This window comes from Megalobrama amblycephala, linkage group LG3, assembly GCF_018812025.1.
Source record: "Megalobrama amblycephala isolate DHTTF-2021 linkage group LG3, ASM1881202v1, whole genome shotgun sequence".
Lineage (NCBI taxonomy): Eukaryota > Metazoa > Chordata > Actinopteri > Cypriniformes > Xenocyprididae > Megalobrama > Megalobrama amblycephala.
The window spans coordinates 42879258-42986997 of record NC_063046.1 but is presented as its reverse complement, the minus strand read 5'-3'; the positions used below and the strand labels follow the sequence as shown (position 1 = coordinate 42986997).

Below are 107740 nucleotides of genomic sequence, written 5' to 3'. Positions count from 1 at the left end.
GAGATAGTGAAGTAATATTGCAGTGGTCTGAATGTTATATGGGTTCTGTGACAGTGTCCAGGTTAATATGAAAGACAATTGAATATATATCACACAGGAATATAAAAAAAGTATTATAGAGTTGTTATTATTAATGACTATAATCCATGTAGATTTTCTGCTGATTTGTCAATGATTAAACAATTGCAAAACTAAGTTGATCAGCTAATCTCATTTGCTTTGCAGTTTTATAGGCAATGAACACAATGGTATATAATGATATAATGCTGTATTATAATTGACTTAAGAGCTGTAAAAAGAGTAAATGTCAACAACTGCTTACATCATCATTTCAAGGCTTTTTAAACTTTCATACGTTCAAAGTTTGTATCGACAAGCTTTTCTTGTTACTGTATCAGTTTGATTTCTACTTCCTTACATTCAAATTCGAATTGCAATACTGCATCCTGTTTTCTTCCTCAAATTAAATTCAGGAGTTGAACTGGAATTTAAAAGGCATTCTCAATTTAATTCTGAATGGCACACAAGGGATAGTTCACCAAAAAAGTAAATGATGTTTTTGGGTGAACTATCCCTTTAACATCCATTGTGTGAGGACAATAGTGAATCTGCTGCACATGAATCATGTGACAAGCTGCCAAACACTGTGTCAAACAGTCCTCACAGCCTGCGTTGTCCCTAGACAATAATGGTTGAATTTTCCCCAAGAACATCACTGGCATCATGATGGCATGACTCCTCATACACACTGATTTGGGTGCTTTGTTATACATGTTTGTTTTCCTGAGAAACCAAAAAGTGTGCAGGGGTCAAGCTTCTTTTGGTGAAATATTTTCTTAAAAAGTGTTCTTGTGCTATAATTGCTTTTTTACTTTATAACATGCATATAATTGTGTCCCATTATTCATTCTAGATTTAATTGTCTCTCAAGGGCACATGGTGGATTTCCCGTTCAACAACAATCATATCAGGCATAACATTATGACCACCTTCCTAATATTGTGTTGGTCCTCCTTTTGCTGCCAGAACAGCCCTGACCCGTCGAGGCATGGACTCCACTAGACCCCTGAAGGTGTGCTGTGGTATCTGACACCAAGATGTTAGCAGCAGATCCTTTAAGTCCTGTAAGTTGCGAGGTGGAGCCTCCATGGATCGGACTTGTTTGTTCAGCACATCCCACAGATGCTCGATTGGATTGAAATCTGGGGAATTTGGAGGCCAAGTCAACACCTCAAACTTGTTGTTGTGCTCCTCAAACCATTCCTGAACCATTTTTGGTTTGTGTCAGGAGCATTATCCTGCTGAAAGAGCCACAGCCACCAGGGAATACCGTTTCCATGAAAGGGTGTACATGGTCTCAACAATGCTTAGGTAGGTGGTACGTGTCAAAGTAACATCCACATGGATGGCAGGACCCAAGGTTTCCCAGCAGAACATTGCCCAAAGCATCACACTGCCTCCGCCGGCTTGCCTTCTTCCCATAGTGCATCCTGGTGCCATGTGTTCCCCAGGTAAGAGACGCATACACACCCGGCCATCCACGTGATGTAAAAGAAAACGTGATTCATCAGACCAGGCCACCTTCTTCCATTGCTCCGTGGTCCAGTTCTGATACTCACGTGCCCACTGTTGGACAGGGGTCAGCATGGGCACCCTGACTGGTCTGCAGCTATGCAGCCACATACACAACAAACTGTGATGCACTGTGTATTCTGACACCTTTCTATGAGAACCAGCATTAACTTCTTGAGCAATTTGAGCTACAGTAGCTCGTCTGTTGGATCAGACCACATGGGCCAGCCTCCCCCCAAAAAAAACAAACAAAAAAACATTTAAACACACAAAAAGCCAGAATTCGTCTCATTCTGTCACTTAATTTATCATTCCAAAAACTTAGACAGGTAGGTAATGAAATCTGAGTTAGAGTTGATCTAATTAACCTGTTTTTTTAATTTTATTTTTTATTATTATTGCAAACAATTTAGAGATGTCATGAAATACATCTTTGCATACATTACACAGAATGTATCAACAATATGTCCAAAGTCATCTGAACATATGGAAGATAAAAAAAAAAAAAAAATGATTTGATTCGTTAAGCTCAGAAGCAGTGTTTTGAAATCGGCCCATCACTATATTGTTGAAAAGTCGTTATTTTTATTTTTTGGTGCACAAAAAGTATTCTCGTCGCTTTATAATATTAAGATAGAACCACTGAACTCACATGAACTGTTTCAAATATGTTTTTAGTACCTTTATGGATTTTGAGAGTTTCAGTGGCATTACTGTCTGTGCAGGCCTCACTGAGCCACCGGATTTCATCAATAATATCTTCATTTGTGTTCTGAAGATGAACGAATGACTTTTTGTTTTTTAACAATTTCAGAGAAGATATAAAACAATCAAATTCCACAAAAAATACCTTAAATATTTGGGAAGAATTTAAGCATTTTTGTTTATGTATATACAATTTTGTTAAAAGTTAACAATGTATTCAAGACCTTTGTTAACATTGTTTTCATAGTACACAATAATATCCTTTAAAGAAAAACAGTATTTATCCTTTACTAGATTAAAAATAAATTCTGCCATTTCCTTCCAAAAATTTTGGGTAATTTTACAATAAAAAAAACTAATGTGTTAACACTTCTTTTTCATTTTTGCAAAAGGAGCATAAATCATCAATATCAGAGTATCTTGAAATGATTGATTTAACAGGGTAGATGGTGTGCAAAATTTTAAAATGTCTTTGTTTCGTTTTGTTATTGATACAATATTTAAAGGGGATTAACCAAGCAGCCTGTCAATTAATATGAATCAATAATAGGAGTTCCAAAAGAATTTTCCTCTAGGTGTTATTTTATTTTTGGAAAATAAATATGTTTGTTCTTGCATTTTTTTATCAATTAATTCAAGACCATTTAAAATTAATTTTGGTTTTGTCATTATTGTAGAGTTAATTAACCTGTGTTTTATTATTATTATTTTTAATATTTATTTATTTATTTATTTATTTTTAACTTTTTTTATTTTATTGCAAGTTTGAACAAGAACAACTTAATCATATCAATATAACAATGGATGACATCAAACAAATAATAAGGAAGACAAATGCATAAAGTAGTGAAAGGAAAGCAATCAAAATAAATAAATAAAGAAATGAAAATACAGAGGTAATAAAACAATTTACGTAACATTCATCAGATCATTATACAGATGTATAAATTTGACACTTTTTGTTGTTAATCGTTTTTAGTGTTATAATTAGTTAAGGTCACAGAGAAAGTGGTTTCATTTGGGCAGTGTTGAGGAAAATTTACATTTAATGTAATATTTTGCCAACAAAATAACTAAATTTCCTATATATTCTATATTTTGTTTACAATGTGAAAAATAACAGAATACATCACACATAGTTAAATCAATGAACAAATTAGATTTCAAAGCCAAATAAATTGCCAGATTCCTTAACAAGGGGCATTTGAAGAAAAGATGATCGATTGACTCAATACTATACTTACAAAAATTACAATTTAAACTAGTGTTACTAAATTTAGAAATAATTAAATTAGTGGGGTATATATTGTGCAAAATGTTTACAAAAAATGTTGTGCAAAATCATTTTGTTACTACATTTTGGGTCATAAATACTCCTGTCTTCAACCAATTAACCTGTGTTTTGAATGTATTGCTCTTGAAGTGATGACGCGTGGAGTGGGCGGGGCCGCAGAGGAAACAGACAAACTAAACAGAGTCGTGCTGGCTGAGTGTGTACACACACACACATACACACACACACACACACTACGAAGAGCTCTGAGCGACACAAACACTTTATTTATGATACTAAAAAGTGTCATTGCCTGCTTTTTCTGTAGCTGTCTTTTGTTTGTTTTCGGTTTCGTTTCGGCAAAACTAAACGATGGCAGTTTATTAGAAGCTGCGGTTGAAGAGCAAGTCTGTCATTTTCTTGGCGGATCGGAGGCACTGCGATGCCCTCTGATTTCACAACGCTCTTTAGCGCGGATATCGACCTCGATTCGCCCAAGTCCCTCTACTCCAAAGGTAACTCACTTTCTGCTCACTTTCTGTACATTTACTGTGCGCGCGCGCGCGGGTTGTGTACCAAAACCTTGTGCGCTGCCTATCTAGACAGCATCACGGGCACGTTCCGAACCAGCTCAGTTCACCGTGTCTGTGATGTGCTGTCTAGGTAGTCTGCTCACTAGCATGTTCATGCACTCAGTCTGTGTAATGCATGCCACACTGGACTGTCAAGCAGTTTGTTGTTAGTTTACATAGTCCATGTGACAAGTGGTTTAAATGGTAATCAAATAAATGAGCTTGTGTGAGATGATACACACATTGCATGTTTGTGTGTGTGTGTGTGTGTGAGTGGGCGGGGTGTGCAGTTGTAACTTGCATCAGCATGCATATCACTCTTTATTTGGTTTATAAATATCTCTGAAGGAGTGAATGAATGAGAAGACATTCAGACATGGTTAATGGACCTCCGATGGAGTTTGACATCCATTTAAAACATTCTACATGGACTGAAAGTATAATTGTGCAGAATATGTAATCCACCTGACTCCTCTCTTCTCTTAGAAAAAAATAGAACAGCTTTGAAGTAGCAAATTTTAAGTTTTTATCCTCACATTGTTTTACTGTCCTCAAATGTTTCCTGCATGATGCCTCTGGGTCTCCTTTGGTTATAGGAAAATAAGCTTTCCTTATGGAAACCTCAGACATCAGAGACTGTGTGTTGTTTTAGACAGTGATTGAAAGCTAAAGGTCTAGAGTGAATATGACTTATCTAAAGGTGTGTGTATGAGAGAAGCCAATGATAATGTGTGAACCTGTTATTTTAGTATCATTTTAATAGTATTTATTAATATTTTATTAACATTTATTTTTCAGTTTTCAGTTTCAGTTTAAGTGCTTTTGTTATTTTTTTGTTCTTATATATATATAGTATGTATATATATATATATATATATATATATATATTTTGTTCTTTATATATATATATATATATATATATATATATATATATATATATATTTGTATATAAATATGTGAAATATATACATGCATGTTTGTTTAATTATACATAATAAAAATACAGACCCATATTATGAACTTTTATTTTAGGTTACGATTAATCGCTTGACAGCCCATACATATATTTGGATATGTACAGTGCTCAGTGTAAATGAGTACACCACCTTTGAAAAGTAACATTTTAAACAATATCTCAATGAACACAAAAACAATTTCCAAAATATTGACAAGACTAAGTTTTATATAACATCTCTTTAACTTATAACATGAAAGTATAGGTTAATAATATAACTTAGAGAACAAAATTTTCAGTTTTACTCAAATTAGGGTGATGCAAAAATGAGTACACCCCACTGAAAGTCTCTGGAGCAAAGCAAAATTTTAGACTACAAATGTCTAATTTAACAAGAATTTAACAACAGGTGAGTCTAATTATTCATTACACAGGTGTCCAGCAGACAATTGACTATAAAAGGGCGTTAAAACTCTTTCCCATTTCATGCTGTCAGCAATGGCACCACATGGAAGAGAAATGTCACAAGACCTGAGAAAGAAAATTATTTCTTTACACCAGAAAGGTGAAGGCTACAAGAAGATCAGCAAAGCTTTACTTATCAGTCAGAATACTTGTAAATGTAAAATGATGGAACTGCAACCATCTTCACAGAGACGTCCAGGTCGCCCACGGAAGTTAACACCTCGACAGGAGCGTCTTCTGATTAGAAATGTTGAAAAAAATTGGCATGTAAGTTCACTGCAGTTATCTAAAGAAGTAGAAAGCCAAACTGGGGTGACTTTCCCGTGACACAATACGGCGTACACTGCAGAGGAGTGGCATGCACGGGTGCCGTCCACGAAAGAAGCCTCTCCTAAAGCCCAGGCACAAAAAAGCCTGCCTAGAGTTTGCCAGGGCCCATGCTGACAAAGATGAAGACTACTGGGACTCTATACTCTGGAGTGATGAGACCAAGATAAATGTTTTTGGAACTAATGGCTTCAAAACTGTATGGCGTCGCAAGATGAGGAATACAAAGAAAAATAAAATGGTGCCCACAGTGAAACATGGTGGTGACAGTGTCCTTATGTGGGGCTGCATGAGTGCTGCTGGTGTTGGGGAGCTGCATTTCATTGATGGCATCATGAATTCACAGATGTACTGCTCTATACTGAAAGAGAAGATGCTACCATCACTCCGTGCACTTGGTCGTCATGCACTTTTCCAACATAACAATGATCCTAAACACACATCTAAGGCCACTGTTGGATTTCCGAAGAAGAACAGGGTGAAAGTGATTCAGTGGCTCCTGATCTGAACCCAATCGAATTCTGAAGAGACAAGTTGAGCATCACTCTCCATCCAGCATCCAGTCTCTAAAAGAGGTCATTCTTGAAGAATGGAAAAAGATAGATGTTGCAAAATGTCGCCAACTTGTTCATTCCATGCCTAGAAGACTTGGTGCTGTCATTAAAAATCATGGAGGCCATACAAAGTATTAGATGTAGTATTTTTTTGTTGTGGGGTGTACTCATTTTTGCATCACCCTAATTTGAGTAAAACTGAAAATTAACCTTACTTTCATGTTGTAAGTTAATCAGATGTTATATAAAACTTAGTCTTGTCAACATTTTGGAAATTGTTTTTGTGTTCATTGAGATATTGTTTAAAATGTTACTTTTCAAAGGGGGTGTACTCATTTACGCTGAGCACTGTATGTTTATATTTCTGGTTTTATTGCAGATATAGTAATGTTAGTAATTCAGCTTATTTAGTTCAGTTAGATGCCAAGGCAACATTTCTAATCTTCATTTAAGTGTATATTGTATTTTAGCTTCATTTTAATTAACAACAAATACATTTATAATGGTTTTAGTTAACAATAACAGCAATAATTCAAGCAGCACTTATTATAAACTTGGGAGTAACTCAAACTACTGCTTGCTGTGGTGGCCTCAAACATTGTTCTCATACTTGGAGAGTTATTATGGGCAGCGTTCTCATGAATACACCCCTCTCGCTGAGGTCTTCTATTGGTGCATTTTTAATTTCCTGTGCATTAGATGTTCTTTATGTTGTTTGTATCAGCTTTAAACAGTGAGGCTGCAGTCTTAGATTTTAATTTGCCCAGTGATTTGATGTGGATTCTCATCTTATTACAGGTGAGGAGTGTTATTGCCTAGGTGTGTATTGTAGTATCCTGAATCAGGGCTTTAGTCACACATGTTACGTAAGGCTCAGCCTAATCTTATTTGCAATTCTTGGTAATAGTCTGCTGGCCACTGCTGTTGTTATTGTTGTTGCTTCATATTCAAGACATCCAAGTGTTGGATGACTGTTTAGCTGTTCTTGTCCATTTTTTTCAGCTACACTTTGACAGCTACATTTCTCCTTAAAATTTCTCATTTTAGACTTTTAATTCATGACCGGTGTTTTGTTTTGCTCTATCCTCTGGGCTTCCATGTTCGTCATTACGTCATGCGTTGGGTCAGAGGTCGCTCTTCTGCCATGAATTGATACGTAGTCCCGTCTGCCGGAAGCTAGTTATTATAGTTAATAAATAAGGATGTTTTTCTTACAAAAACCCATTGCATCGCTTCAGAAGGCCTTTATTAACCCCCTGGAGCCGTATGGAGTACTTTTATGATGGAAGGATCCATTTTTTTGGCTTCAAAATCTTCCCTTTAAATATATCTCTGATTGTATTCATCTGAAAGAAGATAGTCATTCACACCTAGGATGGCTTGACTGTGAGTAAATCATGGGATAATTTTCCCTTTTGGGTGAACTAACCTTTTAAGAATGTTTGTTTATTTTTAAAGTTTTTAATTATACAATTTTAAAGGTCCCTAATGTTGTTTTTGGAGTCTCCTACAACAGTTTTACATGCATTTAAGGTCAAAAAACACTTTCATTTTCTCATAATATACATTGCAGCATCACCTCTTTTCTCAGTGTCTGAAACGGTTTGATAAAAAATTTAGTCTCTAAACCCCGCCTTTCTGAGAGCCTACTCTGCTCTGATTGGTCAGATGGCCCAATCTGTTCTGATTGGTCTACTGCTTACAGCACATGTCTGAAAACAAATGTCCATTATCATATCTGAATTTCAGGCACTGAAATTCCTCAGCACTTGTAATAACAGTGATACAAACAGTAATGATGACTGACATTCGAGCGCGAGTCCTCGTCCTTTTAAGTGCGTGCAAAGTGGATTTGCTTTGGCAGAGCAGAAAACAGCGTCTTCTTGACAAGTCAACAACATAGAGCTGCACGATTCTGGATAGATTGAGAATAATATTTATACAAGACTATAACTTTATTGGTGTTGCACTTTGATCTTTAAAAATATGCAGACCTTTTACATTCACAAACAGCTATATTACACACCGCATGAAAGTTAATATTCAAAAAAGCATAATAGGAGAGGGAGTATGTAATGCATATGACTCTGTGCATCAATAATAATGATTGACTTTGCTGTGTAAGCATCATAACAAAAATTTAACACTCCATTTACAGTATGTTACACCTGCTGCGTCTTTGAAGAACCCTGGCCTAGAGTAATAATAAACAACCTCCAAATCCACTTCCTCTGGCCAGATATCAGAGGTGAACACAAGATTAAAAGCCTCAGTGTTATCAGGTTAACAGTCGTGAGACATTTTCCTTTTCACTTTTAAATGAGATGTTGAATATGAAGAATAATAGTCATGTCAGTCAGGCCATCAGATGGTGACTGTCCTACAGTGGAAGCTGGTCATTTTGCAAAGGAACTGTATTTGCGTAGTTTATAAATATAAATATAAATATATATAGGGCTCCACATTTTGTAAAAGGCCCTCAGTGATCCTTGGAAGAATGTCAAATTTTTTCTAGGTAGATGCATTGCAGTGCCTCTCGTATACAATCCTCATGTGATGGGGAAGAGGTTTCCATTTAAAGAGGATAGCACGCCTGGTCAACAAAGTGGTAAAGGGAATGACGCAGTGCATTGCAGCTGATGCAATTGAAGTTGGGGGAAGGCCAAACAGGACAGTCGATGCATTAGGGACAATAGTGGTATTAAGGGCCTGTGAGAGTGTTCTAAAAATGTGAGACCAATAGTCCGTTAGCATCGGGCAAGACCAAAACATGTGAAGATGATCAGCTGGAGACTGTTTGCATCTATTGCTGGCATCGATTCTGTTTGGAAATATTTTAGCCAGTTTAACATTGGTAAGGTGAGCTCTGTGAAGCACTTTACACTGGATTAGGGCATGTCTAGCACAGATAGATGAAGAATGAATTAATCTAAGAATGTTCTTCCACTGGTCCTCAGATATGTCGATATCCAAATCCTGCTCCCAGGTTTGCTTAAGAGAGTTGACTGGAGATGGAGTAAGGGAAATTATTTGACCAGATATGGTAGATATCAGCTGTCTTTGACCAGGGTTGAGGGTGAGAATTAAATCAAGTTCTGATTCAGGGGGCTGAAAATGGGTAAATAATTCTTGAATAAAGTGCCTCACTTGAAGAAAACAAAAGGGATGACTATTAGGAAGATTGAATTTAACTGATAAAGAAGGGAAAGAGGAGAAGATTTCTTTTTCATACAAATCGTTCAAAGTAAAAAGCCCCTTAGTTGCACAAATATCGAAGATACGGTCTGAAAGGGATGGAGGAAATAAATGATTATTTGAAATTGTGTTTTTGTAAGTTTTATTATGTTTTTTAAATATCTATATACACTAAAAAAATGAAATAATTGTTAAGATTTATGCATTTTAATTAATAGTTATTCAATATAATTTTATGGAATTTTACTATTAATTGAAATGCGTAAATCTTTAAAAAAGTATTATTTTTGCATGCATTTTTTAAAAATAAGTTTTAATTTAATTAGTTTGAGTTATTTTAGTACTTCAACTTAAATTTTAAATAAATATTTACTTAAAAAAAAAAATTTCAAGTAATGAAAAATGTGTTTTAGTCTTATTTTAGTTAAGGATAATAATCCTGCTATTTGCTTATGATACTGGATGAGTTTTTTTTCCCCTTTAATTAAACATTTATTTTTATTTTGACATTGAGCACACAAAGTTTCTAGTCGGACAAAGTAATTTTTAGATAAAAAAAGAAAAAGTGATATTCACTATTGAAATTCCCATGCCTTTTGTTTTTAAGATATTATTACCTTTGACTTTTCCAGGGCCTGTAAATCAATTTTTTTTACATTTTCTGACATTCTAAGGTTTTCCATAACGTTCCATGATGTTCTCATGTTCCGTGAGAACCGTGTAATCCCCTTTCAAAATAGTCCTGTGGTCTGATATTATTCCACATAGTATCTCACTTATTATGAGGTCATGAAACTGCATGAAGAATAATTATAAAAGCATTAGAAATGTTTAAAAAATTGTAGATGGTGTATCTAGTATTGGCGTGAGAGTTAAAAGAGTGGCAGGGGTCTATGGGAAACAGGCACTCCGTCTAATGAGCTTATTTAAAGCAGTCAGTCAGTAGATTAGGCCTTTTCTCATAGTCCCGGGCCAGTTTTGTTCCGTCATTGCACGTGTTCGCTCTTTCAGTATTCTTGTCACTCTCTGACATCTGCAGTTGACCTTTTCACATTGTTGTTTCCCCTTCCGCATCCCTGCTGTGTGGATCTCTTCGAGTGGACTGGCTAATGAGCTCTTGTGTCATGTGACGGGGACGACAGTGCAGGGGATGAGATGTAAGCTAAGCATATGGCTGTGCGTTCCCAGAAGGATGGCAAAACACCCTGGAGATGTGGCTTGTGAATTTATTTTTAGCTAGATGTTGTTTGGTATGTGAGCGGCGGGGGCACCGCTTTGAAAACACATTGTCCAGCTTGAGTGGCTGTGCGATGTGGGATTGATTTGCAGCCAAGATCTGATTATTTCCATGCAGCTGATCACTGTTTTCTATAGAGGCAAATCCTGTTTTCATTCACTGGATTAGCTCCTTACGTTCATTAAGTCAATGGGTTATTCTGTAGGAAGCCGGTCTATCTATATGTGTCCTGTAATGTGACGTTAAAATGTATCCAAAACACTTTTAATATACTCCTATCAAATATATATCTTTAATAATTACATTACCTTCTGTTTTTATGACCTTACGTTATTTTATTTTTCTTTTAAAAATGAATTTGTCACACTACAGGACTATTATAAAATACCTAAAAAGTTATTTTATAATTTAAAGTGAATATAAATTGTGAAATTCTTCTCACTTGCAGTTTAGAATGCTTTACGAAGGCAATAAAAGGAATTCGAATTCATATTTTTTGTCGGTTTGGAGTAGGTATGTTTGGAATGGCAAATATGCGTCAATTGTGGTTTGAAAGAAAAACTTTGCAACAAAACTGCTTCACTCGTTTTGACGCTTTGAAGTAACTCTCGAGTGATCAAGAACCGTCCGATATACAAATAACATTTCCTTCCTCCATCCTCGTTTTCTTTCCTTGCATCCTCCCCTCACATCCTACAGGGGTGGAGCTGAGACGCGAGGAAAGGAAGCGAGGAAAGGAAACAAGGATGCACAAATAAGAAATGATAAGAACCCCTTCCCTTATTCCTTCCCTTCCCTTCCCTTCCCTTCCCTTCCCTTCCTTCCTTTACTTCCCTTCCTTCCTTCACTTCACTTCCTTCCTTCCTTCCTTCCTTCCTTCCTTCCTTCCTCCCTACCTTTACTTCACTTTACTTCCCTACTTCCTTGCTCCCTCCCTTCACTTTACTTCCCTTCCTCCCCTAACTTCCTTACTTCCTTTAATTCACTTCCCTCCCTTCTTTCCTTCCTTCCTTCCTTCATTCAGTACTTCATTCCTTCCTCCCTACCTTTACTTCACTTCCTTCCTTCCTTCACTCCTCCGTTCCTTCCTTCCTTCCTTCCATACTTCCTTCCTTCCTCCCTTCCTCCCTTCCTCCCTTCCTTTACTTCACTTCCTTCCTTCCTTCCTTCCTTCCTTCCTTCCTTCCTTCCTTCCTTCCTTCCTTCCTTCCTTCCTTCCTTCACTTCACTATCTTCCATCCATCCTTCCTTCCTTCCTTCCTTCACTTCACTATCTTCCTTCCTTCCTTCCTTCCTTCCTTCCTTCCTCCCTCCCTTCACTTTACTTCCCTTCCTCCCCTAACTTCCTTCCTTCCTTCCTTCCTTCCTTCCTTCCTTTTCTTCGCTTAACTCCCCTAACTTCCTTCCTTCCTTCCTTCCTTCCTTCCTTCCTTCCTTCCTTCCTTCCTTCCTTCCTTCCTTTACTTCGCTTAACTTCCCTTCCTTCCTTCCTTCCTTCCTTCCTCCCTACCTTTACTTCACTTTACTTCCCTACTTCCTTGCTCCCTCCCTTCACTTTACTTCCCTTCCTCCCCTAACTTCCTTACTTCCTTTAATTCACTTCCCTCCCTTCCTTCCTTCCTTCCTTCCTTCCTTACTTCATTCCTTCCTCCCTTCCTTTACTTCACTTCCTTCCTTCCTTCCTTCCTTCCTTCCTTCACTTCACTATCTTCCATCCATCCTTCCTTCCATCCATCCTTCCTTCCTTCCTTCACTTCACTATCTTCCATCCATCCTTCCTTCCTTCCTTCCTTCACTTCACTATCTTCCATCCATCCTTCCTTCCTTCCTTCCTTCCTTCCTTCCTTCCTTCCTTCCTTCCTTCCTTCCTTCCTTCCTTCCTTCCTTCACTTTACTTCCCTTCCTCCCCTAACTTCCTTCCTTCCTTCCTTCACTCCCTACTTCCTTCCTTCCTTCCTTCCTTCCTTCCTTCCTTCCTTAGTTAAATCTAATCAAACTGGACTACTAAATGGACTTACTATTTGTGTGTGCTATGTCTTTTTGTACTTAATAGAAATCACGCTGTTAACTCCGTTGAATCAGTTGTTGATCAAAAGTCTCTTGTGCTTCACGTCAGAGTTGCTCTTCTGAATCAGTCACTGATGAAGTTCTATTTTAGTTTGGATGCTGTTTGTTTAGGCAGAAAATTACCAGGCAGTTTACCGGAATTGTTCTTCTAATATTTGTCTTTATTGGTTATTTATGTTTCTTGATACTATTCTCTAGAGCCAATCCATGTTTTCTGAATAAACAAAATACAAAGGCCCATGCAGAACAAAATTAGTCCTGAGTGGTTTGGCCTCTGGTGATGCTTCCATTTCACAGACTGCTGAAATGTACCAGTCAACTGTGTGTCAATATCACAAGTGCTAAATTGAGCAATCTGTGCACTAAATGTGAGTTTCTTCTTGCTAGTTTTGTATGTAAGTTGTTGGAAAATAGCTCCACACAAAGGTGGTCAAACATTTATTGAATTAAATATTTATGTGGCAGGTGTGCACATCTAATGTAGCATATCTAAATTCAGACTGACAAGGTCTGGACTCCATAGCAGCTTTCATTGGCCAAGGACCACCCAAGAGGAAGTCTGACCGAAATGTAAAGCAACCAAGCACAGTTCGTTTTGTTCAGCGTCATGTTTAGGGTCATGAAAATGTAAATTTGATGTCCCCACTATAACAGACCAGCATGCAATTTATTCAAGAACATTGTGCAAGTTTACAGCAAACAATGGTGCTGTGAGCTTCACAAATTTTTGAAAATCCAGCGTTTAGTTAATCCTGATAAGCGCTCATTGTTACAGTTGTAAACATGATGGCTTTCTTCTTCCATGAGGGCCTTTGGCATCACAGTGGCTTTGTTTCCAGGTGGACCATTAAAGAACGCAACACACACATTTCCTGGAAATCCTGAAGAATTCAACCAATCAGATGACGACTTTGAACTCCCAAAGTGTCTCCCATTTTGTGTGCCATATGCATCAGAGTTTCAGGGTGTGACATCTGAGGCTGAGACTACATCTAAAGTGACTTATAGTGAAGGTTTAAGGGGTAAAGCTGTGGTAAATTCACTGCGCTGCATGGCTTCTCTGTCTCTGTTGTCTTGTTACGGTAATTACGATTCATTCTGGCAACACAAGAGCTTCCAAACAGTGTCTGTGTTGCCGTTAAGCTCAGCTGTTTGTTGTCATACTGAGAAATGATAGATGTAAGCTGACTTGTTTTGATTTATGAAATGTGATCCTCATGGTCCAGCCTTCTCTTGACGTCACGTTCTTTATTCTTCTTTCTCTGCCAGCCCAAGGTGAAGTGTGCTGCTGTCATGCCCCAATAACTCCTGCCTCAAAATTCCTTGGTAGTTAATGGTTAACACTAACCAAACTGTAATTTAAAGAGGCAAAGAGAAAAATAAAAGAGTTCCTGACTCTGGGTCAAAATATTACCTCCCCCACTATTTGCCATGCACGCTCTGGATGTTGTTCTAGAGCCAACAAAGAAATGCACGAGTGGTTAAACTATATCAGCAGCCCCTGGCAACTGCTGAAGAGGACTTTGGAAAGGCTGTATATTTCCCATCTTCACCTTTAAGGAAAATCCACAAGTATCAAGTGTCTATTTGAAGTGCTGGTGCATAGATATGACTCTGGTCCCTTCTTCAGTATGAGTCTGAGTAAAATATGAGCATGGACTCAACGCCATATGAAACCAGCATGAATACAAAAAGTACACTTCTAAGACCATGGCAAAGTATTGAGATTTGCTTGTGATTGAACCTACGATACTGTTAACCTTTTTTTCAGTTCAGGCTTACATGAATAACCCAATTTCTACTGGCAATAACCAAATATTTATGACACCTACCTCCAACATTTCAATGAAATATTATGACCTGTTTTGTCTCAAGGTTGGCTGATTTGAACTGTGAAGAAATTATTGGTAACACTTGGAATAGTTCACTCAAAAATGAAAATTATCCCATGATTTACTCACCCTCAAGCCATCCTAGGTGTATATGACTTGCTTATTTCTGACGAACACTATCAGAGATATATTTAAAATATCCTGGCTCTTTCCAAGCTTTCAAACAATGGTAGTGAAGTGGGGGGCCAGATTTTGAAGCCCAAAATCGATGCGTTTTTGTAAGAAAAATATACATATTTAAAACTTTATAAATTCAAATAACTAACTTCCGGCGGACGACTGTACACATACAGCGCAAGTCGAAATGAGTAACCCCCTGACCCGATGAATGACGCAGGATGTAGGAGTATCGTAAGCTTTGAAACAAATCGCGGTTCAAGCAAATAGGGCTGGGCAACAAACTCAAGCTCCTCTTCTCTTATATCGAAATCTTCCGACATTTCTCTTTAAAAATGATCGTTTTAGACTTCTAATTCATGACCAGTGTTTTGTTTTGCTTCCGTGCTTCCGCGTTCGTCATTATGTCATGCGTTGGGTCAGAGGTCACTCTTCATCCGCAAATTGATGTGTACGGCCGTCTGGTAGAAGCTGGTTATTATAGTTAATAAAGTTTTAAATATGGATATTTTTCTTTCAAAAACCCATCGCTTCGCTTCAGAAGGCCTTTATTAACCCCCTGGAGCCGTATGGATTATTTTTCGCTTCAAAACGCGGCCCCCATTCACAAGATATTTTTAATATATCTCTGATTGTGTTCGTCTGAAAGAAGATTTGAAAAGAAAGTCTGATAGAAGTCATATACACCTAGGATGGCTTGAGGGTAAGTACATTTTCATTTTAAAGCCTTAAAGGTGCCCTAGATTATGTTTTTTAAAGATATAATATAAGTCTAAGATGTCCCCTGAATGTGTCTGTGAAGTTTCAGCTCAAAATACCCCATAGATTTTTTTTTTTATTAATTTTTTTAACTGCCTATTGGGGGCATCATTATAAACGCGCCGATTTTATGCTGCGGCCCCTTTAAATCCTGTGCTCTCCGCCCACAGAGCTCGCTCATGCCTTAAACAGTGCCTTAACAAAGTTTACACAGCTAATATAACCCTCAAAATGGATCTTTACAAAGTGTTCGTCATGCATGCGGCATGCATGCGTCGGATTATGTGAGTATTGTATACTGTTATATTGTTTACTTCTGATTTTGAATGAGTTTGATAGTGCTCCGTGGCTAACGGCTAATGCTACACTGTTGGAGAGATTTATAAAGAATGGAGTTGTGTTTATGAATTATACAGACTGCAAGTGTTTAATAATGAAAATAGCGACGGCTCTTGTCTCCGTGAATACAGTAAGAAACGATGGTAACTTCAACCACATTTAACAGCACATTAGCAACATGCTAATGAAACATTTAGAAAGACAGTTTACAAATATCACTAAAAATATCATGATATCATGGATCATGTCAGTTATTATTGCTCCATCTGCCATTTTTCGCTATTGTTCTTGCTTGCTTACCTAGTCTGATGATTTGGTTGTGCACATCCAGACGTTAATACTGGCTGCCCTTGTCTAATGCCTTTTATAATGTTGGAAACGTGGGCTGGCATATGCAAATATTGGAGGCGTAACACCCCTGTTACGTAACAGTCGGTGTTATGTTGAGATTCGCCTGTTTTCCGGAGGTCTTTTAAACAAATGAGATTTATATACGAAGGAGGAAACAATGGAGTTTGAGACTCACTGTATGTCATTTCCATGTACTGAACTCTTGTTATTTAACTATGCCAAGATAAATTCAATTTTTCATTCGAGGGCACCTTTAATGTATAATGCATTATAAAGGTAATCATAATGTATGTGCATTATATCTTTGCATAAATAATTGTAACCAAAGTTAAAATGCATAATAATATTTGCAGATTCCATGTTACATCTGAAATTTGTTGTTTTGCCATGTGCTTTAATGCATTATACTTTCTAAAAGTGTAAGAATTGTAATTATTATGGCTACAATTATTCATGAGACCATACAATGCATTATAAGGCGCATAATTAATGCATTAAAAAACTTTTTTTAGTTTAGTAAAGTGTTACCTTTCTAATCCATTTTCTCATAACAAGCCTTCCACTCATCAAAGTGAGGAGGGATCAAGTGGGCTCTACTGTCTGACTTATTTTAAAACGACTGGTTTGTATCAGGCAAATATGAAAAGTGCCTAAAACTCTTGAACACTTGACTATTCTACCCTGACCCAGACACTTTTTAAAGCCGCAAACCGTGTGTTAAATATGCAAGAAGTTAATCAAAGATCCAAGGAGTAGGTTTTCAATTGGCTGATGAGAAACACTCGGGTTACGGGATCGACTTACTTCTTAAAACCAGAGCCACACCGTAGAACGCGCTTCCTTGTGTCACATTGTCCCTGACTGAGCAGGCGTTTTTTTATCCACCACTTGGCTGAGTTTCCTGTTGGACAGTACGGTCTGACAGCCTAAAGTCGGATCCAGATTTGTGAGAGGTGGCTGTGCTTTAAAAGGTTTTTCATTTAGGCCACACATCATGTGCCACTGTATCACACACAACTCTTGGTCAAAGTTCAAAAGCTTTCTCGCGACACATAATCCATTGCTTTTTGTCTTCAGGGGTTTTGTGAGTGTGTCTGAGGTTGAAGGCGAGATGGGAAGAGCAGTTGTGTAATTTAAATTTCTTGTGTTTTCATTCCTGCTCAGTGACTCACCTGTATCTCCCTGTGGGGCAAAACTGAACGCTGTGCTTAGAGTGAGAAAGAGTTTGCTCAAATTCCCGTTGCTCGCTTCTGACACCAGACAAACTTGACAGGCACATTCTTGTTGAATGATGAGGTTTTGAATCAGTGACTTGTCACTTCAAAAGACTTCTAAAAATGATAAAAGCAGTGCAGATTTATGTGGCTGAAGCCTAAACTTGCCAAATCCATCACAATCTTCGTGGACCATTTGTAATTCAGCTACTGTATATGGATTGAATCCAAAAATGACCATTTCAACAAGATATGGTCAAGATAAACAGACAGCTCCAGTGTTCACCTTTAACTCATAACACATAATGCACTTATTTTCAATTAATTATTTTCTCCTGCTGCTCTCCCCTTACTGTGTGCTCCAGCATGAATTATTCTTGAAATTTGGTATGGTTGTAGTACTTCTGCTGTCTCCTCTGGATTAATTGCTTTAAGATTGTATTATTTGCTTTAGATAAAACCATCTGCTAAAGTAATAACTTGTTACCATATACTAAATGGTGCTATGTTGTTTTAGGTTGGGACTTTAAGCACTTAGAGAGATTCATGTCAGGTTGACTGACGCATGTCTTGAATGTAAAATCTTTTCATGTAAAACTGATGCTCACTGACCTCACTGCATCATTGCATGAGCTTAAAGGAATACCTCACCCAGAAATGAAAATTCTGTTATCATGAGTAAATGATTTTTTATTTTTGGGTGAGCTATTCTTTTAACTTAAAACCATTAGCTGTGTTCCTTATTAAACCAGTGTCAGTTTATCATTTTGAAATTGTGCCATTTTTTTTTTCTTCCTCCACTGTGAGATGATTTTATTTAGTTTTTCTGCTAACCTCAGCTCAGGTGCAGTGCTGTGATTATAGGTGTGTTCTCCTTGTCCGTGTCTAATGGATCGGCAGACACTCTACAGCCTTAATTAGATTGCTGGCCGAATCCTCTTATGTTATTAATGTTCTCAAGGTGTGGATTTAGACTGACTGAGTCCAAAGGACAAACACACAGAGCTGAGGACTCTCGCCTACAAGATGACGTGGAGTAACAGTTGGATCCAAGAATCTGAGGCCGAACTGAAAATCTGGGATTTTATTTTTATTTATTTTTTGTTGTAGAAAATAAAAGTGTTTTGGAAATCAAAACTGTTTCCCCCTGGAAATAAACTAGATTTAGGATTTTAAAAAATAACACAAAAGCAAAGTTTGATCAAAATGAAGAAATATATATATTTATCTATACAGGTCACTAATTTCCACCTGTGGTCTCAGGCTTTTGGACCTCACCTATTACTTCTAGGACGTACACTTACCAGCCACTTTATTAGGGACACCTTGCTAGTACCGGGTTGGACCAACTTTTGCCTTCAGAACTGCCTTAATTCTTCGTGGCATCAATTCAACAAGGTGCTGGAAACATTCCTCAAGAGATTTTGGTCCATATTGTCCATATTAGCATCTAGGGTTGCAAAATTCTGGGAATTTTCAAAGCTGGAAACTTTCGATGGGAATTAATGGGAATTAAAGGGAATTAATGGGAATAAACAGGGAATATGCAAAAATGCAGGTTAGCCCATAACAGGGTACTCAAAGGTAGTTGAAAAAAACATTTTGCAGCATATTTTTGGTTAAAACAACCAGATTTAATGCAATTTCAGTTGAATTTTTACCCTGCACATTCCTTAATCAAATTCACACACTACTTACTGCAGGGCTATTGAGGCCACACCCCCTGCATGCACTGTACATTCCCAAGTCCATAACATGCACATTTGATCAAAAATACAGAAAAAAAAATAAAATAATGGGTTTCTATTTTAATATATATTAAATTATAATTTATTTCTGTGATGAAAAGCTGAATTTTCAGCATAATTTCTCCAGTCTTCAGTGTCATATGATCCTTCAGAACTCATTCTAATATGCTTTTTTTCGGACCATTCTCTGTAAACCATAGAGATGATTGTGCGTGAAAGAAAACGATGCCACGTTCAAAGCAAAATCACTTTTTTCGTTCTGATGCTCAGTTTGTACTTCAGCAGATCGTCTTGACCATGTCTACATGCCTAAATGCATTGAGTTGCTGCCATGTGATTGGCTGATTAGATATTTGCGTTAACGAGCAGTTGAACACACGTACCTAAGAAAGTGGCTGGTGAGTGTTCAGTGCACAGCATAAATGAGTACATCCCCTCTGAAACTTCTGAAAGTCAGCAATTACTCAGTTACTTAGAAGACATGTTAGGGTTCTTTAGAGATATAATGTTCCAGCAAGTCTGCCTAATCAATTTCCAAAGAAGCATGTCAAAATTATTCAGGAAAATAAGATTTTCTTATCAAGGAGATAAAATGTTGTGTCGCAAAAATGAGTACACCCTCCTAAAACTTACTAAATAAAACTAAATAAAAATTTCTGGTATGTTGAACCAAAACATTTAAAGAGAAGTAATTTCTTGACAATTAAAAGTGTTACATAGCCCACTGAATCATTCTCAGACTTAATGCTGACAACAATGGAAGGACTTGGGAGAGAACTGTCAGGAGACTTATTTCTTAGCACAAAAGAGGACAGTGGTACAAGAGGATTACCAAATCATTGTTTTAAGTGTGAAAATATAGAAAAATTAACACAGAAATTCAAAAACAATGGCCTTGTGACAAGGCCCCTGAAATAAACAGGCCTTCATTTTAAGCTTTCATTTAGTGATGAGGGATTTTTTGCTAGACAAAGAGCAGGAGAAATACCAAGCGAGTGTCTCAGAGCCAGCAAAAGCTATGAAAAGAGTGACTGTTTATCTCACAGAGTAAAATGCAGCCTGCAGAAATGACATGCATGGATGTTGTTCTCACTGGAACTAACTACTGTAGCCAAAGCACAATAAAGTCAGTTAGCCATTTCCAAAGCCCATATTTACAAAATATAGATTCTGGGAATCAATACTCTGGTCTCATGAGACCAAATCAATCATTTTGAATCTAACAGCATCCAAAATGTTCTGGTGTTGCTAGAGGAGGAGTACAGTGAAAAATGCCTGGTTCCCACAGTAAAGTTCAGTGGTAGTAAGGCTCTTATATAGGGATGTATGAGTGCTGAAGGTGTGAGGAAGTTGTGTTTTATCAATGCTGTCGTGAATTCACACACCACTGTGTAATTTAATTCACAAACTTGAAACAGAAGATGTTACCCTTTCCTCATTCCCTGGATTGTTGGGCATTTTTTCAACATGACAATGAGGATATGCATTTTCCCAAACTGAAAAACCTTCTGTGCACATGTATTGCACTCAATCTTAACACTCTTGATCGCCTGTGGGGGATTCTGTAGAGACGAGTTGAGCAACACTCCCCATTAAAGTTCAGGGCATTTAAGGAGCTCGTTATCCAGGAGTTAATCAGGACAGATGTGACAATTTGTCATGAACTTGTACACTCTGTGCCAAGAAGGGTCAGAGCAGTATATTCAAAATTATGGAGCTTGGAGGGCATACTAAGTACTAGAATATTATACATTTGTTTAATTAAATCTAGGGTGTACTCATTTCTGCAATCCTTAATAAAACTGGCTAATTTACTTATTTTGTGGCTATTAATGACATATATTTCTCAGTTTTTATTGTGTATATGTTTAATACATTTTAGTTTTGCCATCTTTCCATGAATTGTATTAGTGATCATAAAGAAAATACATATTTTGTATTTGTTCAGAGGGGGTGTACTCATTTATGCTGTGCACTGTATATGATAAAGTTAGATAAAGTACTGTTCATAAAAATGTTGGCTCATCAATGGTGGATTTGGTCTTGGTCCCCAATGCACAAGTCAATGGTGACACCAGAATATCACAAATAATTTTAACATCCATTACGATATATCTTTACACACCTAGAATGATGACACAGCTTTGACACAACGATTGTCCACCAGTCCTGGCATGCTAGATATCGCTCATTTTCTTAAATGTGTTTTAGAATATCTTGACTTTTGCCAGGTTGATTTGATAAGCTCTGATTAGTCAATTTTGAAGATATGTAGTTTTGGACATGATGTGGAGGGTTGACAACCATCCTGTAAACTTGGAAATGACACTTAGTGTGTCTCTCGTCCCTCAGATGGTTTTCACTATTGACCCTACAACTGAATGGGATTTATATGTGAAGTTTCACTCTTTCAGAGAGGGTTGGATGGCTTTGTGTTTGTGTCTGTGAGGGTGTTTGTGTGCATTTGAGCCTGTCAGTGCAGTGGCCATGCTTGTGTAAACAGCGTGAATTCCTCACTGCGCTGAGGCCCTGCTTTCATCTGAGCCCAATGGCTGTTTCTTCCCTTCTCCGTCGCCCTGTGAAGCTGCTGGTAAACACAGCAGACACAGACTTGTTTCTGTGCTAAAAACACTCTTCTGAGATCCAGCTGAGAGCTAGAACGGGCTTCTCACAAATGTCACCTCAGGTGAAGCTGCACTTCACGGTGCAATGTATGCATTTCCTATTAAGTTCTTAAAACAAATATACAAAATTAAATGTAGCGCATGTAATGTTTATATTATTTTTGTCAAATTCAGTATAGTGTATCCACACTCAAGAGGTCAAATGTCATGCTCAGATAGTATACCCATGTGAAAAAGAAGTACACTTTAACACACTATTAAAAAGACTACTTATTGTGGAAATAATATATTTAAGAAGAATATACAAGAATATATTTGCAATATATAAAAGTGCTGTCACAGTTTCCCTTTGTTTGGACTTTGTGTTCGTTTTGCTCCATCTATCTGTCGTCATGGATACTAATGTGATTCAGTTCAGGTGTGTGTCATTAATCAACCTCATCTACCTGTGTATTTAAGTTCCCTTGTTTCAGTTCATTGTTGTCTGGTCTTGTCTATGTGATGGTCATGTTTGCTTGCCTGCCTATGTTTGGATTTACCTGTGGATATTATTACAGACTGTCTTGAGTCTTCATCTTCTTCGTCATGTCTGTTTATACAGCCAGACCGTTGCAGAACACCAGACCAAAAAAGTGATTTGCAGCTTGTTTTTGTGTTTTATTTTTGTACGTGTGTTTTTGTACGTGACTTTTGTTTTTCCCCTCACCATGGAGCTCCCTTCAGTTCGCCTTATATGCCTTAACAGGGAGAACGCTCTCTCAAGGAATTTCTAGAGGTTTATCTCAACCTGGCCCATCAAACAACCTTCCCGGATAACTGCTTATGCTCGTCCCTGATCCTCGGACTCAACACCACCACAAGAGCGCAGTTATCTGGGTAAGGGTCCTCGGGGGAGCATCACTGAATTTGTGGAGTGGGTGCAGGCGACCTGTGGATCGCCGCTCACCATTGGACCCGTTGACGATGATGCCAGCCCCACTCATAACCCAGTGCACAACCTAAACCACCCAGATGATAAGATCGGCAGCACGAACCTCAACATTTGAGCCAGCGCCTACGGGAGCGACCGAGCCGAACACCACAACGGAGCCTGAGCAATGTGTGTCTGACCAGGTGTACGAGCTGGCTGCACCATCTATCGTCGCGGGAGTTCTTGTGGAAATTGAGGGCATGGAAGTGAGCCGCGCCCACCCTCCCGCCACTGACAGTGAGTTTTTTTTTTTTTTTTTTTGGAATGGGAGAACTGTTGTCATTTTGGAGAAGTTGAATTTTTTTTTACCCCATCATCAGAATCTGTCAGTCATGTCCCAAATTCTATGTTCCCAACTTTCCTCTCCCACCACCTCTCCAAAATACCATTGAGACCGTTCAAGCTCCTTTCCAGTCCCCAACCATTTCTGCCACCCAGTCATCGCTGTCTCCCATCAGCCCCTCCGTTCCACCTCAGCCTCCTCTCAGTGCCGCGTTTACACTGCTGGACTGCTGGGAGTCATCTCCTCCTGGGCTTGGGGGCTCCACTTTCAGTCTCTGTGTGCTGCACTCCACCTCGACCTGACACCCTGACTCTTACACCCATGCTTCTTCCACTCTCAATGTCAGCAGTGACCATCGGGCATTTGGCCTCGCCGGGTCTGCTCCACCTGGGTCGGACATCGCACCACCTTCACCACAGACTTGTGGGCCTTTAGCTACCCTCTGGCTCTCCACCTCTTTGGCTGCGGCTAGCTCCGTCTTCCCTCAGGCTCCACCTCTGCCCTCGGTCGATCCAGCACAACCTCTGCCATCCGGATCAACCTTGTGAGGTTGTCACTGTGGCTCCGTTGTGGCCGCCAAGGTCATCTGTGTCCTTTCACTTCATTGGGCTTCACCTCCTACGTCGCCATCGCCTGCTGTCATGACCATGATATCATCGGCTGTCTTCCTCCATGGCTCCTCCCTCCAGCGACGCTGCTTTGGCAGTGGGGTGCCATCTACCTGCCTCTGTTCAAGGCCAGCTGTTGGATTCATCCACCATCCTCACCACCCTGGACTTTCCTGTTATCCACCCCCCTCTCGGATCTTCGCTCTCCACCATAGCCTCCTCCAGTTAGCCTGTTCTCACCATCTCTTCGCCCACTCCTCTCCATCCCTTTGCCATCTCCTCGTTCACCTCCAGAGCCTCCACTCTCCTTCCCTCATCTTTTCTGTCTTGCCATGAGGTCTTGTCTTTGTGATGATTATGTTTGGTATGTTTACCTGTGGATACTGTTAAATACTTCATCTACTTCATTGTGTGTGTTCAACGTGTACAGCCAGACTGTTACAACTAAATGTAATGTTTTCAGATTGCATTTAAATGTCCTAAATTGCACTTTCATCATTACAAATGTGTAATTACAAATATTTAAATACATGACACAAGTTTCAGTAGAAATGTTTGCCTCTTCAGTACATTCATCAGTACACTTTAACAATATTTCAAAGACAATGGAAGTAATAATGTAAGCTCCCTCACATCACTTTGGCATATCGATTTCTGTCTAGAAACTTTTGCAATAATTTTGAATTTTATCATTATGTTGTTGGTCCTGTTTGCACAATCTAAGTACTGTATGAATTATCTAGAAACCTTCCTGACAAAATTTTTTTTTTTTGGCAGATATGAGCCTTGGCACACATAAACATTGTTTATTAAAAAGTTCTTAACACGAAGAAAAAAATCTTTCTTTTAAGCACTGTTCCATGAAAGGTTCCATAATGGTTATTTAACAGCATTACTGTGAAAAAAAACCCCCTTGGAACCTTTATTTTTAAGAGTTTCTGTAATGGAATACATTATCCTAAATGTGATGGGAAGCATGTGGTGGCACACAGAATGAAATAAACATCCTCCTTATGTTACACTCCGTTCCTCCACCCTGTCCCAGGTTGGTCTGCAAAGTCCCCCTTTATGTCCGCCTCAAGGTTAGGCCATTGTTTAGCCCATAGCTATTGACGCTGGACTAAAGAGTGTCCATTTACCCCTCTGGCTTCTGTTAAAGTATGACCTCTTGATATGGTTGTAAAATCTTGGCCATGTATTCTGTTGCCCTTGAACGTTCTCATTATCTACTGCCCTTATGGGACAGGGGGCAGATCCAATCACACCGGTCCAGAGCTTAAGCGGAAGTGGACACTGATTGTATTATCTCTGAATTAAGGAGTGCTCACCCTCTTAATGTGACATTTGTTGTGTCTGACTCCGATAACTTTCTGAATATACTTTAGGATGTTGTCTTACCTTTTCTCTGAATATGTGACTACAGATTTTGCATGCATCTCTATTGTAGCTGTCATAGACCTTATTCAGTGCAGCACCATGACAGGTATGAAAGCGAGGCTGTGAGGGATAGACTTACCGTAATTTCAATGGCATCCACTGTAAAAAGATGTATAAAGCCCCTAGATTACTTATAATTTTCCACATCTCATATTGTCTGGGGTTTTTTGTCTACTGAAATTTCTCTGAAAGATATTTTTGCAGTGTTTCATCACCAAAAACACATTAAATAGTACAACCCACTGAAGAGATGTATGTCTATCCCTCACAGCCTCGCTTTCATTCCCATTAAAATCAAAGATGTCAGAGCTGTAAATAAGATCTATTGCCACATCTGTCAATGTGCTTGTGCTCAGACCATGGCTTTTTTGACTAGTCTGGTTTCTGATGGCATTTGTTAAAAAGATAATTTTGACTAAAGTCACTGTGTAAAAAGCATGAAAATGATCTCTTTAAGCCCTGGGTATACGTTTTTTTTACACGTACGCTAGTGTATGTGCACAGTCAAACGCACAGCCTTACAAAGTATGCTTCACTTGACTCGTAAGCGTAACCATGCATAGTTTTGAGCAATCTCTCACTACGAGTTACAACCCATGTAAATATATTTGTATTCTTTCATGCTAGAGTTGTACAAATGAGTACTTTCCTCTTCACACAATCTCTCGTCTGTATAGGCCTCCATTGTCACTGTAGCTTGCATGTGTTCCGGTCTGTTCTGTTTATGCAGGTTTTCTTTGACTACCTTGTGAATTGACGCCCCCAGGGCATGGTTGTCACCTTGTGGATAAACTAATTACTGCAAACAAAATTAAATACGCATGTGTGATCTGCGTGTATCAAGTATGCATGGCTACAAAAATCCGGCGGTGCGCGTACAGTACTCGCATACTCTTTTGATGTATATTTTGGGCTTTAGAATATTGAGAGAACCATTTTTTTAAGTTTCATGGTAGCAGTGCGTTTGATTAATGGTATGACAATTTAGGACAATTAAAAAAAGTAAACAAGACCTGAAAGTTGTAATTTGACTGAGATATCATGCAATGCAAGAAACTGCGTTGCCATGTAAGTTAACATCCAGTTAGGTAAATTTGTGTCCATTAAAATCAGTCAGTATCCTCATAGTACATTCTCTCCCAAATACAAAAAGTTTGGTAACACTTTATTTTGGTGTCCTTTTTTATTTTAGTGTTTGTTGTTGTGTACTGAATTGACCAGTGAATTGAATTGAGTATCTGAGTGGAGGCAATATCCATGCAACTGAGATGATTTAGATCAGATGGAAAAGCATGCATATCTCCATTGATCCATTGTTATGTTCCACTCCCTGATAGTTTGGGTCAGATTTTGGGTGACAGAGTTTGTTCACTTGTAAGTGAACAATCCAGATCATCTCAGATGGTGCTTCACTTATAATGTGTTATAATATATGTGTTTGTGTCGCAAAACGTGCCAAGTTTACTTTATACTCTCTTTTAGGTAATTCCAAATATAGCTGCATATATTTGCAATTATTTTACATTAGATGTATTTAAGGTTTTATTATGTAAGACTTATGTAAGGTTTTTTTTTTGTTGTTTTTTGTTTTTTTACATTTTTAATGGACATAAGAGCAATTTTATTCTCATCTCAATATTCTAGTTTAAAATGTTTTATGGACTGATTTTCGCTTTCCATTACATCCACATGAAAAATATGAACTTGTATTTCAAGGTTTTTATATACGTTTATTGTCGTTCTACTTCAAAATAGAGCCACGCGATTAATCGTTAAAAGATTGCGATCTTTATTCAAACATCCATGCGATCCTGTTCCTAAATGACAATGATTCGCTTGTGTCTATGAAGTACGATCACAGCGGAACGTTTAAATCTGTATTTATGCTGCCGCTGAGCCAGAGAGAGCAGTTGTCATGTATAGGTATAAAACAGCTTCACAAAGCTTTGTCTTTTCAACCACACATTATGATTATTTCTGTGTTACAATAATTCAAATTATCACAGAAGTACTGGGATAAAAGTTTATAGTTTGGATATAAACACTGATGTCTACAGTAGCAATCAGAATAGAGTAAAAAGCCTTTTGAAAGTAGCTTGATGCTTCAAGTAACGATTGTATCGATTACATCGTTACACCAGTAGGTGGCGACAAGTGACTGTTAAGAAAATGTATTTGTCATTGAATCATTCTTTCAAAGAATTGTTCAAAAAAGCTGATTCATCCAGTAATTAAACAAGTCTTTATGAGTGAGTCATTGAATCATTCACTCATTTAAAATAATAATAGGCCTAATGATAATAATTAATTTAAATTAAGTTACATAAATAAATATACATATTTTTAAATGGACTGCAGCAATTAGCAATTAATAAATTACATGTTATTTTGTTTAGTTTAGTTGTCTGTTCAGAATTGTGGGAGAATCATGATCTCTTGAACAAAAAAAAGCAAAAAAATGAACAAAAAAATTAATATGATTAATATCCAGAATCATGCAGCTCTACTTTAAAATGTAGTTCAGTGTGTTACTTGCCGTTTCTTTGTAATTAATTGTGAAATTTACTTGCAATTTATTTTTTCCAATATCTCTATGACAGTTTCTACTTTTTATCTCTCTGTCACTCTGTAGTTTGGTAGTAACAAACCAGAGAGCACTGACAGCAACTGTTGCCTTGTTTTTCTTCTCATATAAGTGCACCCATTTAAATTTCCCTTTACCACCTACTTAATGCTCAGAATACTTGGAGATGTAGGCTGCGCTTTGCTCCTGGTTGCTATGGTGCCATTGGCAGCAGGGTGGAATAAGTAATAAACATTTGTAAGTGTTATAAATGATTTGCTGCTTAAATCCTCTTGTTCTTTGAATGGAGCCTCTCACCTTATCAACCTTTAAAAGCTCTGTCTGTATCAGGGCCGCCAGACCACATTTAGTCCACATCCCATTGTAGATAATAAAATACAGTGCTCACCTCTGGCTTGCATTAAAAGCACATTTCTGATTCTTGCTTTGGCATTTAAAACACACTGAAAAATTGGTGTAGAAACAAGTTTCATTCAGAAATTGCTAGTAAATTTTACAAACAATTAAAATGAAATGGCAAGTAACACTGAATTTCCTGTAAAATTTTAAAGTTTTCTTCATTTCGTCAAACGTACTCCAATAATCATTTTATTTACAACTTTGAAAAATCATTTTCACAGTGCAGGTAAAGATGCTTGTTTTTGCGTTAGTAAGAAAAAAAGGTCTGGGTGCAAGGATGAGATTATCAAATAAATTGTTACATAAATGGATTGAACTGGAATCAAAAATTGCACTAGTGACAGTTTTATTTGATTTAAATGATGTTATAGGTTTTATTTCCAACAATATCTTACTGCTTAGTTGAAATTTCAGTTTTGATAACTTCATTAAATGTCTACAAGGTCATTCAGATGAACTGAATCTGATTCAATGCCCTTCAGTAATACCAAGGTTTGGTCTGAGTTGGGTAACATGACTGCATACTGAGCAATGTCATCTTGAGCTAATTAATATTCATGAGCTCAGTCTTTCTAAATAGTGACGTCACTTACTCCTTTGTAGTCTGTTTCCCACCTCTGTTTTGCCTGTAATTCTTTTTTGGCAGTTCACATTTCTGCTTGACAAGCCTCTCAGCTACTTCACAAAACCTGTTTAGCTAGTTAAATAAAACAAGAGGATCAAGCCAAAAAGCTAACAAGAGGAAAAACACGAGGGGCTAGCGGGGAGCTGATGGGCCAACAGCCAAAAACACTGGCACTCTAGCGTATCCAGGGCTAATCAGATCAAGTGCCAGGAATCTGCAATAGTGAATGAAAGTGTGAATGAGAGTTCGGAATAACTTGCATAATGTGTTTTTTCCTTCCTTTACTTTTGTTCTTTCATGCACAATAGGCTCAAATATGTTCAGCTTTATGGTTAGAGAGCATGAATTTCAGTTGTTCTTCCATCTTCCACGTGTGGCTGAATTTCTGTGTTATTAATATTAGCACCATAGGCCACGGTTTTATTTAGGGCTTCACGATTTGGGGGGAAATTGAATTGCATTTTTTTTTTCTTTGATTAAAAAAAGTGTGATTAATATGTTTTAAGAGGTTGCTGTGCTTGTTTGTAGGCCTGCACTATTTTGCCAAACATTTTGTGATTATATACAAATATGTTGTTGTTATTATTATTATTACTGAATAAAATATTGGTCAGTATAGTAGGTATCTTTAACAAGTAAGTATGCACATAAAAAATAAGTACAATGTACTTATTGTGGGATACAGGTAAGATTAAGGAAAGGTTTGGTGGTATGTGTAGGTTTAAAAGTAGGGTAGGCAATTTCGGAGTGGCTAGTAATAGCAAGCTAGCTTTGAAAGCATAAGATCCCACCTTCCCTTCAGAGCGTCTGCAAAGCGTCATAAGAGACAGTGTCTCGTGTCTCAATGCATATAACACTACAATAATAATGAACATACTTGTACCACCTGACTGCTGCAGATTCAATTTCCGCATTGATAGTGTTGACATAGAAATGCAAAAATCTGAGTCTGAGGACGTGAACAGCTCCAGGTAGAATGTCACGGGTTGCTATCTCATAATTATGGGTATGACATGGCGTGAACGCAGCATAAGCTCATTGTTTTGGTTCAGGAGGAACTGTAAAAGGTGGCTACTGCTGTTTGTTTGTGGTGCTCGGTGACTGAAGTCTGTCTACAACTCTATGGCGTTATTTTACTGTCAAATGTCGAGAGCGTATTATTGTGACGCGAGAGCACATCAATGTAATGCTTGAGCGCAAATCTGTCCGCTCGCGCACGGATTTCCTTTGCTCTTGCACACAACGGACGCGCGCTCTCAAATATACAGTGCTCTCTTATGAACTGCCTCTCCTCTCGCTCAGATATTGCGTGTGCGCGCTCAAATGGTGTCCTGCACGCTCAAACTGTGTCCTGTGCGCTCGCGAATCTCTCCGTGCTCTTGCACTAGAAATTAATTTGCTTCTGGATTAAACGCTGTCAAAAGTTATCAACCAATCAGAAGAGAAGACTGGTCCATGTAAGTGTATTATGATAGCAGTAACTATATATAATATATATGTATAGCTAATTAGTCTGTGCTTTTGTTTTTATTTTCATTTTTAGTCTAGTGAATTTAACTTCTGCTTTAAAAAGCATTATTTTATTTTTAGATTGTAACGTTAGAATGTAAAGTAACTTTCTCTTTTTTGCACATCTGTAGGCCTATTAGTGTGCCAGACTACATGGTTACATTCACTATATTTGTATTAATAGCTTTCAATATAAACACTTTTTATATAACAACATTAGGCAGGATGTAAAATTATGATTTTTAAAAAGGAAATACAGATTTTTTTTTTTTCTAAATTCCGAGATATGACTTTTTGGCCATATCGCCTAGCTCTAACAAGACTTGAGAACATCGAGTTGTCCCATCGAGGGATTCGCTCATTTAAGGTTGACCGCACATGCTCCACATCGTATAGGTTATTTTCAGGAAACAGGATTGATTAGTTCACCTTTCAAGTCTTCAAGTCATTCGTTTATTGCCTATCCTACCTTTTAATGGTGGGTTAAGGGGTAAGGGACAGGTCAATAGTGTAATTATAGATGTAATTACAGAAACTAATTACAGCTGTAATTATTTACAGGTATTTTTTTTTAGGAAACACTATTTACAGTGTCCTTCTTACACATAGTGCATGTAGTTGCTATAGTAATTAATATAAATTATGCATAATTGTGTCGGCATCCTTCCGTCTTCGGGAGACGATGGTGTAGCTTCCAGTTTGTTGATTTTTCTATCTGCACCTTCGCGAGTGGCAGCCTGCTGGGGCTGCAGTTGCCTTTCCTTCCTCTTGGCTCTCTGTGCCAGTAGCCCTTCACTGCAGAACACACAAGATCCAGGGGCGGAGATGGGTAGGTTTAGGGATAAGTAAAATGGGAGGAGTTGGATCCAGATCCAGGGGATGGGGATGGTAGGTTTAGATCAAGGGGGCGGAGATGGGTAGATTTAGATCCAGGGGGCGGAGATGGGTAGGTTTAGGAATATTTAGAGAGGGAAGAGTTGGATCTAGATTCAACCCTGCCCCCTGGATCTCCTGTTCTGAAGTGCGGACCATATCCTCTTTGTGGCAAGGTTATTATTCCTGGTTTCCTTTGCTTTCTGTATGCCCTGTCTGACAAATAAATGCGTGGTGTCGATGTCGGACAGCTTCATGTCTTTCTTGCAGATATTTTTGTAGCGCAGTCGTGGATGACCAGTTAGTCGTGAGCCCTCTGCCAGCTCGCCATACAGCAGGTCCTTGGGAATGTGGCCAGGGCCCATTCTCCTTCCCGCTAAATATGGCAGATATGCTTCTTATGCCGAAGCGTTCCAGAACCTCTGTGTTAGGTACTTTGTCCTGCTACTGGGTGCGCAGAATGCGCCGCAGGCACCTCAGGTGAAAGCTGTTGAGTTTCTTCTCATGTTTCGCGTGAGTGGTCCATGTCTCACTGCTATAGAGGAGTGTGCTGAGCATGCAGGCCTTGTAGACATGCAGCTTGGTCTTCTCTGTGAGGTTGATATTGTTCCAGACCCTCTGGTTCAGTCTGGCCATGACCACTTCTGCCTTGGCGATCCTACTGTTTATCTCAGCATCGATGGAGAGAGAGCTGGAGATGGTAGACCCAAGGTAGGTGAAGTTCTCAACAACTTTCAGGTTGTACCCATCAATGGAAATGCTTGGGGGGGAGTCTATTTCCTGGGCCATGATGTTGGTTTTCTTTAGACTGATAGTCAGTCCAAACTCTTTATAGGCCTAGGAGAAGCAGGCTGACAAGCGGCTGCAGGTCATCTTAGGTGTGGGACGTTAAGGCTGTATCGTCGACAAAGAGCATCTCATGGATGAGTACCTCTGTGACTTTAGTCTTGGCGCGGAGACGAGCGATGTTGAATAGCTTGCCATCAGCCCTGGTGTTGATGTAGACTCCCTCGCTGCAGTCCTTAAAGGGGTACTGCAGGAGCATGGAGAAGAAGATGCCGAAGAGCGCCGGTGCGAGGACACAACCTTGTTTGACTCCGCTACTGACATGTTACGAGGTGAATGATATGAAACGAGGTGACAACAGGTGAGACCTGTTTGTTCATGTGACGTTCAGCATAAAGACTATACATGTTAGAAGCAACTCAAACTTTGATCAGATACAGAGATTGAGCTAAGCCTCTGCAATTTGATGATCACACTAAACCATATCCTAATTTCGATTTATAATTTTATTATAACACATACAGGAGCTAAAATAATTACAAGAATAGTTCATAGAAAGTTGAATGAAAAAGAGCAGCACAAAGATTCAGATAAATGTCTTCTTTTGTGTTACATGGAAAAAGTGAATCTTCTGGGTTTAGATTAGAACAACACAAGGAACAGTAAATGATGGAATTTTCTTCTTGCCCTTTAATTCATTGTAAGTGTGTTTTGGCATCAGATCGAGTCTGAACAAGAAAGGAGCTTGAAAGTGAGAAATTGTTTTGTAGAAGCAATGAAATCATAATGTTTACCAAGTTAATGATATTGCTCTTTGTTTTTCTTTTCCCTAGTGAAAGAAAAACTGTGTTTTGGGACATGAACGGCAGCCACTGTGTCCTGTTTGTGTGGGAAGAAACTATGCAGCAAAATAGGAATTTTCTCTCTTAAAATGAGTGGAAACACTTAGAAACAGTCCAGGTACTGATTCTGCAGCCGCAGTCTTAGTGCACAGCGCATATTTTCTGCCTATGTGGTTGGCAATCTGTTTACTGGAAGGGTTCTGTGCACACGGCACATGTTCCTGCATGTGCAGACCAGCCTAAGAAGACAAAAATTGGAAACGGTTATGCAGGGAAAGTGCAGGATTTGGGTACTATCCTCTCTTATAAGTGATTAATGTGCTGGTTTGCATAAGAAAAACCATAATTGGTACCAGACTCAATTACTCTATTCGGGTAAAAGCAAGTTATTATTCAGAACTGTGAGGATTTAGAAGCAAATTCCATGCAGTGCGTCTCGGCTCCTTTCTGTATTGATAAGCAACATGCCATGACAGGTGTGTAAAAAATATCACTAAACCTTCAAGTTCATTGTATTGCAATGGACATGGTACCATGCAGAAAGATGCAAGCTCCAGAAATGAAATAATTCTTTATCAAATAGAATGATATAGGCATATCAAAGTATATGTCAAAGTACTTTGGTAATGCAACTGATATGCCATAGTTTTTGGGACATGCTGTGAATTATAAAAGGGAAAAATCAAGTCTGCTTAAAGTCCAGACAATCATAATTTGGAAAAAGTAATGGTGGTTATGCAAGAACTGTGATGTTTTTGGTCTCAAGACCTTTAAAATCCACTTTCCTAGGCTTGTTTGAGTTAGAAACAGAGAGTGTCTGTTGGTTCCCGTCTCGCCTCTGTAAACTGTGTTCACGGCCTTACCGAGAATTTGCCTTTACCTGCCCCCATGTTTGCATCTATTTCAGGCCATATAAGAGATGAATTTGTTCTCAGAATTTAAGAGGCCTCTAAACATACCTGTGCTTTTCACATTTTATTTTCTGTAGGACTGCTTGAAATCATCTAAGCATTGGGTATATGCAGATGGAAAGAGTGTGAACATATGAGAACATCCTCAGATCTGGAAAATAGTTTTTTTTTTTCTCCTATGTGTAGAGACTTCTACAAGTAAACCATTTGTTGACTGTCTTTCCCCAAAGAGTGTAAACAGTGTGACACCATGGCATTCTGCAAACATGCTTGCTTTGTCGGAGCGGTCTAACATGTCAACATTGTTTAGCCAATGGCGTTATTTATGGGTTGTGGCTACCTGTTTGTCCAACCAATGGGAAACGGAGGGCATTGTAAGTGTTGGGGAAACCTGTTTGTAAGCCATTATATTTTGCATTTCCGTTTGGTACCACTGGTGGACACAACTGTTGTGTACCTTTATACCAATGAATCATATAGATGATGCAATATTGAAAAAAAGTTTTTCAGAAAATTTCAAGTGGACAAAAGGGAACTGCAGGGGGTTCGTAAGTTGATGAAAAGCTACTAATTAATTAAATAAAAAATGTAAAATTAAAGTACATATGAATAGTGTTTAGAAATCTGTTGTGAGCTAAACAGTCTGACTAAAGGTCTGTCTAAATCAAAATTGACAATTCTTTTTTGTTTGTTTGTTTTTTAAGGGGATCATGAAAATCTGACTTTTTCAATGTTTAAGTGCTATAATTGGATCCCTGGTGCAGGAATGATTTATCCCTGCATATATATATATATATATATCATGTGCCCTCGCAATCTTCAATAAAAATATCTTCCCCTCCCTCTTGCAGTGACATCTCTTTTCTTCTCTGATAATGTGTTTACTGATTCGAGGGTGGGACAACCTGTCACTCACATGAGATCGAACAATAGCAAACCACAACCTTCCAACCCCACATTTTTGTACATCATCTTGTTCAAGAAGCCGTTTTACTCTGATATATGTCACAATAGAGAAGAAAAAGAGGGGTTCTATATTGAACACTAGGGTTTTTGATTCAATTTTAAAGAACCTTTTATGCCAAAAAAGAAGAAATGTCTTATATGATTGCATAATAGTTTCATGTTTAACTGGTTATTTAAATTTTTTAAGCTGTTTAATTAATAAAATTGAATCAAAATATTAAATAAATTCAAACAAAATTAATTAACATTAAATCCTTAAAATTATACCATGATGGGAAGTGCCTGACAGAACCCTTTAAAGTTCTATTTAGAACCTTTTTTTCCCCCAGGAGTGTGGCATCTAAGTTCTTTTTGCACGGATGCTTCAATTGCAATTGCAATATATAACAGAATATAATTTCTTGACCAAATTGTGCAGCCCAATACTAAAAATCTAGGTATTCGAAGGGGTTCGGGATGAACAAAAAATTCTCTGATAACATTAAGATAGCCAAACCTACTTGTCAGATTGTATTTGTATCTTTTCGCAGCCTCATTTTAATATGGCATTAGGCAGCCCTCACAAAGGTTCATAACTGGTACATTTTCTCCATTCTCCTGCCATTGGCAGGTGTGGCAATTAATGATCCTGCTTTGATCTCTGAGACCACACAACTGTGAGAGATAATCTGCACTGAAACATTACAATTTCAAGGTACATAATTGAGGATTTGAGGAGCTTGACTGGACAGATGGGCAACGGTTATTTTCATTTACTTATTTGTTTATTTATTTTTTTGCTTGATATGTACTAACTGGTGGGAACAGTATAAAATCACATTTCAACTTTTCAAATTCCTCGTCCCTTTGTAGCAGCCTTGTTTTCAAAGTAGTACTGATCAGAGTCCTGAACAAGGATTGAAGGCATTGTGTTCTTGTTCTGTTAAAATAACCCACTACAATCACAAGAGTGGTGACTAAGGCCTCTGGCATGCCAAAAATGGTATTTATCACTTACTATTGGTGTAAAATAAGCTGTCAGGACAGGACTTTTTCCATAGTGATGGCCAGGCAGGTCGATGGCCAGGCCGTGTAGGGTTCAGAAAGACACTGTATACCTGGAATTGGACTGACAGATGTAGATGACTTTTATGGTCATGGAAAAGTACTGAAATAAATGTTGTGCTGATTATCAAGCCCTGCCGGGCGATAATCCACTTGAAATGAGATATTGGAAATTCACTGCATATATCAGTTGCCACAAAGAAATCTGTGCAAGGCTATTTTAACTTGCTGTGTTTAACTGAGACATACACTTTAAAATGCTGGGTTAAAGGTGCAGTATGTAATATTTTTGCAGTAAAATATCCAAAAAACCACTAGGCCAGTGGTATATATTTTGTTCACTTGAGTACTTACAATATCCCAAATGTTTCCAACTATTTGTAAATCGTGAGAAAATTGCAATTTTAACCAAGGCTCCAGGACGTGTGAGGAGTCGCCTGTCAATTGCGTCATACCCGCGTTACCCTCGGATTCCGGTTTTATTTTGTAGAAACCATGGAAACACCAAAGATGCTTTAAAATATTACATGTTTTAATAGACAAGGGAACAACTGTTTTGATATATTTATTGACAGAAAACTAATTGTTGTTATATAGCTCAACACGTTTAGTCTTTTTTCTCCATCATACAATATGTTTTAAAATGAACTGCATGTCATTTATCAACACAAGCCATCCAGCATTTAATATATTCTAAAATCTTACTGCAGTGTGTCTCAAACAAGTGTCTCACAGCAGCCACCGAACGAACGCACAGGGTAACGTTATAACAACATTTTCAACACACTCAAATGTATCTAATATGATAAACAGAGCTGTGTTACCTCATACTCATGACTGATAAAGCGGAAGCGGCGCCGGCGACTGTGTCATAATAAAAGTTCTGCTGCTCGTGAGGCGTGTGTTGCACAATCGCTCCAGCTCCTCGTTCAGCTCCACAACACTCGGTCCTGCTCTGCTTCATACTACAGTTAGTTAATAATCGCATCCATGAACATGATTTCTTCCCGAGTCCTATCCCTATTCTTTTGCACCGTCCGTTGAGTTGAAGACCACATGTCCCAAGATTCCACGCTCAAACTTGGCATCATCAGGCTACGCCTTTGTTTTGAATAGGCCTCTAGCGACCTCTAGAGGACAGAATTCTTACATACTGCACCTTTAAACTTATTAATAAATGTTCATTTATTAAACATTAATAAATGTCAATTTCCAAACTATTTTGGGTTCATTTTAAGCAAGTAATACAATAATTTTTAAACAATAGTTGAGTTAAATAAAACTACCCAGCAGATTTGGCAAACATTTAACCCAACCACTGGGTTAAAACAACCAGTTCGCTGGGTAAAAAAAAACTCAATTGCTGGGTTTATCCATTTTCAACCCAACTTGGATTGTTTTTAACCCATCATTTTTTATAATGTAATTAAACAATAAACATTTAATAAATTGGTTATTAATAAATGTTCATCTTTTGATTATTATCGTTGCCTCTAGTAATTATGTGTCTGATTGTTAATTTTCAACCTATTTTGGGTTCATTTTAAGCCATTAGTAATTTTTAAACAATAATTGGGTTAAATAAAACTGCCCAGCACGTTGGACAAACCTTTAACCCAGTCGCTGGGTTTGTCCATTTTCAACCCAACTTGGGTTGTTTTTAACCCAGCATTTTTAGTGTAGGGGCCGTTTACCTGACACCATTTTCAACTAAAAACGTTAAACTTTTTATGCGATTTGGCTGTTCATTTACATGACAAATGAGTTTTTGGGCCTTAAAATGCAAACAAGTGAACGTTTAAAAAAAAAAAAAAACGTAACCGTTATCGACTCAACACTCTAAATAATGCTGGGTTAAAAAAAACCCAAGTTGGGTTGAAAATGGACAAACCCAGCAATTGGGTTGTTTTAAACCAGCGGTAGGGTTAAATGTTTGCCCAACCTGCTGGGTAGTTTTATTTAACTCAACTATTGTTTAAAAATTACTGTATTGCTTAATTAAAATTAACCCAAAGTATGTTGGAAATTAACATTTATTAATGTTCAATGAATAATTATTAAACAATAAACATTTATTAAATTGCTTATTAATAAATTTATATTAATAAACTATTAAACTATTACATTTATATTAATAAAATATTAAAGCTTATTAAAAAACATTCACCTTTTGTCTATTATTGTTGCCTCTAATTGCATCTGGTTTTTAATTTCCCAACTATTTTGGGTTCATTTTAAGCTAGCCATATAGCAATTTTTAAACAATAGTTGGTTTAAATAAAACTACCCAGCAGGTTGGGCAAACATTTAACCCAACCGCTGGGTTAAAACAACCCAATCGCTGGGTTTGTCCATTTTCAACCCAACTTGGGTTGTTTTTAACCCAGCATTTTTTAGAGTGCATGTAAACTACAAAAACGTGAATTTGTGAAAACGGTGATGTCATGCGCATGCTATAGGCGTGTAGTGTTTCTTTACAAAGCGACATCGCCAACTACTGGCCTGGCAGCATAATACAGCTTTGTCTTCTGTACACAAAAAACTCACATGGTTGTCATATACACCTACCCATGATTAATATATTTCTCTTCTGATTCCCTCTAGAATCGGTATATGATCTTCTCCCGAAAGAGCTGCAGCTGCCATCTTCTAGAGAGCAGAACGCAGCCGCTATGAGTCAAAAAAGTGGTGGAGAGGCAGGACCTCCTCCGTCAACAGCTCTCGCCGCAGGTAAGCTTGGCTTTTGACTTTTAAGCCATCTTTTCTCTCAAGCTGACTTGAGTCAGATGCTGAAGACTGGAACTAAAGCCTACATCATGATGCTTTTTCAGCTGTCCATGTTTTTTCTGTGGTTGATTAATTTGGTTAATGAAAAATGGTCTCTGTATGACAGGTGGTTTGAGGGGAGGGCTTGGTGACATCAGACAAAAAGGAAAGTCGTTTCAGAGGTGGAGCGCATTTTTATAAAAGATTACAGAGAACATGCACTGATGAATCGTTCACACTAAGACCAGGAACACGCATTAAGTCGTAAATAGGGACATTTATTTGAGTTTTAACCAAACAATATAAAGAAAACTGTAAAACATTAAAACAGTACTCGTTATTTAATTAAAAATATATCTGATTGCATTTAGCATAGATTGTAGTCTTTTACCAAAATCTAGATCATTTTGTTCCTGTTGTCAATGTTGGGCCTTGCTGGAAGAATATAAAAGAAAAGCCTTTAAAAAAAAAAACGTTATTTTATGCAAACAAAAAAAAAAAAAAAAAATCGATATTTCAGAGTAAACTAAAACTTTTTTGGGGCATCAGAGTAGCAAACATGCAAATAGTAATTAAATATCAGTCCTATTTTTTGTAATAAATTTAACTTGGTGATTAACAATTAGTAAAATAATAATAATAAACTCAAAGCAGCCAGACTGTCTTCCCCTGGGAAATTCCAGTTGGCTGTCCAGCATTTTTCTAGTTTTGTGAATGAACATAATTGGCTCAGTGCCTTTAGGTCCCACATTCCCAATCTAATTTGGTTTTGCTGTGAAAAAATGTTATACAAATCTGTTTGGTATAAAATTCCAATGCGAAAAATCAACATGTACAAAATATATTCTCAGAAATGCATGTATAATTGACAATGAAAAAAATCTTATATTAAAATTCCTCCTGACTTGCATTGAACACTGAGAAACGAAACTCTCCACAAAACACTCCTCAGAACTTTTCTTTTGAGTTCCTATTTGTACATTCAAAATGCAATTCACTTTAGTTTCTTTTACTCTGCCCCTTTATCAAAGTGCCCAGGTTTAGGGTGAGTTTCTGTAAGCCAGAAGTCTGTTGCCTTTGGACATCTGTACCTAACTGCAGCCAAATGCATCCCTCTGACGAGGCAGGACATGCTGGCTGCAGCTGAAGGAAGGTGACGTATTTTCCAGCTTAAATGAATTTCATTGTGGGATTTTAGGTTTCACTGCAAATTGGACTTGCTTCTTCTGGCTATTTTCTCTTCCTGTTTAATTAATATTTTGTTTGTGTATTTTTTTATTCTTGAATCAAGAATATGTTCTTAGCATTCAAACATGTGCTCATTGTATTTGCTATTTGTTTGACTTATTGTTTGGCATTTGTTTGCTTGTTATTTTGTTTTTTATGTTTTTTTTGTTTGTTTTTGTTTTATTTAGTTTTGTGATGATTGTCTGTGATGATTGCCATATTAATGTCCCTTCTTTACATGATCTCTTCCCTCTGTGCTGAGATATTTGGGTCCAGCCATTGTGTCGCCGCCTTGTCTCTAACTCTAGCCCTTAATTACTTTTATTATCTTTTATTCTCTTTTACACTGCCAGAGTAATGTCTAACATAATTGCAAATTACTGTTCCTTTCCTAAAGGTACGCTATGTAACTTTTGGCCCTCTAGCGGTTAAAAAACAAAAACTGCATGCGTTTTGCAGAAGAACATTGTTTTGGATGTGCTTCAGCTCTGTGTGACTGTGCGGATGAATATGGTTATCCTACTGCTCATAAAACATTCACTACTAGGCTTGAGAGATGTAACCAGTATAAATGGAAAGGATCTCAAGCTGACTAGCTGAAGATATAACCGTATCTATACCCATTAATAGACACAGTACTTCCTTAAAAATAAATTACAGCACAACCTACATCCAAAATGAAATGACCCTTCACAATAGATAAGTGACATACAAAAATATGATCAGTAAGTCTTGGCAACTTATGTTTTTACTTTCAAGTCATCAAAATAATTTATGCAATTTTATCTTTTTTTTAATATAAGTTATAAGATGCAAGTACATTTTTTTAAGTCATTTTAATATAATTTAAGTTTAAATGACTTGCACAACCAAGTTGATTATACTTAAATTTGAAAGTTGAAATAGGTGAACATTTTTTTTACAGCGTATGTTCGCAATTTCTCACAAAAACATCCCGACACGTCTAAAATATGAACATTTATAACAGGCTTACCACAGTGAATCAGGGTAAAACAAAAACACACTTTGAAGGAGGAATGAACATTATTTAAATGTTAATTTGAACATAAAAAGTTACATAGTGTAACTTTAAAGGTGCCCTAGAATCAAAAATTGAATTTACCTTGGCATAGTTAAATAACAAGAGTTCAGTACATGGAAATGACATACAGTGAGTCTCAAACTCCATTGTTTCCTCCTTCTTATATAAATCTCATTTGTTTAAAAGACCTCCGAAGAACAGGCGAATCTCAACATAACACCGACTGTTACGTAACAGTCGGGATCATTAATATGTATGACCCCAATATTTGCATATGCCAGCTCATGTTCAAGCATTAGACAAGGGCAGTCAGTATTAACGTCTGGATCTGTGCACAGCTGAATCATCAGACTAGGTAAGCAGGCAATAACAACAGCGAAAAATGACAGATGGAGCAATAATAACTGATGTGATCCATGATATCATGATATTTTTAGTGATATTTGTAAATTGTCTTTCTAAAAGTTTCGTTAGCATGTTGCTAATGTACTGTTAAATGTGGTTAAAGTTACCATAGTTTCTTACTGTATTCACGGAGACGAGAGTCGTTGCTATTTTCATTTTTAAACACTTGCAGTCTGTATAATGCATAAACACATCTTCATTCTTTATAAGTCTCTCCAATAGTGTGTAATGTTAGCTTTAGCCACAGAGCACCATCAAACTCATTCAGAATCAAATGTAAACATCCAAATAAATACTATACTCACATGATCTGACGCATGCATGCAGTATGCATGACGAACATCTTGTAAAGATCCATTTGAGGGTTATATTAGCTGTGTGAACTTTGTAAATGCACTATATTATAGTTTGGAGCGCAAGATTTAAAGGGGCCGCAGCCTGAATCGGTGCATAGTTAATGATGCCCCAAAATAGGCAGTTAAAAAAATTAATTAAAACAAATCTATGGGGTATTTTGAGCTGAAACTTCACAGACACATTCAGGGGACACCTTAGACTTATATTACATCTTGTAAAAACTAGTTCTAGGATTACTTTCCATAAATTGTCCATATTTCTTGAAAATACTGGGCTATTAAATCACTTTTTGCTCTCCCATTTAACTACTCTTACTATTAACAAACACGTTTAAGCATTTCATCTAAAGTCCTGAAAATATATAAACAATTTATAACTAAAATGTAAATTTGATTATTAATTCAGCTTGCCCATGTTTCATGTAAACACAACATTCAAACTTGGCCCCTCCTCATAGGCGCAACACCACCAGAAGCCACGCCCTCTCTTTCCCTGACATGATATCAGTTCAGTGTTGCCAAGTCTGCGGTTTTCCCCAACATGCCACCCCAAATAACATGATATTTAGCCCCTGGAATGCAAATTTTACTAGGGGAAAAACCAAATGTAGCTACAGCCTTCGAAATAAAAAAACAAAGCCAATCAAATTAGCGATGTGGGTTCGGGAGGGGGTACTCATAAAAGAGAATGAGATCTATTAACCTTTTGTGTACCAGGCATTACGCATTTTTCACAAGAGATTTTTAATCTCAACTAGATGTTTCCCGGTTAAATAAAGGGTAAATAAAATAAGTAATACATAAAAACCACAAGACATAATTGGACAACAGTGGTTATATTTAAATATATTTAAATTTTTTATCGAAATTATTGCTAGGGACAAATCAGTGGTCACTTGATATTGGAAGGGACATGTCTCTAGCGTCCCTAAATTCTACGCCCCTGGCCACACAACATTATTTGGCTGGGGCCCACACCCACTGGCCAAAGCACAGAGGAAAAGAAGAAAACACAAACACCACCACACACCTCTAGTGGACTATAAGTAATGATTTAATGGCAATATTTTAGTATGAGCCTATACTTTATTTTTTCAGAAAATCCTGCATAGTGCACCTTTAAAGGGTTCACCCAAAAATGAAATTTATGTCATTAAAGGTACTTTTTGCAGTAAAATATCCAAAAACCACTAGGCCAGTGTTATATATTTTGTTCACTTGAGTACTTACAATATCCCAAATGTTTCCAACTATTTGTAAAACGTGAGAAAATTGCAAATTTAACCAAGGCTCCGGGACGTGTGAGGAGTCGCCTGTCAATTGCGTCAAACCCACGTTATTTTGTAGAAACCATGGAAACACCAAAGACGCTTTAATATATACATGTTTTAATAGGCAAGGGAGCAACTGTTTTGGTATATTTATGGACAGAAAACTAATTGTTGTTATATAGCTCAACACGTTTAGTCTTATTGTTTAAATCAGTTTTCTTGATTTTTAGCGAGTACCATGCTTTACCATGCCTCAGAAAAAAAAACATTATTTTGTGAAGTAGCTAACGTAGCATAATCAGATGCAGCTTTATTTTTATTAACCGTAATACATAATTTTCTCCATCATACAATACGTTTTAAAATGAATTGCATGCCATTTATCAACACAAACCATCCAGCATTTAATAAGATATTCTAAAATCGATCTATCTTACTGCAGTGTGTAACAGTGTCTCACAGCAGCCGCCGAGTAATGTTATAACATCATTTTCAACACAGTCAAATGTATATGATAAACAGAGCTGTGTTACCTCATACTCATGACTGGAAAAGAGGAAGCGGCGCCGGCGACTGTGACATAATAAATGCTTGTGAGGCATGTGTTGCGCAATCGCTCCAGCGGCCTCGTTCAGCTCCCACAACACTCGGTCCTGCTCTACTTCATACTACAGTAACGTTAATAATCGCATCCATGAACATGATTTTTTTCCGAGTTCCCTATTCTTTTGCACCGTCCATTGAGGTGAAGACCAAGAGTCCCAAGATTCCGCGCTCAAACTTGGCATCATCAAGCTACGCCTTTGTTTTGAATAGGCTTCTAGCGACCTCTAGCGGAAAAAAATTATTACATACTGCACCTTTAATTACTCACCCTCATGTCGTTCCAAACCCATAAGACCTTTGTTTATCTTCGGAACACAAATGGAGATATTTTTGATGAAATCCAAGGTTTTTTTTTATCCCCCATAGAAAGCAACGTAATTGCCGTCCTTCAAGGTTCAGAGAAGTTGTAAAGACATCGTTAAAATAGTCCATGTGACTGCAGTGGTTCAACCTTAAATGGGAACCTATTATGCAAAATTCACTTTTGCATGATGTTTAGGTGTAAATTTGTGTTGGCAGTGTGCGTACACAACCACCTTATAATGATAAAAATCTAACCACTCCTTTTTTTTTAATCCCCATAAATCATAAACAGTGTCTCAGAACAAGCCGTTTCCAGATCCCTGGCAGTGTGACATCACATTATCCACAGGCCCCTCCCATGAATGTTGACAGACACTGACATTTTAACATAGAACCGCCCTGAGCGAGTTCACAGCGAGTTGTACACAGTCCACCATTGCTGCACTGACGTCTCCCAAGTGTTTTAGGTGTTCTGTAGCTGGATGGATTAATCCACATTGTTCTCTCCATTTACTGCCTAAATCTGAGCCGCTGAAGACGAGGTGGATTAATTTTGTTTTCGAAGAAAATGCTCCCTCAACTCTACCGAAATTTGTTTATGTCTGCGTGAATCATTTCACACCGGACTTCTTTGTGAAAGATGTCAATACAAAGGGACAATACAAAACATACAGTCTCCAGAGTGATACTGGATACGGCAGTAATGAAGGTGAGAGCACTTTATTACAGTTCATCGGAGCTGATTTACGGATATGATAAGTTTACCAGTTTATTAAGCACCACCCTAAATGTTTTTATATATTTGTTTACTGTAAGTTGTAACAAGTGTTTCTGTGTACTTCACTGTGTATCTTGATGATAATGCAAGAAAGAGAGAGAGAGAGTTTATGGATAATATTTTAATGTTTTAAACTCTTCTAGAGTGAAAACAGATGCTTCATATTTTGTGTGAAGTACAATAAACGTTATAAATCTCATCGGTAAACTTGCTTGTACTAATATAGTGGATAAAAACAAGAAGATAATATAAGTTACAACCGTAATTAAACTAAACTATACCTGTTATATCTCCATGCAGCATATATTCGCAGTTTCTGACATTATAATGCGTCCTGACTGAATCCTGACAGGGGAGAACGAGCTCTTGAAGCTCCACCCTCTTAGGCAGAGCGCAGCAGCTCATTTGCATTTAAACGGCACACACTGAAACGGCAAAAACCCCAAAAAGTGGCAATTTTAACATGCTATAAAAAATTATCTGTGGGGTATTTTGAGCTAAAACTTCACATACACACTCTGGGGACATCAGAGACTTATTTTACATCTTGTAAATGGGGGCAATTTAATGTTACGAGTGACGAGAATATTTTTGTGTGCAAAAACAAAACAAAAATAACGACTTTAAAACAAAAATAACATCCGAACGCTGGCTCAGTGTTGACCGAGGCTGTTCACGTGAGCAGCACGACACATGCGTGTGATGCTGACACAGGAGTCGGCCAATAATGAGCCGGCGTTCAGACGTAAACACGGAAGCGCTGCACTGTGTTTACTGCATACGAGTCTGATAGGGTAGAGAAGAAATTGTTGAATAAAGTCATTATTTTTGTTTTGTTTTGTTTTTGCACACAAAAACGTCGCTTCATAACATTAAGGTTGGACCACTGTGGTCAAATTGACTCTTTAATACCTTTCTGGACCTTGAATGACAGAAATTACGTTGCCTTCTATGGGATAAAAAAAAAAAAAACCTCTTGGATTTCATCAAAAATATCCTAATTTGTGTTCCAAAGATGAAAGAATGTCTTGAGTGTGAGTAATTAATGACAGAAATTTCATTTTTGGGTGAACTAACCCTTTTACAAAACATTCTTGATGATTGTCTGTTTATCAAAATTGATATTTTGAGACTCTTTAAAGTTTTATTGCAAGGCAATAACATACTTTTGTATTAGAATGTACATACTGACATATGCTGGTTCAGGATGATTAACTTGACCCAAATCATACATTCATGATTCTGTGATTTTTTTTTATATTTTTTTTTTTTTTTTACAAAACATTCAGTCTAATTGAATTTAAATGTTTATTTCTCCACTGAGATGGTGTCAGTCACAAGATTTCTGCTGCCTAAATCAATAGTGTAATATTCTCACTGCTCCCCTGTAGGAATGTGTGTCCTCCATTGGTAAATTCAGATTACGTTTTAGTTTGGCCCTTCAGGGCTCCCGTCGGTTTATGTTACAGTTTCTATCAATAGTGAAAGCTCTGAGAGGCTCAGTATAACACAACACACTCAGGTTGCTGTGTTCAGTTGGCCATTTGCCGAGTAAAGAGTACGGTGCGGTCATTAACATGGAGGCCAGACTAACGAATCAGAGGGGGTCTTGTAATAAATGTGAATCTTTTGAATTTGAATCCGTTGAGTTGGTCTAACCTGCATTTTTCCATATTCATTTTCCCAGATTCCTATCAGATTTGATATTCCACTGTCAAGCCAAACTGTACATAGAAAAAATGATTTGCAGCCACTTTCAGCCTCAAAGAGCAAGAAGAGACAGACGCTGTGTGTTTCAGTGTCATTGGACTTGTCTGTATGGTTGCAAGCTTGCCAAGAGGTTGCAACATAATGCTCAAAACTCTGCCTTTGTTGTGCTCCGCCAGAACAGGGTTTCAATTAATTTCATTAACAATTCTGCACAAACATAGGAGCAGATGACTCAAATGTCACAGTATCAGATGTCAAACTGGCAAATCGTTTCTCCCACCATACAACCCGCTCTCCAGTGATGCTAGGTGGAGTCTGAGATGTTCTTCTGAGGTGGATGGATCTATGTCACCTGTTCATGTTGGACAGTGTTTCCCACATGGAAAGATTTCTTCCTGATTTAATTATGTATGGCATAGGTGACCACACTTCCTGTGCATGCAGGTGTCCTCATGTTAATCATGCTGCTTTTATGCACCAGTTTGAGCAATCCTTCTGTGAAGAAGACAGTTAAAATAATTAATTTAAACTGTTTTGTTGTGAGGCATGACAACAAACCTCATAAATAATGAAATATATACATATAAATAAGTCATAAATAGAAAAGAAGGCATAAATAAAGCTTTTCAGTTTCATGTGTTGGGATAAATGCTCAAAGTGGATGCAAATCATTCTCTCTTTTATTTGAGGGTATTATATTTGTCTCTGGTTGTTAACCAAAAATTATGGTCTTGTTATGGTTGCAGTTGAATCGTTGTTGTTGTTTTTGCTATCTGAATTCATTCTGTCTGTACAAGTCTTTAATTTAAACCAGCTATATAGTGTAGAAAATTAAAAAATCTGGATGCATCCTCTACCATTATGATTTGGATACGATCCACTCTGGTTGAATGGTGAGGATGGTTAAAGGATGGGAAGACATGTCACATTTATTTATACAGAGATTCACATGATACAAATAGTTCATGTGAAGCTTGAAAGCAAGCAAGAAAGAAAAAAACATAAAATAAAATTCATAAGTTATGAAACAATGCAGTTAAAGGCACAATATGTATGATTTTTATATTAAAATATCCAAAAACCACTTGCACAGTTTTATATATTTCATTCAGCTGTGTACTTATATTATACTAAATGTTTCCAAGAATTTGTAAATTCAGAGAAATTCACAATTTTTAATAGTGCCCGTCCCTCCCTTGTCACTTGTCGCCTGTCAATGACGTAATATCTGCGTTATCCCTGGTTTCCCCTTGTACTGCATAGTAAACATGGCAACAGATGCGGACAGCTGCGTAACGTCTAGCGGCACGCTGTTGTTGTTTCGTTCGAACATTATGGACCATGGCAAGCAAACTTTGGGACAAAAGGAGAATAAAACGAGGATCAATATTGGCGTGGTGTTTCAGAGATGGCGAGAGCTTTGCGACAAACTTTGACTTGACAGAGACGCCGCTCTTGCACGTTATTAGACAGGTAGGCAAATGTACATAAGACGAATCAATGTTATATAGCTCAACACGATGAAATGTTAGAATATCATCAGTATATTTTAATATTGATTTAGCTGTTAGTCTCATACAGCCAACAAACTAATACACAGAATAACATTACAACTTTCAACACACTCAAATGCAGTTTAGTATGATATTGTAACATTAGACCAAGTGAAACAGTGCTGCTTTACCTCACAATTTTAATTTGTCAAATAAACTGACCTGTATGAGAAGTATTTCAGATTTGCGAGTAGTTCGGTAGAATGAAATGTCCTCATTCCTTTCTATCGCAAATACAACGTGTGGCACTGATATCTGTCTCTTATTAGCAATCGCGCCCGTGATTCTCGGCCACTGCCTGCTTCATACCACAGTCATGTTAAAAACATGAATGCATTCACTCATCCATAAACATTATTTCGCCATGAACATTATTAGATCCATCGGCATGACGACAAGTTCCATGATTCCACGCTCATTCACTGCTTCATCAATCAACGCCTTTGTTATTGTTTTGAAGAGTTAGCGACCCCTAGTGGGGAAAAATTCATATTGTGTCTTTAAATGACTGTGTCAGTGTTTTAAAGTTATAAAACGAGTTTGATTATCAGCTATAAGCAGCTGTACAGAAGACTATATTGTCATTATTCAGCTCAGGTCAGTTCAATGTTGATTCAATTCAGTTCAATAAAAGTGTCAATGTAACAAAGTTAGTGTCATTAAAGGTGCCCTAGAATGAAAAATTTAATTTATCTTGGCATAGTTAAATAACAAGAGTTCAGTACATGGAAATGACATACAGTGAGTCTCAAACTCCATTGTTTCCTCCTCCTTATGTAAATCTCATTTGTTTAAAAGACCTCAGAAGAACAGGCGAATCTCAACATAACACCGACTGTTACGTAACAGTCGGGGTGTACGCCCCCAATATTTGCATATGCCAGCCCATGATTGAGAAATTAGACAAGGGCAGAACGTTTGGATGTGCACAGCTGAATCATCAGACTAGGTAAGCAAGCAAGGACAACAGCGAAAAATGGCAGATGGAGCAATAATAACTGACATGATCCATGATATCATGATATTTTTAGTGATATTTGTAAGTTGTCTTTCTAAATGTTTCGTTAGCATGTTGCTAATGTACTGTTAATTGTGGTTAAAGTTACCATCGTTTCTAACTGTATTCACGGAGACAAGAGCCGTCGCTATTTTCATTATTAAACACTTGCAGTCTGTATAATTCATAAACACAACTTCATTCTTTATAAATCTCTCCAACAGTCTGTAATGTTAGCTTTAGCCACGGAGCACTATCAAACTCATTCACAATCAAATGTAAACATCCAAATAAATACCATACTTATGCGATTAGACATGCTGCATGACGAACACTTTGTAAAGATCCATTTTGAGGGTTATATTAGCTGTGTGAACTTTGTTTATGCTGTTAAAGGCAAGCGTGAGCTCCATGGGTGGGGAGCGTGAGCATTTAAAGGGGCCGCAGCCTAAATCGGCTCATATTTAATGATGCCCCAAAATAGGCAGTTAAAAAAATTAATTAAAAAAAATCTATGGGGTATTTTGAGCTGAAACTTCACAGACACATTCAGGGGACACCTTAGACTTATATTACATATTTTAAAAAGACGTTCTACGGCACCTTTAACGTAATTCAGTCTTCTGACAGTACCAGTTAAAGGTAGGGTAGGCAATTTCAGAGAGGTTGGCAATAGCAAGTTAGCTTTGAAAGCATAAGATCCCACCCTCCCCTCAGAGCGTCTCCGAAGCCACGCCTCCTCCAAAACACATGAATGCGCACAGCCAGAGCAGAGTCTGCGAAGCGTCACGAAAGATGGCGATAAATTATCTCATGTCTCGCAGCACGTAACATTACAATAATAAATAGTATGTTTTTTTTTTGGTCCTGATACTTTCACAGAAGATATATGTACATTTTTTTAATATTTAGACTACTTCTTTTATTGATTACTATGAGGATGTGAAGAGAGTTTCAACCAGTATAACTGTAGTGTTTATGAAAAAACATTGCCTAACCCTACCTTTAAATCAATAATATTTACTGAATATTAATTCTTTCAATTTGATGATTGCTGTCTTAAAACATGCCAGTCTTTGCTGTTTCATAATCACCTGTTTTTCACCTGAACAAATGTACAAAACTACTGTACGTTTATGAAAAATCGTATTGTTTTTGTTTTGTGCATCTTTGTCTGTCATTTGTTTGACTGTGACATTTTTATTTTTTTATTTAATTTTGTAATTTTTTTTTATTCAATTTTGTTTATTTTGTCTTAATTTTAAGCAATGTTGTTTACCGTTTCTATTTGAATCTTAAAGCAACAGTGTTGAATATTTTAATTATTCATGATCCTTTCTCCTTAGGAAGTTGTGAAACAGTGTTAGTATAATGCTGCTTGTTGCAACAGGGCATTATTCCCACATATTTGAGCATTTGGAATGGGAAGACTGGACTGTGGGAGGACTAGAATGTGGCCTGATTAGCCTAGACTAGTCTTCCAAATGTAAACAACACTGTCATCATAATAATGATGTTTTTATGTAATGTTCTTCTACAGCCATTGTGGTTAGAAGCTGTTTCTGAACCTTTTAAGAGTTATAAACAGCCCACAAATCATTTTTCATCCAAATTGTGAGCCGATCTTCTGTTCTGGTGATTCATAGAAAGGATTACAATGCAGCTTGTTGTAAAGAGCCCACTCTGAGCTAGCAACTTTCAGAACTTGAGTTTGCTTTATAAGGAGGGACGTCAAACTCACCCCATTGTTATTGTCATTCACTGGACTCAGTGTCTCATTCAAATTATGTCATTCATGTCATATAGGTTCATAGGCTTGTATTCAAACAAAGTCTGTTATTAAGGGCCTATGGCAGCCCTTAGAACTACTTAGAAGAAAGTTTCAAACAATTTTCCAGAAAAAATTTTGGCCTATTGAATATTTGTAGCAGTCTTTATCACCATGTTCTGAAAGTATGTGAGAAGTTTGGAGACAGCGCCACCTACTTAAAAAAACAATATCAGTTTTTACTTGGTCAGCTATATTGCCTTATCAGTTTTATTGTAAAATCTTTTTAACCATTTGCTGCAGCAGGACGACACTTGGTAAGCATCATTGACACTATGTTGTGAGGATCTCTGAGTTGTTTTGGGACCGTGCCGCCTAGTGATTGTTTTTTCTACTCCTATAAATCCTAAAATTCCAATCCAATCCTGCTTTAAATCAATTATATTCAGAGCATGCTAGACACAAAAAACAGCATTTCTATGCTTGTGTGATGTCTCATTAGGCAGCTGTCAGTTGTGGCAGTGTGGTGTGGTGGTTGAAGATCTGGGCTGTGTCCGAAATCACCCCCTATACCCTTAAATAGGGCACTATTTGAGGGAACAGCCATTTGAAGTGGTGTCCGAAACCATAGTGGACATTATCGAGTGCACTCATTTAATCCCACAATGTACTGCCGTAATGAGAATACAACCGATTGACGCTCAACGGATAGAGAATACCCGTAATGCATTGTGAGTGTTGTACGGCGAATGAATTCCCGCGTCTGAACAGAAGATGGCGCCCACAGCTGAATCATCCATCCATCCATTTTCCAAACCGCTGGTCTAATGTGGCTACAGCTAATTGATTATAAATTTGTTTAATTAAGGTTTATACATAGTTTTCACAATAGAGTTCAAGATAAACTTTTTCATTACTTCTAGAGCTTGCCAAGTTTCCAATGATTATAGCACAAACTATGCAAAAGCGGCAGCCCTTCCGGCGCACTCAGTGTCCAAATTCACTCATAACGCAAAGCATGCTGGGAATTAGAAATCTGTTGCAACTCCACTCCATCATATTAAGTTCAGCTTACTACAATGGAATTTTGAGTTCACACAACTTTTTTTTATTAAGTACAATGAACTTTCATTATTATTTGAGTGAAACAAACACATATTCACTCCATCAAGTAGACTATATTAGTAGACTAATGTAGGGAATAGTGAATGAGGGTATAGGGGGGGATTTTGAACACCTCTGAAAGTTGCTGGTTAGAACCGTTCATGATGCACCTCATGAACCGTCCTGGTTTTGCACAGTACATCAGATCTTTTTGGTGCCTGGCCTCAAAGCACTTTAATTAATTTCATCCAGGTTCATCTTTATGCAGTATAATGCATATATGCATATAACAGATAAATGTTGTAAATGATAAATGTAAAGAAATACTGTCACTGTAAAAGGGTTAGTTACACCCAAAAATGAAAGTTCTGTCATTGACTCACCCTCATGTCGTTCCAAACCCCTAAGACTTTCGTTCATCTTCTGAACACAAATTAATCTCTCATCATTTTTGCATATGCATTGAAAGTCCACTCAACTAAAATTTGTACACGAAAAAGACATCATAAAAGTAATCCACATCAGTTGAGCGGTTTAATCAAAGTTTTGTAAAGAGACACAATCGCTTTATATGATGAACAGATTCAATTGAACCTTTGCTGGGAGTTTGATTGACAAGCGATCTAACCAATCATAACGGCGAATCCACCATTTTGTCCGACAAAGCAGTCAGGAGTTGGAAGTTTAACCTCTGTGGACTTGAACTTAAAAATGGTGTGTACTGACGTATTTCCGCATTTGAAACAACATTCCTTCTGATGTTCATTCATGTTTATTTGATGCTATAAATGAACTAGTAGGAAGAGATGATCGGTTCACGAGCCGCTTGAGCTGAGGCGCTACAGCAATCTGTCACGACACATCAAAGAGCTACAAAACGGTTTTTATTGTTCGAATTTGTTCAAAATGTACACAATTTGAAAGCTGGGACTTTGTTTAATATGATAAGTAACCTGCTCTGTCTTGTCTGTTGACGTGTCGTCCTCTTTTCTCCGCGATGTATTTTTCACTCTGTGTAGCGTGACAGCGCCATGGCTTGTCGACAAAGCAACAGTAACTAAGGGGGGGGCGGGTCTTTGCGAAGGGTCAATTTGGGCTTTTATGGACACATAGAGCTCAAACAAAAGCTCAAACATGCCTGCTTGATTTGAATAAAAAATTGTCAATAGATTAAATCTGTTAATGGTATAAAGTGATCATGTCTCTTCAGAACACCTTGATTAAACCTCTTAATCCATATGAATTACTTTAACAATGACTGAACTGCTTGAAAATGTTGGTAGAATGGACTTTCAATGGAGAGAGAAATGATGAGAGAATATTAAAGCCATACAGGTTTGGAATGCCATGAGGGTAAATGATCATAGAATTTAAATTTTTTTGGGTTAACTATGCCTTTCATAAATGATTTTTCAATCTCTTTTTTTCTCCACATACATGTTTATTTCTGCAAAACATACACATATATCAAAAATGTCTTATAGATTATGCCACAGACAGACTTTATACTGTTTTTATAGCAAATGCTTCAACTCATCCTTAGTTCAGATGAGGTGTGGAAGGTGTGTAGTTGGATTTTCAAGGCAAATGAATACAGAATGCCATTAGATGCACCAAAACCAAACCAGTACAATTGAACAAAGCCTCTTCATTTTACTATATTTTAATGGTCAGCGTTTATTACTCATTGGTTGTCTCATTTTCATTCCAGGAATTTCTCTCTGAAGCAGGGAGTGTCTGCATACAAAATGCTCTGCAGTTCTCTGCTTCATAGGTCAGACAATGGTTTATCTTGTTTCTGTGGCTATGCTCACTCCCATCTAAATTTGTGCAAATTTGCTTGCATCATTTGACACATCTGGACCCCCATATAGACTGGAATATATATTAAAACAAATGCCAATTCTTTTGAGGGTCATATGCAAGAGCTGATTTACTGTAGATTTCCAATGTACGCTTAAATAAAACCCAAGACATACGAGGATATTATGGCTAGCGGGCTGTGCGTAATGTCTTGGAGAGTGATGTCATGGCCTGCTCTACAGTAACTCTACATGAAATGCTTGTTTTTCTTTTTTCACAGATGTTATTCAGCATGATCATTTTGCTCCCGTTGTTCGTTTATTTATTTCCACAGCATTTCAACTGCTTTTTGACATTTGCCAGATAGATAGATAGATAGATAAAAAACAGGAACAATTGTAATGAAAAGAAACACTAAAAGCGATCATGAGAAATGTCTTGACTTGACTGGGACTGTTGGCTCATGTTGATACCGATGCCTTTATTCACTGTCTAATTGTGCACACTACAGATGCCTCATCCGCCTCTTCTGCTATGAGCACGGGAAGTCCTCGCAGTGCTTTTCCCACCTCTTCCACCTCAGCTTCAGAACGGATGGCCGTGCATGACAGCAGCACGTCAGGAGATGTTAGCAGTCGAAGGAAAGCCGAGGAAAACAAGCTTTCCGGCAGAGAAAAAGGTGGCCAGCAGACCCAGCAGCAACACCAGATGACACCCTCCAAACGGCCTGTCCTCAACATCTCGCCTCCACCCGAGGACCTGTTCGATGACAGCCAAATGTCCTGCCAGGATGAGCTGCTTCATGACTCCGAGCAGAGTAACAGCATCTGGATGGAAAACTCTGTCTCCAACTTCAGCATTGTGAGCTCCAGCTCCTACAATGACAACACTGAAGTGCCCCGCAAGGCCCGTAAGTGTACCCCACGACAGAAGCCGGGATCAAAGCCGGTCCCTGCTGAAGAGGCCAGCATGGATGTCTTTGATGCAGATAGTGCCAAAGGTCCACACTTTGTGCTCTCACAACTTGGCCCAGACAGCAAGGCCTGTTCCAAAGCAAGGTAAGCCATTTAGTGCCATGGTACACTTTGGGCCTCATGGCATTTTTATAAATGTTGGTGGCTGTTTGTTGGAGATTGGTGTGAAGGACCCAAAATATTTAATCTAGGTAAATGGCATCATTTACTTCCCCTTTTGTCGTTATAAACCCAAGATGTTAAAAGCCTAAAAATATATTCTAAGAATGTTTTGCTAACGTTCCCATTAAGTTATGAAAATGTTTTTTTTTTAATGCAATTTTATATTATTTATTTATTTGAAGAAATTAAAAGAGCAGTTTCATGTCTATCTTTTTATTGTTCAACTGGTCGAGGTTGATATGGGACTTCCCACAGAAAGTAATTAGTAATGAGTAAAGCAAATGCTTTATAGAGAGAGTAATTAGTACAGTAATCTAATCACACTGTTGAAAATTTAATTAGTAGCTAGTAATTAATTACTTTTTAGAGTAGCTTACCAAACACTGCTAATAGGTAACATTTAATCCTCTGAGCCACTTCATTTTAGGGCCACACTTGGTACCTTTACAGTCAAACTGACCAAAACTTTGACATTTATTTTTTCCCAGGTAAATCAATGTAATATATTTTTGTTCAATAATATTTTTTGATTATTATTTAGAATTTTGAAGGGATTTTATGATACTATGCATTATTTATACAATTTGTATGAGCTATTTTTTCCATTAAAATTAATATGTATATATATATATTTTTTTTTAATTTTTAAAAAATTATTTTTCAATAAATGCAATATTTCAGATTAAAATGAAGGCCTTTAACATGTCTTTAAATCATGTCCATGACTTTCTTTGTGTGTTCACATAGCTAATGCAACAAAAGTCAACAAGTGTCATACCAAATTCCGATGAATCAAAAAAAAAAAAAAAAAGTCCTATGCCGGTCATTTTTGACCGCGAAGGAACCAAGTGTTACTTTTTCTTTTTCGACCCTTTAACGTATCCAAATCATGTTCATGAGTGTTCACATTGCTAATACGACAAAAGTCACCAAGTGTCATCCCATTCCGATGAAAGCAAAAAAAATATATATAATTCAGAATTCAAAATGTAAAATCTTTTGGTCAGTTCTGATCGATGAGGCCCAGAAAACACTTGGATGGACATCCAACTAAAATGTTTCAGAAAAGTGTTCAATAAATGATGTATAAATAATGTTTTTGTGCAAATGTTTTGAGAACATTAATAAAGACCATTCAATCATTAAAGACCATTCAACAAACATTTAATTAACGTTACTGGAAGAACGTTTGTTCATACCTTAGCTAACGTTCCCATTAGGTTATGACAACTTGATTTCTGAATGCTCTCTTATTGTTCAAAATATCCAATTTTTTACATTTAAAAGGGTTTTTTTCCTGGTTATGTGAATGTTAGAAACAACATTTAAGGAATGTTACATTTTATAATTAAGCAACCATTATGGGAATGTTACTCTTGAATGTTCTCTGAACCATCTGAAACTGATAAATAATAACATTTAAAAAACATTAGATGAACATCCAACTAAAATAGAATGACATGAGAGTGAGTAAATGTATTTTCATTTTTGGGTGAACTAAAACCCCAGTTAGCTTTGATCTGATGTTCACCAGTGATCCTTGTTTCATAGTTCTGATGGACCACAAGCATCTGGTCTCAAAGGTGGGATACTGTCTTGTCAGTATCCTCAGAAAAGTGAAGGGAAAGAGCTGAAGATTGTGGTTCAGCCTGAGACTCAACATAGAGCGCGTTACCTGACCGAAGGCAGCCGTGGGTCTGTGAAAGACCGAACACAGCAGGGTTTCCCTACTATCAAGGTGGGTAACACTTATTATTACTTAGAGTAGGTATCTTTTTAGGGAACATTGCAACACTTTTTCACCCTACAAAAATCATAACAATTGTTTTTCTGTTTTGAATCCTTAAACTGTAAGTATATCAAACCTTCCCAATGCTTAAATGGTTTGTTTTGTTAACTAGTTTTCCTGACACAAATTTACTTAAACACTATTAATACTATGAAGTTTTTTTTTTCATTTGTTGCGCTGGTTTATTTGGCACACCTTGGACTTATACTGACACCTAATGGTGTGGATGTAGCATCATACAAATACTACAGTTTTCAGTTATTTATACCATTGTGGAATAAATGAATGATTAAATTGTTCCAAAAAGCAAAAACGTCCAAAATAATATGGAGTTTACAGAGATAAAGCAAGCAGTATTCAAATGGTCATGTGATCTCAAAATGTCTGCCCTCATGAGGAAACCCACTCCATTAGTTTTTATTAAACGTAGCTATGACTGAGTATTGTGTACTACAGGGCCGTGCACAGACCTTTTGAGGGGCATGTGCCGAAACTAAAAAAGGGCACCCCCCCCCCCCCTCCAACCCCAATAAATAACACAAAATAATAGTATCAAAAGCTTTATATTTATTCACTATTAATGACAGTTATATAGATTTTATATATATATATATATATATCAAATACTTAACATCGTAAACATTAACCATACTGTGTGACCATATATAATATGATTAAATGTTAATGAACTAAGTGTATCAGCAGATAGCCATCATAAATCAAATAAGAAATTTCTTAGAAATATATTTTACCTAGCTGACGAGGATCACTCGCTTTGTGTCAAAGTCAAATGCAGTTATATGTGTGGAAATGTGCAAAAACATCATCACATTAGGCTACGTCATCATCAATAGGTTATGAGCGCTCAGTTTTTCCTGTTGTAAAATACGTTTGGCCAAAATCTCAATTTATAAAAGATGTAATACTACTGTTTTCACAGGCTATTTAAGGCTATTTGTATGCTATTGGCTATGACTAACTTAGATGGCTAATACTAGCCCCCTCTCTCTCTCCGCCGCCGGTCTCAGGCCTCAAATGCATAAAATATGAAACTTTATAGACATACTAGTGTTTCTTTCGTAAAGACAACGACTTGTAGCCTAATTATTCAAACAACAAGATATTTATTTACCGTTGCAAGACGTTCAGCTGCTCTGCTGTGGAAGTGGAACTTCAGTTCGCGGCACTCAGGGGGCGGAGTTAAGAGGTTTGACTGACAGTTTGAGCGGAACCAAAACGATTTTGTCACAAGCTCTTTTTAATACCTTTTATTAGGCTAAATATATTTGTAAATCAGTCAGACATGCTTAAAGGGTGACGAATAGCATTGATTTATTGAAGAAAATGAATAAATAAAATAAAACACCTCCAAAAAAAGGGCACTTCGGAGTGTAAGGACAAAAAGGGCATGTGATCTGCACAGGTTGAGCCCTACCTGTGCACGTGCCTGGTGTACTATCATAGTATTTATTAATATTTTGAATTAGCTTTTATATTTTCAGTTTTAACTTTAGTAAAGTAAAAATTTTATTTTAATTTTGTTATGATTTTGTCATTTTTATTATTACTTTTTAATATTTCTATTTATTTATTTTTATCTATTTATTTTTATTTTAGTTTTAGTACTTAAAACTTATTTTGTTCTAGGCAACATTTCTAATTTTCATTTAAGTTTCTAAAGTTTTTTTATCTAATATTTTATTTCAATAAATGAGAATGATTTTTATTAGTTTTAGTTAACAGTAACAGCACTGGATTGGAGTTTTCACATCTCATATGAGTATACATATTTTAGAAACATATTATTTAAAGATTAGTTCATTTTCAAATGAAAATTAGCCCAAGCTTTATTCACCCTCAAGCCATCCTAGGTGTATATGACTTTCTTCTTTCTGATGAACACAATCGGAGATATTTTAATAAATATCATGACGCATCCGAATCTGCAATACGAAAGGTAGTCTGGCGGAAGCTAGATATTTCACTTCATTACTTGTTAAATATGGATTTTTTTTTTACACAAACACATCACTTCGCTTCAGAAGGCCTTTATTAACCCCCCAAAGCCGCGTGGAATATGTTTATGATGGATGGATGCACTTTCTTCAGCTGATACTCGTTGGTCCCCTTCACTGCCATTATAAAGCTTGGATGCATCAGGATATTTATTAATATATCTCTGATTGTGTTCATCAAAAAAGAAGAAAGTCATTTACACCTAGGATGGCTCGAGGGTGAGTAAAGCTTGGGCTAATTTCCATTTGAAAGTGAACTAATCCTTTAATTTCTTTATGTAAAACAAAAAAATGAATGTACCTTATGTCATGGTTCTCACTTTTCACTCTTGATATATATGCATGTTGCTCTGTTAACCACAAGTTTCTTGATCCTCGCAGCTTGAGGGTGTGAAGGAGTCAGTGGTCCTGCAGATATTTTGTGGGCAATGATGCTGGACGTGTGAAGCCCCATGGGTTCTACCAGGCTTGCAGAGTTACAGGCCGGAACACAACAGCCTGTAAGGAAGTGGACATCGAAGGCACCACTGTCATCGAAGTGCCTCTGGATCCCAGCAGCAGTATGACTCTGGCGTATGTAACAACTTTGTAGAATTGCATCAGACTTTAAACTTTGAACTGAATATTTAAAAAGAACAATTCCCAGCCTTCTAATCCAGAGGCTGTAGTGATCAAATGTGGTTGGAAGTATTGATATTGAAGATGACCAGCTGACAGCCGGGTGTCTTTACAGTGTAGACTGTGTGGGGATCCTGAAGCTCAGGAATGCCGATGTGGAGGCCCGTATTGGGGTGGCTGGATCTAAGAAGAAGAGTACCCGTGCCAGACTGGTGTTTCGAGTCAACATCCCACGCCCGGATGGCTCTGTGCTCACGTTACAGACCTCGTCGTCTCCCATACTGTGCAGTGAGTGGCTTTGGGTTATTCATAGCATCTCCCTGCTGGCGAGCCCAGCTGGTGCTCTCATCACATAGGAGAGGTAGGGATTAGAGGGGGGGGGATAATGAATGTTTATATTATTAAAGCCATAGAGCCAAAAAAAAAAAAAAAAAAAGGGAGACAGAATGAGTCTAAGGCAGAACATCAGGTGCTTACTGAAGAGAGCTTCTAGGTCTGTGATGAATTGTACTAAAATTGAATTTCAGTGTCGCCAGCAAATAGAGGAATATTCCAGGTTGATTACAACTTAAGTTCTACTGACACCATCTGTAGCATTCTGTCAATTACAGTGCTTCCCACACATAGACTTTACTTGGGCGGGCCGCCCACGTATAATAACGGCCGCCCAAGTATATTTGGAGACACATTCTTGCTTTTATTATTTTTATCCTCTTATACTTTTATATCCGCGCAAGATAATGATACCATCCGCGATCGAATAGCTAGTCGTTTCGTACCTGCTCGTTATGTGTGCGTCAGAACTGTTTACTCCCGCTAGCATTCCCACGGGCGCTGCATGTTGCAAAGTCACAAGGCGGCGCTGTTGCGCGTTCTACAAGCTCGTGCAACAGTGCCTCAGACTGCTTCAAAGTGATTCTCAATCAATGAAAAGCGCAGATTTATGCCAAGCGATTGCTAATGAACTCAAGTTGATGAATTATTACAAAGTCTACTTCATGGCCTTTATATAAAATGTTTTAGACGATTGCAAGAATCTGAAGAATTAGCCTGCAATAGTACAGACATTTCAAAATAAGAGTCCCGGTGTATTTCGGGCTTGTTTATAATTAAAAGTCACACGCTAAGTTTTTTTTCTGTTTCTTTTGGGCATTATTGGTATTTTGGTTACACAATAAATTGTATTTAATTTGATTTCCATTTAATTCATAGTAAATTATTGTAGTCTCCCCCACAGGAAGAAAAGACTAAGAACATTATTTGACACATATATTATTCATTTTATAAATTTTACTAGTAAAATCTGTGTCCCATTCACTGAGAGAGACACTATATGACAGCAAGGAGAACATACGAAAAGGATAACCATTTAAATGCTGTAATTTTGCATAATTTACAGTGCATAATAATGCATAATATTAGTATGTAATTAAATGTAGTATGCTACGTAATTAAAATTAATTTCTATAAATAAAAATACTGTTAAAAATCACACATTATTTGTTTGTCACATGTAGTAGACGATTTTTGTGCCGTGGGTAATAGGAGGATTTTTCGCCCGGCTACCACCGCAAGTATATTTCAAACCTGTGGGAAGCACTGAATTACCATAGAAAATGGGTTTGATTTATCCCTCATTGTGTTAGTAAGGACAGAAAACACATTTGCTAGGGTTGTTGTTCATTAAATGGATAGTTCACCCAAAAATCAAAATTATCCCATTACTCACCCTCAAGCCATCCTAGGTGTATATAACTGTCTTCTTTCAGACAAACAGGATTAAAAAAATAAACTAGATCTTCCAATTTTTATAATGGTAGTGAATGGGGCTCCTGATTTTGAAGTCCAAAAAAAAGTGCATCCATCAATCATAAATTATATCCATATGACTAAGCTTACGATACTCTATATCGCGTCAGTCGACTTGTGTAGGCCGCCTGCTGGAAGCTAGTTATTTTGGTTCATAAAGTTTTAAATATGGATGTTTTTCTTACAAAACCCCATCGCTTCACTTCAGAAGACCTTTATTAACCCCCTGGAGTCGTATGGATTACTTTTAGGATGGAAAGATGCACTTTTTGGACTTCAAGATCAGGAGCCCCATTCACTACCATTATAAAGCTTGGAAGAGCCAGGATATTTTTTTAATATAACTCTGATTTTACTTATGATGGATAATGACACCATTTTCTTTAAGAGCTGCTGTGCAGCCAAAATTATATACCAGTTATCACTGTAAAACTGCTTTGACACAATCTGCATTGTAAAAAGCGCTATATAAATAAAGGTGACTTGACTTGATTGTGTTTGTCTGAAAGAAGATAATCATATACACCTATATGGCTTGAGGGTGAGTAAATCATGGGATAATTGTGGATAATCATGGGATAAAATTATTTTTGGGTGAACTATCCCTTTAAGTGCAGTCATAATGTGATAAAAATGTACCAAATTTTTTCATGCCCTCCAACCTGTGTTTAAATTCAGTAATAAAAACTTCCTACAAAACTTACTGTGTGCTTAAAAATGTGGTGCTCATGGTGTGGACCGCTAAAAAAACAGTTAATACTGAAACAAATATTAAAGACAGAATATAATAGTGCATATGTGAAGGATTAATTGCAGTTGATTTGATTATCATGTAATGCAAATTTTTAATGTATTTTTTAATTAAAATTTAAGTCTAAAAAGCAACTGTACCACAGAGTAAAAAAGCAATATGTAGAAATATGGAGCTAGGTAAATGCACTTCTGGTTATGCATTACCAGCATATTATCTGTGTCCTTTCCTGGTTTCCTTGTGTGGATACAAAGCAAAAGTTTTTCACTAGTCACAGGCTGATTTGTCTATATGGATTTGTTGACCCACACATAATGTCAGATATGCAGAAGCTAAATTTGTAGTCATGGTCTGCTGCACAGAAACATTGTAACCTGGCTGTGTATCCTAATGGTCTTTTTCTCTTTCTCTGATTGGTTCTGTTTTTATAGCCCAGCCTGCAGGAGTACCTGAGATTCTCAAGAAGAGTTTACACAGCTGTTCGGTTAAAGGGGGGAGTGAAGTCTTTATTATTGGAAAAAACTTTCTCAAAGGAACCAAGGTCATATTTCAGGAGAATGCTTCAGGTATCCTTACATGTTAAAAACTATCATGCACTTTTCTGTGCAGCTTTTCCTGCACAACCCTTGCACTGTTTAACCTCGGCCTGTTTGATTGTAGCAGATGATAAGTCCTGGAAGGCAGAGGCTGACATTGACATGGAGTTTTTCCATCAGGTAAGCCATAGCATCTGCTGTGTCTATTATTTGACTGTGTGGGCTGATCAAGTGCTGCAAAAATAGAGGCAGCTTTGCATAGGTCACAGACATCAGTGTCCCCAATTGTTGCCTAACATGAATTTGGAAAGAATGGCAGATTGATGACCTAGATACACAAACAGTACTCAATGAAGTTTATACTTCTTTTGCTGCCAAAACCAACTCTATTATACTGATACAAAGGGTACAAAGTATACACAAATGTAGCCAAAAATGGCTTAAATAAATCTGGCGAGTATAGAACTTGCAACAAAATGCATGGTCGGACATCCCATTTGATTTGCAGGGGCCTGATGTATAAACTTTGCGTACGCACAAAATGGGCATAGAAATATGCGTACGCATTTTTCCACGCACATATCGGGATTTATAAAAAATAAACTTGGCGTAAATAAGTGCGCACCGTAAGGATGCTCTTGACCGTGCGTACGCACTCTTTTAGACGAGTATGTGTTTTGGCGACACCAACTGGCCCAAATAGCAATAACTATTTTAAATGAAAAACTTCTAAATTATCCTATTACATCACCCAATAAATCAAATTGCATCAACCTGAATTATCATTATCAGCATTCTTAACCAGGTGCAAATACTTTGAATTTACTAATTTTTTTTAATGAATGGGCTATAAAAAGGTATGTGCGTATATAACATATCATCATAATGGATGCTCCCCCCCAGGGGAGACAAAAGTGATATGAATTGAGAGAGGAGTTGAGAAGCTCATTTCCAGCTAATTTAGTAAAACCATGTCAAATTTAATAGCCATTTAAATACCTTTACTCAATTATCTGGACTGCGAAACTTTGGGAGATTATTTTTGAAAGTCTGTTCTTTGAAATTAGCTTTAAAAAAAAAAATCGATTTTTTTCATTGTTTTTCCACATAATCGGCCCATATCTTAAAATAGAACGTTGCGACTTCCGACTCATTTCGCCAGATCGGGTCACAATTGCATTTATAGTCCATATCTAATATTTTCCAATGTCTTGTACCTTTGACGGTGTTAACCGTGGATGTCACGTGGATGGGAACGTGTATGGAAATGATATGCCGATGAGGTTATGCATAGTAAAACTAGGCGTCGTAAGCTCCATATATGGTGATTTCGGGGAGGAGACAGGGTGGAGATGCACGTACGCACAATCTTCCGCTGACTGGGATTTATAAAGGGATTTGTGTGCAGGATCTGGCGTACGCATGGTTTTATAAATTAGATTTTTTTTTGTGCGTACGCAGAATCTAGCTTTTGCGCGTACGTACACTTTTAGTAGGGATCCTACGCACAGTTTTATAAATGAGACCCCAGGTGATTTGAGTGAATCATATAAAGTAATCTGATTGTCTTCCAACACTTCTTATGACACCAGCATTATGTTGTGATTTAAAAAAGTACAATCTTTTGATCTTTGACTTTCTCCCCTTTTAGAATCACCTTATTGTCAAAGTTCCTCCATATCAAAATCCAGCTATCACATCTCCTGTATCTGTTGGTATCTATGTTGTTACAAATGCCGGACGGTCTCATGATGTTCAACCATTTACATACACTCCAGAGCCAGGTCAGTTTAATCTCCACCCCTGTTTCCCAACCCCATTCCTGGAGGCACACCAACAGTACACAGTTTGTGTGTCTCCCTTATCTGACCCATCCATATCAGGTCTTGGAGCTGATGAGTTGAATCGATTGTATTTGAATAGGAAGAGTTTGAAAATGTGTACTGTTGGTGTGTTTCCAGGAACAGGGTTGGGAAACACTGTGCTATAACAGTTTACCATTCAGAAAAATCACTAACTTTGAAACAAATTTTTTCAGCTGTTGATTCTTCTGTGAAAAAGGAAGTCTTGCCTCCAGTGACACCTTGTTGTTTTGAACAAATAAAAGGTGAGCCAACATCTATAGCCTCGTTTCCACCAAAATTACCCGGAATACTTTGTCCCAGGAACATTTTTCCCCCCAGACCTGTTGCTGCCTGCGTTTCCATTGCAATCTAAAGTACCGTGAAGAAGAGATCAGTGATGTAGAACTGCGTGTGACTTTACTGTTCCTGCTGAATTTCATCCTCCGCATATAAGCTTAATAAAGCCTGAACCTCGTTGTCTGTCCATCAGTCATAATTTTTAAACTCCATTGTTGATTTGAATAGCAAACAACTCTTACTGCACGCACCGCAACAGTCTTAGTGGTTGAAATAAAACGCTCAATCAATCAAAATGCTGCATGAACTCAACCAATCAGCATGTTTAGCACCCAAGTCCCACTCCCAAAAGTTCCTGAACTTTGAAAAAGTACTACCTAGTGAGCAGGAACTTTCTAAGGGGGAAATTTTTACCTGAACCTCATTTAGACCCTGGTTCCTGCGGTCGGAACAAACCAAGTACCACCCAAAAGTCCTTAGTTTCTGGGAAACTTCCTGTGGTGGAAACGCGGCTTATGTTATTATTAGCATAATGTAATATTGGGCTATGAGTGTTAGGGTATTTCAAGTAAGTGTCACTGGCCTTCTGTCTGTTGTTTCATACAGTAATCGATACTGCCTTGATGACGCCAGTTTTGCCTCTTGTTAAACGAGAAGAGGCCACACCAATGGAGGTCTCCAGTAACCCCTCGGCCTTCAAGGTTTGTAAAAGTCATGAGACCGAAATCACCGCAATAAATCAGTACCACATCAAGCGTTTCCATATAATTTGATAAATGCCTTTTTTTATCCTGTTTGGAACCCAACAGACCTCTGAAGTCATCAATTCAGCCCAGCAAGCCTTAGACATGAGTACTGAGATCTCCACCAATAACTGCAAATTTTCCAGTCCGCTGGCACACCAAACAAGAGAACAGGATCAATCTCCGAATTCTGTCTTTTCCAACAAGGAACCATTCAACACCATCCAGGAACAGAATCTTCCACCTAGCGGCTCTTTCCATGTGCCTAATAAATCTCTTCTCCAGCAAGGAGTTCAGCCATTCCTCTTGGAACACAGAGACAGTCTTGGACAGGAGAGATCGGGCAACAGTGGCGGATCAGTGGTGGGGCTGTCCCAAATAGATGACAACCCGCAGCAACAGCTCTCACTTCTACCTCCAGATGAGGTGGCACAACTGGAGCAGGCTGTGCGGCAGCTGCAAGCAAAGGGATTCTGCAACATCCAACTCCAGAGTGAGAATTCACTGTCAAAGCAAAGACAACATCAACTTCAACAGCAGCAGCAGCAAATCCAACAACAGCAGCAGCAAATCCAGCAACAACAGCAGCAAATTCAACAACAGCAGCAGCACATTCAGCATCAAGAGCAGCAAATCCAGCTGCAACAGCAACAACACCAGCAGCAGCAAGCTCTGGAGAACCTTCAACATCAGCTTTTTCAGCCCCAGGTTCAGATTCATTGTAGTTCAGAGCAACAGAGCTCTTCCCAGGGAATGGTGCAGAATGGAAGTTCCCTCTTCCAGCAAACCCCATCACAACAACAACAGCAGCAGCAGCAAGCAACCTTGTTTCAACAAGCAACTGGCTTTCTTCAGCAGCAACCCAGTCATTCCTCACCTTCCCTGTTTCACAACCCTTCGGCCATGACCGAAGCCCAAAGCCCACAGGAGGCTCTTTTCCACACACAGAAGACCTCACCCAACCAGGATCAGGTCCAGGCTTCCCTTTTCCAAAGCAATCTCACGGTTCTCAGTGGGTCCAACATGTCTGTAGAAGCTCAGCCCTCTGCAACCAGTATGTTTCTTTCCCAGAATGCTGTACCAGGACAACTTGCTGTTAATGCTAGCCAGCCACAGCAACTGGCTTTCCTCACTTCTATGCAGGGGACTCTCAAGGCCCAATCTGTATTTCAGACTCCAACCCAACTGTCCCCTATTCAGCAAGGCACTCCGATGGAGCAGCAGCAGTCACCACAGCATGCCCAACCAGGCTCCATTTTCCAGAGTATCTCCCAATCACCAAGCAAACTTTCCCCTGGTCAGCAACAGCAGACTGGTCTACTCCTTGGGTCCTTAAATTCTGCAGTAACACAAGAGCAAACCTCAAATCTGTTATTCGGTGGACAAGTTCAGATAGGACCGATGAACAACAGCAGCCTAGCTTCTCCAGAACAACAGAACACTTCCCATCCCTTCTCTCAGGCCAGCATGGTTACAGTCAGGCAGCAGGAGTCATCTAAATCCATGACATTTCAGGATCAGACTAGTATGGTGGTCAACCCATCCTCGAATAAGCCCATTTTCCAAGACCAGCAACCAATGCAGTTGGCACCAAGTTCTGGTACAGGCCCTTCACAGTCTGTAAACCTCTTCATGGCCCAGTCCAACATGCAAGGGGGTATGGCTTCTCAAGAAACCCTTTTTGCACCACAGAGTGATATAACTGGAATTCAAACCAGCTCTTCCTCTCCAGTACAACAGCCTGGTCAACTCTTTCAGACTACAATGGATGGAAGCCTCAACCAGCCCAACCAGAATCAGCAGCCTGACCTCTTCCTTTTTGAGATCCAGAATGGTTAGGCAATATTCTTAAACATGCTTTAGACTTGTTTGTCTCCGAGTCGTAACTCATTCTAATGATTTCTTTCCTGCAGAGTGCCGTCAGCTGATGAACAGCCAAGGATCTACACTGTCTGATCAGATCATTGCCATCAGTCAGTCTGGACAGAGCCAGCAAGAAAGTGAGGGTCAAATCCAGTCTTTACTTGGGCAGTCCATGCCAGACCCTGGAAATGCGCCGAGCACCTTGACAACCTCTCAGAACATGGAGAAGATTGACGATCTTCTGGTGAGCCTTCAGGAGCAAGGCAATAACATCTCCCACTCCTACTAGGGTCTTCAAGGTTTAGCTGCCCAGTAGCTCCATTCCATATATGATTGTAGATATTTCTTGCACACATATTGGATATTTTGGTATCCTTTATTTTGGATATTGCAAAAATATAGGATTGGAGATACTTTGATCATATCCCTTACAAGAAATAGCAAGAGTAGGCCATGCACTTTTATTTCACTCTACACATTGACACTGAGAAAGTAGAGTCGCTCGTTGAAAGATTTGGCATAATCTCTTGAAGAATCACAACTAAATCCATGGTATACAAATTCTGACCTGCAATTTGTAGGCACAATGGCAGAACCCTCTGGAGAACCTTAAAGAAGGCCAGTTTTCCATGGAACTTAGAAAATGCAACCCATATGTTCCCGCTGTAAAGACTGTCACTGGTTCTGCAGCAACCCCATCATAAATAAAGGCTTTAAGGCAGTTATTGAAGTTCCTTGAGTACACAATAGGATATTTGAGGCACCTGGAAACCTAGAGATTCTCAAAAGGCTTTCATTGGTGTGACAGTCTGAGGAACTAAAATGGTGCCTTGAGTATCTCTTTATTTTTACAGTGACAGAGAGAGCATTTTGAGAAGATCAGGACACATGGGACTACTGGAGTTATGCCTGAACGTGATTTGCAGACACCCCACTTTCTCAGTGAGCATTGGTTAACTTTGTGATGTCTATTTTTAGCAAATAATCAAGAATGCCTGATAGAAGCAGTCTGCAGTGACATTTTTATTTTTTTGTAAACAGTCATTAATACCTTTTTGTCTGACACACCTGAGTATCTATAAGCTATTTTTCTTTTTGAAAAATCTTTTATTTAGTCAAATGGGGAAATAAATTGTGTAGAATATACATATTATGTACATTCACTTAGAATATTAGTGAGAAAACAAATGTGTTTTGGCATTTTCCTTCTAGCACTTTATATATGTTTTCAGTGTGGTTAGTTATTCCTGACTCATTAACATTTCATCGAGCTTTCTATCTCAAACTATGTTTATTGTATTCTACTGTCTTTCATCCCTGTCTGTTTTAGACTAATTCATATAACACTACCTTTCCATTAGAAATGCACATTCCTGGTTAAAAATCAGACAAGCAGTTATCAGTAATCTAAAAAACAAAGCTTCTGATATTTATTTTTGATTTTGGTTTACATAAGTCATTTCTTGCCATCTTATTTAGATCGGTGTCTGTGTTTTGCATGTCTGAGTGTCTCATATACATGTGTATGCGTGACATGTTTTCTGATAATACCTCTAAAAGTGTGTCATTATTAAATTTATTCCTATAATGATTCTAAAATAGTGACAGTTGATGCTCAAATCGTTTTGTGTCATCGTGGTAGGTTATTTTATTTTATTTACCAGTGTCTGGTACGCTGGAACAGGGCTGATTGCATTTTTTTTGGCAAATTAGAAGGGAGAGTCCAACCAGTATTATCGACAAGTTCTCTGAACATGCAGTAAATTCAAACGCTATATATGCTGGGGAAGCAACCCTTTATCTTTTGTAGCAGAAATGGTTTTTATCAATCACTTATACTTAAATCCTACAAAATCTGTTGGCATGTCAAAAACAGAAGATCATGTCAAATATTTTATCTACTTTATCAAAAATTGGTCAGTTTTGTGGCTCAGTTGGTTCAGTGTTTGTGTATTTGGTAATGAAGTGAATTTGTTATGAATGTAGAGAAACATTATATGAGTTCTATATTTCTGGTAATATCAAGCTCATGTATGTTTTGTAGTGTCAGACATAATGTAAAGCTGCCAAACTAGTTTGTGTGCTTAATATTAGCCTGATGTGACGGTAGCTGGCAGATTGTTTGTTTTGTTGTTAGTAGCATAAGGGTGAAAATGTATACATTATGAGGGAGCTGTTCTCTGTAATGTCACAGAAATGGCTCATTTGAGCCTGCTATGTTTGGTATTCAATGTCAATTTTTTTTGACCATTTTCTTTGCTCAGAATCTTGGGTGATTTTTATGCCTACTTTTTAGTAGAGACTATTTGATCCTCTGTTTTTTGGAGACGTTTTGCTTGAAGGGTGCTTTTTTATATCTCTGCATGGGGAAGAACTGTGAATGGGAACTGGAAAAAAAGTCTTCATCTCTGTACAATACTAATTGTTATTTTTTCCATAATACTCAATATTTATGTGAATATTTACTTTTTCACCATACCTCTTTTAGAAAATATTTATTTTTGTGTCTCAAGAATTTTCAAAATTAGAATCAATGCATATTAGATTTCGATTAAAATGCATAATTATAACATATTTCTTTTATGTCATATCTTTTAAAGAAAAATGTGTGTGTGTGTGTGTATCCCGTATATTATTGTAACATCATGGTTAGGCTATAGAGACATTGTTGAGAATCATTATTATAATGCACAGTCATTCAGTTGTGCGTTCCTATACTTTCACTATAGCAAAAAGATCATGGTTCTCAACCGAGCTGGATTTATAGCAGAAAATATAACTCTGGTTAGAACTGGACCTATAATGATTTCATCAATCTTTTGGGAAATATAAGCCATATAAACAAACATTGCCCCTAAAAATTCTATTTTGTATGATTCTTGGGACCAATTATGAATTATATATAGTTCAATTTAAAATCTAATCATCTTTTTTGGGTGAAATAACATTTATAAATTAAAAAAAAATATTTATAAATTAAAAGAAAATCAACAAAATGTAATAGGAACACAAGTGTGTAGGTGCAGTGTCTGTTCTTTGGTAGTCCTTTTTTTCAGTCCTTTTTTTTTTTTTTTTTTTTCTCAATATTGCAAGCGAGGCATTGCATATCAAAAATAGTTTAGTCATTTATTTATATTCTGACATACATTCTTCCTACTCATCCCAGTCACTAAAATGTATACCAAACAATGTGCCTCTAAATTTACTAAAACCAAATAATTTGTATATTGGTTGCATGGCGTGGTAAATATACAGTAATTAGTTGTGCCTTCTGATTTGTATTTAAAAGCAGATAATTTCCTTGCCATTGCATATTTTGACTGGTCATGAAACGACACCCCTTTAAAAATTAGTTCCACAATGGATATGTAGGCTATGTGTTGTATGTTTCACTTTAAAGGTGCATTTCTGAGCGATTTCTGAGAAACACTGTTGATATTTGAAATCAACCCAAACAAACACACCGTTCCCTTCATTGCTTCACCTCCAAAATGCAAGCAATGAAAGAGTGGATGTCTCTTTATCATAGCAGCAGAGGCGAAGGGACATGTTTGGAACTGAGGTGCCTGGTTGCTGAAACCACGCCCACCTAGCGCGACGTGATCATGTTAGCAGGCAAAGGAGCTATATATCTATCTATCTTAGATACTATCTAAAATATTAATAAAGATAACAAGTTATATCATTAGAAAGTTATAAAGGTTTACGGTCAATCTACGGTGTCTTTTTTACGATGCTCCAGCACCAGTAATTGTAATTTGTGTCGGGTGTGCAAATAACAACATGAAAAATCAAACAGAACTTCATACCTTTATAATGAAATAGCAATCGCAAGATGAATCCAATCCGTTGGACTTGGGTAAAATGTCCATGAGGTCCATTGAAAAACAAAAAACAGTACTTTTTGTCCACAAAAGCATTAAATCCATGAAATATTGATATATCATCCATTGTTTGCATCACATTTCTTCTGAATGATTTGCTCTCCATCATCGTTCTTCAAGCCATATTATTTTATAATTGTATAAAATAATCCTGAAAAAAGCAAAAACATGGAAGAGATGCCAAATTCAGCAGCTGGAATTAGCTGAGGTAAAGTGATGGCTCGCGGACAGCAGCGGCAATCCACCTGTCACTCGAGTGACCACGCCCTTAATTATGTAGAACTTTAAGGCTTTAAGAACTTTAAGAACTTTGAGTTTAAAAACATTCACCCCCCTCAGAATTGTCATGAAGGGCAAAATTAGCAGTATAGACCAAAACCACAATTTGTACCAGCAGTAAACATGTTTTTCTCTGCTGTAAGGTTGCCCATTTTAACATGAGGCTCAATGAGATTCTGCTCTCTTTTGGAGCCTGTCCCTAGCGGCCAGTTGATGAATCGCAGTTTAAGTCACTTCCATATTGGCTTCAAGAGAAACTGGGGGAGGTTGCCGCTTGGTCAGTTCAAGTGTTCGTTCTTTAAATAAGTTTGGTTTTAGTTAGTTATTTGATGCTATAAAAACGGGGGTGAGACGTCATGATTGACAGCTGAGATTGACAGCTTTGAGCGAAGTAGTCACTGAGGCACCAACAGACTTTTTTCTGGATCTTCGCAAGGAGATTGGAGGTTTAACTTTAATTTCTACATTTCCATAACTGTTTATTTCACACCACGGCTCCACTTCACGCAGACTTGAGACCCAAGATGTCAGCGCCACATTGGCACACTGGCAGCTTCAGTTACTACAATGGAAGAGATTTGTCCTGTCATTGCATTTGACCACTTGTCTGCTTACATGACGTATTTCCTGTATTTGGCCAAAGTGTTCAAGTAGGCAAGTGTTTTTTTATTATTATTATTTTCAGTACTTTGACTGACGAAAGACACAATTTTAAAATTGTGGTGCTTCTAATTAAGTGATAAAAAGCAGTTGCAAATTTTGTGCAAAATACACATAGCCTCATCTTTGCACCAATAAAATGTGCAGCACTTTGCTCTACTACCAAATTATATGTAATATCTAATTAACTTAACTTTGAATTTAACGTTTTCATAGACATCTCACGATTCTAGGGCACGTGAGTTCCCGAACATAATGCATGATGGGATATGCTCAGCCTTGGGTACCGCTCCGAAGCGTGTGCGTTATGGACACTGCACATTTTTAAGACATGGGCATTAAGACATGGACATTTTAAGACTGTCGTGTCCACATGCTGTCAAGTGGCCAAGACCACAAGTATTTGGACAAGGCAAGTGAAGGTGCGTCCTCCATCTTTTTTTTTATTTTATTTTTTATACAGTCTATGCTCCTCCCCTGTCGTGAGTGGACACGCCCCCTACTGCTGATTGGCTACAGGTTTGTTGTGGAGCTCGGTCTGATCCACTTTCAACAGCGTTTTTTCAGGAATCGCTTGCTGCTCCTTTAAATTGATTAGATAAAGTAACATTTTTCTTACAGAAACCCACAATTGATTTTTTTTTTTTTTTTTTTTAATAAATGCTTCTTTTTAATTTTTTAAAAAACTGATATGCAGTTAGACTGAGTGCATATTCAGTTGGACTTCTGTAATCCTTTAGCAAAGAGGAATTTTGTTATGGTTCTGCTGCTTGTTAATGTATGGTAATTCCTAATGTGCCATAATGAATGTCAGTATGTCAGTCTTATGGCAATATACTTTAATGTGTCAGTTCGCTATGTTGTGTTGTCTGATTTGGAAGTCTCCGTTGTATGCAATAAAATTACTTCTGGCATAATTGTTACAATTTAGACTACAAAATATCATGTAGAAGTATTTTGCTTTTGTTGGGGCATTTTTACTCTTGCAGCTATTTTTCTGTAAATTTGCTGCTATGCATCAATAAAAATAATTACAGAGTTGTGCTTTTGTTGTCAATCATGCATTTGGTTCTGAAAATCAATTCCTTCCTGCAGTACCAGAGACAGCAGTTTCAGGACTGCATTTCTAGGATCTTTCTTTCTTTCTTTCTTTCTTTCTTTCTTTCTTTCTTTCTTTCTTTCTTTCTTTCTTTCTTTCTTTCTTTCTTTCTTTCTTTCTTTCTTTCTTTCTTTCTTTCTTTCTTTCTTTCTTTCAGCTACACCAATTCTACTCCATTAGAGGAGACCTGAATTAAAACTCAAGCAAACAGATGCAAAGACTAGACCCACAGAAATTTTCAATTTTTATTGTCTTTACAACGTTATTTTTCAATCTGTGAAAGTGGCTGTAATCGGCCTAATGAGAAAAACAAATCATTTTAAATTTAAGTTAGGATTAAATAACTATTAATACGTATAACTATTAATTGTAAGTACAGTTGTATAACTTTATTATTTTTCGTTTGAGTTATTTCCTGTGTTTGCAATAAATGAAGAGAACTGCAGTAACGTTTTCTGAGCAATAGAGGTCACTGCGCTCGGCCAACAGCATTTTCTGGTTCCTACATTTCCCACAAGTCCTACGTTTCATTCAGTCACCTGAAAATGACTAGACAAGACAGATCAGATAGGACTATGTTTAAAACGTTATAACTATGATTTTATATCAGTCAAATATATTTTACATATTCAGACAACATAGAAGCTACCTTGTATATTGTTCAGTGCACAGCATAAATGAGTACATCCCCTCTGAAACTTCTGAAAGTCAGCAATTACTCAATTACTTAGAAGACATGTCAGTGTGCTTATAATGTTAATAATATTATTTTATAAAATTGTTATATCTTATAATGTTATAATGTTCCAGCAAGTCTGCTTAATCAATTACCAAAGAAGCATGTCAAAATTATTCAGGAAAATAAGATTTTCTTATCAAGGTGATAAAATTTTGTGTAGCAAAACTGAGTACACCTTCCTAAAAGTTACACCAGAAAACAAAATAAAAATTTTATGGTGTAAGTTTAAGGCAAAGTTTGATCAACAGGTAAGTATGTTGAACCAAAACATTTAAAGAGAAGTAATTTCTTGACAATTAAAAGTGTTATATAGCCCACTGAATCATTCCCAGACTTAATGCTGACTTATTTCTCAGCATAAAAGAGGACAGTGCTACAAGAGGATTACCAAATCATTGTTTTAAGTGTTAAAATATAGCAAAATTAACACAGAAATTCAAAAACAATGGACTTGTGACATTTTAAGCTTTCGTTTAGTGATGAGGGATTTTTCTCTTTTGCTAGACAAAGAGCAGGAGAAATACCAAGCGAGTGTCTCAGAGCCAGCAAAAGCTATGAAAAGAGTGACTGTTTATCTCACAGAGTAAGATGCAGCCTGCAGAAATGACATGCATGGTTGTTGTTCTCACTGGAACTAACTACTGTAGCCAAAGCACAATAAAGTCAGTTAGCCATTTCCAAAGCCCATATTTACAAAACATAGATTCTGGGAATCAATACTCTGGTCTCATGAGACCAAATCAATCATTGGATCTAACAGCATCCAAAATGTTATGGTGTTGCTAGAGGAGGAGTACAGTGAGAAGTGCCTGGTTCCCACAGTAAAGTTCAGTGGTAGTAAAGCTCTTATATAGGGATGTATGAGTGCTGAAGGTGTGAGGGAGTTGTGTTTTATCAATGCTGTCGTGAATTCACACACCACTGTGTAATTTAATACACAAACTTGAACAGAAGATGTTACCCTTTCCTCATTCCCTGCATTGTTGGGCATTTTTTCAACATGACAATGAGGATATGCATTTTCCCCAAGCTGAAAAACCTTCTGTGCACATGTATTGCACTCAATCTTAACACTCTTGAGCGCCTGTGGGGGATTCTGTAGAGAACGAGTTGAGCAACACTCCCCATTAAAGATCATTTAAGGAGCTCATCATCCAGGAGTTAAACAGGACAGATGTGACAATTTGTCATGAACTTGTACCCAAGTTCTTGTACCAAGAAGGGTCAGAGCAGTATATTCAAAATTATGGAGCTTGGAGGGCATACTAAGTACTAGAATATTATACATTTGTTAAATTAAATCTAGGGTGTACTTATTTCTGCAATCCTTAATTTAAACAAAACTGGCTAATTTACTTATTTTATGGCTATTAATGTTATATATTTCTCAGTGTTTATTATGTATATATTTAATACATTTCAGTTTTGCCATCTTTCCATGAACTGTATTAGTGATCATAAAGAAAATACATCTTTTGTATTTGTTGAGAGGGCACTGTATATAAATCAGAGCAACTGAAGTAAAGTTATTGAAGAGAAAAAATATATTAACACTACTTCAAAGGAGATCTAATTCACCAAATTAGATCTCCTTTTTTAATTCACAGAATTAAAGAAATATATTAACCAGGTTAAATACTGATACATTCCACATGTCAACATATCAATAATGGGAGGGTTATGTGAAACTGTAGAATTACAAAACTGATGCAACATGTCAGAAAATTTCATAAACTGGGTGGGGTGGAAGTGATAGCCCTATATATATATATATATATATATATATATATATATATATATATATATATATATATATATATATATATATATATATATATATATATATATATATATATTATTGTTTAATTTGTAGATTTTTGATTTTTTTTTATTTGATTTTTGATTTTTTTGTTTTATTATTTCTTTTTTAATATATTTATTTATATTTTAGTTTCATAATTTAACCATTTAACCATAATGTGTAACATAATGTGTTATTCATTTTATATTATAAATGAACAACTCTCTTGGTGTTGTTAATATGCATATATTTATAAAATAGATAAAAATAAATAATTACAAGAAGAAAAGAACTGATGCAACCCCAAGCAACGGCACTTTTACATTGAAATGTGGTTGAACATTAGCTAGTTTATTGCAGCAGTGTTGTATATCTGGCTTCACAGCGCGGCTGCTGGAGTGTGTTTGGCGGAAGAGCGCGGAGAAGAAGATGGCAGACGGAGCTGTCGTGGATGGAGACAAACTCAGCAAAAAGTACATACATATACATATCCATTCATAGCATTACAGCGATTATGCTGATTTTGTACGAAACACTAAACATAGGTTTGCATGTGTGTATTGTATGGCTTAGCGCGACTTTCACTGCTGTTGGATTCGGATAAAGCGTATGCCGGGCAACGTGGTCAGTTAGTGAACTCGACTGACAGCGTGTTTTGATACCGATTCATCGTGTATAATGTTTGTGCCGATAATTCTCTCTCGCCAGCATCCTTGCGAATACGTTTATTCTTGTAAATGGCACAGCCGGCTGCACTTAGTTGTCCAAAAGACAACTTCATTGCCCATAATTCCGTGAAGGGTCTGCAGAAAGCTAATGGCGCATTTGTTTAAGAGAGGTCAGAATTTTCCGTGACTCTTTAGTGTTTCAAAGAACCGATTCGGCGATTATTTTACGTCGTGACTTCGTAAACATATCTTAATGTAACGTCCTCGCGATTAAAGTGTCTTGTTTTTGCTTTCACTATCGGTTTTGGGGTCAATACGAATCGGACAAAAGCTGAATTCGGAGTTGCGTACAGAAATTGTTAATTCTTGTATTATTGCAACTCAGTTTTTGCCATGAAGGTAGCCTTAGATGCTGACATGGCAATTTAAATATATAAATTACTACTACTACAACAGAAATAGTTAGAATAGTTTGCTGTTTCGAGTTCAGCTAAAGAGATTGTTCTTATTTGTGAACCGACTCAAATGATTCATTGGAAATATTCGACTCAAAAGAACGACTCTTAAGTGGTCAGCTGTGTTTGTTGTTTTAAAGGATTAGTTCACTTTTAAATTAAAATTTCTTGATAATTTACTCACCCCCATGTCATCCAAGATGTTCAAGTCTTTCTCTCTTCAGTCGAAAAGAAATTAAGGTTTTTGATGAAAATATTCCAGGATTTTTCTCCATATAGTGGACTTTAATGGACTCCAAACGGTTGAAGGTCAAAATTACAGTTTCAGTGCAGCTTCAAAGCGTTCTACACGATCCCAGAGGAGGAACAAGGGTCTTATCTAGAGAAACCATTGCTCATTTTCTAAAAAAAATTACAATTTTTATACGTTTTAACAACAAATGCTCATCTTGAACTAGCTCTCTTCTTCTTTTTTATTAGAATTCCAGCAGTGTAGATGCTGCTAAGTGTATTACTGCCCTCCACAGGTCAAAGTTTGAACTAATTGTTATATACTTGCACTAGCATATTGTATATGACAATTTAGTTCAAACTTTGACCTGTGGAGGGCAGTAATACACTTAGCAGCGTCTACACTGCTGGAATTCAAATAGAGAAAAAGAACAGAGCTAGTTCAAGATGAGCATTTATGGTTAAACTTTTGAAATTTTAAAAATATTTTAAGAAAATGAAAATGGTTTCTCTAGGTAAGACCCTTATTTTCTCATCTGGGATAACTGTAAAATGTAATTTTGACCTTCAACCGTTTGGGCTCCATTGAACTCCACTATATGGAGAAAAATCCTGGAATATTTTCATCAAAAACCTTAATTTCTTTTCGACTGAAGAAAGAAAGACATGAACATCTTGGATGACATGGGGGTGAGTAAATTATCAGGAAATTTTAATTTGAAAGTGAACTAATCCTTTAAAGTAGCATTATAATTGCAGTATTTTTATTCTAGAATTTGTCTACATGGTAACACTTTACAGGAAGGTTCTGTTAACATTACATAATGTTAATTGTAACATTTACTAATATATCATTAAAATCACAAGTTATATCTGTTAATGTTATTTAATGAATAAGCTAACAAGAATTCACAACAAACACTCATATTTATATTAACTAACCTTAAAATTAAGATTATTACATACTGAAACAAATGTAATGCTCATTGTTAGTTAAAGCAGTAACTAACATTAACTAATGGGACCTTATTGTAAAGTGTTACTGTCCACATTATTTGAAAAAACAACAAAAATTATACAAATATGTATTTATGAAAGTGAAAACGAATTACAAAGTACAATGGTATCACCATATAATATAATTTCTGGTACGTTTTTGTAAGGGTGCAATAAATCTGACCCTAATTTTTTGTTTTGATTCATCAAATAGGGCGTTCGCATCATGTTGACTCTGGTCAGAATATGCAGGCTGCAAGCGTTCAGGGCGCAGACGTTTGCTCTTCCCAGTTCACAAAGCCTGCCTTTGCTTATTCAAGGAAGTCGCTGGAGAAGTGGCAAAAGGTTGGTGGTCTTTCCATTTAATGTGAAAAGCGACCAACCTTTTGTCACTAAAAAAAAAAATGTGCTTGCTAGAGACTTCCACTGCATGGATGTGCAAGCTTTGCGACAGCAATTCTAGTAGTGTTTCTCCGCATGGTGACTGAGCTTCTACCCTATATATCTTTAGTGAGCTGAAAAGGCGCATGAAAGCTGAGAAGAAGGCAGCTGAGAAGGAAGCCAAGGTCAAAGAACAGCAGGAACAGAAGGAGACCAATGACAAGCCACAGCAAAATGCGTATGGGGCCGATGAGGAAACCCTGGACCCAAATGTACATTGAGTATTGATTATGGAAGTCACATTTCTGACATAAAGATTCAGTATCAGTTGTAACTGATTCATCTTACCTCTCATATTTTCCATACAGCAATACTTCAAGATACGTTCACAAGCCATTCAAGCCTTGAAGGGAACAGCTGAAGACCCGTATCCTCACAAGTTCAATGTGGACTTGTCGCTTACTGAGTTCATTGAGCGATATAACCATCTTCAGCCAGGGGACCACTTGACAGATGTTGTCCTCAATTTATCAGGTAATTGTTTCCTACTTGTATTTTAAGTAGTGAAGCACCAAAATGACCAAAAGTTTTTTTTTGAAGAGAATGTGCCTCCATATACCTGAATTCGCTAAGTCATTTCAGTATAAAGGGACAATACAAAACACAGGTTTTGCTATAAAGTTGTTACTCAAGGATGGATCAGTACCAACTGTTCTTGATCCAGTTTATTGTCACTGGAGTGATACTGGTCTAGTTTACCAGTTTATTAAAGGATTAGTTCACTTTCAAATAAAATTTTCCTGATAATTTACTCACCCCCATGTCATCCAAGATGTCCATGTCTTTCTTTCTTCAGTCGAAAAGAAATCAAGGTTTTTGATGAAAACATTCCAGGATTTTTCCATATAGTGGACTTCAATGGACTCCAAACGGTTGAAGGTCAAAAGCTTATGCTGTATGTCCTACGCCTTCCCTATTAAACTTACGGAAAAAATGGATCTGGCGCCGCGTTCGTTACGTAAGTAGAATAGGGAAGGTGTAGGACATGCACCGTAAGCTTTTTGAAGAATACGGAAAGCGGAAGCAAGTACAAGGCGATGTTTGTGTTTATAAAGCATATACAGTTCTATTTTTGTAGAAAATGACTGATCGTTTCGCTAGATAAGACCCTTATTCCTCGTCTGGTATCGTTTAAATCCCTTTGAAGCTGCACTGAAACTAATTTTGACATTCAACCGTTTGGGTTCCATTGAAGTCCACTATAAGGAGAATAATCCTGGAATGTTTTTCATCAGAAACCTTAATTTCTTTTTGACTGAAGAAAGAAGGACATGGACATCTTGGATGACATGGGGGTGAGTAAATTATCAGGAAAATTTTATTTGAAAGTGAACAAATCCTTTAAAGGAACACTTAATTTTTTTTAAAAATAGGCTCATTTTCCAACTCCCCTAGAGTTAAACAGTTGAGTTTTACTGTTTTCGAATCCATTCAGCTGATCTCCAGGTCTGGCGGTACCGCTTTTAGCATAGCTTAGCATAGTTCATTGAATCTGATTAGACCGTTAGCATCTCACTCAAAAAATGACCAAAGAGTTTCGATATTTTTCCCATTTAAACTTGACTCTTCTGTAGTTACATCGTGTACTAAGACCGACGGAAAATGAAAAGTTGTGATTTTCTAGGCCGATATGGCTAGGAACTATACTCTCATTCCGGCGTAATAATCAAGGAACTTTGCTGCCGTACCATGGGTGCAGCAGGCGCAATGATATTACGCAGCGTCTGTGACCCACTGTTTGCACAGGGAGAAGAGTCAAGTTTTAAATAGGAAAAATATCAAAACTCTTTGGTCATTTTTGAGCGAGATGCTAACGGTCTAATCAAATAAGACTTTAAAGCTTTAACTTTAAAGTACTTCTTGTACTGTTATATTCAGCTTTCTATGATTTTCTGGAGTGAAAACGGACTCTTCATCTTTTGTGTGAAGTAAAATAAACTTCGTAAAACTCATCAGTAAAGTTTTGGCCATCATTTGGACGGGGTCCGCTGCAACAGGCTTGTACTAATAGTGGATAAAAGCAAGATATAACCATGAATAAGTTAAACTAAACTATACCTGTTCTGTCTCCATGCAGCATATATTCTCTGGCTCTGTAGGCATCATTGTCAGACTCCGGTTCAACCATATAAGGCTGAACACTGATACTGACAGTTTCTGACATTTTCAGTGCGTGAGATTGTCCTGTTTTGTTGTTGCATGAGCTCTTGAAGCTCCGCCTTCTTGAAAAGGGGCCAGGAGCAGCAGCTCATTTGCATATAAAGGGACACACACAAAAACAGCGCATTTTTGCTCACCCCCACAAAGTGGCAATTTTAACATGCTATAAAAAATGATCTGTGGGTTATTTTGAGCTAAAACTTCACATACACACTCTGGGGACATCAGAGACTTATTTTACATCTTGTAAAAAGGGGCATAATAGGACCCCTTTAAATGGTGGCTGTACGCATTTTCATAACACATTTATTCAAACATACATTGAATAAAGAAGACAACAAGCTAAGTAAAAATGTAGCGAATATGTAATAGTGCATACATTTAGTAAATACTCCTCTAGAGTCATTATTTTATGGTCATTCAATGGCTTTCCTGAGGTAAATGTAACGTTAAGTGACAGTTTACAAGCTTTTTTTATTGACATCTTTCAGTGGTTGAGAACACTGAGCAATTACATGAGACAGAATACATATCAGTAAGTTGTATTGTATCATTCAACACCTTCTGATACTCAGAATGTTTAGTGAATATTTTTTCACACATCAACTGAAAGCCATCCATCCATCGTGTCCACACGGCTGACATGTTTGCCTGTTGCAGTTTATCTATGTTATGGACATGAAATACACGCTGATAGTCAAAATATGGCATCGGAGAATCACTAATTGAACATCTCTGTTTCGGTCAGTGATTTTGGTTCTCCAAAACGGCTTCTTTTTTTTCTTTTTTTTGCTGTTTCAGCTGAATATTTTTGGTTGCCGAAAGTTCACTAATTTTAAGCAGTTAAAGAAATCTTCTGGGTTGAATACCACATAAACGCCACAAGTCCACCCACAGGCGTTGCTAATGCTTAACACAAATTTCATCCACCTAGAAATGTGAATTTTACAAAACAGTTTGATATTTTCCTTATTTTGTGCTTTTATGTTTTTGCTTGATTGAAAGGTCGTGTTCACGCTAAGAGGGCTTCCGGTGCCAAGCTGCTGTTCTATGACCTGCGAGGAGAAGGAGTCAAGCTGCAGGTCATGGCCAACTCCAGGTCGGATTTGCATTCTACGCCATCACGTTTCACAGGCATTTCACATTTTTGACGCAGTAACATAACCAGTGTTTTGTTCTTTTATTCTTAGGAACTACAAGTCAGAAGAAGATTTTGTGCACATTAACAACAAATTAAGGCGCGGGGACATCATTGGTGTCCGGGGGAACCCTGGCAAGACAAAGAAGGGCGAGTTGAGCATCATCCCAGTGGAGATGACGCTGTTGTCTCCGTGCCTTCATATGCTTCCCCACCTTCACTTTGGTCTGAAAGACAAGGTAAAGACTAGTAAGACACAGCAAAAATAATATGGGTAACACTTTATTTTACAGCGTCATTGTTACACGTTACATGTAGTTATTGTAGTAATAGCTAGAAATGATGCATTATTACATGCAATTAACCCTAAACCAAACCCTCATCCTAAACCTATAGTAAGTACATGCAGTTAATTATTATTACTTAGTACTTATAAGTATAATTACACTGCAATACTGACACCTTAAAATAAAGTGTAACCCTTATATGCAACTGACAGGGACATATCGTATTATGCTTATTAAAAAGTGTTTACTACAGAAAGAATTTACTTAAGTGCATGCAACTGAATGTAATGTTTTCGGACACTTAATTGCATTTAAATGAAAATGTATTATTGTTTAACTTTAGAGCAATTTCATATTTACTTTTATTGTCTTTGAAATAATGCTAAATGTGTACTGCTGAGTTTACTGACAAGCAGTTATCGTAATGTAATTTCCATTGAAACTTGTTGTGTATTAAATATATTTGTAATTATACATTTGTAATGATGTTGCAATTTAAAAAATCAAAATAGATCAACTTTAAATATAATATCAAATAACACTACAGTTAAAATTATAATCACATACTTTACATGTGCTTTAGTCAACACATCAAATGATTTATAAAACAATGATTTACTATAATGTACTTTAAAGTGTAATTTTTAATTTGACTTTTTAAAAGCACGTGTCATGAAAGTGTACTCTTAAGTGGCCTTTTATTTCATTAATATTCAAGTGCAGTTTTTTGAAAATACTATTCAATGTATAATATAAAATTGTATTTTTAATATTACTTATTGCTCTGTGCAACGACATTGACTTTTTAGCGTTTACACACTGTCACAGTCGGCAGTAGATGCCCATTAGTGAATTTATCTGATGTATTATGTGTTATGCAATGCATTCAGAGGAAGGGTTTCCATCTTTCCAAAATAAATCAGTTGAATTTAGAGCAAAAAGCTGCATTTTATCTGTTCAGTAGAGTAAAAAGGTTTAAGGGGAAATTAATTTAATTGTTTTGTATGCACACTCATCTGTTACTATGCAAGAGGACTTTTGCATTTGGTAATATTGAATGCTTCATTCATCATTCATGATCTGCAGCATGATGTTTTTTTCGTTGTTCCTTTAGGAAACCAGGTTCCGTCAGCGATATCTGGACCTGATTCTTAATGACTTTGTGCGACAGAAGTTTGTTACCCGTTCCAAGATTATCACTTATCTCCGCAGCTTTCTGGACCAGCTTGGGTTTCTTGAGGTAAGGATGTTGTCCACAAGAAGGGATCTTTGTAAAAAACAAGCAGTGCAGATTGAGAGAGGTTATTCAGTTCCCCAATGTCTTACTGGTTATGATTTATGAATGTGTTTTACAGGTTGAGACACCAATGATGAATGTGATACCTGGTGGTGCTGTAGCAAAACCTTTTGTCACCCACCACAATGAGCTCAATATGAAACTCTTCATGAGAATTGCTCCTGAGCTTTACCATAAGGTAAATGTGTCACTGCAGCAGCTGGTCAAATTTGAAACATTGAAATTCTTGAGTTATATTGAATATCTAACTTTCATCAATGTTTCAGATGTTGGTAGTCGGAGGAATCGACCGCGTGTATGAGATTGGGCGTCAGTTCCGTAATGAAGGCATCGATCTCACCCACAACCCGGAGTTCACCACATGCGAGTTCTACATGGCTTATGCGGACTATCACGACCTGATAGAAATCACAGAGAAGCTTCTCTCAGGTCTGTTAGGCTACGTTCACACTGCATTATTCAGTTCTTTAGTTCTTGCTCCTAGTGCTTCTTAAAGGGATAGTTCACCCAAAAATACAAGACAAATACAGAGAAATGTAAGATAAATACAAGAAAAAATACAGATAAGTCGTGTCAGTGTATAAGTCACATTTTATTATTACATTCTGAAATGTAAAATACATAAAACGAAATGTTTTCCGCAGCGGAAAATACAGTCCTCACCCTCATATGCCTATAGGACCTATAGGACTTCCGTTCATCTTTAGAACACAATTTTTGTCCATCCATTAAAAGACCATGCAACCAAAAAATTCAAGCTTCAGAATGCTAGTGTTTTTATGAAGAGTAATTCATTCATATGGATTTCTATCTCTATTCATATGGATTCCTTTTATGATTTTTTTTTTTTTTTTTTTTTTTTTCATGAATTTTTGCATCTCTCAGGTTTCATTAAAATATCTTCATTAGTTATTTGTGAATGCATGTGTGTACATATGCATGTATAAATATGTACATAAAGTTAATAAATGCAGAAGGAACTATAACTGTGGTTAGATTTTTGTTTGCATAAGGAAAATTCGGAGGAACCTCTGATTCAGTTTCTGTTAAGCTTATCTGTACTCTACATATTTCTCTATGAAAAAAAAAATCTTCATTAGTGTTCTAAAGATAAAGGGAAGTCTTGTGGGTTTGAAACAACATGTGTAAGTAGTTAAATGACAGAATGTTCATTTGTGGGTGAATTAAACCTTTAACATTGATATTTTGTAGCATTTTGAACTATCATGATTTTCAGTGATAGGGATAGTTCATCCAAAAATGAAAAATCTCTCATCATTTACTCACTCTCAGGCCATCGAAGAATTAAGACTTTCTTTCTTGAGATGAACGCTTGAATATTTTTAGGAAAATAATCAGTCTTTGTGTCCATGATATAGTAGTCCATATAATGCAAGTAAAAAAAAAAAAACATTAAATTGACAGAATTACAGAATTTTAATTTTTTGGGTGAACTATCCATTTAATGATTGCTTACGGTCTACTGTAATATGAGCGTTCATGAGAGGGAAGTGGAGACATCATGTGATGTAGACATCGATTCACTGGGGTCACATGGGTTACCGTCTCAATCGCTGTTTGTGAACACACAAGCGGCACCCATTGACTTGCATTACATGGACACACAGAGATGCACTATTTTCCTAAAAATAGTTGTTTATCTGGCGAAAGTCATATACGTCAGGGATGGCATGAGGATTAATAAATGATGAGAGAATTTAAATTTTTAGGTCAACTATCCCTTTAATTCAAATCCGTTAATTTGTATAACATTATGTGTTTGAAAACATAAGTGAGGTTTCTTTGTTGCTTTCACAGGAATGGTGAAGCACATTACTGGAGGTTATAAGGTGGTGTATCATCCTGATGGTCCAGAAGGACAAGCCCAGGAAATAGACTTCACTCCTCCCTTCAGACGGATCAGCATGACTCAAGACCTGGAGAAGGAATTGGGAGTGAAGTTTCCAGCTCCTGACTCCTACGACAGTGATGGTAAACAAAAGAAGATCTGTTGAACCACTACATGAATATTTTTTTTAAAAAATAGAGCTTTTCTCTAAAAAAAACTCATGTTTTTTGACAGAAACACGCAAGTTCTTAGATGACCTTTGTGTTCAGAAAGAAGTTGAATGCCCTCCTCCTAGAACGACTGCTCGTCTTCTTGATAAGGTATGACGCTCTGGCCAAAAACTGCCACTACAATTGAAATGAGCGACTGCGATGGAAAAGAGCTCAGAGCCGGATTCACAAAACATTCTTAGGAGTAAAATTCTTCTTAACTGCTATTTTCTTTTTATTCTCTAATTTAAGAATACAGTTAAGAATATGCTTTTGGGAATACAACATTTCTTAAGTTTATTCTAAAGACAAAACATTAGAATGGTTTTAAAAATCATCGTTAATGACCTCATAAAGTTAGGATAAACTATACAAATTATGTCATGAACCGACAGCCACTCCGGATCATGCCTGTATTACACATTGACGTCAGAAGCCGTGGCGTTGCTCAAACTTTGCTTTTCAAACAGGAAGACACAAATTGCTCTAAAAAATGCAAAAAAAAAACCCTAATCTCCACTTATGGATAAACTTAATGAGTACCTTTAATGTTTTCAGTGTTGTGCAGCCTGTACATATCTAAAAAAAAAAGTGTTTTGGGGTTTCATGACCCTTTAAATTCCCAAGGTAAGATGTTTAATACATTTTAAATATTAAAGGGATAGTTTGGCCAAAAATTAAAATTCTGTCATTTACTCACCCTCAAGTTGTTCTAAACCTGTATGAATTTCTTTCTTCTGCTGAACACAAAAGAAGATATTTTGAAGAATATGGGTAACCAAACAGTTGATGGACCTCATTGACTTCCATACTATAGAAGTCAATATATTGCTCGTTGTTAGTTAATGCATTAACTCATGTTACCAAATTAGACCTTATTGTAAAGTGTTACCTTTTGGCCTTAAAGGGTTAGTTCATTTATTACTCCCCCTCATGCCGTTCCACACCCGTAAAACCTCAGCTCATCTTCGGAACACAAATTAAGATATTTTTATTGAAATCTGATGGCTCAGTGAGGCCTGCATAGCCAGTAATGACATTTCCTCTCTCAAGATCCATTAATGTACTAAAAACATATTTAAATAAGTTCATGTGAGTACAGTGGTTCAATATTAATATTATAAAGCGACGAGGATATTTTTGGTGTGCCAAACAAACAAACAAAATAACGACTTGTATAGTGATGGCCCATTTCAAAACACTGCTTCAGGAAGCTTCGGAGCATAAATGAATCAGCGTGAATCATCTTAATTTGCATTCCGAAGATGAATGAAGGTCTTATGGGTGTGGAACGACATGAGGGTGAGTAATTAATGACAATACTTTCATTTTCATTTTTACTAATCCTTTAAATGGCAAATACTTGCTTGGCCACACAAAGAACACAAGCAGACCAGTGAAACTGTATAATGCTCACAAAAATATGTATTAACACAAAAAGCACTCCTTATCATAAACAACTGAAGCTATTTACAAATGATGTATACATTGTGTTCATGTACACGTACACATTTTAAACTGATTTTGCCATATTGTTGTTGATAGTTGGTGGGCGACTTCCTGGAGGTGAAATGCATCAACCCAACATTCATCTGTGATCATCCACAGATCATGAGTCCTCTAGCTAAATGGTATGTGCCTGACTTTGATTTCTGGTTTTTCACTGTATGGTTAAAATACAAATGATATAACCCACGGGTGTCCAATCCTGCTCCTGGAGGGCCAACGTCCTGCAGATTTTTAGCTCCAACCAGCTCCATCCCACTTGAGTCTGAAGACCTTGATTAGCTAAATTCAGGTGTGTTTAATAAGGGTTGGAGCTGAACTCTGCAGGATAGTGGCTCTCCAGGAGCAGGTTTGGACACCCCTGATCTAACACATTCAACTGATGTTTTTTCTGTCTCTCCTCCTCAGGCACAGATCACAGAAAGGTCTAACTGAGCGCTTTGAACTGTTTGTGATGAAGAAGGAGATCTGCAATGCCTACACAGAGTTGAACGATCCTATCAGACAGCGAGAACTGTTTGAGCAGCAGGCTAAGGTGAAGCTAACTATCAAATACCTCATTTTCTGTGTTGATCTTGCACTAAAGATTAATTTCCAGGTACTTTCTCAGTTTTGTCCTAAGATAGTGCTCTATGGAAGTTTTTGACTCTACTAAAGCATAAAAATCCCATAATATGTTTGCAGATATTTATTAAACATGCTGAGTTCACATACTCGTTTCTCTGCAAAACCATTGCTACAGCCAGTTATTTTACTTTGAAATTTGCGTTCCGTGTCGGAATTTCTGTTCAAGACCGCACATTGCCAATTTACCCAATAGTATTTCGCCACCCCGGGTTGCCAGTTTGCGGAAAACACATGCAGCGAATTGCAGCCATGGAAGCCAGCGAACAAACAAACTGGGTCAGAGATCGCAGATTCTACCTGACCTAAAAAGCCTCAGCATCCATCGAACGGGAGCATATTAAAACGCAATATCAACTCATCATAAATCAATAAATCAACTATTTATCTTACAGTGTGTAAGTCTCCTCACCTTCCAATATCAATTGAGCCCGCTCCTGTTGCGTGTCTTTAGACTGGCAACCCGCGTGAGCGTCGCGTCTGAGGAGGAGAGGGCGGGGCAAACAATATTTTGAATTTGGACTGCAGTACCCATTTCAACCACTAGCTGTCATTCTTACATAGAGACACATGTTTTGTTTTATACATTTTTGCAATATTACTTGAAACTGTCTTTACTAACTGATAAAAGACTATTTATTAGGTGCACTGAAAGGAATAATATTAATATACATCATCTGTGCACGAGGTAGGGCCTTAAAAACATCAGCCAATCGTTTGTGTGATCATCGCGTAAACGATTGGCCCTCTGGCTTGTCAATCACTGCCGTGACGTTCCTTTTGGGAGACGAGCACGGCTGTGCGCTCCAGTAACTTTCCACACTCCACAGGCGCCGCATGCAATGTTTTTGTCAGGAGACAGGAGTAACAACTGCAGATTATGAGTTACCTGCGGTGAGTCCGACATAATGAATCCACTAACACGACACAGCGAATGCCGGTGGTAAACACTCGTGTTCCAATACTCGTGCACGAGTTTTGGGAGGCGTTCCCTCAAAATGAGCTGTGAAGGAGGGGGGTTGTTCTTACGCATGCGCTCATTTCACAAACTCACTAACAGTCTTTGGTTTCTCAGTCGACGAAAAGATCCTCTGTAGCACCTTTAACCTTGCCTGATGTGAAGTGTGTGTTGCAAACGCGAGCATTTTTGATGATCGTTTCTGTCCAGTCTGCTCGTTTTATTGTGTTTAACCACAACTGTCGTTGTTTTGTTTTGTTTTTTTTGTCAGGCAAAATGAGATAATTTCAAATTGGAGCCTGTACTCCGATTCTGGCATCCAACAACACAAGATGACGACATTTTAAGCTTCTTATGTAGCCGACTATAAATATTAATGGCCAACAAACTAACAAACTAGCTGGTTTGTATTGGCCACCAGGGTTGGCAGGTTTTCACAACAAAACCCGCCAAATTGCTACGCAAAACTAGCCCAATCGTGTTTCGAGGGGGGTCCCCTGGTAAAAATTGCATTTGAAAGGATAAAATCCGTGTTTTTGGTGGGGTTCCCATTGTAAAATTCACATTTCGGGGGATAAATATCATGTTATTTGGGGTCGCTTCAACCCGCGGACATGAAAAACAACCCGCACAACAGTGTTAAAGTAGCAATTCCATGGCAAAACCACAGACTTGGCAACACTGTTGGCTGCCTCCAGTTTGCCTCCAGGTAACGGCGTGACATCGGCACAAAAATGGTCTATAGGGGGCGGCGGTACTGACCACACATTTTACAAGATGTATCAGTGACACTCAGCCTCTGTTGCACACCAAATCCTCCGACATCGTCTTGTCAGTCATCTTACTATCTTCACGTGATTAGTGAAATCTGAACGACTACCGCAGCAAGTCTAACCATGTCCCTCTAGGGGATCTGTAGAATGTGTTGTTCATTTTCTGTGCATTTCCGAATTCAAATTTAGGCTTCGGTCACATCCCTAACAAGCTGCTTTGTCTAGAAAGTGCCCTCCAGGTGAATGAATGTTCGTATTGTGTCCACAGGCCAAGGCAGAAGGTGACGATGAGGCGATGTTTATTGACGAGACCTTCTGCACTGCCTTAGAGTACGGCCTTCCACCCACCGCAGGATGGGGCATGGGCATCGACCGGCTCACCATGTTCCTCACAGACTCCAACAACATCAAGGTATGACCCACCATGACACCTTTTCACTAGAACTACACATTGTGGCCCTATAAATAAATCAATCAAAGATGATTCTGTGGATCGTTTGAAATTAAAACCACGTCTGATATGAATCGATGTGCTCTACTTCAGGAGGTGCCTTCTCTTCCCTGCCATGAAACCTGAAGAAAATAAACCAACTCCACCTGCAGAGGGCACATCTGTGTAACTGACTTCATCTGAGTGAAGATAAACACAGCCCAAGGATTTCGTCCATCTTTGGATTTCTTGATTCAACCTGAACTGTCCAATTTATTGTCACTGTTGAGGGTTATATATTCAAGACCTATGCACTGTCCGTTCTGAAGGGAAGGATTTCAGCAGTTCTTTTAACATATACGGCTCAGTTTTATGGGGAATAGGAAACCTGTTTACCTGTCTCTGTTGCCCATTGTCGATTTTCCTGCAGTTTTGTGGCCTGGGGTGATGAAACGAAGATGTTTCTCTGACATATTTGGGATGATCTTCTGTACAACTGTATTTTTTAACAAGCTCAAAATGGCTGTTCAATTGAATCACATTAAATAATGACTTAAACAACCCAAACTGTTTGTGTGTTTTGTTTCTATATCACAGATGGAGATAATCTCAATTATTTTCTCTCCTTTTGTTTCAAATAACTGAAAATTCCTCCTCAAAATATGCTATTTTAAAGCAGTTTTGTGATGGTAGTTGTCAATTTTTGAGTTATACTCTAAACATCTCAACACAAATAGCCCCAACAAGTATGAATGTCACTGCATTAAATATCCAGTGTGTTTAACCATTTATAGGATGAATAATATTTGATATTTTAATATAATCAACATTATACTGTTTTATAAAATTATGTGGACTGGTGTTGAAAATTAGCATGTGTGCTAAAACACTTAAGGGATTAGTTCATTTTCAAATTCAAATTTCCTGATAATTTACTCACCCCCATGTCATCCAAGATGTTCATGTCTTTCTTTCTTCAGTTGGAAAGAAATTAAGGTTTTTGCTGAAAACATTCCAGGATTATTCTCCATATAGTGGACTTCAATGGCCTCCCAAACGGTTGAAGGTTAAAATTACAGTTTCAGTGCAGCTTCAAAGCGATCTACACGATCCCAGATGAGAAATAAGGGTCTTAACTAAAACCATTGGTCATTTTCTAAAAAAAAAAATTAAAAATTATATACGTTTTAACCATAAACGCTCGTCTTGAACTGGCTCTCGTCTTCTCTATTTTTAGAGTAATACACTTAGCTGTAGACACTGCTAAGTGTATTACTGCCCTCCACAGGTCAAAGTTTGAACTAATTGTTAGATACTTGCACTAGCATATTGTATATGACAATTTAGTTCAAACTTTAACCTGTGGAGTGCAGTAATACACTTAGCAGTGTCTACACTGCTGGAATTCAAATAGTGAAGAAGTAGAGAGCTAGTTCAATTTGAGTATTTATGGTTAATGTATAAAATTTTAATTATTTTTTTTTTTTTTTGAGTGATGGTTTCGCTAGATAAGACCCTTATTCCTCGTCTGGTATAGTTTAAAGCCCTTTGAAGCTGCACTGAAACTAATTTTGACCTTCAACCGTTTGGGCTCCATTGAAGTCCACTAAAAAAATGAAATCCTGGAATGTTTTCATCAAAAATCATAATTTCTTTTTTTACTGAAGAAAGAAAGACATGAACATCTTGGATGACATGGGGATGAGTAAATTATCAGGAAATTTTCATTTGAAAGTGAACTAATCCTTTAAATATCCAGTGTGTTTAACCATTTATAGAATGTATAATATTTGATATTTTAATCAACATTATAGGCCTACTATAAATTATGTGGACTGGTGTTGAAAATTAGCATATGTGCTAAAACACTTAAGAAAGTGCATATGGTTTGTCCAATGTAACTGTGATGTCCATGTCAAATATTTAATAATAACAATAAAAAATGTATACATTATGCTTAAGTATTGTGATATTTTGGATAGCCAATCATTAGTACAATATGTTTAATTTGATGAATTACACCTGTGGTTACTCTGCTACATCCAGTGAAAATCACCGGTTCATTAAAAGTAATTGGCAAAATGGCTAATAAAAGTTATTTTAGGTTCTGAGAAATAGTTTAGCTTTCTTAGTTTGAAGATCTCTCACTTCTGAGCCCCTTCTAAAGAAACTTGGGTCTACTTATTGTGCTACACGCATCCTTTTGATTTCGTCATGTTTGGACTTTGTATAACAGGTCGTTTAGTCCGTGCCAATGTTCTTGTCGTTATCGATATCTCTAGTCTAACTTATCAGCACCGTGAGGTTTAGCGGGAGCGCGCTTCTCGCCTATCTCGCGCGCCTCTCGTTCGGTCAAGTGCATCAGGCTGTTATTTCATGTCTGAAGCCCAGAGTCGGTGAAGATGGCGATGTGTGCGTCGCTCCGATGTGTTTCAGCAAACTTTTCGGCAGCATTGCCCCTGCTCTCGAGACCAGCACATATCTGGACGTGCCAAAACTCGCTAAGACCAAACATCTTAAGGACGCTTTACACGAGCTCGCGGCTTTCGGGAGGTAAAAACTTTACTGAACTCACGGTTCCCCGGTTTTATATACTGAAGCCATGCCTGTTTTTAAGAGCTTTAATAGGGTGTGATTATCAACTGAATTTGTTTTGAGATTTAAACGTTGGTACTTTGTTTCGTTTGTTACGTCACGAAGGCGTTTTGTACATTATAGTGATTTATTCGCGGTAAATTGCTTGATTTTTCGCAATTCTCCGTTTCTTTTTCGTTATTGCACATTTTTACTATTATTTAAAGTGTTAAAAGTATCTAACTGGCCCGTGTAAGATGAATGTAATTTTTGCTGACCCTTGCATCGGATCAAACTCGCCCTGCACTAATTTTCTCGGTTCGGGTTTTATCATGTGGCTTTAATTATTTTGGCTATTCAAAGTTAAGACCGTGCTGTATCTCGTGCCTCTGAAGTTTGATTAGAGACCCCTGACTCTACACATTATATCTAACCGAAATGTCATCTCCAAATCTATGCATGTATGAAATGCATCACCTTCAATATGTTCCCTCAAGATTAAAATAACAGGAGTGTTTTGCATAAAGCTCAGCCATGCTCCAGCATTCAGCCCTGCTCACAATCTGGTTTAAACCTGTATTGTTTCTGCATGGGCTGATGCTTGAATCCTCAGTTGAGGCATTGCCCTCTGGGAGTCCTCAGCAGCGGTTACATTGGTGTGCCAGACTATTTGAGCTATGCTCTTAATATGGAGTTTATATATTTTCTTTAATCAAATTATGAAGAATCAGTACTTTCTTTTTGAATCGGGTCTTGTGCAAGGGCATCATATGGAAGTGGACGTTTAATATGAATCACTTGTTTTATCATGTGAATCTAATTTTGTAGTGTTTTTTTTCTATAGAAACCCATGAATGGGTATTTAAGAAACCTGTTTGAAAGCTGGTTATTTTGCAATTGCCTGGCACAGACAACCGTTCAGCGTGCCCTAACGAGACCTTTTTACTGCTGCTTCCACCTTCAGTGACTGCGTCATGTTCGGTACAATGATATGAGAAGGTAGATTCAGAGTTAGAATAATTTAGAAAACCCAATGCAGTGAAATGGAAAGCCTGATCTGGAAATAATTAATGCGTCTTTGGGCTTATGGAGTTCAAATGGTCAACTATTATCAGGCAGAAAGTTAATATTTATGTAATAAATGTCCTTGAAAGAAATGTCAGGTTTAAAGTAATCGTTCTTCAAAACATAAGGGAAATAGTGATTCTCGTGTCATTCCAAACCCATCTGACTTGACACACACACACACACACACACACACACATTTATTTATTATTTTTATTTTTATTTTAGAAGAATATCCAGGCCACTCTTTTTCCATATAATGACAGTGAACTTCGCTGTCAAGCTCCAAATTGACACACAAAGTATCGTAGCATGCAAGCCATATGGAGTGTAAGTATGGCGAGTCTTCTCAAGCCATGTGATAGCTTTGCAGAAGGAACTTTTAAGTCATGGGTACGTTTACACGACAATGATGTACTAAGGAAAAGTTTTTACTTTGCTTTTTTTTCTGTGTACAGGCGACAATGTTGTCAAGTGATCTCCGTTCACACGGATCCGTGAAAATGACTAAAAACGCTGTATTATGCTGCCAGGCCAGTAGTTGGCGATGTCACTCTGTAAAGAAACACTACGCGCCCATAGACTGAACACGTAACACATATGCGCGTGACGTCACCATTTTTGTAGTTTACACAGACTATAACGGTATCGTTTTCAAAAACTTGTAATTTGAGACCTGTTTTCAAAAGTTAGCATTTTCAGGCCCCCAAAATGTCATTGTCGTGTGAATGAACTGCCAAAATGCTTAAAACGTTTTCTGCTTTTAGTTGAAAACCGTGTTGAGTAAACGGCCTCTTGACCCTTCACAAAGACCCCCCCCCCCCCCGCTGTCACGCCACACAGAGTGAAAAATACATTGTGGAGCAAAGAGGACACTGACAACACATCGACAGACAAGACAGAGCAGGTTACTTATGATATTAAACAAAGCCCCAGCTTTCAAATTGTGTAGTTTTTTTTAAAGAAGTTCGAACAATAAATACAGTTTTGTGGCTCTTTAATGTGTCGAGGCAGATTGTTGTAGTGCCTCAGCTCAAGCGGCTCATGAACCGATCATCTCTTTTTACTAGTTAATTTATAGCATCAAATAAACATGAATGAACATCAGAATGAATGTTGTTTCAAACACGGAAAGACATCAGTACGCACCATTTTTCAAGTTTAAGTCCACCAAGGTTAATCTTCTAACTCAAGACTGCTTTGTTGGACAAAATGGTGGATTCAGCGTTCTGATTGGTTAGATTGCTTGTCAATCAAACTCCCGGCGAAGGGTCAATTGCATGAAAAACAATGACAATTCAACATTTCCCCATTTTGTGTTCCACATTAGAAAAAAGTCATAAAAAAGTCAGTTCTCCAATGGTAGAGTCCTGGACCCTCGTATCTCCCAATAATAAGACCTTTAAAAGTGTGGTTGATTATGATTTCACTTTTTTAACTTTAGTTAGTGTGTAATATTGCTCTTTGAGCTTAAACAACATCTGCAAAGTTACGATGCTCAAGTTCAATGCAAAGGGAGACATTTTCTTTTTGCTGTTTTAAGGACTACAACAAATGGCTGGTAGGGACTACAACAAGCTTCTTCCTGGGTTTGTGACATCACTAACCCTAAAATTTACATAAACCCCGCCCCCGAGAACACACAACAAAGGGGGTGAGGCCATATTGAGCTGCTTTAGAGAAGAGGAAGAGTTGTTGTAGTAGAGTGTTGTGCAAATTTGACAAGCTATAATAAATGATCTGTGGGGTATTTTGTGCTGAAACTTCACGGACACATTCTGGGGACACCAGAGCATTATAGATCCCCTTTAACTAGTTGTTCTGTTTATCTTGATTGTTTTATGATTAATATTCTCTGTATTAATCAAATGCTCTTGTGTCTTTACAGCTTTGAAGTTTACAGACAAACACGAGTGGGTGCGAGTGGAGGGGAGTGTAGGAACAGTCGGCATCAGCAACTTTGCTCAGGTTTGCTCCCCTCTATAATGAAATTGGTGTTAACTAAAGACGTGGTGTCAGTTCAGCTGAGAGTGTGTAGTATTCATATTTGGTGTAATAGAATTGAAAGCAGAAATGAAATCAATAGAAATGACAGAGCAACAGTAATTTATTTATTTGCGACAAGAATATTTTTCAGTTTCATAAGGTGTGTTTAGATCTAGTTTTTGAGTGAAAAAAGGTCTAAAAATGTTTTAAATGTAAAGAAAAACAATAGATTTTCCATTTGTGATTCAACGGTGAGCTGTAACACGCACCGGGATTCTTTCTCCACAAGTCTTTTATGTTAGTTAAGCCATGTTCAGACTGCTAGCAAAATATTTTTTTTGCATAGATTTTATCCAGATGGGTTTTTTAAAGTCTGGACAGCAAAAAAAACACATGCAATTTAAATTTTTTTTCCTGCATCTGTTTTTAAAAAAAGCCTTGTCACATACGTTGGTTGGTTATGTCTGGACACACAAATCCTATTTGATCACTTAATAGTGCGGACAGTCTGCCTGACAAGATCTGATTTGAGAAAAAAATCCAATTTGCCTACAGTCTGAACATAGACTTAGAGGTTGAATTCAAATCAAATACTGTCCGTTCTACTTCTAAATAGGATGCATACTTCATAAATATTGTGAAAAATATGGTTCAGATCACTCTAACCATATATGGAAATGGGTGTGTCCTTATATGGTCACCAATGGATCCTGGCTGTCATCTAGTGTTAAAGTTTGGTACTGAAAGTTCATTTTTTGAGATATCAATCCAGATTTATGGCTTTGATTTTCTTGCAGTTTTAGAGTTGAACAAGTTTTGTTAAATATATATTTTTGACGTTATCGTTGTGTGTGTCGTGTTAAGAGTGTCGCAAAAGACAGCTTCACGTTTTTTTTTAAACTTAAACTTCTATAATTTTTATTATTGTTTCAATTTGTACTTAAAGGGACACCCAAAAATTCAAATTATGATTGATTTACTCACCCTCAAGCCATTCTAGGTGTATTTGACTTTATTCTTTCGGACGAACACAATCTGAGATATATTTAAAAATATACTGGATCTTTCAAGATTTATAATGGTGTTGAATGGGGGTTGAGATTTTGAAGCCCAAAAAAATGCATCCATCCATCATGAAAATACGTCTCCAGGGGGTTAACAAAGGCATTCTTAAGGGAAGCGATGGGTTGTTGTAAGAAAAATATCCATATTTAAAAAATTTATTAACCAAAATAACCAGCTTCCAGCAGACGACCATCTTTAAAACCATCTTTAAAATTTCTCATTTTAGACTTCTAATTCATGACCGATGTTTTGTTTGCTCGATCCTCTGCGCTTCCGCGTTCGTCATTACATCATGCGTCGGGTCAGAGGTCACTCTCCCGCCGCAAATCGATGTGTACGGCCGTCTGCCGGAAGTTAGTTATTATGGTTAATCATGTTTTAAATATGGATATTTTTCTTACAAAAACCAATCGCTTCGCTTTAGAAGGCCTTTATTAACCCCTGGAGACGTATGGATTATTTTTATGATGGATGGATGCATTTATTTTGGGCTTCAAAATCTCGCCCCCCATTCACTACCATTATAAAGCTTGGAAGAGCCAGGATATTTTTAAATATAACTCTGATTGTGTTCATCCGAAAGAATAAAGTCATATACACCTAGGATGGCTTGAGGTTGAGTAAATTATGGGATAATTTTCATTTTTGGGTGAACTAACCCTTTAAGTTTGGTCTCTTTTTAAAGGAGACACTTGGCAGATTATCGTAGAAGTAGACAAAGTATTCAAGTGTTATAACAATTTAAGATGGAAATGTCATTTTAAGGCCTATGCTCAAAAAGTGGGACTGACAGTTTAACAAGTTAAAGTCAGCATGAAACCAAATTCACAACCCATTTTACAGTCATAATATCATGCATTTCCAAGTAAAATGAAATATTCAGTAAGAAGGAGGGGAGAGAGGGGTTGAAACAAAATCATAATTTTAAAAGTTATAGTTGTTTTACATGAATGTTATTGCAAAATGTTCTTTTAATGGAGTTCTCAAGTTTAGTTTAATGGTCTTCTCCCTTAATTTCGCTTAACCATAGGAAGCGTTAGGTGATGTGGTGTACTGTGGGCTTCCAGAAGTGGGAACAAAGCTTGAACAAATGGGTGAGAATCATTTGAAATCTCCATCTTATGCCTTTTGCCTGCTACAGCACAGACGACACAGATTGTATTTGTTTTCCAGAGGAGTTTGGTGTTTTAGAAAGTGTCAAAGCTGCTAGTGAGCTGTATTCTCCACTGACTGGAGAGGTGACCGAAATCAACACAGAGCTGGCAGAAAACCCTGGACTAGTAAATAAAACATGCTACGAAGACGGTGAGTGCAGCTGATATCACTAAATACTCTACGTGCATGTTTAATATACTGCTAAATCCTTCCTTTCTCCCTCTTGAAGGATGGTTAATTAAGATGACCATAGAGAAACCTGCAGAACTTGATGAACTCATGGATGAAGCTGCTTATGAAAAATTCATCAAATCCCTTGATTCGTAAAGCTTTTCAGACCGCTATTGATCATTCAGAGCCTTTAAGGATTCACGACGGCTACTTTAGAATGCTGATGGTAGAACGAGTACTAATACAATTCTTTGCAATCTATTTATTTTGGTTTTGTAATTTCTTTTTCCACCAAAATAATCTTTTGTAATGTGCTAGTTTAACAAACTTGTGAATTTTGCAGCCTAAAGCCAAATATTTCAAAGGGCTTTTAGATACAATTTGAGGTGCTTTAAATGGACTCAAACAAAGAGAGGGCTGCTTCTGCTGATTGTCTTAAATAGTACGTTTGTCAGTGTAACGTGACATGCAATAAAATCGAAAATGTAACATTTTGAGCCACAGTTTGCTTCTGTTCTGTGTTCAGCTCTTACACTTTCAGATTCAAATTGTCTTATGACACTAGTAACTTATTGTGCTCATACGACTAAAACATGATCAGTTTTTTTTTTTTTTTCTTCATGATCAGTCACAATTCATGTACAACTGTGAAGCATTGCTTCAGGAGTACCGTGATAGTACTTACAGCAAATGCTTTCATCGTATATTACCAAAATATCTGCAATACCATTCAAAAGTTGAGATGGGTTTTTGAAAGACGTCTCTTATGCTAACCAAGGCTATATTTATTTAACTGTTTTCTGTTTGAATATAATACAAAATGTCATTTATTCCTGTTATGCAAAGCTGAATTTTCAGCAGTCTTCAATGTCACGTGATCTTTCAGAAATCATTCTAATATGCTGATTTGCTGCTCAAGAATCATTTCTTATTTGAAAATGAATGTGCCGCTTAAAATTCCCCTGAAGTCAATAATTTTATCCCTTAAAACACATCTTTGAGCACCAAAATTACATATATTTTTTTTTTTTCTTGTGAAGAAATCCCTTAAAATAGCTTGAATGTAACTCGACACCCTTGCTTAATTTAGTATACAGGGATCTATGAATATTCTAATTAGCCCCGCCTCCACTCACTCGCACGAGCTCAGAGATCCACTCAGAGATGCTTCAGATCGGTCATGGTTAATGATATGCTAAACCCCACCAGCATGTTGACGTGATTGGTTACAAGGTAGTTTGTGATGTCAGAAACACCAGCGATTTCAAACCACATCTTTAGATCACTGCAGTTTTAAAGAGAAAGTACTCAGCAATTGTGTTTATTAATTTGCAGATGGTTTGTCTTAAAGCATATCAAAAACACAACACAGACATATAAACAACATTATAAACTTGATTTTCACCACAGGGGGACTTTAATATTTTTGTGGAAACTATGATTTATTTTTTATTTTTTTTTCAGGATTCTTTGATGAATAGAAAGTTCAGCATTTATTTGAATATATTTTTTTTTTGTAAAAATTACAAATTTTAATCAGGGTTTGCTGAATAAAAGTTTTAATTTCTTTCTCTCCCCAAACTTTCAAACACATTATCACAAGAAATGCACCATTGTTTGTTTCTGGTATTTGTTTTCTTTGTCAGCAAATGGCACTAAAATCATTTGAGGCAGTGTTTTGTTGTTGTGCTCTGTTTGATGCTGAGAGAGAAGTGTAGAGAAGGAAGTGCACACATGCAGAAGGGAACATGGCCGCCTCCCAGCCCAGAACACCTTGACCTTTGCCCTTAGATTAAAACACTGAGTTTCAGTGTTCCAATGATCAATGATTAATGAAAGGGTGATCATATAATATCTTTTTTTGCCTTTTAGAAAATCTGAAACCTGTGTTCAGATTTCACATCAGATTTCTTAGGAAACATTAACTCAGAAGGACACTTACTTAGATGTTTATAATGTTATTATTTTGGTCACTATATACAAATTGTAATTGTAAAACTGATTAAAAGTTCTTGAAACTCCATGTAATGTAACCGTCTCAGGTACCAAATAAAATATGGCTAATTTGTGGAGCATGCAGTATGTAAATTGACGTTGATAACATAAGTGCCAAAAGCAAACTGACAATAGCCTTTGTTTTAGCCTTTTTGTTTTAAAACGACCAACCCAGTTTGAATCAACAATAAATCTGTTAATTTAAAAAATAATCTGTGCATCTCTAACAACTCCACGTTTTCTAATTTCTACACAAGAACATTTGGCCGCCTTACTTACAACGCCCCCTAATGATTGATTTTAATTCTCTCATTAGATTGCAGACACCTGTGTTGAATACTTTTTAACTTGGCATTAGCATTTACAACAAGAAATGTAATAATAAACACATCCGGCAATTTTTTCAGAAAAGAGACCAAATTCGCCCTAGAGGCAGATCTCATTGGGTTGCCCTAATTGATAATATCGACTGGAGAAAAGCATGGTTGTTAGCCTATAAATATTTTATTCCTAATAAGACTAAAGAAGTAAATACTGCATAAGATATACCCGGTTAATTCAACAATATCCAAATATGTTGATATTCCTAGTACTTGCTCATTTTGTGGTCATGAAGACGAAACATTGATACATTTATTCTATTCTTGTGAATTGGTTCAAATGTTTTGGTCTAACTTATACTCTAAATAAAACCCCCATCAATACACTATCTTTTCATTTGAAAGATATTATTTGTTATTACACTGATTCCAACAAATCTAAATATTTTCATGTTTTTTATTTTGTTTTCCAAATTTTTCATCCATAAACAGAAATTTATGAGCTCACTTCCTACTCTATCACATTTTTTGATTGAGGTAGACTCGCTGCTTAAATCTTTTAGGTTAACTAGTAATGCAAAATGTGATCGATTCCTAAAACTATATGAACAATTCTTTTGTAATGGCTCTGATGGTTAAGTTTAATCAGCTGTCTCATGTATTGACCATGTTTTGTTTTTTGTTTTTTTCGGATGATCTATTTCTTAGTATTGTTTCCCCAGAAAATGTAAGGTACGTATCCCCTTATTTCTCTGTTTGTCTTTTAGTGTCCTCTTCATATGTATGTAAACGATTCTTAATACGTCCTTTAGATATTTGATTCATACAAATGTCTTTTATTTCTAAATTCTAATGTTCTCCTGAAGGTGTTTGTATATTTGTATGGTTCTTGAATAAAATCATGCACATAATTAATATAATATTATAATATAGTTCAGTTCTAAAGCCAGTCTATTTAGAATCCATTAAAGTGATAGTTCACCCCCAAAAAAATGAAAATACTGTCATCATTTACTCACCCTCAAGTTGTTCCAAACCTGTATGACTTTCTTTGTTCTGTTGAACACAAAAGAAGATATTTTGAAGAATGTGGGGAACCGAACAGTTCTGGGGCACCATAGTAATTTTTTTCCTACTATAGAAATCAATGGAGCCCCAAAGCATCCTGGTTACAAACCTTCTTCAAAATATCTTCCTTTGTGTTCAACAGAACAAAGACATTTATACAGGTTTGAAACAACCTGAGGGTGAGTAAATGATAACAGAATTTTCATTTTTAGGTGAGCTATCCCTTTAAAAGAATCCATTTCACACATGACTGCAAAAGTCATGGACGTTTTCAGTGTGTGACCAATAAGTTTGTCAAAATTGTCTGTTACTGTTTGTGCAATGTCGACAACAACATTACTGCAATAAATTGAGTGTTACAAAGGCATATTTTAAAATAATATTCATCTTAGTAGTTTTATTCCTTCATCTGCATTTTTACATTCTTGTTTTTCATGTCTTATTAGTTTTATTTTGAAGTCAATATGTTAAATAAATATATATATATATATATATATATATATATATATATGCACGTATCTACTAGATTACGTTAACCCATACAATTAACGACGTTTACATTCACGATCATGCGTCAGAAACGAGTTTTCTAAATTATATATATATATATATATATATATATATCATAAAAAAATATTAGTTGTCGAACTTTTAATAAACGTCACATCCACGTGCTAATTTGTCGCAAAAAAATCCGGCTTCACACTTCCGGTAGACCGGCGCGTTGGTCGATGCTATTGGCTCTTTTCTTCACTTCCCTTAAAACTCTGCGTTGTCATTTCCTTTTCCCTTTCAGCCATTTTCCGCTAAGGACGGTACGTGCATTTATTCCGGCTAAACATCAAGTTTATCCGCTTTAATCCTCATTATCTCTCTATTATATGATACTCCAAATAGTATATCGTTAAAATGTGCTTTATTTCACGCGCGTACCTGTCTGTATTGTGTGTGTTTTCTGTTCTGGAGAGAGAGAAAAGATCATTTTAGCACACGGTACCCTGTCTCAGCTCTCCACACTCCTGCGCGCCTGTTTCAGTGTTTGTTTTAAATGTTAACGCGCTCCTCATGAAGCCGTCGAAATGTCTTGCAGTCTATGACTGAAGCAGTCTAAATAAACGAGGTTGTTGAATTCAGCAGAACTCTTCATTAGGCGTGTTTACTGTCTTTACTCCTCAAGCATGACACCTCGTCAGGGAGCAGCAGAGCTCACACGAGTGTCTTCACTTGTGCTTCTGACTTCAGTAATGTTTGCGAGGATGTTCTGATAGCTCTCATGAACGCGCAGTTCTCTAACTCTGAACTTCAGTGCATAGTTTCCTGCTCAGGAGCTGCTTGCTTACTGCTGTGACATTTGTTTTGCTCTAGGAGTGAACAACCATGGCTCCCAGCCGGAATGGCATGATTTTGAACCCTCACTTTCATAAAGACTGGCAGAAGAGAGTGCGCACCTGGTTCAACCAGCCTGCCAGAAAGCTCCGCAGGTAACATGTTTGTGCTGGTAAATGGGTTAAAAGTTCATAGAAAGTGGCGGATTATAAAATGCTGCTTGCTTGTTTTTCCTCAGACGCAAGGCCCGTCAGGCAAAGGCTCGCCGTATCGCTCCTAGACCAGTTTCTGGACCTCTCCGACCAGCAGTCAGGTGTCCAACCATGCGGTATCACAACAAGGTCCGAGCCGGACGTGGTTTCACCCTGGAGGAGTTGAAGGTAACTTTGGTGCCAAGTTGTGCTTGATTTTAAAGCCTTAGTTCACCCAAAAATGAGAACTTCACCCTCGTGTCATTTTAAGCCCATAAGACTTTGGTTCATCTTCAAAACACAAATGGAAATATTTTTAATGAAACCTGAGGTTTTTGTCTCGCCATTGAAAAGTCCAGGTAACCAAAATTTCAAAGATCCATAAAAGTGTCATGAAACGAATCCACATGAATCTAGCGGTTTAATCCAATTCTTGTGAAGAGATACAATCACTTTATATGATGAACATTTAATTTGGGATTTTGTTTATCTAAACAATGATCCACACTACAGGTCGACCGATAGTGGATTTTACTGATAACTAGGTTGGATCACGCTTATTGGTTGATTCAACCTGTAGTTTTTAAAATGGATACTGTATGAAAACCAACAAAATGCATAAAATAGTGCTGATTTTAATAATGCTTTGATCATTCATGTTAGTCCTTAGTGCATTAACTAATGTTAAGAGATACAACTTTAAAATGTAAAAATGTATTAGTGAATGTAAAATACTATTAACCTTAGTTAATTTTACAAATGGACTCTTTTACCATTTTTACCAGTTTTACTTCTTATAAATCCAAACAGTCATGCTTAAAGATGGCCATCTTTATAAATATCAACACAAAAGCCACAAAAGCATGGAGCACATTGAAATTACACGCATGTATATTTGCTTATATTTTAGAGCACTTGATGATTATCTAATCAAAATAACAATGTTCATTACAGTGATGATAAAAAAAACTGAAATTTAATGTTTCTGATTTATTAATGTTTGTCTGCTGCATAAACATTAATTTGCTTTCTCACATCACTAGCTTTAAATATGCAACTTTGCATAACGAATGCGTAAGTGACCAGCTGGATATAAACGAATGCAAATAGATGGTAACAATCATGACATTAAACACTTGTGTCGGACTTGTGTGTTATGTCACATTGTTTCAACTGCTTGAGTTAGGCTACTAACGTTAGCGTCCTCAGCCTCGACGGCAAACGTACTGCTGTACTTTCTCTACTAATGCAGCATCTAGTCAACATTTACTTTATAATGATGTGAAAACATATACTGTATACATATCGTTTCATTTTCTAATGTTTTAAATCCGTATCTGAAGCGTCTCGCAATCTCGTGTGTCAAAACAAACACCACGAGGTGTCAGTGATTTGGCCTATAGAGGGTGCTTTCGTACTTTATAATCACAGCGGACCCTTCTCAGCCGTTCATCACATGGAAAATTTATATGGATTATTACCGAAAAAACAATTGTTCCAGCTATTGGTTATCAGTGGCGATTGATCGGATTTGCCGTTGTCGACTTCTAATCCGCATGGAGCACGTCACATATGGTAAACTCGTATGGTATTTTTGGGTGAACTATCTCTTTAACTCTTATGCAGTTCTAACCATCTCCTCGTTCGTACAATGCACTTGGAGTCATTTCAGACAGTCAAATGATGACAATTCTCCGGAATCTCTGTACTTCCTTGATGATCCGATTTGAACCCTTTTTGCTGATGACTGTTTTTGAATCTGTACGGGTGTCAGGGCTGTTCCAGCATGATCTCGTCTCACATGTCTGTCCCGTTGCTCCTATAGGCAGCAGGAATCAACAAAAAGGTGGCCCGCACCATTGGCATCGCCGTTGATCCTCGCCGGCGTAACCGATCCACAGAGTCTCTGCAGACCAATGTTCAGAGGCTGAAGGTGTACCGCTCCAAACTCATCCTCTTCCCGAAGAAGGCTTCTGCACCCAAGAAGGGAGACAGCACTGTAAGTGGCTCACTTCAGCTCAGTTATGAAGCTTAAGAAATCGTCAAATCATGTCATAAAGCGTAATACAAGACTGAAGACTGTTTGCAGTCAAGTGATGACAATTTCTCCGGAATCTCTGCACATCCTTGATGACTTTTGAACCCTTTTTAGCTGATGACTGCAAACTATTCAGCCATAATTCTCTAGAGGGTTTTTTTTTTTTTTTTTGTGCTCTTTTGACTCTTTGCCTTTGTGTGTGTGTGTGTGTGTGTAGGAGGAGGAGCTCAAGATGGCTACACAACTCACTGGACCTGTCATGCCCATCAGAAACGTACGTATCTTTAATCCTATAAAACCTACTTGGGGCCCAGTGGTATCCGTGATGCAGAAAACGTGGACAGAAATTGTATAATTTTATGATTTCAATTAATTACACATGCTTTTTGATTACTAATATTTAATTTAACCATTAAAATGGAGTCCAAAATGGAGTCTAACTACTCTGATTTTTAATGTGCAAAATTCGAAGGCCTTTATTGAATAACAATTGAAACTTTGCTGAAAAACCATATTTTTTGTGCATATTTTTTGCAAAATCTTTATTTTTATAAACTACACATAACGTTTTTTATTTTTTACATTTTTATTAATTTGAAGATGAACAATTGCTTGACTGAAGCAACTGATTTTTTTTTATTTTTTTTTTATTAAATATAATCTATTTTAAGTGTTGTCACCATTAGGGATGGGTACCGAAACCCGGTATTATATTGGCCCCGGGGCTAAATTATGAAAGACCGGTGTATTGATAAGCTCTGACGTTAACGGTTCTGCTATCGGTACTGGAGAAATTATTAAAATACACATACATTTATTATTGCTAAATAGACATTATCTTACAAATTCTGTCTCGCCAGAGTTGCCAGCTATTTCTGTATGCAATAATATTAGGACATTTGTCTATGATGCATTTTTGCTTTCGCAATCCAGAAGAGAGATCGCGCTCACGCAGAGGAGCTATAGCGCGCAGCCGCTCACATAAGCCCTGTTTAATGGTGACGATGGAGGAGAGAACTAAACAACTAAACGTCTGCTTACACTTTAGGCCTGTGATGATATGCTAATTTTATATTTGATTTCGATTTTGGCATCCAAGGATCAGAAAGAAGATGGGTAAAACTATTAAAAACTAGCCGCGTTTCGTCTAGCACACCTTCATTCTCTTCACAGCTGTGCACGTTCGTTCCTCCCTAAACCCAAACTTGGCGTCAGAATCAGCATAATCGTGATTGTTGTAAAATGCAGTCTTTGCTGTTGCTAAATTGCAGTAAGTGTTTGATAATTATCAAGTGTTTGATAACGTTGAAAGCACAATAATCCGCGCAAGAGACGCTGTTCCTCAGGCTGAATTGTGTGTGCGCTCTCAAACGGATTGCATATAGACAAATTGCACTGTGGGCTTCAGATGCACGTCCAAACGATCAAATACACACAAAAATATGTTAAAATGACCGAATTGGATCATGTTCAGCTACTTTTTATTTTTTAGTGTATTTTATTTCGTAAGTGTACATGAAAAGCTGGGAGAAAATCCGATGCGTGTTAATATCTACTGTCTTAAAGTGACAGCAGTCACCTTCTGACGATTATGCCATCAGTGTTAAACAACAAAATGCAAAGAGAAAATCACTCACAGCTCTTCATCTGAATATAGTTAGCTTTAATAAGCATTAATCTATTAATTTATACTGTGAAAACCATGCAGTGTTTTTACATTTGGTTACTTTACTTCGATTTCTTTTATAGGCTAGGCCTATATTACTTACCTGAACACATTAACAAATGAAAGCACGTTATTTCATTTGTATCTTTGTTTTATTGTATTTGTCAGTTTGTTTTACTTTGTTTCTTTGTTCATGTTCTTACTGTATCTTATATATATAAACAAAAAGTACAGATAAGAATACTGTTAAAGTACCGGATCGATAAGCAGTATCGGTAAGAGTAGTAATACCGTTAAAACCTTAACGATACCCATCCCTAGTCACCTTGCTGAAATCTCTAACTTTGAAACAATTTTAATATTTTAAGCTATTTGGTAGCATTTCTGATACCATAGGGAAAAACTTCCATATACACTGACATATAGATATTTTTAAAGTCTCTTTTGTCCATCTATTGAAATTCTAGCCAATCAATATTTTGAAGACATGACTTATATGATGAACAGATTTTAATTTGGGCATTTATTCACATATAAACATTGATCAGTTACCATTAAAATGATCTCGTCCAAATGTTTGCTCACTCAATGTATGTGTTTTACAAGGGTAATTGTGTTACAATAGATAATACACAGCACAAGGAAGCTTGATTTCAAACTCTGAATAGGATTCACAAAAAAAAGACAATAAACGAATTACAAGTACATGCAAATAAATTACAAATAAATACAATAGATACAAATAAACAGTGCGGAATAACACAATCAAATGTAAAATTACACTGGATAGTCTTCATTGTAAAAAAAAAAAAAAAAAGAATAACAATTGTAAAAAAAATTCTAACAATTAAAGTTACAAAATTGTCAAGAGCGAGCGGTGATTCTTTTTTTTTTAAAGATTTTTCTCACTATTTCATATGTCAGACTTTACTGGCTTACTATACAGTGAGTAATGTGTGGAAATGGGTGTTCTTTCCTTTTGGTTTTGTGTATAATGTAATGTTTTGCTGCGTCTGAGGAAGTGTCCATATTTCCCGCAGGTGTACAAGAAAGAGAAGGCCCGCGTGATCTCAGAGGACGAGAAGAACTTCAAGGCCTTCGCCAGCCTGCGTATGGCCCGCGCCAATGCCCGTCTGTTCGGCATCCGTGCCAAGAGGGCAAAGGAGGCTGCCGAGCAGGATGTCGAAAAGAAGAAATAAATGATCATTTGTACGGAACTGTTAAAAAAAATAAATGTATAAAAAAATCTTTTGTCTTTGGAGTCATTTCTTGGAAAACCTTTATACTGTGTAGACTTGTCTGGTTCGTAGAGGATGTCGGTGGGATGTTTGGTGAAATGGCACTTGATTCTCAATCTCAAAAGTGACTTTTTATTTGGAAATACTTCCCAGCATTGCAAAAGTCATCAGCTTGTTTTCTGCTGAGCAGACACTGATGAAATGTACAAAATGAATTTCACACAAGTATCTTACAAAAACTTTAGTGGCCAAAAGTGATGTCCAGAGGGTTTTTTTATGACCCTACAGGTTTAAATGATCAAAAATATTAGAATATATATATATATATATATATATATATATATATTTTTTTTTTTTTTTTAAAGGGGAAAACAAACCACTAATCTTGATTATGGTATTTATCTGACATTATTTGGCATAAAAGGAAAACTACAGCTACAGGCTTTTACTATGGAAAAAAAAAATGCATAGAAAAACAACTACAAAATCAGTTATTTTTGTTTTT

At 37.2% G+C, this 107740-nt stretch overlaps 4 protein-coding genes and 2 non-coding genes across 8 annotated transcripts; all 6 read left to right on the top strand.

Annotated features, from left to right (window-relative positions):
* Positions 1-3249: 3249 nt before the first annotated feature.
* Positions 3250-70782, top strand: nfat5b (nuclear factor of activated T cells 5b). Its single transcript, XM_048185564.1, is given in 15 exon segments — positions 3250-4065; positions 38408-38533; positions 54004-54550; positions 56180-56366; positions 58814-58849; positions 58851-59005; positions 59166-59338; positions 62042-62176; positions 62271-62326; positions 63798-63930; positions 64185-64253; positions 64894-64988; positions 65097-66864; positions 66944-67137; positions 67748-70782. Coding segments are annotated over 15 exon segments (3750 nt in total). The 5' UTR covers positions 3250-3992; the 3' UTR covers positions 67751-70782.
* Positions 70783-75670: 4888 nt separating this feature from the next.
* On the top strand, positions 75671-89940 carry kars1 (lysyl-tRNA synthetase 1). 3 transcript variants are annotated; one of them, XM_048185561.1, is made up of 15 exons: positions 75682-75828; positions 77920-78050; positions 78217-78358; positions 78455-78620; positions 81312-81405; positions 81497-81683; positions 82846-82971; positions 83087-83206; positions 83295-83457; positions 84847-85020; positions 85112-85197; positions 86632-86717; positions 87001-87127; positions 89216-89359; positions 89492-89940. In XM_048185561.1, the coding sequence occupies exons 2-15, from the start codon at positions 77932-77934 to the stop codon at positions 89522-89524; spliced, it is 1767 nt and encodes a 588-aa protein (XP_048041518.1). In that variant the 5' UTR covers positions 75682-75828; positions 77920-77931; the 3' UTR covers positions 89525-89940. The 3 variants fall into 3 exon arrangements, with proteins under 3 accessions (XP_048041520.1, XP_048041519.1, XP_048041518.1); XM_048185563.1 differs by lacking the exon at positions 77920-78050 and having other exon boundaries at positions 75671-75828; positions 89216-89353; positions 89487-89940; XM_048185562.1 differs by lacking the exon at positions 77920-78050 and having other exon boundaries at positions 75671-75828.
* A 1631-nt stretch (positions 89941-91571) lies between these two features.
* gcshb (glycine cleavage system protein H (aminomethyl carrier), b) lies at positions 91572-97882 on the top strand. The gene is made up of 5 exons (XM_048185560.1): positions 91572-91930; positions 94905-94984; positions 97098-97161; positions 97241-97372; positions 97452-97882. Exons 1-5 carry the CDS (start codon positions 91780-91782, stop codon positions 97547-97549), a joined length of 525 nt encoding a protein of 174 aa, XP_048041517.1. The 5' UTR covers positions 91572-91779; the 3' UTR covers positions 97550-97882.
* Positions 97883-101443: 3561 nt separating this feature from the next.
* rpl13 (ribosomal protein L13) lies at positions 101444-107261 on the top strand. The gene is made up of 6 exons (XM_048185559.1): positions 101444-101591; positions 102142-102257; positions 102341-102482; positions 104119-104292; positions 104549-104605; positions 107038-107261. Exons 2-6 carry the CDS (start codon positions 102154-102156, stop codon positions 107194-107196), a joined length of 636 nt encoding a protein of 211 aa, XP_048041516.1. The 5' UTR covers positions 101444-101591; positions 102142-102153; the 3' UTR covers positions 107197-107261.
* On the top strand, positions 103975-104056 carry LOC125265946. Its single transcript, XR_007184379.1, has one exon. It is a non-coding gene; the product is annotated as a small nucleolar RNA MBII-202 (small nucleolar RNA).
* Positions 104388-104468, top strand: LOC125265944. Its single transcript, XR_007184378.1, has one exon. It is a non-coding gene; the product is annotated as a small nucleolar RNA MBII-202 (small nucleolar RNA).
* Positions 107262-107740: the final 479 nt, after the last annotated feature.

Coding starts and splice junctions, on each gene's coding strand:
- kars1 (XM_048185561.1), top strand. CDS start 77,932: ATGTTGACTCTGGTCAGAATATGCAGGCTGCAAGCGTTCAGGGCGCAG. Junction 83,207..83,294: donor CTCCTGAGCTTTACCATAAG/GTAAATGTGTCA, acceptor TCAATGTTTCAG/ATGTTGGTAGTCGGAGGAAT. Junction 89,360..89,491: donor CAGACTCCAACAACATCAAG/GTATGACCCACC, acceptor GCTCTACTTCAG/GAGGTGCCTTCTCTTCCCTG.
- gcshb (XM_048185560.1), top strand. CDS start 91,780: ATGGCGATGTGTGCGTCGCTCCGATGTGTTTCAGCAAACTTTTCGGCA. Junction 91,931..94,904: donor GAGCTCGCGGCTTTCGGGAG/GTAAAAACTTTA, acceptor GTGTCTTTACAG/CTTTGAAGTTTACAGACAAA. Junction 97,162..97,240: donor AACAAAGCTTGAACAAATGG/GTGAGAATCATT, acceptor TTTGTTTTCCAG/AGGAGTTTGGTGTTTTAGAA.
- rpl13 (XM_048185559.1), top strand. CDS start 102,154: ATGGCTCCCAGCCGGAATGGCATGATTTTGAACCCTCACTTTCATAAA. Junction 102,258..102,340: donor CCTGCCAGAAAGCTCCGCAG/GTAACATGTTTG, acceptor GTTTTTCCTCAG/ACGCAAGGCCCGTCAGGCAA. Junction 104,606..107,037: donor CTGTCATGCCCATCAGAAAC/GTACGTATCTTT, acceptor TATTTCCCGCAG/GTGTACAAGAAAGAGAAGGC.